General features: G+C 43.3%; 1 protein-coding gene and 2 long non-coding RNA genes across 7 annotated transcripts; 1 reads left to right on the top strand and 2 right to left on the bottom strand.

Moving 5' to 3' along the window:
• Window positions 1-26,525: 26,525 nt before the first annotated feature.
• On the bottom strand, window positions 26,526-33,623 carry LOC109276190 (uncharacterized). The gene is made up of 3 exons (XR_002084523.2): window positions 33,583-33,623; window positions 29,679-29,812; window positions 26,526-29,122 (listed from the first exon to the last, which is right to left on the bottom strand). It is a non-coding gene; the product is annotated as an uncharacterized LOC109276190 (long non-coding RNA).
• A 24,123-nt stretch (window positions 33,624-57,746) lies between these two features.
• Window positions 57,747-103,129, top strand: KCNA6 (potassium voltage-gated channel subfamily A member 6). Of its 5 annotated transcripts, none has more exons than XM_053894734.1 (3): window positions 57,747-62,598; window positions 98,183-98,229; window positions 102,749-103,129. In XM_053894734.1, exon 1 carries the CDS (start codon window positions 57,856-57,858, stop codon window positions 59,440-59,442), a length of 1,587 nt encoding a protein of 528 aa, XP_053750709.1. In that variant the 5' UTR covers window positions 57,747-57,855; the 3' UTR covers window positions 59,443-62,598; window positions 98,183-98,229; window positions 102,749-103,129. The 5 variants fall into 5 exon arrangements, with proteins under 5 accessions (XP_053750709.1, XP_019320319.2, XP_053750710.1 ...); XM_019464774.2 differs by lacking the exon at window positions 98,183-98,229 and adding an exon at window positions 76,971-77,157; XM_053894735.1 differs by lacking the exon at window positions 102,749-103,129 and adding an exon at window positions 100,759-101,348.
• On the bottom strand, window positions 73,499-79,113 carry LOC128774914 (uncharacterized). Its single transcript, XR_008419416.1, has 3 exons — window positions 78,734-79,113; window positions 76,512-76,605; window positions 73,499-74,596 (listed from the first exon to the last, which is right to left on the bottom strand). It is a non-coding gene; the product is annotated as an uncharacterized LOC128774914 (long non-coding RNA).
• Window positions 103,130-144,179: the final 41,050 nt, after the last annotated feature.

Below are 144,179 nucleotides of genomic sequence, written 5' to 3'. Positions count from 1 at the left end.
ACAGATAATAATAAGTGTTGTCCAGTTTGTAGAGAAATTAGGACCTCCTTCATTATTGGTGGTAATGTAAAATGATACAGTCACTTTGGAAAACACTACTGTGGTTCATCAAATTGTTAAACAGAGTTGTTCTATGACTTAGAAATTGCACTCTTAGATGTATATATAAGTGAAATGAAACCATATGCCAACACAAAACTTGTTCAAGCATGTTCACAGTGGCATTAATAACTGTCCCCAAAATGGAACACATTTTAAATGTCCAACAGCGGATAAATGGATAAACGTGGCATACCCATACAATGCAATATTATTTGAAAATAAAAAGGAATGAAGTTTTGATACATTAGAACATGGATTAACCTTGAAAACATTATGCTAACTGAAAGAAGCTAGTCATACAAAATACATATTGTATGTTTCAATTTATATGGAAAGGCCAGAATGGACAATTCTTTAGACATAGAAAGGAGATTAGTGGTTTCCTTTGGAGAAAGGAAGTGGGGGTGGAATGGGTTGGGGAGAAATGGAAAGTGACTGGTAATGTGTATGGAGTTTCTTTTTAGTGTGATGAGAATATTCTAAAATTTGGCAGTAGTAATGGTTGCTCAACTCTGTATTATAAAAAAACAATTTTACACTTTAAAATAGGTGAGTTTTATCATATACAAAGTAGATCTCAATAAAGATGTTAAAAATAAAGAGTAAGCTAGTATCTAGCATATGGCAAGCATTTAATAAATGTAAACTATTATATTAAAAATGTGTGAAGCATAATTCTTTGAAAAGTTTCCTACCACTTTATAGCAGTGGAGTAGAGGTTTGTGTCAATAAAGACTATTGGTCTGAGAACATGGGGAAAAGGTGGTGGCAATGACAGAAGGCCTCTGGCAAGGAAGGTAATTTGGAGATAGGGGAGGAATAGGGTTTCCTTTTGAGGAACGTTGGATGTTCAAGTGGATATACATCTTTTGAAGATTAATGGAAAAAACATGGATTTTATCCATATAACAGGAAAATTATGTATAAACAAATATAAAATGTTGCTACTGTGATAATCACCTGAGAGCTGCCCTTCCTAATAAGTTTGGGGATTGGTGAGCTGATTGATATATTAAAACATCATATGTAGCGAAGGGGTAAATTGGATATTAATGTTTAAGTAATTTTTAAAAAGTAATATGGTTATTTAAAATGGTTTCTTACAGGTGTCTTCAGAAGACATATTCTACACAACTCCCATCCCTTGGTGTCATTCTCATATTCGTGAATGAACCTCTGTCCATTATAGAATGGGCTATTACTAGTATCATTAACCACACCCCCTCTCAATTGTTAAAGGAGATCATCTTGGTGGACGATTTTAGCTCAAACAGTAAGCAACTTGATCAAGGAATAATAGTTTATTGACCATGATAGGTTGGAAAGTGTTCTAGGTGAGAGTTTGGGACACTTTGGGCTCCTCATATAGGGAAGAGAAAAGGATCATTTGTTGAGGGCCTATCCACATAGGAAACATTAATTAATTAATGTTAATTCCATTAATTAATGGAAACATTAATCTTCCAAAGTCAAGGCAGAGGATCATCTTCTTGATTACACAGATTAGGAAATTAAGACACAGAGAGAGAGACCACATAGTGTGCCCAAATTGCATAGTTAGTGGTGGAGCTGAGTCAGGCCCAGGAGTGAGTGACTCCAAAGACTTCCCATGCATGCACCATGATGGGGACCTGAGGGAGTGAGGTGGGATCCACAGTTAGACCTTAGATCCCAAGAAGGGATTCAGAACTGTTCCCTATGAGGAAAAACAATCTTCCCAGGTAAAAACCCAGAGAAAAGGGAGCTTTGGATGTTGAGACTCTTCACAGTGGCCATGTCTCTTGCTCACAGCATGCTCCCTCCCCATTCTTATCTAGTTCACCCAGCAAGGACACATGGAAAAGTGGGAGATAGTGGACCTGAGCCCTCACTTGCTGGGATTTCAGAATCCCACTTCCTCCCTTGTAAGCTCTATGTCCATAGATATCTCAACTTCTCCGTGCCCCAATTTACTTATCTGCAAAACATGAATGTCGGTAATAATAACTATCTCATAAACTGTAATGAGAGTTACATGAAAGTTAATGAGATAATCATGGCAGCTAACATTGTTCCAATCACCTCATGTATGTTAACTGTTTTAATCATTACAATAACCTATGAGGAAGAACCACTTTTTGCCCAATTTACAGATGCAAAAAACTAAGGCATAGTCTGGTTAAGGAACATGCTCAACATCATACAGCTGGTGGGTTACGGAATTGAGATTTGATCATAAATTTCAGAGTCCAGAGCCCTAGCTCTAGCCACTATGTTCACTGTTATAGTACATAGATTATGAATAGCATTTAGCACATAGTAACCTCTCAGCTCTTAGTTTTTAAAATTTTGGGTGCCAAATAAAAGAAACTAGAACAAAGTCACAAAACCAGAGAATTGGGCTAGCAATAAGGAAGAAATTTCTAGAGTTTGTTAAGTGGTTGCCCATTGGAGGCAGAATATATTCCTTCTCAGGGGGATCTTTAAGTACCAGAGAGGTATTTACTACAGTTCAAGTTAGGGGCAATTTGACCCAAGAAGAAGAGACAAATGACCTCCAAGCCTTCTTTGTTGGATTTTCAGACACTTAAAATACTCCTTTTTATGCTTTAAATAGCTTCCTTTCTTGTCATTTCAATATCTGCACACACAAAAAAAAGAAGGTACAATTCCTAAGCAAAATTCCACTGAAAACCAAAGAAACGAAGATGGCTGACTTCATTCCTTTCTGGGCATGGAGACTGATTCCAAGTTCCACACGTGGTCTTTAAGCAAGATACAAGAGCTTGATTAAAAAGACCTCTGTTCTAGACATCTGAAGACACCCTGGCTCCTCTCCCTGGCTCTGTGAGATGACCTGAGGCAAGTTGTCTTACCTCTCTGAGACTCAACTTTTCCATGAGGCAAATACAAGGGCTGAGATGGAAGACCACTGAAGATATCTTTTTCTGTGGGAAAAAAAATCAATGGTTCTTCAATCCCACATTCCATGAAGAGTAGATAAGAGTTAATTCAAGATTTCTTCCTGTGGAATAATTAATTCAAAAGATACAAGATTACAGATGTAGGGTAGACACATAAAGAGAAGTCAAGCAAAACTCTAGATTGTTCTGAACCGTGCCCCTATCATATAACACATTTATCTCACTTGAGTCAGTAACCCATTATGTTTTCCATAGCCATAATGTTTGGGCACAGAAGAGGGGACTGTTCATCATTCTTTGGCTGATGTCTCTGGGATAGGAATTAGCTTCTCTCTCATTAACTGTGAAAACATCAGCTAGATTGGTCTTACATCGAAGGGAACTCAAAAATCTATGTTGTGTTAAGTTTAGGAAAATAAATGGAAGACCATGATTCATGCCACAAGAGATACTTACTATTCATTTGACTTTGGGGGGCAAGTCACTCAACTACTTCGTGTCTCCATTTTTTCATCTGTAACATGGGGGAAATAAATAGTTTACCTGATAGGACCAGTCTGGGGATTAAATCATGAAAAGTCCTTAACAAAGGACCTACTCCCAATAAATGTTAGCTAGTGTTATTACTCCTTGTTTACCTCAGTATCATTTGTAGTACTGTTGAAATGCCATCACCTGGTGTTAGAGGTATTCCCCTTTCCTTTTTTCCCTAGATATGAAGCTTCATTTGCATTAGGTCAAGTGTTTCAAGTGTCAGCAGGGCTAATCCAACTTTTCAGAAATTATATTAATATAAGTGGGATTCTGTATTTTCTCTCAAATTTTAGGCAAATTTTATAACTCTCAGCTATTTGTTGAATTTGTACCCAAAACAAGACACTACGCAGGGAAGAGAATGTCAGTGATTTCAAGAAGTTCTCATATTAATTGATGAGGCAAGACATACCCATAAAAAGACATCCCAATATCTGAAGAATGGTGTGTTAAATTGAGTGAGCTGTTGGTGAGTGTAAGAAAGCCCAGAGAAAAGCCTGAGATTATCTAGGGAGGCTTCCTGGAGGAGAAGGACCTGGGTTGGGACTTGAAAGCTTGGTAGGATTTAGAAAAGCAAAGAAAACAATGATTGGGTGTATGTGTGGGGGTTGGGGGAGAGAGAGTGATGCAAAGAATAATGTGAACAAATCTGCAGTAGCCAGAAGCACCCTAAGCTGAGCATCCTGGAACAAAGGGTTTGGGGGCAAAGGGGACCAGTGGGAGAGCAAGGTTGAGAAGTGAGCATAAGTTTACTTCAGAAGATCCATCAAGGGTTCTTTAATTCTTGTGCTGGGCTATAGGCATTATTTCTGAGAGAATGACTTAAAATCTTCAACTCATAGAATTTTGGAAGTGGAAGGATCCTGACATTATCCATCATTTCTAAGTTGAAGAAACAGAGATCCCCAAATGTGAAGTGACACAGAATTATATAGTGAAAGAGGCTGAATTACAGACTAGATATCCAGGATCTATGGCAACCTCTCTTCTCGCCCCCACCACCATTTTGATTTACACGTTTTATTTAAGAACTCATACAAAATACTCCAGATAAATGATTTTTAATCCTTATCTTCCTCTTCTTATTTATCCTGATTAATCTGGAAGTAATGTAATCCCTAACTATGCTGTTAGCAACTATGTTTACAACTAACAACTATGTTAACAACTAACCAACCACACAGATTATTCTTCATAGTTTTTGGTGAGATATTTCAAATGCCTTTTAAGAAAAGGTGCCTCAGAAATTATGGTAATCCTGCTCTTGCTCCTTTAAGAGATTATAACACCACCACCAAGATTTCCAGATTTTCCATTCACTTTGAGTTTTCTTGAAGACATTGCTGAAAAATAGGCAGTATCCATGATTTCATTTTCCACAGAAGATTACATTTTCTTCACGCTGTCAAGTGACAGAAACTCCTGCTTCCCTCCCCACTTTGCCACAAGCTTTTCAGTGGCAGGAGAAGCAGAAAAAATACGGCAATCCCTTCTGACTGCTTCCTAAAAGTAGTGACTGGGTGAGTGTAGGGACTTTCCAGCTTGGTTTCTCTCAGTAGGAACAAACAGCCTTCAGATCCACTGGCTCTCTTTAACACCTTCAACTACTGAGTTAGTCATCCTGGACTGCAATTGGGAAATTTTGGGGGAAAATTTTTGTGCCACAGTCATTCCAGATCTTGGCCACTCCAGCACTCACAAATCTACTCTTCTTGTGAGGGAGAAACCAGCAAGAATCTTGTTTCTTGGCCCTGGGAAGAGAGGAATGGAGGGAAATCATGATAAACCCAACCAAGTTCATACATAGTTCTTGAGGTAGCATGGCATGATGGTTAGACACAAAAAGGGCTCACATCCAGGTGTGCCACTTATTAGATGTGTAACTTAGACAGGTTTCTTAGTCTCTCTGTGCCTCAGTTTTTTCATCTATAAAGTGAGGATACTGAAGTACCTACCTCGTAGGATAATTTGAAAATTAAATAAATTAATGTTATCAATGGATACTCAGAGTCATTTAGATATTTTAACACTGCTTGGTGATTTGCATGCAAGTTGTTCTCATACATATGAAGAAATCAGCTGGTAGACTGAGTCAAAGAACAAATTTATAGTCAGGCTTTATAAAAGAGAAAGGAGAGAGAGGAAAAAAAAGTAAACAATCTAGGAATAGTGAATCCTGTTTGCATAATTTGGGGGATAAATTCATTATCTGGAAGCTGAAAAAGCCATTAGTCTGGGCATTCTATCCAAAATTGGCCCTTGAGTAGGACAAGTTGAAATATGTAAAGCAAGACAAAATAATTTCAGTTGTTTATGGATTCTTCAGAATATCTTGAGAATTTAGCTGTGGGGAAGACATTCCAGGCTGTCTCCACAATGTCTGTTCATCAGCACTTCTGCCTTATTCAGGTTAGGTCTGTCTACTCATTCGTAAGACTTTCTCAAAATACATAAAGCATGAATAACAATCCTTATTACTTAGTAAGCAGTATGATTATTCTAATGTAGTTTAACTTCAAGGGGGATTAGGAATGGAGCATTAAGCCCGAGGATGGAAAAGAGAGGAGAGGTAGGTGCAGGGGAAAAACTACTTATTTTCTCAGTCAAGATGGTAGAATTGTTCATCCTAAATTGGAGGTAGTTCAACCACTACTATATAATAGAATGAAATTTCTACACCACATCGATTAAGGCACTCAGGATCTCTATAGGTATGCATTCGGTTGGCAGGAGAACTAAAGGCATACTTGGATAAGAAGATTAAATTTTATTTTTATTTTTTTAATTTTTTTAAACATTTATTTATTATTGAGAGACAGAGAGAGACAGACCGTGAGCAGGGGAGGGGCAGAGAGAGAGGGAGACACAGAATCAGAAGCAGGCTCCAGGCTCTGAGCTGTCTGCACAGAGCCCAACCCGGGGCTCGAACTCATGAACCGCGAGATCATGACCTGAGCCGAAGTTGGACACTTAACCGACTGAGCTACCCAGGTGCCCCAAGAAGATTAAAGTTTATAACCAGAGGTATCCAGGTCTACTGAAAATAATTTGGCATACGAACAAAAAGGGTCTTGCTCAAGCACATAACACTGGCAGGAAAGTGGCTATAGCTGATGTGATTGTCATTTTGGATGCTCATGTTGAAGTGAACGTTGATGGTGTAAGACTCCAGGAGTTTTCTTCTGGGAAAAGGCAGAAAGGAGATACAGTACCTGTACTACATACAAGACAGGATATTGTGGAAATAGGGAAAGACAGTACCAGACTTTGAACAAAGAAAATATCCAAAGATAGGGCACTTTTACTCAGGGATTTTTGTTGGCTAAGAAAAATAGTTTAGTGCTAGAGAAAAAAAAAATGGGCTTGGAGTATTGACAACTGGATTCTGACCTTGACTTTGCTAAATAACTTTGTGACTTTGAATCAGTCACATTACCCAACTAAACATTTATGTTCTTAATCGTAAAATGAAAAAATGATGTTTTGATAATTCCTAAGGTTTTTCCCAGCCCTGAAATTACATGATACAAAGAAAGTTATGTTCTTTGGAGAATCAGATAGAAAAGAGACATCATTTTGGAAAAAAAAGGAGACCCAAAGAGATAATGTAAATTTAGGCAGAATACCAATGGTTCTGTTCACAATGACTTGGGAGTGGTATTTAGGTACTAATTCCAAATCTGCTTTTTTTTTTTAAATTTTGAGAGAGAGAGAGAGAGACAGAGAGAGAGACAGAGAGAGAGAAAGAGGGCATGCACACACACACTCAAGTGTGGGAAGGGTAGAGGGAGAGAGAGAGAATCCCAAGCAGGCTCCATGCTGAGTGTGGAGCCCAATGAGGGGCTTGATCCCACGACTGTGGGATCATAACTTGAGCCAAAATCAAGAGTAGGATGCTCAACTGAGCCACCAGATGCCCCCCACCCCCAAATGTGCTCTCGGCCCGAGTCAGCTGCTAGCAGCCTCAGCTATCCTGAAAACTATAGAGACTCTGCACCCTGGAGAGTCCTACTCACTGCACAGCACAACCCAAATGAAAAAGATGCTCAATACCAGGGCAAGGTGCTTGGAGAAGTTTTGTTTGCTTCTCTCTGCTCCTTACTTTCATATCCAGCCTGGGTTTGTTGCACACTCTTCTTTCAGGGCAGAGCCCATTTTGGCTCGGATTCAGGAAGACCACACAATGATTGTGTCTCCTGTTTTTGACAACATTCATTTTGACACCTTCCAATTGGAGAAGTATGCACTGGCAGTTGATGGGTTCATTTGGGAACTATGGTGCTGCTACGATCCTCTGCCAAAGGACTGGATTGATCTGCATAATGTCACTGCTTCAGTGAGGTAAGTGTGGGGCTTAGGGAACCTGATTGACACCTGGGAAATCAGGAATAAATGGTGTTTGTTTTGTTTATCTTTGGTGGTACTGATGAGAGTGGGTGGGAGAAGTGGAGGAGATGGGGTGAGGGACAGAAGATAGGGAAAAAAATACTGATCCTGGATAAGAAATTATAGACCCTTTAGACTATTTAAGGGCTTTCAAACAAAGTTAAGCACAGCATGTAATATTTTAAAAACCATTTAAAGCATTTATCAGGCTATCAAGTAAGGATATGAAGATGAAAAAAATGGAATTTCTTTTTTTATAATTATTTATTTATTTTGAGAAAGAGAGAGAGAGGTAGCAGAAGGGAGGGAGGGAGGGAGGGAGGGAGGGAAGGAGAGAGAGAGAGAGAGAGAGAGAGAGAGAGAGAGAGAGAGAGAATTCCAAGTAGGGCTCCACACTGTAAGCACGGAGCCTGACATGGGGCTCAAACTCACAAACCATGAGATCATGACCTGAGCTGAAACCAAGAATCTGACACTTAACTGACTGAGCCACCAGGATCCCCCCAAAAGATGTAATGTCAATATAATTGACAAGGCTATGGTAGCATGGGGACAAGGGAAGGCTACATGCACAAAGTTCAGTCTGAGGGTTTAAGAAAAGCCTTCAAGATAGGTAGAGGCTTGAGTAGAGTTTTGAAAGCCAAATTGGCTTCCTACCCCCTCACCCACCTTCATCCTGACCATTCCTCCTCGAGAGGTTAATAACTCTCTTGTTGTGTGTTCTACAGGAGTCCCTCCATCATGGGCATCCTGGCTGCCAACAGGATCTTCTTGGCAGTGATTCGATCTCTGGATGGTGGAATGCTGGTCTATGGAGGAGAAAATGTGGAACTTAGCTTGAGGGTGGATATATTTCCTCTTATTATGAGACAAAAAAGAAGGGGAAATAATTGGAGGGTTGGTAGGATCTCTGGAATTCTGGAACAAGGCTGAATGTCATTGGCTCAAGAAATAGACATATTCTCATGTTTCTGGATCACTAGGGATAGGCAGTAAAACTTCTGGAGTTGAGCTTTCTGGTATAGGTCTATATAATCTGGGAAATATGGATGGAAAGGGGCAGAATTGAGGCTCAGCAGACTACAAGCAGTTTCTAAGCCTCTCTTAGGATGCTTTAAGCCAACTTTAAGTCAGGCAGCTATCTACAAGATTAGCTAAAGGGAATTTGAAATGGGCAGAAGGATTGGGTGCTACAGATGTGTGGGCAACCAACATGCTCCTGTATGGACAGATGGAGCAGCTGACATCATGACATAAGTTCATTCTGAGATGTAGTCTTGTCTAGGACAAATAGCCAGTGATGGGTTGTACAGCATGAAATTCTCAAACCAGTTCTACTTCTGATTAACTTCCTGTGTGTCTGGAACAGCACTGGCTTCACGGTTCAGTAATGATGCCTCTTCCGTTCCCCTGACAGCTTCCCATGATTTCTCAGGTCAAACGAACAACCTGAATTTTTGTTCTGTATAAATTTGGTGTGCAAACTAAGACTACTGGAGAAAATTCAAGTGCAGGTTCATATTACATCAGTGTATTAGTTAGCTCCTGCCACAAAAATGCTGTGTTACAAACTGTCCCAAACTCAGAAACTTAAAACAACAATAATTTATTCTCACAGATACCCAGGTCCAGCTGGGCTTGCGTGGGTGGCTCTGTTCCACACATGTTTATTCTGAGGCTCAGGCCAATGGGACAGCAGCTACCTTGGTAAAGTTCTTCTTATGCAACAGAGGGCAAGTGGAAACATGTGATGTCTCTTAAGGCCTGGGTTTGGAACTAGCACATTATTTTTGTGCTCTATTCCATTTGTTAAAGTAAGTCACATGGCCAGCTCCAACTTCCATGGTGTCTGTTTACAGTGAAGTCTGTCTACAATGAAGCCATGAAGAGAGGTATGAAGAATTGGGGCCAATAAATTCAACTTATCAGTTTGGAACAGATTTCACGCATAAAACATCCCCCCCCCAGAGTATTCCTTTTGCCTCTCCTGTATAATATACAGACCTTTATTAAAAGACCTTGCCCCTTGGGTTTCTGATGGTTCTTACATCTTTATTTAATCTTCCAGACTAAGGTTTAACTCTTACAAAAGGCAGTATAAGTTAGTGAAAATTTCATGGGTATTGGAGACATACAGACTTAAGTCCAAATCCTACTCTGCCACTTGAAAGTTTGTGTTATCTTGGGCAGTATACATGCTCTCTATGTCATACCTTCTACATTAAGCACCTAGCATGGTGGGTGACATGTGGCTTATGCTCATAAATGGTTAATGATAAAAATAATAATAATAAGACTGTCAGGATGGCATTGTAAAAAATGCTGTACTTGGTTCTAATCCTGACTCTGCTAACTCACTGTGGACCAAGCTTCTATAAAATGGTGATTTTTTTTTTTTTTTTGAAGCATATGGTATTTTCTAAAGCTTGCTCAGATCTAATATTTTCAGTTTCTTTTCCCTGGAACTGATGATCTTAGAACTACATGTTATACTCAATTAAGTACTAGCCAGGCCCCCATATTTATGTGTTAACAAATATACTTTGAGTCTCTATCTGGGTTATACCTTAAGCCAACAGTCATTGTTTGGAAGAGAAAACTACTTTTTGTATGATTATCTTGACAAATTTTTCCATTTATGCAAGGGGAGAAGCATCCTTCCTTCATCTACCTCGTAAGGATAATGGCACAGTTAAAATGTAATAAATAATTTTAAATGATTTGTAAAGATATTAATTAGAATTCTTGTTTGGCTTCTGTGCGAGAGGCTAAAATAACAGGTTTAAACAACATAGAAATTGATTCCTTTTTCCAGTAACAGTTTGAACAAAAGCAGTTCAGGATTGAGATGGCAGCTGCAGGGTGATGGAGACCAAGACTCTTCCATCTTGTGGTTCTGTCACACTCAGCACCACACCTGTATTCTAGTCAATAGGAATACAAAAGGGGAAAGGCAGAGCATGCTTTCTTTTTAAGGGCACTACCCAAAAGTTGTATATGCCATTTCCCCTCAAATCCCATGACTGTTGGTCATATGGTCACTAGTGAGCAAAAGAGTCTGTGAAATGTAGATTTCAGCTAGTTGCTTATGTGTGCAGTTATTCTTTCTATAACTATAGATGTAAAGGGAATAGATATTTGGAGTACAATTAGTCTCCAGCATAAAAATATAAATGCAGAAACAATTATTTTATGTATGGTACTTAGCAAGGTCCTAAGATGACCCTAGTTACATTATAGTTGAGGTTTTCCTACCTATTATAGCTTTCCATGAATTTATCTGGAACCCCAATTACCTAAGTTAGGACCCTAAGCCCTTCTTACCATTTCTGAGTTCCTCATTTTTCTCTACTCTCTCCTTTTGTTGCCTTTCTGTTTTCATTCCCCCACCTTGTGTTGAACTCTGCCATTTTAGTTTCCACAAGAAATCCTCTTTCTTTTAACATTTTGTGGTTTTTTGATAGACTTTCCGGGAAATGAACAGAGGGTCAGGGAAGAGCCATCCTTTTCCTTTTATTGGATAAAACAGTTCTACCCATATCCAGTTTTCTTAGTTTGTGAGTGTGGCTATTTGACTTTTAAAACCTGTCAGCACTTGTTAAGATCTTTTTCCAATGACAGATCTTAGGGTACATCAGAGCTGCATGGAATGTTTTATTCTGACATCTAGAAGCATGGCAGTGATGGTGCACATGGACACGTATAAATGGAGACAGGCTGTTTGGGCTGATGCACAAGAAAGAAAAACCAGCATTTATTAAGCACCTTATGTATTTCTGGCCTCTTGCCAAAGCTTAACATGCTTACTCCCTGGGTTCAGAATCCAGCTCTGTCATTTACTGGCTGATAAATGTGGGCAACTTACTTAAATTGGGATAATAATAATACCTACATGGTGAGGAAAATTCATGAAAAATATTAAGGTAATATGTGCCACAAAGCAAGTTATTGTCATTATAAGCAGAAGCTGCCTGTCCCTGTGTGTGGTAGACACACACACACACACACACACACACACAGATAGATTTAGGGAATGAAAATGGAGATGCATTTGGCAAGTGGAAACAAGTTGAAAGAGTGAGATTTGACAACTGTTGGTCAGAGATAATGGTTAACATTATTTCATAAATGGCAATCATGACTTTCATCTTTTCACTTGAATTTATGGTTTCTTGTGCCAAAAGTTTTTTCTCCCCTAAATTCCTGTGGATTGGAAACTACCATCAACTAAAAAAATTAAAGTAAATTTGTATTTGAAATTTTAGATGTTTGGCTTCAGAATATAAAATCTGAAAACAAATCAGATGTAACCTTCATATGATTCTGGAAACTAATGAAAAGAAATGGAAGAGGATATTGGAAGAAAAGAACTGTTTCAAGTTAAAAATCATAGCCATTTATGGATCTTTGTTATGCTGCTTAGTCCTACTGGCAGCTTTGTGCCATTTTGTAGATGAGCCACCTGAGGCTCAGCGAAGGGAAGTTTTTTTGCCCCTAGTTGCCAGCTGTGCAGTAATAGAGTCAGGATTTGAACACAGGTTAGTCTGACTTCAAAGCCTGATTTTTTGTCACTGTGCTATTCTCGGTTTTGGGGGGTGAGGGAGGAGAATCTGTGAGTTCAAAAGTAGAAGAAAAGATGAAAAAAAATTGAAAGTCAGGCAAGAGGATTGACCTTTCAGGTGGTCCTGAACCAGGGGGACCGAAGTTGCTCACTCTCATCTCAGAAGTCCCCTTGGGCATGAATGCAGTAAGTTTCTAACTACTGCCAGATAGGCTAATTAACCCCCTGAAACTGTACCTTTCTTGAGAAACCATGAAGAGAAGACAATGGAGCCATTATATCAATCTAATATCATTAGATAGTTATATCATCTATCTAGATGAAGACTATTTTTAAACCAAATATTAGATTGTGTGGCCTGGCAAGTATGTTTGTACCCATCTGGAATATGGATTTTTATAATTACATGGTAAGTCGTGGTATCTCTTCTTCAAGAATGACTTGTATTAGTTATCTATTGCTGGGTAATAATATTATCACAAACTTGGTGATATAAAGCAAGGTGTACTTACCATCTCACAGTTTCTGTGGACTAGGAGTCCATGCATGGCTTAGCAGATCCTCTGTAAAGCTATGGTCAAGGTGTTGGCTCAGTTCTCATCTCTCATCTAGGATCAACTGTGGAAAGATCTACCAAGCTTATGTGATTGTTGGCAGAACTCAGTTCCTTGAAGCCCTCCAGACTGAGAAATTATTACATTTTTTTGCTGACCAATAGTTGGAAGCCTCCCTTAGTTTTTTGCCCTGTGGCCTTCTCCATTATGGTGGCTCACAATATGGTGGCTTCTTTCTTCAAAGCCAGAAAGACATCATGTCTCCTATCAAGATGGACACTGCAATCTTATATAGCATAATCACACACAGCACTCATGTACATACTGTCACCTTTGTCATACTCTGTTGGATACAAGGACATCAGAAGCCCACACTCAAAGAGAGGGAATTAGGGAACACTAGGAGGCAGGGATCATGGGAGCTTCTGAGAGTCTGTCCAGCACAAAGTTAAGTCCAGTGAGATTGGTTCAGGGTGTGGTGCCTCTCAGGACTTTGATACTTTCTTGGGGATAAAGGAGCAGAGGCAGCCACTCCTTTTGTCTGTTCAGGAAGATTTCCTGAAGGAGGTAGGAGTTTTGGAGCTGTCTGAACAACAGGAGAAAAGCATTTTGGTAGACTTCTAACATAGGTTGTTTTATGTTGGTTGGTTGAGAGGTAACATAGAGATGGCAGTGGCAGGACTGAATTTACATTAAAAAAAAAATGGTTCCAAAACGTGTCTCTGTGAGTCTACAAACTATGCCACTTATTGGCCATGGGTTCAGCCTGCCCAGGTAACTTTTCTTTTCTTCTCTTACAGGTGTGGCAGTGTGGAGGGAGAATTGAGATCTTGTCCTGTTCCAGGATTTCTCGCCTAGAGACACTACAAGCCCTATGCCTTGGATCTGAGTCTTGCCTTGAAGCACAATGCTCTGTGAGTGGCTGAAATCTGGATGGATGAGTACAAATACGTGGTCTACGTGGCTTGGAACATACCTCTCCAGGTTTGTCATGGAATTGAACAGAAGCAAGGAAGAACAAAGAAGGAGAAGGTGGCGGTAGTGGTAGAAGATGGGTGGGATACACTGAAAGTGCCCTCCCATCCTAAAAAATTAAAGTCCCAATAGTGTGATGATAATGACACTTAACATTAATGTAGTAATACTGTGCTCCAGGAAGTCATTAATCATTGCAACATACCTATGGGATAGGTTTTGTTTTTATGACTCCCACATTTACAATGGAGAACCAAAGCACAGAGAGTTGAAAGGAACTTGTTTAAGGTAATAAAGTAGTAAGCAGCAGAGATGTGATTCAAACCAAGGAATCTTCTAGATTCCGTGTTCTTCGTGCATCATCTGTACTAGGAGATTCCTTGTGGGGCAGGGCTTGACATCAAGAATTCACTGGTCATTGCAGGTGGGATGTGGGATAGTGGGAGTAGGGACAGCAACCCTGCTGGGTGCACCCAAATCAGGATGGCCTTCTTGGCTAAGGTTAGCCACAAGAGGCTGGCATGGTATGCTGTCTTCTAACCTGGATCTGCGGCTCTGGGCTCAAGCATTCTTCCCTTTTGATTCCCCATAGATGTCACTTGTAGAAAATCTCCTTTAACTTTTACATCTCATTACCAGAATGTTCCTTTCAAAAGCCTTTTCTGGCTATCACGAGGAATATTTTGTGCCTTACTGGTGTAAGCATTATCTCAAATAGGAACAGTTTGCATTAGTTTGCTAATGATGAGAAATAAACCTGAGTGACCCCACTGCACAGACCTTGCAAGTGCCTTTTAAACCAGCAGAGATTACAAGGGTTCAAGCTCTTCCCACTTTCCCTGGAAAACTATAATTATCAAGGTTACCTTATACGCTATCAGGAAAATATTCCATTCCCTCATGCGTCATCCATACCCTTTGGTGGAGTCAAGGATGTTACAAGGCACAGAAACACTCCATATTTTATTTATAGAACACTGGAATCGATTTTGGAGACATTTCTTCCAGAATGGCACTCCGGAAGAAACTGAAATGTAAAACTTTTGACTGGTATCTGAAGAATGTTTATCCAAACCTGAAGCCAATTCACAACATTGTGGGCTATGGAAGAGTATGTATTATGAAATTGCATTTCAAATGTTAAATATTTGACTGTAAGAGACAATAAGACCTGAACTGCATGACTTCCCAGAAGAGGGTTTCCAAAATCCATCCTACCCAGGATGGATTTCTACCCCTAATTTCTTTCTTGGCATTTTGCCCTTGAGCTCTCTCAGTTTCTTTTCATCTCTTGCTCCCCAGATCCCATCTTTTTTCCATGTCTTTGTCTCTGGTTTCTTATTTTGCAAACTGCAGCCCTAGATCTGCCCCTTTCAGTTTCTCAGCCAACCAGAATGTCTGGCCTGGCTCCCCTTCTCTATATGTGCTCTGACAGTCTGAAGGGTGGGTGTTCTCAGGAAGGGGCATCACAGTAGTGCCTCATTCTAGCATTTGTCTAGTGCATAGAAAATGGCTCCCAAGATCACAACCTCCTGCTCCTTTTTGGCTGGTAATTTCTGTCACCCTTGGAGTAGTGGGGAAAATACAGGGCCAGGGGAGGCTTGAGGGCCCTCCTTGTCTGCCTCTTTCCAATGGTGTTTTTGTGTGTTTTGCCCTTTCAGATGAAAAACACATTGGATGAAAATATCTGCCTAGATCAGGGACTTGTTTCAGCCAACACCTCCATCATGTATTACTGTCATGAATACAGTACACAAGTATTTTCCACAATTTCCCCTGCCCCGGCAGGGTGAGTCTGTTGTAGCTCAGCCCCTGGCAACCTTTGCCAGAATTGGACTTGGTGTTAGATGATGGGAAGGCAGGATCTGAGTATCCTGGGTGATGGGTAAGAGTGAAATCCAAGCCTGTTCTTATAACTAAGCACTTCCAAGTCCATTCAAAAGGTCATAGCTAGACAGTTCCACTTCAGGTGTAGGGAGGATAGGTACAAAGCCTATGCTCTGTCACATTCATTCTCAATGGTAATATTTTCATTGACAGTAACCTCCAGTCCCTTCCTATTCCTGTCTCCTCACTGCCTCCACCATCCTCCCACTGCTCTCAGGATGCCCTGGGAGGTAGGCAGGTGATGTTACCTGTGACTTCTTCTGTAGAGAAGGAAATGGGCTAGAGAAGACAGAGGCTAAATGGAAGTTACTCCATAGAATAGAAGAGATCTGACACCAAATGGAAGTTGCATCCAGGGGAATTTTCCTCCTAAGAATATTCACATCTCTCTTGTTACTGACATGTTCCCCTCGCAAGAAACTTTTGGTGGTATGCAGGATAGATAGCATTTCCACTTGACAAATGAAAACACTGAAACACAAATACAACCCATTTGTCCAAGCTCACTGAGCAAGACAGTATTAGATTAAGAATTGGAAAGGGTTCTTGACAAGCCCAGTCCATAGCTGGGGTTTATGATGACAGCTTCTGAAGTTCAGGGGTTTGTGTGTGTGTGTGTGTGTGTGTGTGTGTGTGTGTGAAAGATAATCTCCCTTATCCATGCAAGTCGTGATTATTTTGGAGCACTTGTATGGAAGCAGGAAGGCTAGTGCCCTCTTCTCATGCCTGTTTTTCTTCCTAGAATCAATTGGGGGTTGGGGAGAAAGAGGCAGAAGTGACTCCTTTTTACCTAGGAAACTTCAGTTCTCCCCCATGGTGACTGAGTGTCTTCACTCAAGAGCAGTCTTCATGCCCTCTATAAAGTCAAGGCTCTCCCCACTGACTATATCCATGGCAGCTTTCTGTGCTCTCTTTTAGAATGTCTACTATCACCTAACTGGGGAGTTCTATGTGGGACCACTGATTGAAGAGGCAGATCCTGATGATCACTGCCTGACAGACCCTGTCAATGGGGAGAAGCCCACTTTAAAGCCATGTTCCAAAGCAGCCCAAAACAGACTGCACATATATTGGGATTTTAAGCTGGCGAGTCACATTTTTTAAAGGATATGCATCTTGAAATCTAGTCTGAGAAGTTCATATTTGATTTGATAGTGTTTTGGAAAGATTGACTTTGCGGAAGTCTATGGGGAAAAGACTGGAAATGGAGCTGGGCATGGAATGCTGAGTCTGTTGGCAAAGGTGGGTGGGTAAAGGAAGCAATATTGGAATCTGTCATAGCTTAAGAGTTAGGAGCTTGGGTTCAGTCCTAGTTCAGTCACCATTAGCAAGTTTCTTGCCCTCTCTGAGACTTGGTTTCCTCATTTATAACATGGAGATCACAATATCTACTTTAGGAACCTATTGGGAAGATTAATTGAGATTGTGTAAAGAATTTAGCATGGTGCCTGCACATAGAAAGTATTCAATAAATATTAGCCATTATGATTAGTTTTATTATTAATGATAATCAGACAATCCAGAGCACTGGGCTGAAATATGATAGGGACTAGTGTAAAAGCCCTGATTTAACTTCAATATCAATTGACCAAGAACAGGGTAGAGAGAATCTGGCAGAATTCACAAGACAATGACATAGGGATTTGACTGACTACAATCTACATAAGAATTTACTGTGTGATGGGGCTGCATTAAGCTACCTTGGCAGAGATGTGATGTCCTGATGAAGAGAGTCAATGTCCTGTGTGTGATGGTATCTTTGAGCATTTTGATACTATATTAGCTTCAGGGACTACATTTTAACAGATATGGGTCAATCTAACTAATTTATTCCTAACTTAAAGCTAATAACTCCTTTGAGAATTCTTGAGAATCTCCTTTCCAGAAAAACATATATATGCACATATGTGCACAATTTTGCTTACAATTTCAGAAAATTTTTGGATCCTATATTAAGTCTTTTTGAATTAGGCAATATCAGTGAGAAGGAGGAGGAGGGTAAGTCATCGTCTTGCTCTATACTTCCTGCCCTAAATGGAACTACATGTAATTCTAGGAAAGGCTATGCTCCCTCTCATCTCCTAGATGTTTGTTTACCTGTTGTTCCCTCTCCTCCTACCTCTGCACTGGGCCAACTACAGAGTGTTCCTTGGCCTTAGACATTGTTTTCTTTGAGAAGCCATCTGTGACTCCATAGGAAAAGGATGAGTGAATCTTCTATGGGCTCTCAGGGTCCCTCTTACATATTTTATCTCAATATCACTTCTAAGTGCCTCCTCACTTGCTTCTTTTCATCACTAGACTGTGAGCTGGAGGGGAGAGCCTGGGTATTGTTGTTGTTGTTTTCTTTCTGGCATCTAGCACACTGCCTGGAACATAGTAGGCACTCAATAAATAATTGTAGAGGAAATGAAAGATTGGCAAATCTGGAGGTACTAGCGTGAAGATGTGAGCCTAGAGAATTAGAGAAGAGTGATTAGACTTGTTCAGTGTCTATAGGATGGCAGAACTGAGACCAGTGATTATAGATCAATGAGTCAGAGTTCAGCTTAATGTAAGGGCAGCGGAAGGCTTTCTAACAGCCTGACAGCTTAAGCTATCCTACAGAATAATGGGCTACCTAGCAAGCTGGTGAGCTTTCTGTCAATGGAAGTCACCAAGCAGAGCATGTTTGACAGGGAGACTCTGTCAATAGAATGCTAAATGTGAGCTTTTGATGTCCTTAACAGTATCTTTTGTGTGCAGAAAATATTATTACAGGTTTGCTTTGGTTTAAAATTAAATTTATTTAAGTTATAAATTAAACTAGTTTTTCTTCAAGCTTTTATATTCAGCTTAGAAATCTTATTATTTTATTTAGAAACCTAGCAGGTTTTAGCAATCACATCCCCCTGCCCCCATTTCTAATCTGCATGACTTTTATTTGTTTTTCTTGACATATTACATTAGCTAGAATTTCTAGTACAGTAAAACCTTGGTTTGTGAGCGTAATTCATTCCAGAAACATGCTTGTAATCCAAAACACTTGTATATCAAAGTGAATTTCCCCATAAGAAATAATGGAAACTCAGCTGATTCATTCCAGAACCCTGAAATATTCATATAAAAATGATCATAATACTGTAATGTAATACAAAATAATAAAGACAATATAAAATATAAAGAAAAATAAACAAATTAACCTGAATTTACCTTTGAAAACCTTTGTGGCTGGTGAGGGAGACAAGAAAGGAGAGTCATTGTGTAGGATGATTTTCACTGTCACTAACAGAATCACTGTTATCTATTGGCTCAATGGAATCTTTTTCTGCATGGGGGCCATTGTAGACACTTGCACGGATGTTGACTACGGTATGGTATTAATAAATTCTTGTTGTAAACTGCATTTAATGTACCTGGCAATAAAGCAGCAGAGGAAAGGGTCTGTATCTGCAGGGAGCCTGACTTACAATGAAGCAAAGTATTCCTAAGCTTACTCTTGTATGGAAAAGCAAAAGACTGTCTACAGGTGCTTTGAAGTGACAAAAAATAACACTAGTGCCAGTTGTGGGCATCTTCCAACATTCTGAAAAATCACTGATTTCTGCCAAACACCACAGTCTGAGACTGAGCATCCGAGCATGGGAGACAATCACCCATGATCCTGCAGAGGGAGAGGGATTGAGAGAGAGAGAGAGAGAGAGAGAGAGAGAAGAACCATTGGCTCAGTCGTGATCATGTGACATTCAATCTCACGTACTACTCATATTGCAAGACATAGCTTGTTTATAAAGTTGAAATTTATTAGAAATGTTTGCTTGTCTTGCAGAACACTGGCAGAACAAGTTACTTGCAATCCAAGGTTTTACTGTACTATGTTGAATAAGAATGGTGAGAATGGATGTCCTCACCTTGTCCCAAATGCAGGAAGAAAGCATTGACCCTTTCAACATTATGTATACATTAGCTATAGATTTTTTGTAGATGCTCCTTATCAAATTGAAGTAATTTACCTGAATTTCTAACTTGCTAAGAAATATTTTTATTAGGAATGTGAGTTGGATTTTGTCAAATGCTTTTCCTGTGTCAGTTGATATGATTATTTTTTTTGTTCTTTAGCTTGTTGACATGATGGATTACACTGATTAATTTTCTAATGTTGGGGCAGCCTTGTGTGCCAGGAATAAATCACATTTACTCATGGTGTACACCTCTTCTCATAATTTATTGGATTTGGTTTGCTTGTATGTTGTTGATTTTTGTGTCTAAGTTCATTAGAGGTAAGGATCTGCAATTTTTTTTTCTCTCTTTTTGGTACTGTCCTTGTTTTTAGTATCTAGGTAATACTGCCCTCATAAAGTGAGCAAGGAGGTGTTTCCTGTTTCTAATTGATAAAATTTGTCCTGTTAAAAATTTCGGAATAGACCAGTTTCTGAAAGAGGCATTTCCGGAAGAGATTTTCTGTAAGAGATTATCTTAAATTGGTGTTAATTCTTCTTTAAATTCTTGGTATAATTCTCTAGTGGAACCATATGGGCCTGGAGGTTTCTTTTCCAGGGGCTTTCAAACCATGAAATTAAAAACATTTAAAACTCTTTTGGCCTCATGGGTACCCCACCAGTTCCCACCTGTGTTCAAAACTATCAGTACAATCCCTTAAGCCTGGAGGCTAGTGAGCCTGGTTTCCACTTTGGAGCACCCAAGCATGGACACCTTGCTCCATGCACACTGCCTCCACTCAGACCTGCCAGCCTTCTAGGCCTATGTGTACAGACGATGTGGCAGCTCAGCAGGCCATCTTTCTGGAGCTCGGAATGAAAATTTTTAATGGTACGGGGCTATTCAGATGATTTATGTGTGTGTGTGTGGATTGAGTTGTGACGGTTTATCGTTTTTGAGGAATTGGCCCATTTCTTCAAATTTATGAGTATAAAGGTACTTACAATAATTAATTAATACAAGTGACATTATATTAGTTTTAGATGTACAACATAATATATCCAATTTATGTATATATTGCAAAGTGATCACCACAATAAGTCTAGTCAACATCCATCACCTTTAGCAACTTTAAAGGGATTTTACAATTTAATAAATTCCCTTAAACATTACATACTATATTCATAAGTTTAATACATTAAATTTTCTTTCTTAAGAATGTCAATTATCTGTCTTTAATTAATTTAATTAATTTTAATTGATTTTTAATTTTTAAAATTAATTTAATGATTATTAAATTTTATTATGTGTTTTAAAAGTATTTGTAACTTGGTAAAATTTCACAAATTTAATTATTCAATTACACATTTTAAAATTGGTATCACAGCGTTAATCTGTAAGACAATTTTTTTAAACATAGCACGTACTTAAAAATAGTAAATATATATAGAATCTTTAACAAATACTATGTGTTTGATTCCTTCAACATCTCTACCTGATCCTAAATCTCTGGGGGAATTAAACATACTACTTATGCTAAAGAAACAATTATGACATCCCGAAAATTTTGAGGGTTGCCTTTCCAAGAGAATTTTGGAAGACTACTTTCTCAGCTGGCTGCAGTAGAATATAGATGAGAATCGAATATGCTAATAGAATATAGATTCTGGCTGGGTGTGAGTCTGGAGCTGCAGGACATGTAGGGGAATTGTGCCAACCCCTCCGATGTCCAAATTTGGTCCCGTTTTATGATCATTGTGTTAAGAAGTCTGGAAGTTGAGGAGGGAGGTGATCATGTAGCTCATGGTGTATTACCCAAGTCAATTCATTCTATCCAAGCCTTTCTTATCCACTTTATCTTTTAGGACCACAGTTCTTTCAGGTAAGAAAATGATATTTGATGGAATGTTGGGGCCCTTTTGTGTTCTATTTACTTTGTATGCACAACTTACACTTTCATTCTATTAAAAAGCTACCAAAGATATTTTCCAGAATTAAGAGGAAGATAAGACTAAATAATTCTTTTGTTTTCTTTCAATTTCATGATTCATGTTTTGAGTCAACCAGAGGTATTACCTCTGAAGACCATAAAAGGGATGGCATAACTGAGAAGGGACCCAATTTGAAGAAATAAGGTCTTTTTGAGACCTCTGGACTGTGAGATGAGGAGCAGAGGGTTGAGAGTAGAGATGAAGCTGAAATAAGGGAGAGTTTTGGTGAAAGTCCTCATTCAGATGTTTTCTAGATGGAATTACACAAGGAAGGCTCTGAGAGAGGCAATGAAAATAGGAAACCACTGGTAGGTAGTCAGGGTTGGAGAAATAAAAAGGAAGAGATATTTGTGGGAATGCAGTCATGCTGGTGGCCACGGTTGCAGAAGGCAGTTTAGTTCTCTACAGGAAGAGCCCTGACATTAATCAGAACCCCCAAACTGATGATACCCCATTTTAAGGTGCTCGTTTTCTTGTAAGACAATATTTTAAAGGCTAACATAGAATGTAGGTCAAAATTAATATGGAAAATACCTTAATACTTATCATAAAAAAATATTAGGAAAAATTAAATGTCCAACAGTAAGGGAGGTTTTTGTTCATCCCTTGAACTGAATATTATATAGCCACTCAAATTATATCCTCAAAAAGTATATTTTCAAAAATTAATGAAATTGTAAAATGCACATGGTATTAAATCATGATATTAAATTTAAAAAGTAGTATATACAAACTACATATACATTATCCTATTATGAGTGCTTCTAATTTTTAAAATACGTTTTCCAAATTAAAAGAAAGAGCACATATTCCTTCTGTGAAAGTGGAAAATAGAAACAAAAATTGTTTCAAAACTGGCAGGCAACACCTCCCCAATAAAAAACAAACCAAAAATATATAAGATCCAGATGAACACAATGTAAAGGAAACCAGAGAAGAGTCTGAAGAGGATGCAAAGAATACTTCCAAAGGTCATGTCACATGGAAGTGGAGAGAAAATGGAAAAAAAGATCAGTGACTTTATCTAAAAAATCACAATAAATTATAATACCCAAGATTTCTGGAGTACATATAATGTACCAGGCACTGTCTAACTGATATAAATCTTACAAGAGGACTATTATCATTAGCTGTACTTTACTTATGAAGTAACTAAACCACAAAGAAGTCAACTAATATTACCAAGGTCACACAGCAGATTAAATGTCCAGATTCAAACACAGAATCTCATCCACTGTTTGTTATTGCCTCATTTCTTGGGAAGTTTGATTCTGAAAGTGAGAAAAACACTGAATTTTGGTTAAAAAGGATGGCAGAGTTAAGGGTTCTTTTCCCCCCTCTAATACTGGAACATTTGGGTATATTTAAAGTCAGTAGGAAAGGAATCTGTCCAGAGGGAGAAATCAAAGAACAATGTTAAACAAGAAGAGTGTTTCTCTGGCATCCAGGATAGCTGGACTCACAGGATAGGAGCTGTTGGCTGTAGAGACAGAGGCATGACAGCTCCTTCAAGACCACCCAGGAGCAGTGTCCTGAGGGACACTCTTGACATTGGGGCGGGGGGGCTAGACTGACTGGAAGTGCGGTTCTCCACAAAGTGGGGGAAAAAAAGGCATTTAGTGAAAGTGAGCATCAAGGGTTGGGGACCAGGGATAGAGTGCTGAGGAGGTCTGGAAGAGTAACCCTAGGAATAAGCCAAGTTTTAAGCCAGACCACTGTAGGCTCATCTGTGGGCCAGGCCTGCTTGATTGGCAGACCTCTCCTCAGTTATCCTGTGGGCTGTAAGCGGGGCCGAATGGAAAGGAGCAGTGGAGGTGACAGGAGGAGTTCAAGAATCAGGGGAGCCTGAATGACTGCACACACTGGGGAGGTGCACCTGGGTATGTGTGACCAAGACAGGCAAGTTTAGGGGAGCAGGGTTATTGGGGCCAGTTTGTGATGGGAAAAGATGAGAAGGAGCAGGGTTTGGACACATTGCTGCAGCCCTGCTTGGTGGTAGGTTCCAAAGTGAGACAGTTAGACCAGGGTTGAACTCTCACTAGACATTCAGATGGAGGCTATTAACTGGGGATTACAGCAGAGGGCAGGGTGGATAAAGGAAAAACAACTTCACCAAGGCACTGAAATAGATTCTGTGAGTGATTCCTGCAAAGAGGTGGAGAGGGGTGTGGAGAGTGGGAGGGCTGGGAGAAGAGGACAAGATCAGGACAGATGGCACAATGTCAGTTGTTGAGCCATATACATAAGGGGGAAAGAGCTCAGGGGGCTGGGGGTGGCACACAGGGACAAAGAGAAGGATGACTCTTCCTCCACTTCCCTCATTGGAATGGGAAGAGTCAGAGATGTACCAACATTTATTGCACATCTTTCATGTCAGGTACAGGATGCTCAATAAATATTAACCAATTAATTTTATTCAATTAATATTAGTTTTAACTCTAATATTAAAATAAACCCATTTTATAGATGAAGAAATTGAGACTTAGGCTGGGTATTTGCCTGAGACCCTTTGCTGTATGTGGTGGAATAGAGATTTAATCCAGACTCGTTGGCTTTTAATCCTGTAACATTCCCAGTAGTAAACCTTGGTGAAACCCCAAGGTCAGATTGGGTAGGAACTGCCCCCACAGTGGTGGAGAAAACAAGCTAAGATTCCTGAATGTACTTTCTGCTTGTCTGGCCATGGAGCCTCACTGAGGAGGGAGGGAGAATCCTAATGGGTTTCATGGGCTCAGGGGTGAAGATGTGAAAAGAAAGGTCAAGTAGAGAAGGGCTCTGGCTCTCCAAGATGTGTCATATCTTGCCAGTCACACTGCCCTGATGCTTCAACCTTAAAAGAGGTGGATGATAACAGGGACCCAGGGTAGACTTGCTTCCTCCTATATCTGTGGTTAGTCTGCCTTGGTGCTAGTAGAGAGCACTGGGTGGTCTAACGCTACTCTTTGCTTCATTTCTCTTCTGGAGGACTTGCAGAGGACTGAGGGATGCTTCAAGCACGTCGCTGAGCACAGCAGGAAGAGTAGGAACAGACGAGATGAAGGCATTTCAACACCTTGACTCTGTCTCTTCTTCCATCCAGGGAAGAGCTGTCATTAACAGAGCCACCAAGTGATGTCTGGAGATGAAGAAAGACACTTCAGGCATCTATGTGCCTGTGCTCCAGACCTGCACCACACAAGTGTGGACAATACAGTATACTGTGTGAAACTGGGGGTCAAACTAACGTCCGGGGATCCTCAGCCTGGATTCAGAATACCAGTTCTTGCCACTGGAATGGCTTCTACTCCTAACGCTGCTCAAAGCGGCATTAGTGGGGAGAATGAGAAGTGGAAAATATGTGTGTGTTTATTATGACTTCAGCCTGCAACACACAGGATGTGGGGAGATGAGGTCCATGCATGTGTCGGGATGTCTAGGCTGAAGCTTCTCCCCCAGGTCATCTTGGAAATTCATGATATAGATCAAATGCCATTCTTGGAAACTCCTTGAAATAAGCATCATCATCTGGCTGCTATGTGGGGACAGAACTAGGCGGGTGGAAGTCTATCGTTGACTTCTGCCAACACTGTTTAGTCTTCATTCCTGACAACTACTATTGCCATCTGCCCCACACATCCTCCCCCGACCCATCTGCTCAGAGACTCCCCAGGCAGCCTGGGGGCTGCTCCACAGGAGAGGCTGGGTCATCATGAGGCTGGCAGCATGACAGTTCAGGTGGCACCAATTCTCTGAAGGTGCGTTGCCACTGCTGTTCCCCTTTCCTGAACTGTCCTGAAAGATGCAGCAAGTAGACAGGTAGTCTTAAAAAATTCCTCCATCATCCCCCCACAGCAGTTTTACTTGGATTGCCCAATCTCTCCCATACCAAACAGATTCCAGAGGCTGAGGGTAGGAGAGAATGCACCTCTACTAATCCCAGCTCTACAGAGTGCACAGAGAATGGTAGAAAAGTCCAAGTCCATTTGAGTCTTTAAGTAGCCTGTAACACTTCCTAGACTTGATGCCTATTTCCTTTTATTTTCCCTAAAAGTTATGGAGGAATTGAGGCTTGAAACAGAGGGGCATCGCCTACTGGGACACAAAGAAGGGATTGTAGGCAAAAACTTAAAACCAAGGGTCCTTACTGCTGTCTGGTGGACAAATCCTTTCCCCTAATTGGTGAATTGGGAAGATAAGTCTAGGAATGGAAATTTTGGCAAGGTCCTGGTAGTTGGAGGGAGTGGGCATCATGGTGGGAGAGGAGGTAGGATATGATGTGTGTATTATGGGCTCACTTTTGAAGGATGTGCAAACTGGTCCCTTCCTTGAGAGAGTCACCTTTTCCTTTTAGTCTTATATAGTTACTTGGGTATGATTCCGGGAATAATTAGTCTTCCTTTAGGCATTAGGCAGACAAGACACTGATAATTTAGTACAGAATTAAATCAGCTGAAATTTTGTTAAAGTAAGCTTTTAGAAGTGTATAAGTCATAAGCATACAGCTTGATAAAATTTTCACAGTGACCAAATCCATATCAAGAACCAAAACATTACCACAGATAGGATTTCATGATGAAAAAATTAAGGAACAGGATAAATGTTAAGCAAATGTATAACTCTTAGTTTCTTCATAGCAAATTGAAGGGAAAATGCAATTTATAGCAAAGTTTTTTTTTTTTAAGATTTATTTATTTTTAGAAGAGTGCAAGTGGGGGAGGGGCAGAGAGAGGGGGACAGAAGATCCAAAGTTGGCTCTTCACTGACAGGCTGACAGCAGCAAGCCTGATGTAGGGCTCAAACTCACAAACTGCAAGACTGTGACCTGAACCAAAGTTGGAGGCTCAACTGACTCAGCCACCTAGGTGCCCCACAAAGTTTTTTTAAAATCTTGTGTCCAATGGAAAGATTTTCTAGGGTTTGAATATCTGCTATAGCCTATAGTTTTGGTAACTATTACTAAGCTTAATATCTCTTATTTATTAAACAACTTTTAGATATCCATAATAGCAAGTAACAAATATAATTAGTTTTAGAAATACAGAATAACTTACACTTTGGAGAATTTATGAAAATTCCTGTGAGTTAGATTTTTTCCCTAAATCCCCAAAGTAATGTCTGTTGAGAAATTGTTGAGAATACTACCCTAACTTTGCTGAAACCTACTTGGTGGTCTCCCTCAATTTACTGCTCTGTGTTCTCCATTAAATGATCAACCAAAGGGGCTTCTTTCAGGTTTTTTAAATAACAATTTTGTACTTCTTCTATTTTTTTTTTGCCAATTTTTTTAACCACTTAATTGAGGTATAATTGAAATGTAAAACGTATACATATTTAATATGTGCAACTCAATGAGTTTGGGGATAAATATACCCCCATGAAACCATCATTGCTATCAAGGCATAGACATATTCATTACTTCCCAAAGTTTCCTCTTGCCCCTTTTATTATTGTTATTATTATTAATATAACTACTACTGATATTTGTGGTAAGTATACCATGTTGGAAGATTTTTAAGTATATAACATAGTATTGTTAGCTATAGGCACCATGCTGTATTGCCCCAGAACTTATTCATCTTGCATAACTAAAACTTTATATCCATTGACCACCATCTCCCCATTTCCCCCTCCCTGACCATTCTACTCTCTGCTTCCATGAGTCTATTTTTAGGTTCCACATATAAGATCACATTTGTCTTTTTGTGTCTGGCTTATTTCCCTTAGAATAATGTCTTCCAGGTCCATCCATGTTGTTGAAAATTTGCCAAGTGTTTTTAAGTGTCTTCCACGAAATCAAGTTTCCCAGGAGTCTTTTCTTCTCATGTCTGTGTGCACATGTGCTGTGTGGTTGGCTGCAAAATCTCAGCTTCAGCTGGAACTCTTGACTCCTGAATTGCCCAACAAGGCTTAGGAAACAGGGGACATAGATTAAGGGGGCAGAAAAGCATTGGTTCAATGGCAACAAGGGTGGTGACTGCAGAGCCAGTTTGGGTGATGAAGGATGCTGCGGGAATGTTGTGGCTGGAGGTGTGCTTGTGTGGGTACCAACAGTGGTACCTGCATGTCTTAGGACGGGGTCAGCAGGGCAGCAGATCCTGCAGGGTGGTGAAAGGAGCAGGGGTTGGCAGAGGACTATGTTTGTCCCCAGTAGCTGGGGCAGGAGGCTGCATGGTGCTGGGTAGCTCTCAGGGAACTCTGGCAATGGCAAGTAGTGGCTCAGTGTAAAAACACTGATAGCTAAGCCTGGGAATTGGTCAGGCAGGGAGGCTGTGAGAGCGCCCTGAGAAAAGGCCTCTATCTGCATTTGCCACTGTTCTTATTCCCCTCCCTGCTGGAAGACTTTGGCTTTCTCTCTCTGCCTGCAGTTTTCCTTGCCTCTACCCATGCTCAGATGTTAAGACGTTTGCACCTAGGATTAACTTAGTTCCAGTGGGTTAACTTGATCTTGTGTATCTTTTGTTCAGTCAGGAGGGGTGAGTAAGGGGTCTTTACTCATAAACACTTTGTTCACTGGACCTTTAATCATGGGTAGGCTGTTTTCTATGGCGGATTTTTCTTTAGGGTCCTGCCCTAGCCCTTAGGGTCTTGAGAAGAGCTCTGTAAAGGGAGTAAGTTTCCCACCTACTGGCTTCACTTTTCTTCCTTGCACCCTTTGGGAGCAGGGATATTTCTTAATACCCTCATAGGAAACACCCTTAGAAAGTGAAGGCAACTCTTCTACCTCATTTCTACCAGTGTGAACTCCCTGTAGCCAAGTTCTCTAAGGGAGAGAAAAAGAGAGGGAGTGAGAAGGTTGGGGGGAGGAGAGGATTTAGCTATTCTGGGCAACATCCAGGCAGAAGCAATTCCACTGATGTTGCCCAACACTGCCCTCCAAGTGAGAATCAAGGGCCAACTCAGCAGACCCCTGGCCATCTTGAGCTTTTCCAAACATCCTGTTTATGCACAGAGGAGTTTGGAAAAATAAAAGCAGTCAGGACCAGTTCCACCCAGCAGGCAAGGAAGGGAGGTTCTTAAGGGAGCAGCCAAAGTGCCTGGAGGAGGGTGGCTGTGGTTGGGTTGAATCTCTTTGGGCAAATAGACCAGTTGGCTGGTCACTCCCTGAACACAACATGGTAGAATAAACAGGCAACCGTTCTGAAATCCTGCTTGCCCTGGCCCTAGGCTGGAGTGGTCTGGCAAATCCAGTACTGGAGAGACTTCATCCCAGACATGCTTTGAATAAGCGCACCCAGTCGAGACTTTGCCAGACTCTTGTCTGTCTTCACTCCATCCTTAGATCCTTTGGGCTCCAGACAAGATCAAAGGTTCCTGCTCTTCTTGGATAAAAGCCTGAGAGAGAGAGAGAGAGAGAGAGAGAGAGAGAGAGAGAGAGATATTGAGATTTGTAGGAGTCTTTTCATTATAGGCCCCTGGTTACTGGAATTTGAAAATCTGGCTGTGAACACTTATTCCAGGCCAACTGTTGGCACCGATCTTGTAGCGAGGATCAACTTCTACCCCCACTCCCCGCCCCCTTTCAAGTCAAATATGGAAAAACTCCATTTGGCAGTTATTTTCCCTGAAATAGCAACAAGAAGAGAGACAAATATCCTAAGTTTTTAAAAAAGAAAACTTTACAGTGAATCAGGCGTTCTCTTACAATGTTTTTTAATAAGTAATATCTTTGATTTTGTCACCACACTCCTGATGTTTGTAATTATAAATGGGCCTCCAGACTGAGGGTACAGGTCAGTTCTAAAGCCACATTTGGGATATAAAAAAAGTGTATTAAAAGACACATAGCCAGAGAGAAGAGAGTTTAAGTACAACCATGAGTCAGAGAATAGAAAAGCCAAGGTAAATAAGCTCCCTGCAGGGACGGCTCTGGGGACAGTGTTCGGCTTACCTTGAGACTGGGTGTTTCCTCTTTCCAATCCAGAGGGCACCTTGTAATACAGTGTTTTTCTTTGGAGAGTGAGTGCCCTCACAGAAGGGACACCTTGTTTCTTCTCTTTCAGATACACACTCTCTTGTCTCCTACTGCAGAGATCAGAAAAGAGAGAAAAGAGAGAGAAAGATCCATTTAAATCCCTTTCTTTGTTGCCTTTAGAGATCTTGTAGCTGCTGGATGCATGACCTAGACATACCACAGGTATGCAAACTTAGTTAGCTGTGCCTCTTTTAAATTTTATGGTTTTCATCCATTTTTCCTGTCCTTCAGTCCCAATTTTCATTTCCACTGATCTGACACTTGGTCGAATCAACTTGAATGATGTAGAAAGGGAAGCAGGGACACAGGAATCAGGGATGGGCTAAGAGGTGTGGGCAGGGTGTGTGGAGAAGATTCTCAGTTAATGCCTCACACTTAGGAGTCTTCCTGACGAGTTTGGGATTTGCAGAGGTGAGTGAAGAAGGAGAGTCTTCATGGTGGAGAAGCCCGGGACTATCCCAAGGGCAAGACTACAGGTGAATAGAGACCTAGAAGCAAAGCCAACAATGAACGTGCCTCGATGAAATGAAAGGACAAGGAGGAGATGAGGGCAAGCCCTGGGAGAGAGCTTGGCCTACAAGGGACACAGTGGCCAACAAAAATGTCCTCCTGCCGTCTTCTACCTAAGGAATACCTAGAGAAACAGATGAATAATATTTATGTTTTATTTTTCATTGTAAATTTCCCAAAGCACATAAAGACCTAAATAATAAATAACTAGTATGCATAATCTTACCACTCTGAGGTAACAATCACAAATTTCTCTTTATTTCCTTCTCATCTGTTTTCTTTGAATCGATATATCTAATCATGTTTATACATCATTTTATAAAATTAGGACCATTCCCGATATACAGTGTAGCTTGATTTTTTAAATATAATTTATTGCCAAGTTGGCTAACATACAGTGTATATCATGTGCTCTTGGTTTTGGGGGGGTGTAGATTCCCGTGGTTCATTGCTTACATACAACACCCAGTGCTTATCCCAACAAGTGCCCTTTTCAATGTCCATCACCCATTTCCCCTCTCCCCCCACCTCCCCCATCAACCCTCAGTTTGTTCTCTGTATTTAAGAGTCTCTTTTGATTTGCCTCCCTCTCTGTTTGAAACTATTTTTTTCCCCTTCCCTTCCCTCATGGTCTTCTGTTAAGTTTCTCAAGTTCCACATATGAGTGAAAACATATGATATCTGTCCTTCTCTGACTGACTGATTTCACTTAGCATAATACCCTCCAGTTCTACCCACATTGCTGCAGATGGCAGGATTTTATTCTTTCTCATTGCCAAGTAGTATTCCATTGTATATATAAACCACATCTTCTTTATCCATTTATCAGTTGATGGGCATTTGGGCTCTTTCCATACTTTGGCTATTGTTGAAAGCACTGCTGTAAACATTGTGGTACATGTGCCCCTTCAAAACAGCACTCCTGTGTCCTTTGTATAAATTTCTTGTAGTGCTATTGCTGGATTATAGGGTAGTTCTACTTTGATTTTTTTGAGGAACACAGAAATCCAGCATTTTCATGGATTTAGAGAAGTCATCAGCTGAATGTCAGAAGTTTCTAGCACAGGTTTTATGAGAGAACTCTAGAACAATGGTGTTGCTGAGTCTCCTTCAGGTGCAGGTTTTGTGTGGAGCAGGTTTTGTGTGAGCATTCCCTCGGCTTACCAGCCCAATGCAGGGGGCTGCTGCTCTAAGAAGGAAGAGGGAAGATGGAACACTGTTCTCCCAGGTGTAGTGGGAGGGAGCCCATAGGGAACTGTTCCGTGGCATAGGGGTTGGTGCTTCTGGGAGGATGCTCATTACAGTCACCACTTATTGAACATCTACTATGCACTGGGCAACGGAGCTGTGCACATACTAGCTGTCATCCTCCAAACAATCTGACAAAATAGGTGTTATTATCCATACTTCCTATGTGAGGAAACTAAGGCTCCCAGAGGTTAATTTACCATCTGCAGTCACACCACTGCTAAGTGAGTGAGTGAGGGCTCTGACTTGGGTTTCCCAGGGAGTACAAGAAGAGAAAATTACAGGCTTTGAAACACACAGAAAACATGGATTTGAATCATTTTTGTTAAAACACAACTTCCTTTTGGACTATAAGAGTAAGACATATTTATCACAGAAAACTTGCCATTCATCTCTCTCTTCTCTCTGGCACCTTGGCTTGGAAAGTCTCTGTTATCTGACTCCCCCTGCCAGGATCTTACATTAATTCATTCAACAAACACTTATTTTTCAATGGCCATGTTTTAGTCACTGTTAAGGGGAGTGGAAAAAAATTGGGTAAGTTTTAGCCCCTGCCTTTAGGAAATAGTGCAACAGGACTAGGCAGCTACATGCACTCTAACCGTGACATCCATAATGATGATTACCACAGAGACCTGACGCAAGGGCTCAGGAAATACAGCTGTGAAGGGAGGAATAAACCTGCTTGGCAAGGGTCAGAGAAGGCCTCAGAATGGGCAGTATTTTCTCCCTGAGCTTTGATTATCTCGTCTTTCAAACTGGACAAGAGTGACTTCTGGTCATGGCATTCTGTAATTTTCATCTCCTTTTCTTACATGGATTTGTCACCAAGGACAGCTCTTCTCCATATGTAAGGAGCTCTGGGTTCCTAGAGCCTGATCTGGAGCTCACACTGCATGGCTGCCTTCCTGGAGCATGGCAAATGGCCTCCTTGAGTACAGTCTCTTATGCTTGTTTGGCAAGGGGAGATCTGCTCAGCTACAAGTTCAGATTCCTTCCTACTTATAGCTCCCTACCTCTTTCAATGCCCTCTGGTCTTTTAGTGGCAGACTGATGTGTTCTACCCCTCTCCACCATCAAATTTCCTGGAAGAATAGATCCCAAGGTCAGGATTTATTCTGGTTCAGCTCTATAGACTTCCAGGACTTCATACCTTGCACAGAGAAGATGTTCAATTAATGTGCATGAATACATAATGGTTTTTCCTTTTGGAGATTTTTTGTATGCCATTTAAAAAGTACCTGCATTCAGGGGCACCTGTGTGGCTCAGTCAGTTGGGTATCTGACTTTGGCTCCCATCATGATCCATGGTTCGTGAGTTCAAGCCCCACATCGGGCTCTGTATGGACAGAGAGGAGCCTGTTTTAGATCCTCTGTCTCCCTCTCTGCCCCTTCCCTGTGCATGCTCTCTCTTTCTCAAAAATAAAAATAAAACATTAAAAAAAGTATCTGTATTTGTTTTCTCCAATTCTCCAGTGGAACAAATTACCATAAATGGTGGCTTGAGATGACATAAATATATTATCTTACAGTTCTGGAGATCAAAAGTGTGACTCAGTGGGTGTCACTGGGTTAAAACCAAGGTGTCAGCAGGTCTGTGATTCTTTCTGGAAGTTCTAGAGCAAATTTGTTCTTGTTTATTTGTTCATGTGGTTTATTTTGTTTCTGTTTTTTATCTTTTCCTGCTTCTAGGGGCTGCTCTGCATTCCTTGACTTGTAGCCCTCTTCCCTCCAGCAGTGGCTGGTTAAACTTTGCTCACATTGCATCACTTTGACACTGATTGTTCTTCCCTTTTCTGTCTTTTAAGGACCCTTGTGATTATAGTGGGCCCCTCTGGCTAATCCAGGATCATCCATCTATCTTAAGGTTTGTTGATTAGCAACCCCAATGCCATTTTGCCATGTAATGTAGCATAGTCACAGGTTACAGGGATTAGGATGAGGATACCTTTGGGGGACCATTACTTGGTTTACTATGGTGCCAGGTGACTTATTATTAGTTATTATTATTATTATTATTTTAGGACTTCAGGACCAATCATCTACCCATGCACTTGCTTACCTAGCAATTTGTTGAGCTCTTACAATGTTCCATGTATTTTGCTAGATGCTGGGAAATCAAAGGTGTAAAATACATAATCAGAGGTCGGGGGCAAGAATGAATAACTGCAGTGCAATCTGACAAGCATTATAACGTAGGTGTGCGAAGGGGATTGTGGGGGTACAGAGGAGGGGCATTAATCCCAGACTGGAGAAAGAGATGATACCTGACCTGAGCTTTAAGGAAGCTGGAATTGGAGATGGTGGTCCATATGAAGGAAAGAGCATTTGCAAAGACCTGGGCAATATGGTATTCTCTGGGAGCTAAGATAGTTTGAGTTATTGAAACAGAAGGTGCTTTCCCCATATTCTTCCTGTGCTGCCCTTAAGGAAGAGAGTTGAGGCTGAATAGATAAGCATTGGCAGATCAGGGTAGGCCTCACATGCAGATAAGGAGCTGTATGTACTTCATGCTTTAGCCACTGGGAAGAGACTGAAGAATTTAAAACAGAGGAATGATGATGAGCTGATGTTCCGGCTATGCATAAAGACCCTCCCAAGTTTAAGGTTTCATTCCTTCCAGGAGCCACACATGGTCTTCCTTTTTCTAACACGAATTTAATGCAGCCATTTTTTATCCTTGTTGTCAGCCTAAGGAGGCCTCCTGTTGGCTAAGGCTGCTTTGAGGTTTTCAAAGGTGACTTTGCGGCATCTCTTCCCATATTAGTCCAGGACCCGGCCCTGAGTACCTCCAGGTGTTCAGGCTTTCCCCCAGAGCCATCTGCATGAAGGTCCTAATTAGGACAGCATCAATGAATGGTGAATGCATTTGTAGAAAATGCTCGTCTCAGCAGATTTGTTGTTTGTTTGAAGGTAGTAGCAGAAGCAATTATGCAGCAGCTGTGGTATAGTGGCAAAAGCACTGGTTTTAGTCAGAAAATCTCACTATCTCAGCTCTGCCAGTTAATAGGCATTTGGCTTTGGGGAAGTCACATAGATTCATTGCATCTCAATTCCATAATGTAGAGAATAGGGGAGGTATTAGTCTGGCTGGTTAGCTGCTGTAACCACAAGTTTAGTGATTTAACACAATACAAGCTTATGTCTTACTCATACCACAGTCCAACATGGCTGTTCCTGTTCATGAGCCTCTTCTGCACAGCTCTTCTCCAACTTGTGACTCAGGGGCTTAGGATCCCTCCATCTTATGGCTTCCTCACCCCCTCCACCCTGCAGTCCTCAGAGTTCTCCCCTTTTGGCCAAAAAGCGAAAGGAGAGAGCATGTTAAGGTTTGTGCAGTTTTATGGTCCAGGCCAGGAAGTGACCACATCCGTTTTGCCCACATTCCATTGGGCAGAACCCAGTCACATGGCTGCACCCAATTAACTTCAGGGGAAGCTGGGAAATTTAGTCCAGCTGTGTCCCAGTGGGGGAAATCCAATTGTTTGGTTTACCAAATACCTAGTCAGCCTTACTATATATACTATAACAATACAGTTGTTTCTAGAATTAAGTCAGATAAGTAAGTGCTGGTGCTGAGAGAAGTGCCATGTACATGGTAAATATGGAATGTGAGTTTTTGTGCCCTGCAAAGGGTGCCTGGGAGAACAGATGCTTCAGGAAGGAAATGTAAATTGTGGGTTGTGAGAGAAGTTCTCCTTTGTGGTTTCTTTTAGAGTGTATCAGGAAACAATATTCAGTAAGAAATAGTCCATTAGAATCAGTAAAAAAATACTTAAACAGAAAATAGTCCATTAGCCCTGGCACCCTTAGGAAAGAGCTCTTTGTCTGACAGACACAGAGCTGCTTCCTGGCTCTCATAGAAGCAGTGTCCCTAACCATCCTCATCTGCCTTTGCTGTTTCTTTTCCAATTAACTGTCCCCCGCCCACCATCCCCAAGTGACACACACTAATTCCCCTCATAGAGGATTATAATGGGGGCTGAATCAGGAATGATGGGTGGGGAGAGGGGATTAAATCAGGCAAGATAATTTAGAGGAATAAATAAGGCAATATAGGTCATCTAAAGGAGAATTAAATGGAATTTGGCCTGAGAGAAAGGTCCAGACTAATTCAAACCCTTGTGCAACTAAGTATGCAAATCAATTGAACAGAGAGTAGAGGGAATGCTGATGTAAATGTTTTGTAGTGAAGTAAGACTTTGTTGACTCCACATGTTAGGGCCTTTATGCTTTTCCAATCCATTCCCCCCACTATCCCCATCTGATGATGGGAACTTAATTAGGATTAGAAGAAATTCCACCTCCCTTCCTGTATATTTCAGGGCTAATGATTTTTATTAGAACAACTATTTTTTTAAGACATAATAAGAAGATTATTCCTTCTCCCTTTCACCAGTTCAAGCCCTACCTTGGAAAAAACAGAAGAAGAAACTATTTACTGATGTACACTGCTTTTAGAGCCATCCCGGGAGACAGATACATCTCCATTAAGCGTCCAGTTGTTGAGAGCTGCAGTAGGCTCAGTAATGAACTCTGTGATCTAAAAACTGGGGGACTGGCTGGGAGGGGGTTCTAATGGTGGCTTGGAAAGCAAGCCCCTGTCTGAAGATGTCCAAGAATGGGTCATTAGAATAAAGATGCTGAGCTATATGTGTCAAGGCCAGGGGGCAGGCTGCAGAGAGTGATGAATAGGGGTCATTTGAAAGAAAAGACATGACAAGTTAAAGGGAAATGATTGTGGCTCAGAACTCAGACCTTTTATCCAGCCATGAACTATTCTTGCTCTGCTTGGGGGAGGGAGGGCTACAGGCTTCTTCTGCTTCAGAGAATCATGAAAAGGAAGAGAGGTCTGGTCTTAGGGTATATGGGAGGACAAGATGAGGGCAGGGGAGGGCTCCGCTCAAGAGCTAGAAGGAAGCTGGAAGAGGAGGAGTTGGGGAAAGAGCACAGCAGGAAGTGTAGAGAACCAGGACTCAGGATTCTAATCCTATAGCCCTCAGGATCTCTGTTTCAGAAAAAAGAGGAATAAGTAACCAATGCATAGCTGTCTTACCATCAGGGTGGAGAAGTACTCTATGGCTTCCCTTCCCTTTAACTGGTTTTGCTTTCCCTTGTGGTGGATTTCTTATGAAAGGGGGTTGCAAGGTGTGGTTGTTGAAAACCTGGGTTTGAATTCCAGTTCTACATTTGTTAGCTAGTTGAACTTGGGGAAGTTCATCAGCTTCTTTAAGCTTCAGGGAAGGGTGAAGATTAAAAGAATAATGTATGTAAAATAGCATAGCACACATAATTCATTTATCAAAAGTTAACTGATACTGTAAAAAGTGCTTAGTTTGACCCAGGAACTGACTGGAAATTTGGGAAGGCATTCCAGACAGGGTGATAGAGTTGTCCTTCTGCAAACAAAATTCTGAGGACTGTTCTCGTGGGATTTGCACCTATTTGGAGACAGAAGATGTGAGTTCCAGTCACAATGCCACCATTAACAAGCTGTGAGCCCTGCAGGCAGCCCAAGTAAGCTGTTCAGGGCTCAGGTTCTCATTTAAAAATAGGGATACTACTAAGTGCTTGATCTGCCTCAAAGGGGTCTCTGGCAACCTCAAGAGCAGTTTGTGAAAGGCAAAAATCCAGGCAAACACTAGGGGTCACTAAGGGGAGTGACTGGTGCACTGAGCAGGATGGTGATCCCTGGAAGTGAGAATGGTTAGGGAGAGAGAAGAGAGGTGGGGAGGGGGCAGAGAGTGGAAGAGAAGTTGCTAAGAAGCTGACAGACAGTAGTAGATAGAGGGGTCAAGATCACTCTTGGATTGGCTGGAGGATCAGGGTTATAACCAGGAAGGACCAAATCCCAGGTACAAGAGTAACGGTAGGATTTCTGTGAGAGACTGTTTTGAGCCACATGGGCTGAAGGTCATAGGGGTGGAAAATGTAAAATAATGATAATAAATAACATTTATTCAGTTACTCATTATTCATTTATTTGACAAATCTTGAGTGCCCATGATGTGCCAGGCAAGGTTTTGGGTGCTGGGGATACATACACCAGTGAACAAAACAAAAAAGAATCCTTGTCCTCATGGAGCTGATGGCCTAAGCAGGAAAATAGACACATTAAAATTTGTTTAATGTTTATTTATTTATTCTGAGAAAGAGAGAGAGAGCACACTAGCAGGGGAGGGGCAGAGAGAAGGAGAGACAGAATCCCAAGCAGGCTCCTCACCATCAGCGCAGAGCTTGAAGTGGGGCTCGAATTTATAATCGGTGAGATATGACCTGAGCTGAGATTAAAAGCTGGACGCTTAACCGACTTAGCCACCCAGGCACCCCAATACATTTTCAGTACAAATATATAAAATGGGGCAACTGGAGAGCCACAGTTGGACCCTAACCTCACATCATATGCAAACATTAACTCAAAATGGATCAAAGACTAAAGTGCAAGAGCCAAAGCTATAAACTCTTAGGAGGAAACATAGTCATAATCTTTGGGACCTTGGACCTGGCAATGGGGTCTTAGTTATAACACCAAGAGTGCAAGCAGCAACAGCAAACCAGATTAATTTGAATTTCAAATTAGAAATTTTTGTGTTTCAAGTTATGCTCCCCCCCACCAAAGTGCAAAGACAACTTACAGTTTTTTTGTAACCCTGCTCTAAAAAAAAATAAAATCTATTCACTTTTTAAAAAAACTCACAAGATGGGAGAAAATATTGCAAATCATATATCTGATTAGAGACTTGTATCTAGAATATATAAAGAATTCTTTAAAAATGGGCAAAGGATCTGAATAGACATTTCTCAAAATATGCTGCACAAGTGGACAATAAGCACATGAGAAGATGCTCAGCATTCTTAGCCCACCAGGGAATGCAAATTAAAACCACAATGAGATACCACTTCACATTCACTGGGATGGCTATAATTAAAAACAAACAAGTAAGCAAGCAGACAAAAACCTTAGAAATTACCAATTGTTGGGGCATCTGGGTGGCTCAGTTGGTTAAGAATCTGACTGCTGGTTTTGGCTCCGGTCATGACCTCACCATTTGTGAGTTTGAGCCCTGCCTGGGGCTCTGCGCTGCCAGTGTGGAGCCTGCTTGGGATTCTCTCTCTCTCCCCCCCTCTCTCTGCCCCATCCCCTGTTCATGCACATGCACTCTCTCTCTCTCAAAATAAATAAGTAGAAAACTTAAAAAAAAAAAGAAATTGTTGATTGTTGGTGAGGGTATAAAGCGATCAAAACACTCGCACCCTGCTGGTGGGAATGTAAAACGGAGCAGCCATTTTGGAAAACAGTCTGGCAGTTCCTCACAAAGATAAACACAGAGTTACCCTATGACCCAGCGATTCCACGGCTGCATATACCTGAAAGAAATGAGAACATGTCCACAAAAAAATTTGCATATGAATGTTCATAGCACATTATTCCTAATAGCCCAAAGCTAGAAACAACCCAATTTTCCATCAGCTGGTGAATGGATAAACAGAGTACACTACAATCTTGTGATGGAAACTTATTTGGCCACAGAAAGTACTGGAGTCCTAACACATGCTACAACATAGATGAACCTTGAATATATTATGCTAAGGGAGGGAAACCAGTCATAAAAGACTATGTATTATACAATTCCATTCATGGGAAATGTTTACAATAGGCAAATATGGAAGAAACAAAGTGGGTTAGTGGATGCTGTGAGTTGGTGGGAAATGAGGGGGGCGGGGCTTTGGGGAAGGCTTTGGAGGTGATAGCTAAAGGGTTTTCTTTGGAGGTGAGGAAAATATTCTAAATTTGATTGTGGTGATGACTTGCACAGCTCTGCAGAGTCTATAACCCATTGAATTGTACACTTTAAATGGGTGAATTGTATGGCATGTGAGTTATCTGTGAATAAAAGCTATTACAAAGAAACAAATACATGTTGGGTCAGATGGTGATAAGTTCTATGAAGAAGAATAGCTGGGCTGTGGTCAGGGAGGGCCTCTCCAGGAAGGTAACATTTAAGTGCAGACTGGGAAGAAGTGAGAAAGTAAACTCTACAAGATTATCAGGGGAAGAATGTTCCAGGCTGAAGGAACAAGTGCAAACCCGGAAGGCACAGAGAGTTGTCCAGAAACTGTGAGGAGGCCCTTGTGGCAGAAGCTAAGTGAGGGGGAGGAGCGGAAGTCTCCCAGGTAGGCGCAGGCACCTTCCACATTACATAGGATCAGAAGGACTGAGGTTGCCACTCAGATTTTATAGTTGGTGTAATGGGAAGCTATCGTAGTTTTTGAAGCAAGCAAATGATACACGTGCCTTCACATTTTTAAATGACTCTTGCTGGGGTTGGAGAACAATGTGCAGAATGGTGGAAGCAAATGGAAAGTCTCTGTGGGAAGAAAAGGCCCTGGTTTGTAACGTATGCTAATTCCTGTGGTGTAAGTATTCCCGCTGTGGCCACTTTCAAAAGAGCACCAGTTTGACAACAGGCTGGAAACATTCCTGAAAACTGAGCAGTAGGCTCTTGGGAACCAGTATGGGCTCCAGCACACCCCTGGTGGGGGGATATCGATGGAGAGACTTCTAGAGCAATAAAATGGTGAGACAAAGTAATTGGATTTGGGGCATATTTTGAAAGCTTCCTCCTATTACGAACAAGGGCAAATGGCATTCTTTCTCTATCTCATTTAATCCTCATAGCAGCTCAAAGCCCCTGTTGGCCCATAGAGGACCTTTGAACAGATTAGAAAAAGACACCCCTTGCTCTGGATGTGAGCAGCCACAGCAGGGTGTGTTGTGTGTTGTGTGGAGTACGGGTTTGGCTTCAGCCCCACTCACCCCAGCTGCCCTGTGTAGGGTACAATCTGCCAATTCATAACAGGGCATCCCTTTGACAGAGTTCACAAAGATGCTATCGTGTGACTCCCTTTTTATTATGGATGAGAGATTGGTAGTCCAAATTAGTTAAGCAACTCGCCTGAAGTGGGGGAGATGGGATTTGTACCCAATGTATTATAGCCTGACACCCCAAACTGAATCTGAACACCCAGGCTGTCGTACTTGCCAGATTGCAAGGGCAAGGAGGTGAAAGGAAGAGAAAGAACAGAAAACCCAGGGTTGCAGATTTCTAGGGCAAAATTTTATCCCTGGAGTTGTGGCTATGCAAGGTAAAGAGAAGGGAATTACAGTTTTTAATTTTTACTTCTGCACAGCTTCACATTAATTTGGAGAGAAGAGAAATTTTGGTTTAATTTTATTGTTTTTATTTTTTAAATGTTTTCATTTATTTTTGAGAGAGAGATAGAAACAGAGCATGACTAGGGGAAGGGCATAGAGAGTTGGAGACACAGAATCTGAAGCAGGCTCCAGGCTCTGAGCTGTCAGCACAGAGCCCAAAGTGGGGCTTGAACTCATGAACTGTGAGATCATGACCTGAGCCGAAGTCGGACGCTTAACCGACTGAGCCACCCAGGTGCCCCTTGGTTTCATTTTAAAGAGGAGAACACTGAAGCTCAGAGAGGTTAAGAAATGTGCCTAGGATAAAACAGTTAGTGAGTGGCGTCTGGAGCAATGGCCCCATATCATTGGTCAGGAGCTTGAGCTACCAGCAAGCAGAGGTGTCCTATCCTTTCACTGTGTCTACCCTTCCTCTGAAGGTGATAGGCACATTTATGGCCAGGGAGCAAGTTGGCCACTTCCTTTTTTTTTTTTTTTATTTATTTTTTAATATATGAAATTTACTGTCAAATTGGTTTCCATACAACACCCAGTGCTCATCCCAAAAGGTGCCCCCCTCAATACCCATCACCCACCCCCCCTCCCTCCCATGCCCATCAATCCTCAGTTTGTTCTCAGTTTTTAACAGTCTCTTATGCTTTGGCTCTCTCCCACTCTAACCTCTTTTTTTTTTTTTTCCTTCCCCTCCCCCATGGGTTTCTGTTACGTTTCTCAGGATCCACATAAGAGTGAAACCATATGGTATCTGTCTTTCTCTGTATGGCTTATTTCACTTAGCATCACACTCTCCAGTTCCATCCATGTTGCTACAAAAGGCCATATTTCATTTTTTCTCATTGCCACGTAGTATTCCATTGTGTATATAAACCACAATTTCTTTATCCATTCATCAGTTGATGGACATTTAGGCCACTTCCTGACATATTTTAGGAACCCAATATCACGGCAGTACGGGGTTTGTTATTTACCAGCCACTCCAGTTGGGTACTGGGACTGCGGTGATGAACCAGCATTGTCTCTGACCTTGTAAATGACTCTGCCCTCCTCTTTGTGTTCTCATTTACAGTCTGGGGCACAAATCCCATTTGCTCACTCCCTATCTATCCACGGCTTTCAGGAAAAGCAGGATGCTCACATGGTTTGACATTTCTCTAAGCAGCTGTGGGAAATAGAATCTGGACACATGGAAGCTGTCAAAAATGGAAACTCTCTCTCCTGTACATAAAATGTCACTTTGCCCCTTCCCCTGCCAATTCTCGAGCTGACAGAATCAGGAACGCCCACTGCAGGATTTCTAGATAGCGCCAGGCCAGCCGTCCGCCTGCACCCACTTCTCTCTATTCTGGACAAGAGAACAAGGACCTGGTTTGTGAGGATGCGGGCACTTTCCTAGAGCAGGGCCCCTTCCTGGCTTTGGGAAGGACCGGAGGATTAGGATGGAAGTTTTTTTCATGGAAATGGAATTCAAATTGGAACCTTATGTCTGGTTTCTCTGTACTGCAGAGCATGGCCTGAGCATAGCCCCCATCAGCCAGATGTGGCATTCTGAATGTGGACTCTCTGATAAGCTAAGCATACGCCTGCTCCCTAAATGAAAGGCTGCATGCATATCTTATTACTGAAAGGGCTCACTTCTGGTCATGAGATAGTGAAATACAAAGCCCAATGTGTGTGTTTGGTGTGTGTGTGTAAAAGGGGAGCTGCGCAGGGTTAGCTCTGCTTTCAGGAAAGCAGGCAAATAGGTTGAGCACTGGGTCCCCTGAGCTTGCACATCTTACTTCCCAGGACAGAGTCCATTCTAGCAGCCAAGTGACTTTCTACAAGTCACTTGACTTTCAGCTAGCTATTGCTGCAAAACAAAGTACCCAGCTCCTAGTGACTTAACACAAGGATTTGTTATTGTTATATGCCACAGTTCTGTGACTCGGGAATTCAGATGAATCACGGTGGGAATGTCTTGTATCTGCTCTGATGTCTGGGGCCTCAGCTGGAATGTTTTGAATGACTGAGTCCTGAAGCAGCTAGAGGCTGGTGGGAGACTCTCTCTAAGTGTGTGTGTGTGTGTGTGTGTGTGTGTGTGTGTGTGTGTGTAGGTGTGTGCATGTATGTATATACTTTGCCCCCTACTAGATAGACTCTCCTTGGGGTCAGGATTCATGATTATTTTGTTCAAAATTATATCTCCAGGGCCTCTTGCAGTACTTGGTACACAGAAGATGCTCAAAATTATTTGTGGAATAACTGCACGAATTCCTCTGAAGTCTCCAGTATACATGGCAAATGACAGTGGTCAGTGACAAGAGGTAACAAAGAATACTCTCAAAGATCCTTCTTTTTGTTCTCTTCTCAGATATAGACACTGTTCAGCTCGCCCTGAAGTGAGTGGAGAATGTTATTTATTTTGTAGTTAAGACAGCTTGAGGAGTTCAGGGCTCACAGAGTCTTACCTACACTATTGCCTGGGATAACAGAACATGCCTGTGATAATTAATTTGAGCTTTTAGGATTAATAGGTTCTGGGAATAAATGGGAGACACAGAGTACTTTGAGATTTTTAGATGGCAAATCAGCTGGAAATGTCTTTTACTGTAATTTTCACCTCTCTATATTTTGGCTGTTAGTATAAAATCCTTCAGTTTCTGCCATTCATCTTTCTCTTAGATGAGCACTTCCCAATATAGAACGGTACAGGGATACTTGTGAATCTGAGGGAAAATGGCATCTGGGGGCATGTGTCTGTATCCCTTCTTTCTCTCTCTGTGCCTCTGTGGCTTTGGATACTGCAGCTAGTAACCCATGTCCTGCTCTGCATTGCCTCCAGGAATCAACTCCTGGGTCTTCCTGGAGGGGTGTATAAAGCCCACTCCTCACCCAGTGGGGAGGACCTGGTTGGCGATATCTAGTGTCACAGTGGTAGAGCAGAATTGGAAGAAGGCTCTTCTCAGGGACTTGCAGCCACTATTGCTCTTGAGGAGAATGTAGTTCTTACCAGTCAGTGGGTAGATGCCCAGAGAGCCTCTGAAATACTACAGACCTAGTATTACAAGCACATATCCAGAATCCAAGGGTTGTAGAATTAGGATTATAATTTACCTTAGAATCTAGAGTCCCCTTGTGCAAGAGGGGAAACCAAGGCCCAAGGAACTGCCATGACACAGGCTGGACAGTAATCATGTGGGCCCAGAAGTCAGGCTCCCTGACTTCAACACTTTATTTATTTATTTATTTATTTATTTATTTATTTAAAAATTTTAACACTTTTTTAAAATTTATTTTTATTTTTATTTTTATTTTTTAATATATGAAATTTATTGTCAAATTGGTTTCCATACAACACCCAGTGCTCATCCCAAAAGGTGCCCTCCTCAATACCCATCACCCACCCTCCCCTCCCTCCCACCCCCCATCAACCCTCAGTTTGTTCTCAGTTTTTAACAGTCTCTTATGCTTTGGCTCTCTCCCACTCTAACCTCTTTTTTTTTTTTTTACTTCCCCTCCCCCATGGGTTTCTGTTAAGTTTCTCAGGATCCACATAAGAGTGAAACCATATGGTATCTGTCTTTCTCTGTATGGCTTATTTCACTTAGCATCACACTCTCCAGTTCCATCCACGTTGCTACAAAAGGCCATATTTCATTCTTTCTCATTGCCACGTAGTATTCCATTGTGTATATAAACCACAATTTCTTTATCCATTCATCAGTTGATGGACATTTAGGCTCTTTCCATAATTTGGTTATTGTTGAGAGTGCTGCTATAAACATTGAGGTACAAGTGCCCCTATGCATCAGCACTCCTGTATCCCTTGGATAAATTCCTAGCAGTGGTATTGCTGGGTCATAGGGTAGGTCTATTTTTAATTTTCTGAGGAACCTCCACACTGCTTTCCAGAGCGGCTGCACCAATTTGCATTCCCACCAACAGTGCAAGAGGGTTCCCGTTTCTCCACATCCTCTCCAGCATCTATAATCTCCTGATTTGTTCATTTTGGCCACTCTGACTGGCATGAGGTGATATCTGAGTGTGGTTTTGATTTGTATTTCCCTGATAAGGAGCGACATTGAACATCTTTTCATGTGCCTGTTGGCCATCCGGATGTCTTCTTTAGAGAAGTGTCTATTCATGTTTTCTGCTAACACTTTTTTTGAGAGACAGAGCATGAGTGGGGGAGGGGAAGAGAGAGAAGAAACACAGAATCCAAAGCTGTCAGCACAGAGTCTAACACGGAGTTCGAACCCATGAACCGTGAGATCATGACCTGAGCCTGAGTCGGAAGCTTCACCGACTAAGCCACCCAGACGTCCCTCAACACTTTAGTGTTCAAGTGTTCAAGTGTTCAAGGCTCTGGATGTGACCATCCTTTGCAAAGGTTAAAGCGCCATGAAAAAGTAAGGTCATTGTTAATGGTCACATGTTCTGTGGTCACTTGAATGGGAAACATAAATGGGGAGGAAACAGTCTCTTCAGAACAGCGATGACCTCACCCTCCTTTCTTGCACGCCCTCCCACCCCATCATCCACACAATGGTTCTCCTCTTCTTTGGACTCTGGCCCCCTTGCTGTTGTCCTTGTCCCAGGCCTAGATGGAAACAACCCAATCATTTCAGAAAAGAGTGTTCAGAGAAGGAAGTATGTGAGGGGTAGGTAGTGACAGAGACTTCCACCTTGTCTTGAGACATGGACGAGGTGTAAGGGTTCCCCTGAGCCCCTGAGGGTTCTCACCCTTACATCCTCACTGGCCCCTAATCTCCAGGGTTCCTGGCAGTCCAGATCTCTGGAAGGAGAATTCTGGAATTCTCGCTCTCAGCCCCATCCAGTACCTTTGCCCACTGTGGTCAGAACCTGGCTGGCCTCTGTAAATTGTGTCTGGGAGGAAATGAGGTCCTCCTTACACTGGGCCGTTTCCAGGCTTCCTGAACCACCGAGCACTGGGAGGGAGAATGAATATTTTATAAAAGGCCATAAAACATAATCTGTTACGTTGAGTGAATTAGAGTCTGTAGTTAAAAAAAGAGAGAAGTTGCCATCAGTGGACCAGGAGTTTTGCATTATTTAGCCCCAGCTATTCCATCACATCAGTAAAGCAGGAGGACCCGAACATGAAAATCACACCCTTTGCTCCTCAGGAAGGGAAGCAGCATCTTGGAGGCCCACTCCATACAACTTGGACTCACTTGGCAGGGGACAGTGGTTCTCTGCCTGGACTGTGCTTGGGAGGAAGGGGGCATAGATCTCTGCACCCCAACCAACACAGTACCTTACAGGAAACATTTTTTGAGATCTTGTCTTCCCACCCTATTTGGGGCATGTCTTACTCAACAGATGGCCTTCTCTAATTTCTTCTCTTTTACAGCAGTAGGCTTCCCCAGATTCCTGAACCTGGGGGAAAGCCAAAAATCATTTTACTTTTGTTTGCATGCAAAATGATTTCACTTCCTTTGCTGTAAGCACTCCATCACAAACTATAGCCTGGGCCTTACCATTCCTAACCATAAAATCTTTTAACTTGTTTTCAGAACTAAAAGAACATTTCATCCCATGGACTCCACATTTAGGGGGAAAAACACACACATAAATATAAACTTTGGAACTATGATTTGTTTAAATGTCTCAAAGATTCCAGATCAATCTCTTCATGATCATCCAATTTAAAGAATTTATACTTTACTCCAGTAGTGGAAGAGTCAGGAAAATGTTTTCTCCATCTTTCCAGAACATATCCTGAAAGTCATGGCTATTTTTGTTCCTTCATTACTGGACTGGATTTTGGTCTCCCTTCCCCTCATGGTTGTTATTTGGGGCCATGTATGCAATGAGATGTGGCTTTCTGTGTCTTGCTCAGCTCCTTACCTCTGCCATCCACCCCCCCCCCCCACAACACACACACATGCACACACTCATGAGCACATATGCAGCTATACAGGATTTGCTTTACTCCATCAGAGCCTTGTGAGGGATGGTGTTATTGCAGATGAAGGAAGATCCTTTGGACCTTGTGGCATTCCTTATATTACCTGCTTAGTAACCAGCCCTCTCTCTGCATGGGATGTATGTACCTTTCATCTCTTCTTCCTGATTGCTTTGTCCTCCTTCTGTTCCTTTGTTACTCATCAACTAACATGAGGAGCACCTGTTATATGAAGGTTATTGTTCTAGGACAGGGAGAAACAATATGACAGGGACCTTGTCCTCACAAGGATTGGAATCTATGGGAACCTGTGCTTCTCTCTGACCTGTCACTTCATCCTAGAAGTTTGCCACTTAGAACCCATGGGGTAGGGAAATCTTAACGAATGGGGAGTTAAGAGATCTGGATTCCAATTATGGTAGCCATAAGGCCATGGAAAAGTCATTTAGTCCTAAAATCCTAGTCTGTTATTAGCAAAATAAGGTGGTTGAGTGAGGTGATGTTTACCATCACTCCTAAAGCTTGGTTCCCATGATTTAACTTTCTCAAATTATGCTCTACAGTACATAAATCTCTCAAAGTGTCAGGTTTGATGAAAAAGGAAGTTCTATGGTTAAATCCATCTGGAAAATGTTGGGTTAAATAATGCTAAGGAATGTGTTACAGGCTTTAATATTCTAACATCTATTGTGAGCCTCTCTGAGACAGTTAAAGTATCAGATTCCCAAACTCATTTAATTGGGGAGTGTGCATGTGTGTAAACATCCATTAACACGATGCAAAACTAGAATTGTGTAGAACACAGTTTGGGAGTGAAGATCAGAGTGCCTGCAATATGAACCCAGGACCCATGGCTGCTTCCATTTACAGCTTGCTTGGTACCCACCAGTTCTGCCACCTGGGGAATTACTTAACTTCTCCATGCTTCAGCTTTCTCGTTTGTCTGAGTAAATGAGGGAAAGCTCCTACCTCACAGCTCTTGGAAAAGTAATTGGGAGTAAGCCTTCAGTAAATGCTTATAATTAGCTATTGCTATCTTTAGTGACTATTTATTAAAGGGCTAGTCAACAAAAGGCACTTACGACATTTTATCTTGAAGACTGACTTAGCCACAGTCTATGGTCCTGTTTGAGATGTCAGCTAGCACACCAGAACTAGACAGCACACTGCTGCCTCAGTGATACAGATTTAGGACAGAAAATGGACAAGGAGAACCAAAAATTCGGAGGATCTCAATACAAACACATAAGAAGATCCCTACAGAATGATACGGTAGGGGGAGGAGTAAGCAACAATAAGAACCAAAAACGTTGGCTACAGTGAAGTTTTGGAAATGAATTTCATGATTCATGTTTGATGTTTTTCTTTCAGCCATAGAACATTTATTACTTCTGTCATTTGTATCTTCCAAGCAAGAAAGCAAGTAGGTACATAGGTGAGGAGAGGCTAGATTATGCTGGCGTAATTAACATGGCATAAATCTCAGTGGATTATATTAAAGCGTTCCTCATTGCTTAGACTACGTGTCCATAACTGGTATTCTTAACTGACTGAGCCACCCAGGCGCCCCCATAACTGGTATTCTTGAGGCTGTGCTCTACCTTTCAGTCTGGGTCACAGGCGGGTGGAGCAGCTGCCTTCTCACGTGCTCTGCATCATTGCGGCAGAGGAAAACCACTCCGTTAAGTAAGTGCTGCACGCCAGATACAACACATGTCCTAACTCATCAGCTGGAACTAGTTACACAGCCCTGCCACACATGGCATTACATGGGCCAGGAAGGACACCATCCTACCATGTGTCCAGGAGGTGGAGAACTGGAAGTACTTGGTAAACAGTAGCAATGAATCGCATCAACTGCCCTTCTGATCATGAAATGTCTGTCACAGGCAAAATGTGCATACTTACTCTCTAAGGGACACAACCCCAAAGTTACCTAAAAGTGCTATCCAGTCCTGGTAGGAAGCTGAAATTCTAGGATTTCTAGTGGCACGTAGTACTCTTTACGTTATGGAGTGACATGTTCTGGTCTCTACATCACTTAGGATTGGGGCTTCTCCTAATTCAGACACTTAGGGGACCCAAAAGACAAGTTGTGTTTCCCTCTCTCACAACACAATAAACAATGGTTGATCTGAAATGGGATAACTTTAATAAATAGTTCCATTCAGAAAGGCAGAGATGGAAAAGCTCAGCAATCACTCGTTTGTAGTGATTTTAAAACCCTGCTAAATACAACTTGTTCCTTGTTTGGATGCTGTTCTCTGCCTCTTAGCTTCTTTCTTTAGAATGTTCCTTTTTCTCTGTTATCTTCGTTGGTTGTACCTCAGATGGGCACTGCTGGTAGTACTCTCCTGGGGAAATGCGTGGCTTCCTCAGCCACATTCTTTTTTTTTTTTTTTTCAATATATGAAGTTTATTGCCAAACTGGTTTCCATACAACACCCAGTGCTCATCCCAAAAAGTGCCCTCCTCAATACCCATCACCCACCCTCCCCGCCCTCCCACCCCCCATCAACCCTCAGTTTGTTCTCAGTTTTTAAGAGTCTCTTATGCTTTGGCTCTCTTCCACTCTAACCTCTTTTTTTTCCCTTCCCCTCCCCCATGGGTTTCTGTTAAGTTTCTCAGGATCCACATAAGAGTGAAACCATATGGTATCTGTCTTTCTCTGTATGGCTTATTTCACTTAGCATAACACTCTCCAGTTCCATCCATGTTGCTACAAAGGGCCATATTTCATTCTTTCTCATTGCCATGTAGTACTCCATTGTGTATATAAACCACATTTTTTTTTATCCATTCATCAGTTGATGGACATCTAGGCTCTTTCCATAATTTGGCTATTGTTGAGAGTGCTGCTATAAACATTGGGGTACAAGTGCCCCTATGCATCAGTACTCCTGTATCCCTTGGGTAAATTCCTAGCAGTGCTATTGCTGGGTCATAGGGTAGGTCTATTTTTAATTTTTTGAGGAACCTCCACACTGTTTTCCAGAGTGCTCAGCCACATTCCTGACCATAAAAATCTAGGGGCCTAGAGGTTGTTTCAAGTCTTGAACAGTAAAGAATGGTTTAGTCCAGGTCATGGTTTCTTTGAGTAGTATGGCTGTCCTAAAATTATCATGGGCTTTTCCCTGTCGGTTCCAGGCAGCTCTATGTGCCAATAGGCAGTAACCACACCCATGGTTCTTCTTGAGGTGAACATAATTGTGGATAACTTGAATTTATCAGCTTTTTGTGGCAGGTTATACTTCTGGTCTCTCTCTCTCTCCCCTCACCCCCCTTTCTAAGCCACTTTGTCCAATTCAAATAAATATTTTTTGTGTGTGGTGTGGTAGCTGTTAGTTTTTGCTCTAAAACACCTTGTTCCATTCAGAGGTATTACTAATGGGCATGACTCCTTTCTGCTTGATTTGTTCCAGAAAGCAAACCTGAGTCCTAATCAGCCCTTCTTGCACAGAGGTCTTTTACATTTTGTTTAATACTTTTTGGGGGGAGATGAGAAGCAGTTGCCTCTGTCCACCCTGAAATTCCCCCCACGTTTCTGAACTGTCTTTTGTCCATTCCACTTCTGCTTGCTAAGTGGCCAGTTTTCTTCTGAGAACTCTTCTGAGCTCATCAATAGCTTGTACTAGGTTGTCAGATGCAGTCCACAGGAGTCACTGTACAATGCTAACAATTTGTTTTCAAACTCTTCCTAGATAGGCAAGTTTTTAGGCACATTATCTGCCTTCTAAGCTGTCACAGACAACAGTTTTCAAATATTTTGCCACTTGTAATATGGATTGCTTGTAACAATTCCTAATAAAGTTTCGTCAATGCCCATCATCTGTCCCCAAGTGGATGGCATAAATTTTAGGTTTTTGATTATAGCAGCTCCTAATTTTGGGGTAGTACTGCTGAATTCATTCAAATAGACTAGATTATGCCATGGTAACAGGTCAATATATCAGAGGATTAGAACAACAAAAGATTGTTTCTCATTCATGCTACATTTCTATTGCTTTGGCTGGGCTCCACATCATTTCACATTAGAATCTGCCTCACTCTGACAGAGTAGCCTCCATCTTCAGCAGTGCTGGCCATTGTGGCCAAGGTAAAGAAAGCTCTGGAGGGTTTCTTTACATTTAATGTAATGTTTTGGCCTACATTACATTACACATCATTTCTGCTTGCAACTCTTCGGTCAGAAATACTTGCCTGGCCCAATCACAAGGGATCTGGAGAGAACAATCCCTCATGTTCCTGAAAGGTAGAGAACTGGAGACATTTGGAAAACAGCACTGGTGACTTCTCTCACTAGTGGACTGGCACAAAGAAGCAGGCTGCAAATGTGTGATGCTAACGAGGTCTCTCAGGATCCTCCCTGAATGATAAGGAGTTCTTTATAGATTTATTTCTTGGCATGGTTAGTCATTTCCTAAGGCTGTTGATTTGCATGGCACAGATGTCTAATGCATTCCTTTTCCAATATAAAGCTTCGCTCAAGTGAAAGCTGTTGGATTTTTCTCTAGTGGAATTTGGAGTATCATCATTGCCATCACCATTTTGTAGTTGATATCGCTATCATCATCATCATCATCAATCATCATCATCATCAATCATCATCATCATCAATCATCATTGTCATCATTGAAACTTTGGCTAAGTAGCTAAATATAACTGATGCTTATCTATAGAATATGTATTTGCATTTGTCCTTCCCCTTGTCTATTCTGGTCCCAGAGAAAGCCCAGGAGGGGGAAAATGGTCATGGTGCTTCCAAAGACTAAATTAATAGAAGAGGAGTTTAGGTCTAAGAGTTATGCCGTCAGGTATGGGAAGGAGGCATGAAACTGTAAGACTAGTGGGTGCAATTGGGAAAATTAACCCTCAAATTTCAAGACATTTTAAGTTTATTTATTTTTAGAGACAGTGAGCATGTGAGTGGGGGAGGGGCAGAGGGAGAGGGAGAGAGAGAGAGATAGAGAGAGAGAGAATCTCAAGTAGGCTCTGTGCTGCACACAGGGCTCGATCTCACGAACTAGGTCATGACCTGAGCCGAAATCGAGAGTTGGATGCTGAACCAACTGAGCCACCCAGGAGCCCTGATTTTTTTAAATATAACTCTTAGATGACAAAATTTTGGTGTGTGTGTGTATGTGTGTGTGTGTGTGTTTGTGTGTGTGTAGAGGGAAGGGAAAAAAAAGAAAGTAGCAAAGATTGTCTGCAAAGTATGGAGTCACCCAATCATCCATTATTTTCCCCATTTCCCCTAGGATTCAAAACTTCCTTCTTTCACCTCCCCAGCAGAGAAAATGGGGGAAGGTTAAGAGGAGTAAAAATGACCCAGGAAAGAGGCAGGGTCATACGGGACACTGTTTTCTGATCAGAGGAACTTCTACATTGGCCATCCTGAAGAGCGGAAAGACTGGGGCAGTGAGCCTTGCCCAGAGGTGAGACCATAAGATGAGGGACACAGTATCTGACTCATTATAGCCCTGCCCCCAACCATCTCTGTGTGGTTTTCTTTCCACATTGGAAAGCCAAAAAGGGGGTGATTCTTCTTAGGGAGGATGTGTGTATACTTGTGCACTCAAGTAGGAACTGAGGGTGTTGACTACTTACCACTCTTTTCTCCCACAGGGGCCTATGGGCGATAGGGTAGGTAAAAAGAACCATCTCAAGATTATTCAGAGAAACAAGGTCGAATCTATGACCGCTGTCCTCTCTCTCCAGAGAAAAACTATAAGGATCCTACTGTTGGGGTGAGGACAAGCACACACGTACATGTGCATGCACACACACACACACACACACACACACACACACAGAGCAAAGTGGAAAACGTAATAAAAGAAGCCTGGAAAATAGAATAGGGTGATAATTTACATATCTGGGATAAATACATTTTAAATTCCAAGGCAGAGATAAGAATACAAATGGTTATCAACTTTTGTGGCACATTGTATGTGCTCATCTTGGTTAGTACATACCTCCATTTTAAGGTGACCTTTTTCTTCCCACCCTGTGCTCCTGATCTGATGGAGATATTGTGTGCATCTGGAGGTCAGCATGGCCTTGTGAGATTTGAGCCTGGAGGTCTGGTCACAGTTGTTGGTTTCCAGGACAAACCCTTCTCCTGGTTCTCCTTTGACCCCACTGACCCCCTCCTTGGTCTCCTTTGCTGACTCCTCTTCTACCTGAACTTGAACTGTGAATTGTAGAGTACTGTGCAGGACTTGGTTATGTTTCTCTTCATTGTCCATATTCTGTCTCTTGAAGACTTTAGTGCCATGGGCTTAAATATTTATTTTTTTTAACTTAAATTCAAGTTAGTTAACATGCAATGTAGTCTTGGCTTCAGGAGTAGATCCCAGTGATTCATCTCTTACATATGACAACCAGTGCTCATCCCAACAAGTGCCCTCCTTAATGCTCATCATCCATTTAACCCATCCCCCCCCCCACCTCCCCTCCAGCAGCCCTCAGTTTGTTCTCTGTATTTAAGAGTCTCTTATGGTTTGCCTCCCTCTCTGTTTTTATCTTATTTTTCTTCCCTTCCCCTATGTTCATCTGTTATTTTTCTCAAATTCCACACATGAGTGAAGTCATATGATATCTGTCTTTCTCTGACTGACTTATTTTGCTTAGCATAATACCCTCTAGTTCCATCCACGTTGTTGCAAATGGCAAGATTTCATTCTTTTTCATCTCTGAGTAGGCTTAAATATTTCTAAATATTTTACATTCACAAATCAGTCATTTCTCTTTCATATTCCAGACCTGAATAAACAATCACTTCTTGATGTCTTTATTTGCATGTCTAATTTTCCTCTCCAATTTAATATTTCTAAACATGAGGTCTAGATTGATCCTAACCTCTTTATCCCCGTATATTCTCTTTCTTAATAAATGGCACCCCCCTCCCAGTTTCTCAAATCCCAAACCTGGCATTGGTTGTTTGTTCCTCATATCCTATCCATCACCAATTCCTGCTGATTCTGTCTCTTAAATACTACTGCCAGCCCCACCTCATCCCCACTCTGGCCCTGCTCACTTTACCTTTATTCCAGCCCCCGTCACTATCAACTTTTTTCCAAACTACTGCATTTCCCTGGCCCATTTCTCCTTTTGCCACTTTGTAGCACATTCTCCTCACAGTCTCTACATAAATGATGTCTCCTCTCGGTTTGAGAACTATCACTGGCTTCACATCCATCACTCTTAAGATAGAGCCTAAACACCTCACTCACCTGCAAGAACTTATCCCTTGCTTCTTCTTCTTACCTTTTACATCTCTCCCTGTGCCCAGTCTCTTCTCAGCACATGGCCTTCTTTATTATCCTTGAACACCCATGACCTTTCTAGCGCAGAGCCTTACGCATTTGTCTGCCCAGATGCTTTCCCCCTGCTTTTGGATGGCTGGCTCATTCTTGATCTTTGAAATCTCAGTTGAAATATTATCTCTTCTGGGGGGAACTTCCCCAACCACTCTGTTCAAGGTTACATCCCCAGGTTGATTTCTGACATAGATCTCATCTATTTCCCTCAAAACATTTAGTACAATATATAAAAATCTTCTCTATTGTTTACTGTTAAAATACTCTGTCTAGAATGTAATGTATTTGTTGCATGAATACGTAAGCTTGTGGCTCAGTTGGTTAAGTGTCTGACTCTTGATTTCGGCTCAGGTCATGATCTCACAGTTCATGAGTTCCAGCCTTGTGTCAGGCTCTTTGCTTACAGCGTGGAGCCTGCTTGGGATTCTCTCTCTCTCTTTCTCTCTCTCTCTGTCCCTCCTCTGCTCATGCTTTCTCTCAAAATAAATAAATAAACTAAAAAAAAAAAAAAAGGAAAGCGTAAGCTCATACAAGCAGGTATTTTGTCTAGATCACTTCTAATCCCCTAGCACCTGGAACTATGATGAGCACCCAGCTGCTTCTCAATAAATGCTTGTTAATTACATGAATGACCTCTAACATCATTGCAAATATCTGAATTTAGATACCACAAGAAAAATCTATGCTGTCATGAAATAGGGGCTCAGTGAATGTTGGGGAAACATTCCCCTGCCACTGGAAGTGGTGTTGCAGTATATGGATGGGGTTGTGCCTTGTGTCTCTTCACCTGGGAACTGGCACTTCTAAAAGTGTGATTTTACTCACTCTACATATATGCTAGATAAGAATGATCAAGGCATACAGCTTTCCTAAAGCTAAGAAAGGAGTCTCTGTCACAAAAGAACTAAAAACAGAACTCTGATTCATGAATTTGCTAATGGCTTTTCAATCCAGGGGAACCTCCTCCTGCACGGTGAAACATCTCCTGGGGCACAACCTTATGCCTGATGTGAACGTAACCATGGAACATCAGCTCTGATGTAGGCTGGCGGGCAGCACCAGCCAGGTTTAACCCAGGGGTACTCAGTGGTTCCTTTCACCTATTAGACTGTGCACCCTCCTGGCAAAATGCAGGTTCTTTCCTATGCTTCCCCAACATTTGTTTTGAAGAATTACTGACCTAGTTGACAACCTCATGAATAAAATCAGCAATGATGAAAACAAACATGCAAATAAATAATTCATTATAAATTTTGAAAACAAAGGCAAAAAGAATCATGAGCAAATCAATTTAAAATCCAGAAAATGACTGCAGATAATTGGACAAGGGTGAAAGAGTATCTTCTATATTGTATTTGTTGCTGTTTCCTTTTCTTCCCTTTTACATTTTTTTTTTTTTTGAATGGAGCAACTTGTGTCAAGTCTAAATTGCTTAATTACATAGCCTGGAAATAGGGAAACAATGGACTGGATGACTGGTACACTCACTTTCTCACCTTTTAATGAGATATGCAAGGTGAGGGGAGGGAGTGGAAACCAACAGCAGGGGCACAGAAAGGAAGCAGAAGCTGTTGCCTGGTAGACCTGGTGAAGCAACAGCCTAGTGAATGAAGATGCGGTGGGTTGCTAGCCTCTCTCCTACACATTCCCTACCGGACCTCTGCCCTACACATCCAGAAGGTTTAGTTCTCTACTCCCCTAGTCCCTCTGGCAGTGAATGCTGCTGAGAACTCCTGTGATTTTAAAACACTCTGTGCCACACAAAGAACTCTTGCATGCATCTTGTGGTTTGAGAGTATCTTTACGTGCCATTCCTATCCTTATCAGCAATGAATCCTTACTAACGATGTAAAATGCAAAAGAAGCTACACAAAACAACTTGTAGTTGTCAGCCAATGAATTTCAGCCATAGACAACCAAAAAGGGAGGAACTGGGGCACAGAGAAGCAAATGTCAACCCTACCTGAAAGTGGACGTCTGAAAAGATCAGAGCAATTCTTTTCCACCAAACTCTAACCTGTCTGACCTAGTAAAGAAAGACTACATGGTCTCTAGTGGAAAAGGACAGAAAACCACTCTTACCGCCTCCCTCCAGGAGAGTTAGGGATAGTCTCTAACAACGAACTTTGGTCCCTACCCAAATACTGCCAGGGGAATCTTCACTGTAACATTACCTAGGAGCAGAGGACATCTTTTTCATTGGGGTGTGAGATAGTGTTGTGAGTTAGCACAGGTAGAGCTCCTGGAATGTGGCCAGCACATATCAGATGCTCAGTAAATATAGCTATTCTTTTTATCAACATTCTTACATACCACTTTCCACTCACCTCCTCCTCCTTCTTCTTGTCTGTGCAATAAGCAGACATTCCAGAAGAGTTCCCAGAAAGGCTGGGAGCAAATGAATTTCACGGTATGCTTCCTTGGACTATGATACCTCTGAGATACCATCATCTTCTGGCTCTTTCTTCACAGGGGCTGCTGCCTAAGTTCCCAGGACTCCGGGGGGGGGGGGGGGACTTCTGATGGGGAAGGCAATAGGGGACTTCCCAACACTTTCTCTGCTATGGCTTTGCGATTCTAGGACAGCTGCAGCCTCACCCTCCCAGGTTTGCAAAGGGAGATGTGGGATTCTCTGGGGACTTACATTGGAAGACCATCTAAATTGGAAGCTCTGAAGACTTCTAAAAATGCTTTCTCTATTTTTTTTTTTTTTAATAGAGATTAGGGAAGCTGGCAAATGGGTCTTGGTAAATACAGAGGGACGAATTATGATTTGATTGTTTCATGAAATTTCTGGATGAGTGGAGACACAGTGCTCCGCGTTGTGTGTTGTGCGGTGGGGCGGGGTGTGTTTTCTCATGGATGAAATGCACTGCGCAGATCAACTCCCGTAAAGCGAAATAAGGAAAGCTGATTGCGGAGGTGGAGGGGGGTGTGGTATTAGGATGCTGGTGCTTGGTTAGGGGGGCCGCGATTGTGAATGCAAGGGAGAGGCGTGCCAGGCGTGCGCGGGAAAGATTACTGGTGAGGCAAGTGTGTGTCTATTTCCACAGCGCCCTGGCTCGCCGCAGCCCCTGGCTGGGCGAGGGGTGTGATGTGAGAGTGGGGTGGGAGGGGGCAGCAGGCGGGGCCTGCCACGTCACTTGGAGAGTGAGTGTTGGGAAGGAAGGGCAGAGCGGAGAGCCGAGCCGCTGCAGCTGCCGCGGCTGCAGAGAAGGCTTGAGCGGTGGGGAGGTGGGTCCCCGCGCCCCGGCGCCGGGGCAGCCGCAGGGCCCTCTCGGAGGCCTGAGGCGCGACTCACAGGGAGGAGGTGGCGGCTGTGGCGGCGGGAACGGCGACCTTGGCCAGACGGGAGTCCGCGGTGCACGCAGGGCGGAGGCCGAGCCCCGCCAGGAGTCTTTGCCGAGCCGGAGGGAGGCGCATCTGGCGCTTCGCTCCCAGCGGCAGCCGGGGGGCTCGAACGGCTGGAGAGCGCAGTGGGAGCTGGGAAGAGCTAACCCGTCCGGAGGGCGGACCCCCGCGTCCCAGAGCCCGGGCTCAGGCACGGCGGGGGGCGAAGCCACGCGTCTTCTCGGGCAGCCGGTTTCACGCGCGCCAGTTTGCTGTTCCAGGTATCCCAGTAGGCTGTAGCTGTATCCCAGGCGCGGCTGTCTTGGAGGCGCGGAGCTAAACCCTCTGCGTCCGGGCCCCCTCCCCAGACCCAGCCTTGCAGGGACCGGGGTTTCGGAGCTCTCGGACCCAGCGGCCAGGCCAGATCTAGAGCTCGGAGGAGCGCGAGCCCCACCCTAAACAGAGAGCTCCGCTCTGAGAGCCGGGAAGAGGTGCCGCGCTCCAGAGGTGGTGTCGTGGGCGCCGTCCTAGTGGCGGGGAGCGCACCGCGGAGGGGACATGAGGTCGGAGAAATCCCTCACGCTGGCGGCGCCGGGGGAGGTCCGTGGGCCGGAGGGGGAGCAACAGGACACGGGAGACTTCCCGGAGGCCGGCGGGGGCGGGGGCTGCTGTAGTAGCGAGCGGCTGGTGATCAATATCTCCGGGCTGCGCTTCGAGACCCAACTGCGCACCCTGTCGCTGTTCCCCGACACGCTGCTGGGAGACCCTGGTCGCCGCGTCCGCTTCTTCGACCCCCTGAGGAACGAGTACTTCTTTGATCGCAACCGGCCAAGCTTCGACGCCATCCTCTACTACTACCAGTCCGGGGGCCGCCTGCGGAGGCCGGTCAACGTGCCCCTGGACATCTTCTTGGAGGAGATCCGCTTCTACCAACTGGGGGATGAAGCCCTGGCGGCCTTCCGGGAGGACGAGGGCTGCCTGCCAGAAGGTGGCGAGGACGAGAAGCCACTGCCCTCCCAGCCCTTCCAGCGCCAGGTGTGGCTGCTCTTCGAGTACCCTGAGAGCTCGGGCCCCGCCAGAGGCATCGCCATCGTCTCCGTGTTGGTCATCCTCATCTCCATCGTCATCTTTTGCCTGGAGACCTTGCCCCAGTTCCGTGCAGATGGTCGAGGTGGAAGCAATGGTGTGAGCAGAGACTCCCCAATTTCCGGGGGTAGTCAGGAGGAAGAGGAAGATGAAGATGATTCCTACACTTTTCATCCTGGCATCCCGCCGGGGGGAATGATGGCAGGGGGCTCATCCTCACTCAGTACTCTTGGGGGCTCTTTCTTTACTGACCCCTTCTTTCTGGTGGAGACCTTGTGCATAGTTTGGTTCACTTTTGAGCTCCTGGTTCGCTTTTCTGCCTGCCCTAGCAAGCCAGCCTTCTTCCGCAACATCATGAACATCATTGACTTGGTGGCCATCTTCCCCTACTTCATCACCCTGGGCACTGAGCTGGTGCAGCAGCAGGAGCAGCAGTCAACCAGTGGAGGGGGTGGCCAGAATGGGCAGCAGGCCATGTCCCTGGCCATCCTCAGGGTGATCCGCCTGGTCCGGGTGTTCCGCATCTTCAAGCTGTCCCGCCACTCCAAGGGGCTGCAGATCCTGGGCAAGACCTTGCAGGCCTCCATGCGGGAGCTGGGTCTGCTCATCTTCTTCCTCTTCATCGGGGTCATCCTCTTCTCCAGTGCCGTCTACTTCGCAGAGGCTGATGATGATGATTCACTCTTTCCCAGCATCCCGGATGCCTTCTGGTGGGCAGTGGTTACAATGACCACGGTAGGCTACGGAGACATGTACCCCATGACGGTGGGGGGCAAGATCGTGGGCTCGCTGTGTGCCATCGCTGGGGTCCTCACCATCGCCCTGCCTGTGCCGGTCATTGTCTCCAACTTCAACTACTTCTACCACCGGGAGACGGAGCAGGAGGAGCAAGGCCAGTATACCCATGTCACTTGTGGGCAGCCTGCACCAGACCTGAAGGCAGCTGACAGTGGACTTGGCAAGCCTGAGTTCTCTGAGACCACTCGGGAACGGAGACCCAGCTACCTTCCCCCTCCGCATCGGGCATATGCAGAGAAAAGGATGCTCACTGAGGTTTGACTGATGCAGGAAGGGCATCAATGAGAAGGACGACACTGAGCAAACAGTCTCAGGCTTCCTTCTCATTCTCCACTCCCTTCACCTGACCTCCAGCCGACTTCCTGATTCCCTCCCCTGCACTCAGTCCAGATACCTGGACTGTCAGCCTTGTTGCTTGATTTCCGCAGCATTCAAGGTTCATCCATCTAAGTGACATTTTTGAAATTCTAACGGTGCCACCCATTCATGCCCATCTTCTGTCATGTGGATGAGATTTCCGTCTGACCTTCCCTCATGACTGTAAATTTTCATGTCTGGGGCTTGGAATTCTCTAGGAACAAAGATGTCAACCGTATGGAGACCAAGCATACCTGGGTCCTATTTCTCTCCTTAGTGTCCTTTGCTTTGGGGCATGCACCTGTCAGCTTCTGGCTAGGTGGTAACTAGCAGAAGCTGGAGGACAGAAACAGTATTCATCTTTCTGTTTTATTCCCGTGCCTGTGACACCTGCTAGTCATCCTTCAGAGGACCCTTGGTAAAGCCTTTAGCTGCACAGCCTCCAGATATGTCATTCATCTTGAATCTTGGAAGGAATTAGAGAAACTACAGTTAAACTTGGCCATTTGGAGGCCATGAGAGTCAGTCCCAGACCAAAGGGGCCAATGGATTCTTCCAGGTGTCCTGGCACGGTGGACATCGGCCTTTGGTCTGCATTCAGTCTTTCCCTCCCCGACTGTCTAGCTTCCAGGAAGGTTCCTTCTCAGAGCCAAATACTCTTTTTGTGCAAGTGCCTTCCTGTGCAGAGGACCTGGAAAGAGGGAACCACAGAGCCAGGAGAAATGGCAACTAGCTTGACGGAGTATCTACAGAGTTAGTATCAGTTAAGCAGCCACTGTCATCTGGGAGGCGTGCAAAGAGGAGCCTTGTTGCAGATGGCAAGTTTGTCTTCTTTGCTTGCCCCCCAACCTTCTCCAGCACCCCACCCTCCTTCTTCCTGGGAATTTGACTTAGGATTGCAGTTGAAGGTTTTCCAAAGCAAACTCCAGCTTATACCTGCAGACAGGTAAAAGCACGCATTGGATGCTAGCGTGGGTTTCTTCCCATTTTATGTGCAATGAAATAGGTTTACAGTAAGGAAGAAACATCATTCCTTTGTTGACAGCCTCACCGTTAGAGGTTTATTGCTGAGTCAAGCAAACATTTACCTGGTCTGCCCCTTGAAGATGCAGCTGACCTGCTCTAACTGGTAAGGTAATGTTACCACCGGGACTAAGTCATCCTCTTCCAGCGTGAAACTGCTGCCTTCACCCCCCACCCCCCACTTCCCCTCATTTCTCTCCTGGTAACATTGTCATTTGTTTGTTGCCTTGAAAAACTGTGATGTACTGTTCTGAGCTCTTCTGGGTGCAGTTCAGAAACCGAAAGGACTGTTAACATGTTTTTAATTTTGTATCTATGCTTTAAGACTCTTTGATGAGGATTTAAAAAAAAATTTCTCAAAGAGCAACTTATGAGGAATGGCCTTTTGAGGGTTTTCTTGAGAGACACTGTGGCTCCTGTGAGTGCCAGATCTAAATCTGGATTTTGCCACAGCTTTACAGGGTAACACAGTTCCTCTTTGTGCCTCAGTTTCCCCACCCATTAAATGGGAACATTAATGTCTTCCCCTCCCTACCTCATGGGGAATGTCGATGTACTGGGAAGCTGGGGATGATGCTATGCAAATGTGTGAATTTTAATAAGGGTATTGATTTTTTAGTTCATTAGCCTGTTTCCTTCCGTGTCTCCCAGAGTCAAAAGCTCCCCACAGAGTTGCTGCCTTGGATTCAAAGCCCAAGAGTAGGCCACACTGGGCTATTAGCTCCTTAAATCCCTCTTTAACCTCTTGAACTGGGCTTCAGTCTCTCTTCTTACCCTTCAGCAAAGAGGATGCTCTTTAGACAGGTTCAGTGGGATCCTTCCAGGGCCAGAGGCCGCCTTGATTGGGAGTTTGGCTTCTCCAAGCCTGAAATACAGATGAGAGGAGTTCATGACTCAGTAATCTGCTCTGAGGCCATAAAGTTCCAGTTTTCCAAATTCCTTCAGTTGCTTCTGGCTATTTGGGGAAAGCAGAAGGGCCCACTACAGAGGCAATAGGGATGCTTCCAGTGAGGGTAAATGTTGGAACATGTATGCATGTATCTCTATATGTGTGTATGTGATCATCCTCATCACCATCCCTAATGAAACATTTCCTTTTCAAGTCAGAGCATGCCTGAAAGTAAAGGGTTTGTGGAGAGCTGGGCTCTCCAGGGACTCTGGTTGCCATAGCAACCTTCCAGACTGTTCTCTCTATCTTCTGATTTGAGCAGCAAGTGAGAATGGGAGGCTACAAATTCCCAGTTTCCGAAATGAGAACACCTCCTACATAGTGGTTTAGGGGCTGGTAATGACCAGCAGGATGTGTGACCTTTGGAAAATGAGGGGGATACATACAGCTCCCCCAAACTTCCTCCCTGGACCTTTCTTCCTGGCCTTCCCACCCAGTCATCGAAACTGCCTCATCTCACCCCTGATTCTTCAGAAATCTGAATGCTAAGCAACGGCCAGTTAAACTAATGTCAGTATTATCTCTTTCAAAATGACAAGGGGAGACTTGGAGGGGACACGCTCCTCAAGAGGCGGCCAGGCTGGGCCTTGCCAAGAGTGCTGACAGTTGTGGTCCGAAACAGTATCCTGGAGGTCCCGTCTCCTCAGAGAGAGGCTCCTCCCAAGTCCGAGAGAGACGGAGAGAAATGCCACTTCTTCCTCCCAGGGAATAATCTAGCTCCATTCCTAGCAGTCTCATAGGTGGCTCTCCTTAAGACATCGAAGAAACACAGAGAGGCTGTGACCTGACCTAGTTTCTGTGAAGGATTTTGCCAAGTGATCCCTCTCTGACTCTGAGCCTCTTTATGTGGATTCTGTGCCCTAATAATCAAGAGAATATGCACCCCGTGCTTCCCAGATGGCTGGGGTGGCGATGTCACAGCTGCTGGCAAAGGCAAGGGTCAGTCCTTCGTTACACCTGACTCAAGCCGGCAGGAGCTCCCAAATGCTTTCCTGGATCTGGCAGGCACAGCAGAGATGTGGAATAGTCCTCCTGCCCTGATCATCCCCAAGGAGAGAGTGGGACAGCTGGCCGCCTTTGCATCTGAGGTAGGTTGTACTGTTGGGGAACTTGGTTCCTGGCTCAGAGCTCTGGGTCAGATCGGAACTGGGGGAGGTGAGCACCTGCATTCTGGAGACTCAGGGCTTTGATTTCCCGTTCCTCAGTGGCCACCTCCCTCTCCTGTGTATTCTTTGTGACTGCATGGACTTCAGTGTCCTTCCTTGGTTTCTGCTCTCTCACTGCTGTCTCCCCAACTCTTTCTAGTCACCTCCTCTTCTCTGCACCTCCCCTTCCTTCTAGTTACTCTCATTTTCTCTGTTTTTTTTTTCCCTCTTCTTGTCACGTCTCTCTGACATTTGACCTTCTGCTGTTTTATTCTCTTCTTCCTTCTATATGTGTCTTTCTATCTCTCTCCTTGTCTCCACCTTTTTAGTGTCTGGGGGCAGCTGTGGCATTTCTGTTGAGATCACACCTTGAACTCTAGGACAGCAGTGATCTGGGGTGTTTGATAAGGAGTCTGTTCTCCAGCTGAAAGATGCTCCCCAGCCTTCCCTGCCACCTCAGTGTACCATCATTTCTTGCCAGGCTGGCCCCTGTGTGTTCAAGTCCTGAACTTACAGAGCAAGATGAGATTGTGCTGGGTTTAGAAAAATGTTTCTGCAGAACTTTCCTGTATCTTCCAAAATAAAAGGAGAAAGAAAAAAGGGGGGGGGGGAGGGAGAGAGAGAGAGAGAGAGAGAGAGAGAGAGAGAGAGAGAACCTCCAAGTCCCTCAACCTTAAGAAGCTTATAGAAAGTTCAAAACAAAGGACAGTACATATTTTAAAAAAGAAAAAAAAAAAAAAAGAAAAAGGAGTGCCTGCGTGGCTCAGTCATTTAAGCATCCGACTTTAGCTCAGGTCATGATTTCATGGTTCATGAGTTCGAGCCCCATGTCAGGCTCTGTGCTGATAGCTCAGAGACTGGAGCCTGCTTTGGATTCTGTGTCTCCTCCTGTCTCTGCCCCTCCTCCACTCATCCTCTGTCTCTCTCTGTCTCTCAAAAATAAATAAACATTAAAAAAAATAAAAAAAAACACAGTAGAAACAGTAGGCTAAATGCAAAAATGAGGATTTAGGATGAAGGCATAAGAGTGGAATTAGCCCAAAACACCTTAATGCAGGAGTGGCCATCATACTGACCTAATTCTTGAAGGTCCCCATAGCGTCCAGCTGTCTGTCTTGCATACTGAAGGCAGAACAAAGCAACGGCGTATATCCCAGGGGTGCGAGGTGCACAGGACGCTCCTTGCCAAGATGGATTAAAATTCTCTACCCAGTTTGTAAGGGGAGCTGTGTGTGCTGGAGGAGGTAGGCTATAGGCAGTCCCACTGCATCAGGACATCGGGGGCTTTTTGGAGGGTAATGGATGTTTTCTAAAACAGGATTATGGTGATAGCTGTATAACTCTATAAATTAACCAAAAAAAGTCATTGGATTGTGGGTCGGGGGAAAGTGGCATGAGGTTGATAACCTGGGAGTTTCACACCTTGGCTGGGAGAATGGTTTGGTTTCTTAAATCTAGAAAGTTAGCATCTCTAAAGATGGACCAGCTTAAATATCCAGGATGGAATGACAGATTTTTTCTTCTGCCACTTGGGGACACTTTAGAGCTTTCATGCAGTTTGCTCCTTTCTACTCAAGTGTGGTGCCAAGAACTGCCTTTTTTTTTTTTTTTTAATTTTGACAATCAAATCATTGTGGGATTTACATGCTTTTTCCTTTTTGCGCGAGCAAAAGAAAGGTCAAAGCCATTTTTGGTAAGCGCAGGGCATGATTAGCACATATTGGACTAGGGTAAGTATGTTGGACATTATTCATTACGTAGGACTAAGGCAGTGAACCTGCCCGAGGGGTTCATACTCTGCTGGCAAAACACAAAGAACAAAAACTTCAAAATCCCCACAAACAAACCAAAACCCCCCACCTAGTCTCTGCACCTGTAGACTCAGGATTCCTTAAGAAATTGTACAGGAATCAAGGTTTTATTCTGCCGGCAACCTTTCCACTCTCCTCCCTGACCCTTTACAGCCACTGTGGGGCCCCCGCAGTCGTTGGTGTTTGGACACAGCAGTGGGTGGTGACCACCTTCCATCAGCTCACCCTTCTCTGTGGCTGTCTGTCAGACATTGCTCTTCCCCGGCGGCCCTCACTGGGTGCTGTCCTTCCCTCCCCATGGCACTTCACATGGGACACCTCTCAGTCCTGTTGCTGATCATTCCTTCTCTGCACTGGCTGAGCCCTTGCTCTTGGCAGTATTCCTGTCACCCGGCATCTCTACACAAATGCCAAGAGAGATTCCCAGAGAATACTGTCCTCCTGGGACAATCTGGCTGGAACCTCCATGCCAGCCCTCATCGGGCTTGACTGTGTGCTATTGCCCTGGGAAGTCAAGGTCACTTAGGGAAGGAAAAGAAATCTGTTAATTCTTTAAACCGTAGGGTTTCCTCTCTGCATTCTGCTTTACCCCTGGCAGCCTTGGGTTGCACAGATAGCTTCTGGCAGAATATGGCCTCGGGCTTGGGGCTTTAGTGAGAGAGGGAACTTGCCAGATGCAGGCCACTGGGAGTAAAAGACAGATGGGCTCTGAGTTCTTATGTTACTGTATCTCCCAGTGAACCACCTTCCTGTTCTGGGCTTGAAGTCGCTGTGGGATTGGAGATGGTCATGTCGTGTCCCTTTGCTCTGAACCCCTAGAGAAAGGATTTCACCCTGCTTCTAATCCCCTGGGTACCCTAAGGAGGGAGTGGTCATCTGTTAGTGACCACTTTGGAAGGACAAACAGGGAACTGACTCCCTAGTTCCCAGAACAAAAGAGCAAAAGGGGCCACAAGTATCATTAATACTGGTCTCATCTTGGCTACCACTTAACCTACTTAGGGCCTAGCCCTGGTGAGGTTTATAACAAATTTTTTTTTTTAAACACAACTCTGACCTCATCATTGTTACTGTGAAGGGGATTTTCCCTTAGTCTGTCATGGGCCTCAGCAGACAATCTTTGCTTTCCCCTAGAAAACATCTTGGCACCATAAGCAGCTTCTGCTGCAGGCAGCAGGAAGCACAGACAGACCCCGGCTCTTTGGTGAGAGCAAAACCAACATTTCAAAAGGAAATCGCAGCCACGCAGTCTGCTGGTGCTGCTATTTTTGACATGCTTGCTGTTCTCTCAGGGCTTGACAACCTCTGTCTCCAGGAGACAGACAGACCAGCCCTTGGCAGGAGAGACACTTTGCTTTGAAAAAGAACCTAGGAAGATAGTCTTGTGGCTGGAGGGGGCCAGGAGAACAAGCCATTCCTCCCCTCTCCTCCAGGAAGCTGGGCTCCTGGCCATCAGGGTCTGTGGATCTGAGGCTGGGGCACCATTCTGGCCTGGTGAATCCTTCCTCAGCTTTGGTCCTCCCCAATGGGAGTGGTCCTAACACGAATGAGGATGACACCATCCATTTAAAAGCATTTAAAATGCCTTCAGTGCTCTCAAACATCACATCCTATAACAACAAGATTAGGAGCATGGATCCTGGAGCCAGGTATTCTGTGTTCAAATCCCACCTCTGCCATTTGCCTGCTGGGTGACATGGAGCAAGTTCTGAAACTTCTCTGTGCCTCAGTTTCCCATAAAGTGGAGGGAGAGTAATAGTACCGATTTCATGGAGCTGTTTTGAGGATTAAATGAGCTAATAATATACATAATGTCTACGTAATATGTAATAATAGGTACACAGTATAGTGTGTAACAATATATGAACACTCTACAAAGATTGGCTGTTACTATTATCCTACAACAAACAAATGAGGCAGGTAGGCCAGGCATTGTTTTGCTCTGGCAGATAAGACAGTTGAGGCTCAGAGGGCATGTTCAAGGGCACACAACTAATATGTGACCCATCACCCTCAGGGGAGATGTAATTTACAGAACTCAGTGAAGGCCTGATTAATACTAAACAAGAAGAAGAGAAAATGAATTTGTAGCTCCTAAATGTGTATACAGGCTTTTATTTACACGCTAATTTGTCTCTTAAGGGAAAACCAGAAGGTGTCCTAGGTATATGTGTGTGTATATATATATCTCATATAGCTATATATATATATACAGATTTATATATATGCAAATATATATATGTGGGTGTAAAGATGGACAGGTTTCCCCAGCTATCCAAAAATAGAGCATTCCTATGAAAGCTTTCATAAGCCAAATGAAGTAAAGCAAAGAAGCAATTACCATTTCTTAAAAGCAAAAATCCTCTTCAGATTTCTTTGGGATAGTGAGATCAGGCACCAGCATAGGTCTTTAGTAAAAGCAAACCTGTATATATGTTAAAAAGAAAAAAAAAAAAAAAAAGGAAAGTGGTTTAAAGAGAACTTTCGGATAGCAGGGAAAACCTGTTGTTCTTTCTATAGACCCCTCCTCATTGTCACCACTGCTTTCTGCCCTCCCCATTTTAATAAGTCCATTACAGCCTTCCTCACACACTTCCTCCGCATCTTCCTCCTTGGGACAAATGCAGGGTCCCACAGTTAGCCCTGAGGCCAGAACACATAAGTCAGACTGCAGCTCAGTTTTCTTGTACTGTTCTAGTGGCCCTCACAATCCCACCTCTCCCAGTCCTGTCTTCAGCAGCTCCCTTTTTCCCCAGCCATCTTCATGACTGACTGTACACCACCCCCACCACCACTTTGCAGGTGGTAACACCCTGTAACATTCCTAGGGTGTTCTCCAGCTTCCCTTTCCTCCTTTTAGGGGGAGGAGACAGGAGGTCTTAGAGTGGGGAGAAGCTAGCCCCTCCTACTCCTGTGAGTCCGAATTTGCTTCCACTGCAGTTCTCTCTGGGGGTCCTGGACTGAGGCCAGAATGCTCCACTCACCCTGTGCTCCCTCCCACAGCCACGCCAGCTTGCACAGGGAACCTGGCCCAGGGCAGAGCAATGGGACTGCCTCCTCACTCCCTATTCTGACTTCTTGGCTTGCTTGCCTTTGGAGGTAGAGAACTTGCCTCTGAATCACCATTATTAGCTGCACCTCATTTAACCTCTACAGTTTTGTCATCTGCAAAATAAGAGAGCTAATTCCACTTGCCTCACACAGTTGTTGGGAGGCTCAAACAAGAGGCACGTTAAAGAGGTTAGTGGGAAATAAACTCTCAGCGGAGCACGGCTGAAGGGGCCCCAGTGACACTGAACAGCCACCAGGGAGTGGGGCTAAAACCACCTGTACTCTCAAAGAAAGGCAGGATCCCTGCTGACTTCAGTTCTGTTCTCTGAAACAAACATTGAAATGAAATATGGTATAAAAAATAGACTCGTGGTAGCTAGCTATTTTATCCAGAAGGCTCTTTGCCTGAAGCAGTCACAGCAGAATCTGTTTAAATAATTGCACTTAAGATGTGATTTAATATATAGGAATGTAATCTGAATGTATCTTGTAAGAATAGAATGGATATACCAGTAATATTTTTTCCAGCCAAGGTAGATAATCCTTCCCGGGAGCACCAGAGCATTGGAAACGACAATACTGAGGGTCGCAGGGGGGGAACAGGAGTGCTAGGAGGGGCCCTAAATGCTCCTCTTTGTGAAGGAGAAGGCTGATGCGGACAAATGGAACAATTAACCTATGATCACAGGCAGTTCAGAGCATAACTGGGTCTAGGACTCACATTTTCGAACTCCACCACCGGTATATTTTTCTATGGAAAAATGGAAACCTAAGGATTAAACTTAACCAATTGTATTCATTTCCCACCCAACCAAACTCCTTAGCACAGCTGTCCATAGGAAGTGGAATTAAGTGCTTTTTAATTTCATCTCTCTCTTCCCTGACTTTCCGAGGTACAGAGGCAGCTGGCCTAACTAGAGAAATTCTTCATCAGATAACCAGCTCCTGGATTTGTAAGGAATGAATGACTAAAAATTGTTACTCTAGTAAGTACAAAAGGTATTTTCACACAGGGCAAAGACAGGCTCATGCATAGGCACTGGCCTGGGCAGCCAGGCCCTGAGCTTTTAATCTTACCAAGAGGCTCTATGTAACCTTTTAGGGCTATACTTTTAATGTTAAATTTAGTGACTGGGCTGCAGGAAACTGTCACAAATTGGAAGTCAGGAAAGCAGGAGGTTATTGGAGACTTCTGTATTTTAAAGAGAAAAGAAGAGGGGCGCCTGGGTGGCTCAGTCGGTTAAGCATCTGACTTCAGCTCAGGTCATGATCTCGTGGTTCCTGAGTTTGAGCCCTGCGTCGGGCTGTGTGCTGACAGCTCAGAGCCTGGAGCCTGCTTCTGAGTCTGTGTCTCCCACTCTCTCTGCCCCTCCCCCACTCATGCTCTGCCTCTCTTACTCTCAAAAATGAAAAAAAAAAGTTAAAAAAAAATAAAAAAATAAACAGAAAAGAAGGCACACAAAAATTGAGCATCTTACCCAGGAGTGCCGATTTTCTGATGACCTAGGAAACAGAGATCTGCTTCTAGATCCTTCCCTGTACTTTGTTGTCCTGGGAGAGAAAGAGAAGTCACTGTTGGTTACAGATGCCTTTTATAAATCACTAGTGTCAGGAAGAACAAAGTTTCCAGAAGCCATAGTGGCTGAGCCATAAATCAGACAGGCGCTCCCCAGCTGCTTTAAGGCAATTTGGCATTGCTGGAAGGAGAGAGAAGTCTGGCATAATGGGGAAAAGAGTTTGTGTCTCTTGTAAGACTGCTGCTCTCTGTGCTTCGGGGGAGGGGTCACATTCACCCAGGAGCAGCACACACGTGTGTGCGTAGCGGACCCAGGCTCTCACACACCACCCCCCCCCCCCAACCGACACACACACTCAGCCACACTCCAGGCCTGGTAGTTGCCCTCAGCTTCTCTGGAGCTTTGTTTGGTTTTCATTTTATACGCTTAATTTTTTTTTTTGCACCTGCAACCCTCTGGTAGATGGTTTTATAACCTTGCAGAATTCCAAATAACAATCCCAGAGTACCTAACCTAAAACTGTGCAGGTTGTTCCTCATAATAGGTCCTCAGTCAGTGACTTGTGGATCACATATGATTCAGTGTTAAGAAATAACTGGATATGCAATTTTATCTCAATAAAACTGGGAAAAGATACAATAAATATTGGGAGATTTCACATGCAGACTTTGACTTTTGTTTTCTTTTGAAAAGTCAAAGGTCTGGTCTTGATGATCTTGCATTTCAGCCTTCCACCAGCTGAGTGAGCTGCCCCCTTCAGAAGGGGAGTGGGTTCTCTTTTGTCCAGTGCCCTCTGAGTGCCACTCAGTGCCCAGTGGCCATCTGTCATTTTTGTTGTGCCCACGGCATTGTTTTCCTTCTAGGTGGGAAACATTTCCTATGTGTGCATTTCTACTAAGGGCACTACGCCCCCAGCCCACTTCATCTGGTGATCCCATGGATGCCGGTGCATGACCCCTCTTGAAGCCTTCCTGCATGATCTCATTGAACTGAGTCTCAGTGTACTGTTAGAAGGGAGTGGGGGTAGGTGTGGTTATTGGGAACAGAGTGAAAGCCGAAGCGAGGGCTGGCAGCCTATGGAGGAGGCAGTCACGACTCCAGACGAGAGACAGAATTGGGTGGCTGCTTGGAGAGAAGGGACCTTGCAGGAATCAAGAACGTGCTAAGTTATGTTCTCTGTCCAATTAAGTGGGCAAGGAGAAGTGTGATGCAATTAAGGATTTCCATCTACAATTATTAAAATACACACACACACATACACACAACCCCAAAAAGTCAAACATCGGTGTTTTGGTATTTCTGATTTGAAGCCAGCTGCCTACTTCTGTGATGTCAGATAATGAAACATCACTCTGTTCGTGCTGGCTGGCACTGAGCGTTACGAGTCAGGGCTCATCTGGCTTTCCTGGGTAATAGTTGGCCACCAGCCATGGGCTCTGCATTAGTGCCACACTGTGAAGCCCACGGTCACCCCCAGATCCTTTCTTTCCTCCCTTCCTAGACTCTTCTCTGTCAGTTTCAGCTCTTAGGTAGACTCCCCTGTCTGTGAGCTTATCGGCCCAAAGTGAGCTGACCATAGAGTTGGAACTATGTCCAACATTATTATATTGGGAGAGAGGTAAGAAATGTTCTCCTCTTTTCCTTGCTTTACCTCTTATTTCATCAAAATGTTTCAGGGCCAGAATTCAAGTGGGGAGTGTCAGTAGCAATTTCGGCTAGAGATAGCTCAAAATCCTTAGGGTCCCAGGAGTGAAGCAGATTTCATGTTGGCCATGCCTTACTGGGGACAGCTTTCACTTCTGAAGACCCAAATTTAAAAGGATTCTATGAACTTGCCACCACCCTCCTCCCATACTGCCCTTTCTAGGAGCACAGGAAAAATTCAATCGGGTGGGTTAAAGGAAATCCATCAAGGGCCTTCCATCATAATGCCTGTCTGCCTCATCATTTCCAATAGATGTTCTGAAAAGTTGTTTTTGTCATGACTGTGTATGTGTGCGTGTGTGTGTAAAAGTAATAGAATCACTTTCCTATCAGAGGTGATTTTAGGCAGGGGCCCTTTCACGTTTAAAAGAAATTGAGGCACCTTGGTGGCTCAGTCGGTTAAGCATCTGACTACAGCTCAGGTCATGATCTCACAGTTCATGAGTTCAAGCCCTGCATCAGGCTCTGTGATGACAGTTCAGATCGTGGAGCCTGCTTTGGATTATATGTCTCCCTTTCTCTCTGTCCCTCCCCCACTCATGCTTTTTGTCTCTCCCTCTGTCTCTCAAATATAAATAAAAATATTTAAAAAAAGAAAAAAACATCACAGAATATAGTTAAACTTAAAAGAAAATATATGGTCTATAGAAAAAAATGCACTTAAATTAGTTTATGGCATACTTCATACAACTGTAATTCTGTCTGCTAGTGGAAGGACAGGGGATGCTGTGGTATTAGAAATGGTGGGGATTTTGGACCAGATTTGAGAAAGAGCTTTTTTATTCACTGGAGGAACTAGGGGATATTTTTCAAAACACATGTTCAAAAGTGGGAACTCTATCAAACTCTGTTACAATTTTCTCATTTCCTTGCTGCATTTCTGACTGTCTAGATGATGAATTTCCAAGTATATAGCATTGTATCTCCCATACCTACAGCCGTTTCAGCTGAGAAAGGATGGGAGAAATGAGGCTGTGGCCCTAAGTCCCTTGTGTCTCTCTATAACCATGTGGGAAGGGGTGATGATGGCAGTCATCTCAGGAGTCAGCACCCAGGGCTGCCACCCTGTCTGTGTAACTGTGTGGCCTGGGAACCTATCTGAGCCATGGTTCTCTCCTCTGTAAAATCAGGCCATTGATAGAACATCCCTCGTGGTGGCCAGTGGGGTTAAAGGAGATGATGCTAATAATGAGCATTGCAGGTCCTGGTGTGTAGTATGCATTCAATAAAAGTAGGTTATTTTTTCCATGGTCTCTTTCTCTTTGGCCCACTTCAGCACTATGCTTACTGAAGCATGGTCAGGGCCTCTAAAAATTGCCCAACCTTTAGAAGTAATTAGAACCACTCAAAGCTCATGTAAATCTAGGTCTTCAGGAAATATATGTGCAATAGTTTCTGTCACTTTGTAGATTTGGATTTCCTGACCTAACACTGACCATGATTCAGGTAGGTAATTATCCAATACTTGGTTGTAACACAGGCAACTCATATAACAGAGGCTTAATACCCCCTTAGACAGAACACTGCTTCCCTGCTAAAACAAGGCAGCGAAGAGAATACTCAGTGGTTCTGATAATCCCTTTAGAAAGAATATAAGCAGGGGCGCCTGGGTGGCTCAGTTGGTTGAGCGTCCGACTCTTGATTTTGGCTCAGATCATGTTCTAGTGGCTTGGGAGATGGAGCCTGGTGTTGGGCTCTGTGCTGACAGCATGGAGCCTGCTTGAGATTCTCTCTCTCTCTCTCTCTCTCTCTCTCTCTCTCTCTCCTCTACCCTTTCTCTCTCTCTTTCTTTCTAAAAAAAAAAAAATAAGCAAAATCCTGGAAAGCAGTGAGAATTTCCAACACACTTAGAAATTAACTGGAACATCAAATAACTGAATGTAGAAAGATCATGTGGTTCAGCTACTCACTTGTCTGACTTTTGGGCTTGCCTTGAGTGAAAGAATGAGCTGAAAGGAGACTGCACAAGAACCCAGGAAGGTTTCCTCGAGTGCTGAACAGGCCCATAAATATGCCTTTCATGATGCATTTGGGGTTGATCTTCTTCAGAATTATAACACAAGCCAGCGGAAAATATGACTTGATTTATGGATAATGTCTTTCTTTACATACAACATTTCAGGAATGCATTTAATTTGCAAGGAAGTCAGCTGAACTCAATGATGTATAAGTAGAGACTAAGACAAGATGACATACAAAAACTGAGCAGGCAGTGGCTTCCAAAAGTCAAAGAATCCATTACTCTGTCCTGCATTAGGAAAAGTCCCTCATTATCCCAGGCCTATTCTGAACACCCCCCCCCCCACAATCAGGGGATGGGAGGGAGAGAGACTTCCAGGGATGTTGTAGGGTTGTTTTTCTCCTATCTCAGTTATACATGTGCTTTAAACTTCCTTCCCACTATTTTGTACCAACTGAGATGGATACTCAACTGACCATATTACCTAGAATAACTCCTTATGCCAGAGTTCCTCAAATGTGATATGCAGAGTATTAGTCCTCCACAGCATTCCCATGGAAAAATAGTCCCCAGCTACTACGTACCTGCCTCTTGGAGATACACAATACATGGGATTGTAAGGTTAAAGGCCCGGAGAAATCTTGCAGTGAATAAAACTATTTCATCTGTTAAACCAGTGTTGTTCAAATTATTTTTACTGTAGTATCTCCACCCCCTTTCTGGGGGGAACTTCTATTCACATCCTACAAAAATTGTAATCCAAGGAATAAATTTTGAGAAACTCAAAGACATCTGAAACTCCTTATGAGTTTCAGTCCATGGAACTTCAGCCCTTAAAGGATTTCTTGAATGGACCATTTTGTGGCCTCTTGTCAACCTTCTGAAAGTTCTCCACACTCCTTTTGAGTCATGCAGATACATACAGAATCAATGTTTTGATAGGGCTCTGAACCATGTGAGAGAAGATACCTCCCCTTTGCTGACCTTCCAACCTTCTTAAATAGGAGACTTTGAGAAGAATAACTATAAAATTTGGTCTTATTGGTTCAATTTAGAGTTTCTGTTCTATTTGCTGCAAATGTCCACACTTGAGATGCACTTCTCCAGATTGATAGCTTACTGATGGCATTGCCTTGTGGTGTAACAGCCCAAGTTCTATGCACATCGTTAATAAAACTGAAGATTATAATGTGTGTCTCTACAAGTGCTTTTCTAACTTAAACTAGAACTTTTCATAAAACATTCAAGCATGCCTCTGCTAATGATCATATTTAAAATATCTTATTCACAATCTGAACAAGACTCAAAAAAAAAAAATACTAGCAGTGAGCTCTAAGAACCCAGGCTCCTCAGTCTTTTTTCCTGTTTCCCTAAATATTTTTTTCAAGGTATTCTCCCAAGGTGCTTCAGGTGCTGGTGCCTCCAGTTGGACCCCGTTCCTCCAGTGCTGGGACTTCAGTCCTCTGGGCACCTGCTAGGTGCCACCAAGGGCTCTTACCTTTGACTCTATTCATTCCAGGAAAGGTCTGATGCTCACTGTCTACTCCTCCACCACCTGGCCCAGGACTACAGTCCTTCCTCCATGGGTTGATTCCTTTCTGTGTTTAGAGGTAAAAGGAGAGAGGATGTAGGTGCTCTTGACCTGTTGTTACCTTTGTACCCGTTGTTCCTTTTCTGGACATTTGTGGGCTGTGAGGAGTGCCTGCTAGCCAGTTATTTCTTGCATCTTTAAATCTTTAAATCTGCTGAAAGTTTGAACAAGTGGACTGTGGAGAAGGTGGGCATTGCATCCAGTTCTGGGTCTGTCACTGACCCGCTGTGTGACCATGAGCAAGTCGCCTGTCTGGCACTCAGCACATGGCAGCTATTAGTATTATTCTCTCGTCCAGTGTCTTTATCTGTAACATGAGATAGTTGGATTAGACAATTTTTGAGTCTTTGCTAGAAAATTCTGTGGGCGTCTATCTTATTCATTAAATGTACAGCAGGTCCCCTTGATAACTTGGCAAACTTTATTGTTTGACTTTTGCCACGGGAATGATCTTTTAAAAAGAGAGCCGGAGTTACTAAATTTCAACTGTATCTAGACTCAATGAATTTCAGGGTTCACCCACTCCATCCTCTTATTTTACAGACAGATTTCAGAACTTACCACTTACAAATATACTGAGCAGGTTACAGCAGACTTTTAGAAGAGATATGCTAATTTTTATGTAATGTCGAATGGCATAAATCTCTTCCCTCTGCTTTTCCTCCTTCCTTCCTTCTTTCCTTCCTGCCTTCCTATTTTTCTTCAATGAGCTTTTAGTTATTAAGTGCTTCCAGATCTTTTTTATTTCAAAGTTGCAAAATAAACATTCCTCGGTTTTGGCTGTGTCAAGTATCTTGGCATTATGATTGGAAAAATGTTGGGCATGCAAAGGCACTTCTATATTAAGGAGAAGCAGGGGGGAAATGAAGACCAGCAGGGGTGCTAACTAGTATTATCTGGGTCTCTGGCTCCCCATTTACCAAAGGAGCCTGTAGAGAAGACAAGGGAAAGAAAAGTTGGTACAATTCTTTGGTATCCTTAGACAAAGTAGAAGCTGACTTTGTCATTTCTGGGAAAGTGGTAGTGACCCTAAGGGCAGGTGCTGGATTATATGCTGGCCCCACTGTGCTGTTCAGTGGCTCTGGATAGAAAGGTCTTGGTTGGATAGAAAGTGCCCAGCTCTGCCCTACCAGCTCAGCCTTGGGAGCTAGAGCTACACAACCAGACCAGGGTTCCCCCTGTGCCGGGTCCCTGTCCTGCATGGCTGTGCTGGGTCCCAGTCTTGCATGGCTGCATTGGTCTTGGTGCTTTTTGGTGTTTGGTTATCATGTTCATTCCATTTAGCTTCCCTTGCTATTGTTAGTGCACCAGATGAAGCAGCAGAACCCTGGACAGGGATAGAAAGCCTGTGTGGGCTCCTAATGCACTGTTTGGCCTTGCACAAATTCCTTGAAACATTTTATTTTCTGACTTTTTTGTTCACTATGGAAAAGCATACAAGTCAGAAACATGTAAAGAAGAAAATAAAAGATCCCATAAATGCCACAGCCAGAGACATTCAGTATCGGCCTGTTTGCAGTTTCTCTTCTAGATTAGCTCTGTCTCTGTATCTATATCTCTATAGAGGTCATATTATATTTCATTAAAAAAAAACCTCCTATATGGGGCGCCTGGGTGGCTCAGTCACTTGAGCATCTGACTCTTGATTTCTGCTCAGGTCACGATCCCAGGGTTGTAGGATCGAGCCCCACATTGGACTCCACCCTGAGCATTGACCCTGCTTAAGATTCTCTCTCCCTCCCTCCCTGTCTCTGTGTCTCTCTCTGTCTCCCCCATTCTTTCCCTCTCTCCCACTGCCCTTATCCCCAACTCATACACTCTCTCTTTCTCTCTCTAAAAAAAAAAACCTCATATATCTCTAATATTCTCATGCAATACATCATATAGATACACCATATTTGTTAACCAGCCCCCTACTGTTGGACATTCAGGTTTCTGTTCTAAATGATGCTACAGTGACTATTTTTAGTGTGGATATCCATCCACATTCATGATTATTTCCTTAGGTTTTATTCCTACAAGAGTCATGAACAAATGGAGCAAATCATGTTCTAGACCCCAGCTTCCTTACCTATAATAAAGCAGCAGCATAAACAACAATTATAGCAGCACTTGCCCAGCATATCATTTGCCAAGCCTGTGTCTAAGAGCTTTACATGTCCTAACTCATTTAATCTCCACGGCAGTCCTGTGCATATCTCTCCTTCAGAGAGGTGGCTTACCCAAAGTGGCACAGCCGGTCAGCAGCAGGGTAGGATTTCAACCCAGGCAGTCTGGCTCGCAGTTCTTGGTCTGAATGGCTGTGCTCATATGTCCCTGTGAAAGAAAAGTACTAGACCCAGCAATCCTTAAGCCACCTTTCCTCCTAACATTAGCTGCATTATTCTGTTCTACACTAGCAATGTGCCCAGATGACAAGGTTGCCTGGTAAGAGTTGGCTGGCTCCTTAAGTCCTCTTCATCTGCCCATTTGAGTACCTGATGAGGTTGGGGTCTCTATGTGTGAGTGGGTGTGAGTTTGTGTGTATGTGTGTGTGTGCTTATATAATCTTTGGAATGGAACAGAGTCAGAAGAGACAGCATAAAACAAGAAAGCCTGAACAATATATTGGCAAAACAATAAAACACGGGTAATCCCTGCTATAGTTACAGATAACATCATGGTTTCCTCTTTATCTTAAGGTTCTCAGGCTCTTTGGTTGGGAAATTTGTCATTTCATCATTGGACTGTCACCTCAGTGCAGCAGGGACAAGATTGGATGTGACTGTCTAGCACAACTCCATCCCAGAAGCACATGTTCACACATACTATCTGAGGGGCACTTCCCCTCTCCGAGCTGCTATGCCTGCACTGTAAAAGCATCGCTGGGTATGATTTTTCATTCTGTAGGGAAGGAGATAGTTGACAGACTCATCACTGGAATGACGTATCCATGCTGCTTTTATTGCTTGCCCAATGTAGAGATTGCCAGGCCTCCTTGGGATTCTGACTGAGTAGATCTGGGAGAAGCTGGGAGTCTGCCTTTATAAAACATGTGCTCCAAGAAATTACCTTCAGGAAGTTTGGGAAATCTTAGGCAGTGGGGCTCAAACTTCACAAGACATCAGAACCCCAGAGAAGATATTATAAAAAAAAGTACCACTTCTTGGGGGTGCCTGGGTGGCTCAGTCAGTTAAGCATCAGACTCTTGGTTTCCACTCAAATCATGGATCTCACAGTTCGTGAGTTTGAGTCAGGCTCTGTGCTGACAGTGTGGAGCCTGCTCAGGACTCTCTCTCTCTCTCTCTCTCTCTCTCTCTCTCTCCCTTTACCCCACCCCTGCTCATTCTCTCTCTCTCTCTCTTTCAAAATAAATAAACTTAAAAAAATACCACTTCCAGTCCCCTCTGCTGTCTTGCCCCTCTCCACCCCCAGTTTGAATAATTGATCTAGGACGGGGTCCAGGTGCAACATTTTAAAAAAATGATTATTTATTATTTTTGAGAAAACGAGAGAGCGCACACACATACAAGCAGGGGAGGGACAGAGAGACAGAGGGAGACAGAATCTGAAGCAGGCTCCAGGCTCCCAGCTGACAGCAGTGAGCCCTTGCAGGGCTCACACTCACAAACCATGAGATCATGACTCAAGCCAAAGTTGGACACTCAACCAACTGAGCCACCCAGGTGCCCCTAAGTGCAGCATTTTTAAAAAGCTTCTCAAGAGACTGTAGTGTGTATCTGGAGTTGGGAACTGCTAGTTTAAGAAATTCTGGCAAGAATAATTTTACACCTTTCCATTGAAGTGCACTTCATACTTTACAGATGGCTTTCACAAGTGAGCAGCATAACAATGCACTACAGTCAGTAGGGCAGGCATTTGTATGCCTGTCCTTGGCCCGGAGACGGTGACTGAGTTGCCCAAGTGTGCACAGCTTCTCCCTCAGTCAGCAGCAGCTGTTCTCTGCCCAGCCCAGGCCAGTCCTGCCAGGCCCTCCAGGAGGGGGCAGCTTCCCCTCTCCTGAAGATCTTCCAGGACCAAGTTTTCTTAGCTTCCATCAGCCTTCTCACCTAGTGTGGACGCTGGGGAGGCTCTTTCTGTTCATTCTCACCCACATCCCTTCTACTGCAGCTGCTCTTCCTTCTCACAAAGCCTCCATGTGAAATGTACAGCTATGTTTTCTTCCCCTCCCAAGCTTCGTCCCACTAAAGCGTTGGATAATGGCTCCGAGAAACAGAAGCCTGGGGACCTGGACAGTGCATGTCACCCACAGCAGTCTGACCTCAGCCTCCCATGTAGCTGGCAGGTTCTGGGAAGCCACATCCACAATCAGCTGCCTCGGGGATGCATTCCCTTCTCCCCAGATGGCACCTGCCATCCTGAGTTCTCACATTCACCCCCAAAGCTTCTCTACCCTGCACCTACCCACCCTTCCATCCCCCACCCCAACAGCCTTAAAGCCCACCTGAGTCCTTCCTGTGAGGCTGCTCTGAGGGCCAGAGGCCCTTGCAGTGGTGAGTCCCCACTCTGGACATCTGGCTGATCGGAGCTCAAGGTAGAGCAGGGAGAGAAAACATAGCCAGGTAACTGCCCCTCCACTGTTCTCCACCCAGCAACCAACTATTTGCTCATACTCTCCGGACTCAAACCAAAGACTCTGGCTGCCCTTTACTCTTCCTCCTCTTGTTCAAACCTTTTCCCTTGCACAGGCTGTGTCCTGGAGCGGCTCCCAGCGACTGCAGGCTCTCTGTGTCAGGATCCTGCAGCCTCAGTACCAGGGATGCTGGCTGCGGGGGCAGGAAGAAGGCGGGGTTTTGTCTTAACAGCAATGCGGGTGTAAATGCCCTGCCTAGTTCCCTTTGCCTAACCTATTCAGCAGCCTTGTGACTGAGGTGAAGCCTCCGCCCCTCAGATTCCTGCAGCAATCTTGTGTTTCCCTCTGTCAGGGCCTGCCCACTGCTGGTTGTTAGCTGATTTAAGGGGTTGGTGTGGAAGGTCAATCGATGTCCTCAATGACATTTGATCCCCTAGGACTGATTTTCAGGAAAGGCACATTCTCTGCTAACAGGGCTGGCCCCCTCCTCTTAGACAACAGCCCTATATGGATTTTCTGCCCCATCAGAGGATTTGGAAGAAAGGGAGAGGACATGGGATGAACAAGCTTTCCTTGTTCAAACCAAGGGAAGCAGTGGTGAAGTTTCCCATGGTTGGGAACGACCGGCTTGGTGAATCATTACCGTTCTGGTTGGACATCATCAGATCGAATGGTTATGAGAAGGTTGAAGAGTCCTTTACAGTTGCCCCTTTATCTGCCCCATTGTCACCCACAAGGCCGAGGCTCCAACAGCTAAGTCAATATTCTTGGACCCTTGACACGGCGGATTGGGGGAGGTTTGGATCTGAACCAACCTTATCCTCATTCCTAGAAACTGTCAGTAAAGGGAGATCAGTCTAGGCTAGCTTCTCTATGGAAGAGATGGAAAACCTCCAACCATGGGAACTGGAAGGGGTCTGATCTATTATATAAATTGACTTTCTTATTTTATAAATAAAAAAAAAGAGAGAAATCATGTGATTGAGCCAAGACTACAGGGCTGTTATGACTGTTATGGCTACTTCATTCCAGAGCTGTCTTTTTTTTAAATGTTTATATATTTTTGAGAGAGAGAGTGTGAACAGGGAAGGGACAGAGAGAGAGGGAGACACAGAATCCAAAGCATGCTCCAGGCTCTGAGCTGTGAGCATGGAGATAGACATGGGGGCTTGAACCCATGAACCGCAAGATTGTTACCTGAGCTGAAGTCAGAAGCTTAACCGATTGAGCCACCCGGGCGCCCCCACAGAGCTGGTTTGAAGTCTAAAGTGTTAACTCACTGACTCTCTTGACTAGGGGATACCTCTACAACTAATCCCCTATGAAAGCTTATGTTCCACTGACACTTTGAAGAAATCCTAGTAGTTAAGCCCTGCATGGGGGCTTTGTGGGGAGCCCCCAGACTTTGGCATCGAACTGACCTAGGTTCGAATCCTGAGTTTTCCACTCACTAACATCAGGACTATGGTACGTTTCCTACTCTCTTGAGGCCGGTATTCTTCAATTGCAAAATAGGAATCATTATATTTATTTCAGAGAAATATTGTGAGGGTTTTCTAAAGTGGATAACATGTGCTTAGCACATAATCATTGTTCAGTAAGAGAAAGATGGCTTCTTGGCCAAAATACAGACTTCTTCCCTCCTTCTCTGTGCTCTAATTCTGAAGCTGATTTTCAGAATTATTTAGTGCTTGCATGCTTGTAGCTGGGAGAACAGAGGGCTTCCTTTTGCCTTTTCTCCAGACTCCAAGGGGGGTGGCCCTGCACAGAGCCTGGGTATCCATCTGCTAGGCTCTGCTCATGCCTCTCAGGCCCGAGGCAACTCAGATGTAGAGAGAGATGTGGTGGACTCTGGTGATTTGAAAGAAACAGGTACCTCTCTGTTACCTTTTTTCTAGGCTTATGAAATCCATTCATCCTGTGATCTAATCTTTATTAAAGTTCCACTCAGGTGGCCCACTGAGTTAGAGAACGTGAAGAGTACATGGGTTACACTGGTAGAAAGAGACTCTTCAGGCCTGGTCATTTCTGAGGTCATGGGCATTGGCCTGTTGACCCTTGAGACCATGTGCTTTTTGAAACTTTTTTGAGAGTGGCTAGGGAGAACACTGGTTTGTACCTCCTGACAGGTCTGTCTTGTGACCTCACAGAATTAACCTTTGCTGGACCTATAATGAGAAAGCTGTTTTTTCCTCGGTCTGTCCTTTATACCTTAAATTATCACATCCAAGCTTGCCTCTTGGTCATTCACCTTTTCCCAAAACAGATTCCCATGGAATGTCCATTCTCTAGGGCCAGAGAGGGGCCCGCCTCTCTCCACCTCCTCTTGGATTCTTATCTCTCAACCCTAAACCTCCTTCAGAGACCATCCAGCTCAGATCCAGCTTCCTTCATGAAGCCTTCAGATGGACTAGCCTGCTCATTTTGCGCTGTGTGAAGGTTACCTTGTATTGATATGTATGTTTTCAGACTCTAATCCTTTCTTTTTAAGTTTGTTTGTTTATTTTGAGAGGGAGAGAGAGAATGAATCCCAAGCAGGCTCCGTGCACTATCAGCACAGGGCCCAATGTGGGCTTGAACTCACGAACCATGAGATCATGACCTATGCCAAAATCAAGAGTTGGACGCTTAAGTGACTGAGCCACCCAGGTTCCCCCAGACTCTAATCTTTTCTACAGATACAGCACCAGTTCTTTACCTCAAAGTGTTGACAGCCTAGTTAAAAGATACACATCTTAAGTCCAGTTAGACCAAAGGCAGAAGCCTTCTCTTATCTTTTCACTCCTGAGAAGGAGGAAGCTATCAGGAAGCTATTGGCTGCATCTAACCATAAGATTTTTTTTAAGTTTATTTATTTATTTTGAGAGAGAGAGAAAGCATGAAAACAAGGGAGGGGCAAAAAGAGAGGGAGAGAGATAATCTCAAGTAGGCACTGCACTGTCAGCACAGAGCCCAGCACAGGGCTTGAACTCACAAACCATGAGATTGTGACCCGAGCCGACATGAACATTTGGATGTTTAACCGGTCTAGCCACCCAGGAACCCCAAACCATAGGATTAAAAAAAAAAAAAGAAAAAAAGAAAAAAAAAAACACGATACCAAAAGATCATTTACTATTTTTTATAACTCGGAGTCTTGAGGAGGGACAGCTCCAGGATTGGTAAGTCAGTTCATTATTTCTATGTAACTAACCACTTCAAAACTTAGGGGTTTGAAACAACAACAATTATTTCTTAGCTCCCAGTTCAGCAGGTCAGCAGTTTAGGCTGGGCTCAGCCTGGCAGCTCTTCTGGTCTTGCCTGACAGATGCTTCCTTATGCCTCAGTGGCCAGCTCTGGGTTGATCAGGTGGTACTGCCTCTGGGGGTTGGCTAGCTATTGGCCAGGGACCTTTAGCTTCTGCCAGTGGCTTCCTCATCCCTCTGGAAGGTGGCCTGGGCTCTTTATTATACTGGATTCAGGGGCCCAAAAGCAAGCAGATGTTGTTGCAGATTTTGAGTCTAGAGTTCTGTCTTGTCCAGCAGGAGAGCAGCTGCAGAATTGAATATGAGAGAAGCTAATGTCTGGAGGAGAAAAGAGCCCTGAGGAAGGGTCCTTGCTCTGTAGTTTTTAGGATCAGAAGGCTTACATTCATGATGGATATGCAGAAAGAGACAATAAAACAGTGATCATTAACTCATGTGTGTGAGAGAAAGGGGGTTTTGAAGGTGTGTGGTGTTAGGGGTTAGGGTCAATACAAATCAAAGCCCCAGTGCCAAGCAGATGGCTGTTTACTGCAGGCATTAGGCATCGTGTCTGTTTATCTTAACTTTTCTAGGGGCTAAGATAGATAGAGCACGCTACTTCAGGGTTAATAAGCCATTTTTCTTGCTAATTAGCTCTGGACATTTTCTCCCTGCTGTGGGGGCTTTCCACTTCTACCTGTTCTCAGACGCTTTTGTCCTGTGGAAGTGGCTTTCTGCTCTACCCTTTGTTCTATGCTGAGGGTGTTTTTGCCCTGTGGCTGCTTCCCACCCTAAGCCTTGTTAACCCATTGATGCAAGCTCAGGGAATTCTTAGACTTATTCCCCACAAGAAATGTCAATGCCACTTGAGGCAGAGTGAAAATGAGTACAGTCACTTCTGCTGCCTGATACTGGCTAAACTGATTCACTAGGCCAGTACAACTCAAGTAATGGGCAATTACCAAAAAATTCTGCCTTTTGGTGGAAGAACTTTGAAGTCATATTGTAAAGGGCAACATGGAGAGTTTGAACCGTTTTTGAAGTCAGCCTGCCATAGCTGTGTTGGGGCTCAGGGGATTCTTTTCTCTGAGACTTGCTTGGCTTCCCTCTCATTTTCACAAATGACGGCACTGTGCCCTCACACCGCAACATCCAAGGGAAGGAAAAGACAAACCTTTCTAAGAATGAGGAAACCTTCCCCAGGTGTCTCCCACCAACCTCTCTTAAGCCACACTTAGGACACAAGCCCATCATATCCAATTTCATCAGAAGCAGGTAGAATTACTGTTCAACATAGTGCTGGGGAGGGCCTCAACTTCTTTGAGGTGGTTGGTTTCTAGAAACCTGAACAAAACTGGAGTTGAGAGAAAAGAAGTAGGGGTGGGGGGTGGCAGCTGGGCCAAGAATCAGTAGGGGGTGGAGGAATCACCTTACACAATATCGTGTACCCATTCATTCTTTTCTTTTTTTTTTTAATTTTTTTTCCAGTGTTTATTTATTTTTGAGAGACAGAGACAGAGTGTGAGTGGGGGAGGGGCAGAGAGAGACAGAGAGAGAGAGAGAGGGAGACACAGAATCCTAAGCAGGCCCCAGGCTCTGAGCTGTCAGCACAGAGCCCAATGCAGGGCTCAGACCCACAAACTATGAGATCATGACCTGAGCCGAAGTCAGACGCTTAACCGACTGAGCCACCCAGGCGCCCCCCGCCCCTCCCCGCCCTGTTCGTTATTTTCTAATAGACCTTTATATTAAGCTTGCTTGTGTTAGGCCCTAGAGAATCAAAGGTGAGCAGAACATTAATGTTCTTAGGGAGCTGATTATAAGAGATAGCAGACACAAGTAAGCAACCTACTATAATACAGTGTTGGTGAGTGGCAGACACTAGGGGGTAGGCCTTCAGGCTTACGTGAGGGCCCAGATCTTGCCCTGCTGTCCTTCACTGATCACTACTGTGTTCCGACTGGGGGACTGAAGTGCAAAGACAAATGCAGGAATAAAGGTACAATTTTATTATTATCCAAGGTAGCACCCAGTTACCTGCAACTAAACTGCCAAATTGAAACTCAGCTGAGATTGCAGACAAATGATGTTGGGGGGGGGGGTCTTTATTCCTACTTACCTTGGAACCAGAATCCGTGGCCAGCTGTCTTGGGAGTGGCTTGCAGGACGGTGGGAGAGAGCAAGACTCCAAGGTGGCTGTAGCCCACTTACCCAGCTGGTTTCAGGAAGGTCACATGAGCTCTGACCCAAGGAGTCAGGAACTGTAAGGTGGGCTGGTTATGAGGACTAATTTAAGGCACAGCAACTGTGTTGGGCTCTACAGCAACAAATGGTTGGGCTCTACCATTGGGATTAGGAATTTAGCCTTCATTGAAGGCCATGTGGGGAAAACTACAAAATTGCTACAGTAGATTCATGTAGCAGGTGCTCTGGATAAGGGAGGAAGGGTAACGAATTCTTCCTGGGAAAGGTGTCCAGGAAGTGGACATGTCAGCCAGCCTTGTAAGAGGAGTCGGAGTTTTCAGGATCAAAGAGAACATTCTCAATAGAAGGAATAATGTGAACAGAGTCACAGACCCTGAGAAAGGGATGATGTGTTCAAGGAATTGCGAGCTTGGGACACATGGCATAAGAGTGCACAGGCAAAGCTTGAAAATAGGTCAGACTCAGACTGACTGTGAAGAGCCATGACGCTGCTAGAAATTGGATTCATTCTAAAGGCAATGAAGGGGAGAACGTAAGAGTTTTAAAACAGAGGTACGACAGGCTCAGGTCCCATTTTGGAGGGATCTCTTTGGCTGAAGCGGGGCAGTAGTGGGAAAGAGACTAGGGGTGGTGACCCAGGTCCACTCTAGGCGGGACAGCTTGACAGATACAAAATAAAAAGCAGTAGGACTTTTTGGCCAGTTTCATTGCTGTTTTTAAATCCTCTGTCTGTGGGTGGGGTGAGTGTGAGGGGGCAAACCTCTTTCAAGGCACAGCCTTCAATGTGCTACAGTGGAAGGCTCCTATAGGAATCCGGGTAGAAGCGATTATAGTCACGTACTGAGCATGTGCCAGGAGCTCGTGGATGGACGGGCTGAGTCTGGGCTCTGCAATTCAGAGGTGGATTTGAAAAGAGCCTTTGTATTTGGCGTTTTGCTGCACCAGGCTCCAGAAAATTGTCCTCTGAGGGTTTCTCACTAGTGGAAAATGCACACACACATTGGGAAAGCAAGGAGCAGAAGTGGAATGGGCATGGTTGTCATCATCTCTCCGACCTCAGGGGACAATGTCACAAATTCCATCTCTTCAGGCCATGCTGTTCTCCCCTTGACCCTCTCCAGGAGCCTGAGAAGCTCCCCCTCAGCCTGCTGGGAGGCGGTGGTAAGGAACAGCATCTCTTTTGTTCCTGGAGCTTCCATCGTAAAATATTTAGGGCTGCCAGGAAATAGTCAAGGGGAGATATTTGACAAACAGGCATTCCTCACTTTTCAGAGTCACTTGGACCATCATTATCACATTCATTTGGGCTGCACTTGAAAAGCCATCAGAGGTCCAGGATGCTGCCCTCACTGTCTGCCCTCCAAGGATGGCACCTACATTATTCATTGGCAGCCTCCCTGCATGAATGGCACAATGCTACTGCTTTCCTGGGCAGCAAAAGTGGGAGCAGGGGCTCCTATGGAAGCCTGGAGGGGCAGAAACCACCAGGAAAAGAGTTTTGGTTTGTTTCTAGATCAACCTATTTGTCAAAAACATTGATAATTCTATAATCTTAAAGTCTGAAGCAAGGACTCCGTGTGTGGCTTCAGGAATTCCTTACTTGAAGCCATGGACATGTTCCTCATCATATTTTAGTGTCAATATATCTAAGCTCTGACATCTTTCTTTTGCAAAAAGAGCCACAGAAACACCTGGATATACTTGCTATTTTTGTTCATGTGTTTGTTTGGGGTCTTATCTGTTTGCTGTTGACCAGCTGCCTGACTTTGCACAGAGGACATCACCTCTCTGCTGTACCTCAGTTTCTTGAGAGGTATATTTCACAGAGTTACTATGAAAGTAACAAAAACAGGATGAATTGCACATAAAATGTCATGTCACAGGTAAATATGCAGGAGCCATTTTATTTATTTTTATGTATTTGTAGAAAACTGAAGTGATTTGTTAGATATCTAGTGATTCCTCTGTCTCAGGTCTGCCTTTATACGTAGAGCATGTCCAGCCTACATGGTTTTAGGCAGTGTCCATAAACAGTGGAAAATTTGCAGTTGTTTGGTTAATTTCAACAATGGAACTGACCTTGATTAACTTGACAGTACTCAAGTGAGCCAAAAACTTGCTTTCAGATCATAAGCCTTGCTTGGAAATTAGAGAAGACTGTAGTGAGGGCTTTCTGCATGTGCTATAAACTGAGGCTCTGTTCCGACACTTTTTATATGCTTGGCTTCAAATCAGAGTGGGAAGTTAAACTTTCCAGTGGTTATTTACTTCAACCAGTAGTGAACCTAAGCCCACTGGAAGAATTCTCTCTGTGGTGTGAAATCAGAATTGAGAATTCTAAATCTAGATTGGAAGGTAGTATGGTGCAGTGGAAGAACATGGGCTTGGTGTCTTGGTATACTGGTTCCATGAGCCTAACTGTGCAATTTGGGGTGAATTATTTAACCTCATGGAGGCTGAGTTTCTTCATCTCTGAAATAGAGAAAATAATGTCTATCTCAAAGGATGGGTGGGTTTATTCATGAGATACCATATTTATTTTATTTTATTTTTTAAATTTTTTAAATATTTACTTTTGAGAGAGACAGAGACAGAGCTTGAGCGGGGGAGGGGCAGAGATAGGGAGAGACACAATCTGAAGCAGGCTCCAGGCTCCGAGCTGTCAGCACAGAGCCTGATGCAGGGCTTGAACTCATGAGCTGTGAGATCATGACCTGAGCCAAAGTCGGATGCCCAACCGACTGAGCCACTCAGGCACCCCAAGATACCATATTGAAAATGTCCTGGGGTGCTGGGGTGGCTCAGTGGGTTAAGCATACAACTTCGGCTCAGGTCATGATCTCACTGTTTGTGAATTTGAACCCCGCATCGGGCTCTGTGTTAACAGCTCAGAGCCTGGAACCTGCTCTGGATTCTGTGTCTCCCTCTTTCTCTGCCTCTCTCTCTCTCTCTCTCTCTCTCTCTCTCTCAAAATAAATAAATAAATAAATAAATAAATAAATAAATAAACAAACATAAAAAAATTAAAATGTCCTGAACACACTTAGTGATGAATGTAAAATGTAGCTATTACTATAATTAGGCCATAGAGCTTAGGTGTTGGTGGTTCTACAATTAATTGGGTTCAGTTAGCATTCTTTTGGTTATAAGAGACTGGAAATCTGGCTCAAATCTTCTTAATCGAAAAATAAAATTTTATTAACTCCTATAACGTCAGCTAGAATTGGGCTTCAGTTGGCAAAACTACTGTAAAGCAGGGTGAAACATGGAAGGGTGGAGGAGTTAAATGACTCCTCAGTAAGGCCACCAAATTTAGCAAATAAAAATGCCCATGCCTAGATAAATTTGATAAAACTCCCAACAGCTTAATTTATTGAAAAATGCTGAACATAGGGCATTTAGGGGGAGAAAAGCCAATAGAGGAAGCAGGACAAAAATCATTAAATATGGGACATATCCTGTATATACAGGATGCCTGGCAACTCTTCTCCTTAGGGTATTTATACCAATGAAATTCTACTCAGACCTGTAAGCAGTGTTTATAACTAGTGCCAGTACATTCAATTAATTTCATTCTCATATCAGTTGAATTAGCCAGCACCTTTGCTGGGAAAATTCACAATAATTCTAGGGTCCATACTATGTTACTTGAAAATGATAAAATTCTTCTGAAGAATTTTGTTTTAAAAAATAATAATATTGAGTTTTAGTTTCCGTATGATCCAGGACGTAAATTTTTGTTCATCTTTCTCACTGTAATTTTGCTGTCCATGTTTGGTTTCGGATGGCAGTAAGATGGCTAGTAACTCCAGGCACATATCCTCCTGGGTTTCAGTCTAGTAGAAAGAGTATTTCTTTCAGCCTGACAAAATCCATGATCTGATTTTCACTGGTCGAAATTCTACCTCCTTATCTTATTGGGGTGAATTATTAGGTCAGGGGACTGGCATGCTCTGATTGGACTTATTTGGGTCACATGCACACCCTTGGAGCCAAGGTTGGAGTTACCCAAAGCATGTGGACTGAGCATGAGGTCTGGAGATTGTCTGAAGGAAAAGTGGTACTCTGTAACAAGAAGAAGGGATAAAATGGATGCTGGGTAGTGAAAAAAAATCACTCCCCCAACCCCAAACAAAAGGAACCAAAATAGCAAATGTCTACCACATCCAAGTGTTTCTGTGGCTCTATTACACGATAAAGATGTCATAATTGAGGTAAATTGACACTGAAATATGATAAGGAATGTATCCATGACTTTAGGTAAGGAATTCCTGAATCCACACATAAATTCCTTGCTTCAAATTGTCAGATTATGGAGTTATCAATGCTTTTGCATACTTCTCTTTTACTTATTTGTTCCTTTTAAAAATTTTTAAATGTTTATTTAGTTTTGAGAGAGAGAGAAAGAGAGAGAGAGAGCATGAGGGGGGAGGGGCATAGAGAGAGGGAGACACAGAATCTGAAGCAGCTCCAGGCTCTGAGCTGTCAGCACAGAGCCTGACATGAGGCTCAAACTCAGGAACTGTGAGATCCTGACATTGTTCCGAAGTCAGATGCTTAACCAACTGAGCCATCCAGGCACCCCTGCATACTTCTCTTTAAAAAATTACGAGTACATGGGGTACCTGAGTAATTCAGTCGGTTAAGCATCTGACTCTCCATCTCGGCTCAGGGTCTTGATCTTAGGGTCATGAGTTCAGGCCCTGTGTTGGGCTGTGCTGGGTGTGAAAGGTTACAAATACTTTTTTCAAAATTGTAATAGAATTGTTTTATTCTGATTATTAAGATAATACATGCATAAAAGGATGTAGAGCAAAGTAAAAATCACCAGTAACCCCACAATCCAGAGATAACTCCTGTCAATATTTTGGTATAATTATTCCAGATGTTTTTACGTATGTGTGTGAGGGATGGTGTCTTGTTAAAATTAGTAAAAAATAAAATCAAACTTAAAATTACTTTATTCACTTTTAATTTTTTTAATGTTTATTTATTTTTGAGAGAGAGAGAGAGAGAAAGAGAGAGAACCAGCAGGGGGGGCAGAGAAAGAGAGGGAGACACAGAATCCGAAGCAGCCTCCAGGCTGTCAACACAGAGCCCAAGGCGGGGCTCAGACTCATGGACCACGAGATCATGACCTGAGCCGAAGTCGGATGCTTAACAGACTGAGCCACCCAGGAGCCCCTATTACCCTTTTAAATTTAACAATACATTGTGGACATCTTTTCATACTAATAAATATAGATTTTAAAAATGACAACTTTAAAGCTGCATATATTTGAACAAAAGTACCAGGACTATTCAACCGCTCTTACATTAATTCCATTTTTTATGATTATAAGCAATACGCTGGTGAAATATCCTTACTTGTACATGTATATTTATTATCTAATGATTTGAGAAAGACAGAGACAGGATGAGTAGGGGAGGGGCAGAGAGAGAGAGAAAATCCTAAGCAGGCTCCGCACTGTCAGTGCAGAGCCCAACGTGGGGCCTGAACTCATGAACTGTGAGATCATGAAATGAGCTGAAACTAAGTGTCGGACGCTTAACCAAGTAGGTCATCCAGTTGCCCCTGAATTTTTTTAATGTTTATTTATTTTTGTAATAATTTTGATACAGAGCACAAGCAGGGGAGAGGCAGAGAGAGAGGGAGACAAAGAATCCCAAGCAGGCTCTGAGATGTCAATGTAGAGCCCAATGTGGGGCTCGAACCCACAAACTGTGAGATCATGAACTGAGCCGAAGTCGGAAGCTTGACCAACTAAGTCACCCAGGCGTCTCCATATGAATTATTAAAATGCCAGCCAGAAGATCATGCCTGTGCTGGGTAGGGTTGCCAGATAAAACACAGGGTATTCAATTAATTTGAATTCTAGAGAAACAGTGGATAATTTTTTATATAAGAATGTCCCAAATGGGTAAGCTGGTCGTTTTTTGTTTGTTTTTGGTTTTGGTTTTGGTTTGCTTATTTCTTTTTTAGCTTAAAAAGAAAAAAATCAAAGAGGAAAAAGAAAAGAAGAATGTCCCAAATGTTGAAAAATCATCTGAAATTCAAATTTAACTTTTGATCCTATATTTTTACTTGCTCAATCTGACAACTCTAAAACTGGGTATAAATCTCTGTTCACAAATCCAGCAGGGGCTCTGGAGCTCCATGAGCAGGCAGAGAACCCTGTGCCACAGGTCTGGACACCTTGATGTGCTTAGCAGTCATTCCCTTCAAGGTCTGGCCACCTCCCAGGATACAACCATCTAGTAGGATGTGAATCCTTGCTCTTTTTCTTATTGTTGACCTCTGACCTCCTCCCCCCCCCCCCCCCCCCGCCCCTTGTAACGCAGGAATCTCTGCTTCCCATATTGAATTAGCTGCTAGGGCTGCTGTAATGACATATCACATGCTATGTGGCTTAAACAACAGAAATTCATTTTCTTACACTTCTGGAGAGTAGAAGTCCATGATCAAGTGCCAGCAAGTTTGTTTTATGGTGAGATCTCTCTCCTGGTTTGCAAACTACTGCTTTCACACTGTGCTCTCATATGACCGACCCTCTGTTCACAGAGAAAGAGAGAGGGGGGCGGGGGAGTCAGAGTCTATTCCTCTTTCTAGGACACCAATCCTACAGGACCTGGGTCCCACCCCTAAGACCTCATTTAAATTTACATTAATTACTTCCTTGGGAGGCTCCGTCTCCACATACAGCTAGCTACACCAGGCATTAGGGCTTTAGCATATGGGTGCTGGGAGGACACAGATATTCAGTCCATAACACATATCCTTCAAGGTGTCCTCCTCTTATTACTGCTTTCAAAGACTCTCGAGCAATTCAGACTTTTGACAAACAAAATAAGCAACCTCTGCTTATGAACCAAAGAGCAAAATTTGTCATATGAGCTCAAAGGATTAAGGAAGAACTCTATTGAAATATTTGTAGCCTTAATAAATTGAATATTTATTTATCAAAGCAGTGTATCTTCTACATAATGTTTTTGGGGGCACTCAAAAGCCATTTTGTGGAAACATAAAATATGCACCATATCACCATATCTCTATCTATCTATCTATCTATCTATCAGCTATCAGCTAACTATCTATCATCTATCTATCTCTTTATATACTGGAAGTATATTAATAAAGCAACGGTCATAGCTACCAGCTACGAGTGACTGTGCCTTATACGAATATTATCTTAAATCCTCACAGTGTGAGGCACCTTGAGTTATTGTTTTCATTTATTAGATGAGGCCACCGAATAAGTAACTGGGCTAAGACTGTCGCACTCCAAGAACAATGTTTTTTGTTGTTTTTTTTTTCTATGTAGAAGGGCTATGTGTGATTTTAAGCATCTCTTTTATAGTTTTCTGTGGGGCCTTCTTGCTGGAGCAAGGTGAAAGAGAGCATATTTTTTTAGAATAAGAAAAAGTTATTTCCATCTTGAAAAATGATAAGGGGTGGTTATAGAAATTAAGAGAGAAACAGATAGAAGAAATCATTAGATCTGTATGAGAGTGTTTACGGCACTCAACCAACTGTGAATGTTCTAGCTGGGCTGTCGATTTGATGGGTATTAAATGGTATCTTGTTGAATCAGTATTTTGTTGGCAATTATAAGGTACACATGTTCTCTTAAAGGTAATGGTGAACACTAAAACCACGAGTGTCTTGATAGTTTCACTGTGGTTTTCTGAAGCATAAAATACAGCCCTAAACTTGTTGCATGCCTCTTCTCTACCTTTCTGGGAATATACAGGGCTTTGGTGATACACCCCAGAGGAGCAAAAAAATTTTAGCAAGCTCAAGGTTTCAAGAAATGCCAAATTCCACATCACTCAGAGAAATGACAGAGTGCTTGGGGAAGAGCTGTTGAGTCTAACTCTGTAAACAACAAATATAGAGAAGAGGTTGAGATAGTCAGCGGTTCACACTGGGCCCAGCAAGCAGTAAGATTGTCCAGATTCTGGTCCCAGCTTTCCCCTGCTGATGTGACATGGCCAAGCTTTGGGGAAGTCAGTCCATTTGGAGAGTGACCCTTAGTAGCTACCATTTCCAGAGACTGATTTTGGGGGCAAAGGAGGGGATTTTTTAAAAAAACACCTGCATGGGGGATTCTTTTTTTTTTTTTTTTAATGTTTATTTATTTTTGAGAGAGAGAAGGAGAGAGAATGTGCGTGCGCAACTGTGTGCACACAAGTTGGGGAGGGGCAAAGAGAGAGAAAGAGGGAGACACAGAATTTGAAGCAGACTGCTCACTATCAGCACAGAGCCCAACACGGGGCTCGAACCCACAAACTGTGAGATCATGACCTGAAGTCGGATGCTTAAACAACTGAGCCACCCAGGCACCTCTGCATGGGGAATTCTTGAGTTTAGTATTGTTCAATTATATCAAATTTCAGACATAAGAAATTTAGGACTCTCCATGACTATATTAGCTTGTGTCTGAAGGGAAGTTATTTTAAAGGAAGGCAGTCTGATAGTCCTATTCTCTACAAGGAACTTTAAAGAATATTTGGTTTCTCATACAATTCTAAATGAGACAAAAGAAAAAAGATTATTTTTTTATTAATTTTTTTAACGTTTATTTATTTTTGAGAGACAGAACATGAATGGGGAAGGAGCAGAGAAACAGAGAGAGACACAGAATCTGAAGTAGGCTCCAGATTCTGAGCTGTCAGCACAGAGCCCGACATGGGGCTTGAACCCACAAAGTACGAGATCATGACATGAGCTGAAGTCAGACCCTTAACTGACTGAGCCACCCAGATGCCCTGAGAGAGGATTAATTTAAAATTGTTTTACTCAGCAAAGTGTTAAATTAGTATTGGATTATCATATTGGGTTATCAGATAGTCTCTATTTGCACAGGAACTATAAACAAGTGGTGTTCAACATTGTTTAAGTTTAGACACTCCCCCCCCATGCCCTGTCTTATGCTAGATTTAGAAGTTTGTGTACTAGCTGACAAATGGTCATTCTCATGATGGCTCCGTCAGCTAGCCAATGTCCCCATGTTTCTTGCACAGTAAAGAATGTGTAATGATTTGGCTACAGCACAAAGCATAGGTGTTAAACTTCATTGAGCTGAGACAAGATAAAAATCATCAGGGTTACCTAAAGTGCTGAATCTTTAGCTTTAATCAGATGTTTACTAGAATTCAGCCCTTTGAATCTGTATTGAATTGTGAGGGAAGATAACACATTTAAAGATCATATGTGAAGTGCTAGAAATGTATCCTGGATGATAATCTCTAAAAGGCAAGGTGTAAAGGCTTTTCTGATATGTAAGCTCTCCAGGATAGAAACCCCATAAAACATAATCTTTGCATATGTTATGTACATACACATTTTGAAAAATTATGTGTGAAGATGGAAATTGGAAAAATAGAGAGGAGTGAGTAGCAGGCCTTCCAAAAACTAACAAATAAATAAATAAATAGCATGCAGTCTCCAAGTTCTAGAATTTTAGGACAGAGATGAGACTGATGAATAAATGTTATTCAAACCCAAGTGATACATACTGATTGTTGCAGTAGTAAAAGGTGGTGTTTCAACAGATTCAATACATTGGTATTAAGTTTCTACTATGTAGTAAGCAATGTATAATGATAAGTGAAACAGAGGATTTCCACCTTTAGTGGAGAGCCTGTGAGTGTGCGTGTGCCTGTGTGTGTGTGTGTGTGTGTGTGTGTGTGTGTGTGTGTTGATGGTGCAGTGGATGAAGATACTAATCCAGTATGCCTAAATATAAAACTCCAACTGTAACAAATGTTACCAAGTACAGCTATCCAGGTAGCTGTGCAATAAGAGCTTACAATAGGGGGATTTTGACTTAATGACATTGTCGCTGATATTTGAATGATGAGCAGAAGATTAAATAGGCAAAAGTTCTAGAAACAGCATACCGGGCAGTGTTAACAGCATGTGCAAAGGTCCTGTGGAAAAAAGATGATCAGCATGAGAGACTGAGGTGTCAAGGGAAAGGGTTAGCAAGTAAGGTGGGGGGTTAAGAGCTTTATCTTTAGCCAAGGAACAATGGGACACTGTGGAATGTTTAAAGCAGGTGGTGATGGAGTGATGTGATCAGATTTGTACTTGAAAATATCAGCCTGGCCACAGTGTAATAGGCAGGATGGACTGGATGGATGTAGGGGCCCATTGCTAAACTTCTGCAATGTCCAGGTGGAAGATGGCACTAGGGTAATAGAGATGGAGGTGGAAGGTGAATGCATTGGAGATCCATGAGGGAGGTAAGAGCTTTGGGACATGTGGATGGATTAGAGGCATTGGTTAGAGAGAAAGAAGTGGATGAGAGGAAGAGGATGGCTTCTAAGATTAATAATACAAAAGGGTAGGGAATCCCATAGTCGCTTCCTTTTGGTATCAATATGAAATATGATTTGGGAATGTGTGTAGGACGTAAAAGCAGTGAACATACTTAAAAACCCTTTTAATTTTTATTAAAGTAATACATGTACATGCTTTAAAAAGCCAAATGATGCTATAAGGCTTCTGAGGAAAACCAGCAAGCCCTGCCTCTCTCTTTACCATGAATCCGAGTCCTGAGAGGCAACCACATTCAAGAATTTTAACAGTTTGTTTCACATATTTACATTTGTTTTTCTCAATAAATACTTACACGGCTATATCTTGAATTCTTTTTTTCATTTAACAAATATTTGTAAAGCTCCTGCTATGTGCCCATCACTGTTCTAGACATGGATACATTAGTGAACAAGTCAGGGGTATGTGAAAATTTGCATGCCTGAAAATGCCTTCATTCAGTTCTTAGACTTGGTTAATGATTGTATGGATATAAAATTCCAGGATGGACATTGTTTTTCTTTGGAATTTTGAAGGCGTTGCTCCACTGTTTACAAATTTCCAATCTTGCTGTGAGAAGTCAATGCTTTTCTGATTTATTTGCATGTGACATTTTTTCCCTCTGGAAGTTGTTAACATGTTCTCTTTATCCCCAGTGTTTTTTAGTGATACGCTGTGTACCTTGGTATGCATGTATCAGGCCTCAGGCTACTTAATAAAATAGAAGACCCCATTACGTTTGAATTTCAGATAAAGTAAGTACTTTTTGAAATATTTGGGCACATACTTTTTGTAAAAGATTACTCGCTGTTTATCTGAAATTCAAATTTAACCGAGTGTCCTTTTTTGTTGTTTTTGTTTGTTTGTTGCTACATATAACAACCTTAGAACTTGGTCTTTTCAATCTGAAGACTCATGTCTTTCAGGTTAAGGAAATTTTCGTGTATTATTTATTTTTCTTTAAGTTAAAATATGAGTCTAGGTTTAAAAAGATAAGTTATTTCAAAAGGCTTATAACCAAAATTAGCAGTCTTTGCCCCCACTCCTCCGCATCCCTATCCTGTATTTCACAGAAGCAAATCTCTTTCAACTCTTTAGCTCTTTATTTTAGATTTGCATTTCTAGACTGTATTTCTCAATAATGCACTTACATTCCACTTCACACACCATTTTTTTTTTTTAATTTGAGAGAGAGAGAGAGAGAGAGCGCACAGGGAGAGGGGCAGAGAGAGAGAGAGAAAATCTTGGGCAGGCTTCACACCCAGTGCAGAGCCTGACATGGGGCTTGATCCCATGACCCTGGGATCATGACCTGAGCCAAAATCAAGAGTAGGAGGCTCAGCTGGCTGAGCCATCCAGGCCACTCTCCCCTTATTTTTTGAGTCTTGGAAAATTTGACTTGCTTTTACGGATGATAAGGATTTTTCTTTCTTACACGATCTCCATTACTCTGCACAAGGTAGACACACAACTTCTCAGCCCTCTGTGGGATAAGTGGCATAATGTTTATTTGCTCAATATACTCCTTTACTTTATTATGACTGTAATATTATTTCTCCTTGAGCCAAGTAGTGTGCTGCAATGTAACTACATCTCCATTCTTGTGCTTTTTGTTTTCCTACAGAGCTACTAAATATCTTTTTTATTGCTTAATTTTCTGTACACCTGTCACAATCTGATGTCTAAAAGGAGAGTGGGTAGGGGCACCTGAGTGGCTCAGTCGGCTCAGGTCATGATCTCACGGTCCATGAGTTCGAGCCCCACGTTGGGCTCTGTGCTGACACCTCGGAGCCTGGAGCCTGCTTCAGATTCTGTCTCCTCCTCTCTCTGCCCCTCCCCCATTTGTGCTCTGTCTCTCTCTGTCTCAAAAATAAATAAACATTTATTTTTAAAGGAGAGTGGGGCTCAGCAAACTTCCCACCAGCTATGTAGATATCCTCCTATTTATCTGCAGAGACACCAGGCTTTCACCTTTGTCTGGACTGCCTGGGGCCTTTCCACCCTCCTGCTCCTGTCTGGTGTAGGTCTGTTGCATGCCTTCTGTCCCATGACACCCCCTCATTTTCACCCAGGGATTCACTTCATGCCTCTGCTATGGTAGTCTCCTGATTGCATAGGTATAGTATTTTAGGCTGCAAATCATCTCCATTGTCTTCTAGCTTCTAGATTTGGTACAATCTGATGCTGTCCCAGTTCCTAAATTTCATGTGCCGTGCCTTGATGTAGGTATATTTTTATCCATTTTCATGGATTTTCAGTGGACTTTCTTGGCCTGGAAATGCCTGTTTTTCAATTTTTGAACATTTTCAAACTCTGTCTTTGATGATTTTCTTCCATTCTGGTTTTGTCTGTTCTCTTTTTCCAGAACTCCTATTAACTGACTTTGGATCTCCTGACTGGTTCTTAAATTTCTTTACTCTAAGGACAACCACTCCTATGTGTTTCCTTTAATTTTATACTACACTCACAACACTACTGGCCACAAAATGTGTGTGTAAGGTTTCCCAATCCAAGCAGTTCTCAGATTCTATGGTCACCATCTAGATGTCCTGTAATGCAACTCAATTATGACACTCTCTACTTGGAGACAGTATCAGATTCCACAGGTTAAAGTTCAGTCCCACAGGACTGCCCTCTTCCCCATTTTAGACATCAGTAGAAAGTCCAGGGTGATACTTGTGCTTCTAAAGACTGGCTATAAATTAGAGAGTATCCCCCTTTCTGGTTCAATTAATTTGTTAGAGCAGCTCACAGAACTCAGGAAAACCATTTACTTACTAGATTATCAACTTATTGTAAAAGGATATAACTCAGGACAGTCAGATGGAAGAGATACATAGGGCAAGATTGGGGAAAGAACCTCCATGTCCTCTCTGCAGGCGCCTTTCTTCTAACACCTCTATGTGTTCACCAAGCTGGAGGTTCTCTGAACTATGTCCTTTTGGGGTTTTCTGGGGCTTCAGTACATAAGCAGTGATGGGGTATAACATTGGCCATTGGTGATCCATTTAACCTCCAGCCCTCCCTTCTCCCAGGAGGTCTGTGGGTGGTATAGAGGGAGGGGGAGGTGGGATGGAAAGTTCTAACCCTCTAATTCTGGTTGGTTCCCCTGGCAACCAGCCCCCATCCTTAGGGACTCTTCAAAAGTTGCTGCAGTCATGTAAACTCAAGTGTGCTTCAAAGGCGCTTCTAAAGGATACCCATTTGACCTTTGTGGTTCTGAAGCTATTTCAGAAACTGAGGGCAAAACCAAATATAACAATAGATGCCCCTATTATTCTAATCATTTAGGAAATTACATGGGATTTACCAGCTGTGGTCCAGGAACCATCAACAAAGACCAAAATTTGTATTTCTTATGAATGACAGTATCACATTTACTTTACTCTTTTTCTTTATACTTTTTGGGAGATTTCCTTTAATTTATCTTCTAGACCTATTTCAGTTTTATTTTGGCTCTATTAAAAAGAAAATCAGACTAGAGATGGAGTCACTTGCCCTTGGGACAACCTCTCCAAGAGTGGAATTTTAAGCCAATTAATCTGGAATTTTCTGGTCCTCACCAACCAGGCAATCAATCTGTCAGCTGGGCTCTCCTATCTTCAAAGGAAGATAAGGTAATCTTCATGATAAGGGCCCCTAGGGGAAAGGGACATTGCCTGAAACAATCCTTTTCTTTTCTTTTGAAAACAATCTTTTTCTTTCCTTTCCTTTCCTTTCTTCTTTTCTTTTCTTTTCTTTTCTTTTCTTTTCTTTTCTTTTCTTCTTTTCTTTCTTTCTTTCTTTCTTTCTTTCTTTCTTTCTTTCTTTCTTCCTTAATAACTTTCTTGCCCACCCTTTCCTATAAAAATCTGCCATTTTGGGGGCACCTGGGTGGCTCAGTCCTTAAGCCTGCAACTCTTGAGTTCAGGTCCTGATGTCATGGTTTGTGAGTTTGAGCCCTGCGTGGGGCTCCGTGCCCACAGTGCAGAGCCTCTCCCTCTGTCTTTGCCCCTCCCCATTCTCTCTCTCTCTCTCTGTGTCCCTGTCTCTCAAAATAAATAAATAAACTTTAAAAAAGCCTTCCATTTTATACTACTCAGAGCTTCCCTTTACTTGCTAGATGGGATGATGCCTGATTCATGAATCAGTTAACAAAGCCAGTTAGGTCTTTAAATTAAGTTGATTTTTTTAAACAGCTATTATACTTCACATTTCCTGGAATTATTTTCTTCTTGGATGCTTCCTTCTTTATAGCCGACTATTCTTGCTTCATGGATAAAGTATTTATCTGAGGATTTCCAATATTTTTGAAGTTTTTTTTTTTTTTTTTCTGGCATGTTCTGTTCCTCTGAATTTGTCTGTTTTGGCCTGTTCAAGACTTTCCTCTGATGTTTGTGATTTAATGATATCTGTGTATTTTAAAAAATGAGGTGTGAAGGGGCTTCAGAGGCTCAGTGTCTGTGGGGCTTGTTAAGTGGTGAGTTCATGGCAGGGAAATGATGCAGCTGGGACCACGCCATCTTTTTGAGGATTTCTTGGTATCCATGTCTATACACAGAAATAGGAAGAAATTCTCCAGTTGTTGGCCTGAATATCTGGCAGCAAAGCAGAGGAGGTGGCAAACTGTTCACACTTCACATGTAGACACTCATGTCACATGTAACCCCCCTACTTTCAGTATGTGCTTTCTGCCTTACTTGGTAAAATGACCTTGAACCCAGGCCTTTCAGGTTTAGTTTCTCCTCAAACTTCTCTTTGATGGGGTAGCAGGTGGGTAAATGGCTCTGTGGGACTGGGGAAGAGACCTGGAAGGGTATGTTTAACTGTAGCCAATGTTTAGCTCTCCCCCTTGACCCTGTTTCTGAGGTGTAGGGTGCCACCAGGTCCCGAGCCTCCATGGGTTCCCTGGGAGCAAACCTGCACATCTCACTGACCCTCATCTGTAGGCACTCAGGTTTCAAATTTGCCCCTCTCCTAAGCCCAGTGCTATTCCTCCACTGGCTTCCTGTCATCTACAGATTAGCTCTTACATATATTTGATCCCCTATCCTGACTTATTTGTCTTTGTAACTTTACTGCCCTGTTTAAAAATTCCCCTCACAGTGTTGCAGGATTTTTTTTTTTACCTCAATACCCAGGATTCGTTATTTTACTTCCAAGAATGAAGAGGTGGACACAAAATGAGCAGCAGGAAAATTTTATTAGAGTCTAAGGTCAGAAAGCAAGAATAGTATGAAAGCATTCTTCGCAGGAGGGGATATTTGAAAGTGAATGCCCACAGCTATAAACAAGAGTCCTCGTAAAGGTTCTGGTCAGCCCTCCCATCCCTCCCCCCTTGTTCCTTCTCAGGTCCTACCCTTATTGGCTGGATAGCTCTAGGTGTTGGGTTGTCCATTTCCTGATTGGCTCAAGTCCATCGTATGAGGGGTGGTCTATGGCCATATCATTCCTTATGGGTCATATGTTTTGTGGTCTACTACTTATTGTTAGTTAGGTCTTTTGTCAAATTCCTGAGGGAAACCTGAGGGGGAGCGGGTGATGTCTGTTACATTTTTAAGAGGAACCTGAGGGGGTTTGCTGTGGGTCAGACACTATGTGTTTTTTCCCAGCCAGGGACCTCAGGTCCTAATCTTTCCCTCTCCGCCTACTGAATTCTATCTTTTCCTATCATAACATGAGCACCTGGGTGGCTCAGCTGGTTAAGCATCTGACTTGATTTCAGCTCAGGTCATTATCCTATGGTTCTTTTGAGCTCAAGCCCTGTGTCAGGCTCTACACTGACACCATGGAGCTTGCTTGGGGTATTCTCCTTCTCTCTCTGACCCTCCCCTGCTCTCTGTCTCTCTCAAAATAAGTAGAAATAAACATTAAAAAAATAAAAATTTAAAAAAAGTAAAAATTTCCTTCACAATTATTTTATTTTATTTTATTTTATTTTTTATTTTTTAATATATGAAATTTACTGTCAAATTGGTTTCCATACAACACCCAGTGCTCATCCCAAAAGGTGCCCTCCTCAATACCCATCACCCACCCTGCCCTCCCTCCCACCCTGCCCTCCCTCCCACCCCCCATCAAGCCTCAGTTTCCTTCACAATTATTTTAGTAGGTTTCGAACAACAACAAAAAATCCCATGTTTTTGATCTGCCATTTTTAACTCTAGGTCAGATGATTTCTCAATATGCATTCTTTGGGCTAATGTGAAAATTGTGAATTCCCCGAGAACAAGTGAAGAGCTGTAGGTGAAGGGCAGCCTTGGGATAAAGACCACAGTGTATAATTTACAGTCATATCAAGAGAGGTGAGCCTAACACATATCCTTGGCATTTGGAAGTTGATACAACACCAAATTTGAATGCAGAAGTGCTTGTATAGGCTTCTTCCCAATCATGAGTGTGTGAGAAGAGCAAAAATTTTCTGTTCTTGGAGCACTTGGCTGGCTCAGCTGGTGGAACATGTGACTCTTGATCTCGGAGTCATGAGTTTAAGCCCCACATTGAATGTGGGAGATTACTTAAAAATAAATAAACTTTAAAAAAAGAAGTTTTCTGGGGTGCCTGGGTGGGCTCAGTGGGTTAAGTGTTCAACTTCAGCTTAGGTCATGATATCACGGTTTGTGGGTTCGAGCCCCGTGTCGGCCTCTGTGCTGACAGCTCAGATCCTGGATCTTACTTCACATTCTGTGCCTCTCTCCCTCTCTGCCCCTCCCCTGTTAGTCCTTTGTCTCTCTCTCTCTCTCTGTCTCTCTGTCTCTCTCTCTCTCTCTCTCTCTCTCTCTCAAAAACCCATATTTTTACCATTTGCTAAAGTGTTATCTTTCACTTGATGACCACTGGAACATCACAAAGAACAAAGGTTTTCAACCCCTTGTCAGAGGTTATCATATAGACGCCCTCACTGGAAAGCATGTGGGTGCAGGTCTTGTGAGGCCAACGCCAGTGGTTGGTGACAGCCATGAGGTGAGTTGCTGTGCCCAGAACACCAGGCTTGCAGTATGCTTTTGGGTCACATTTGTGCTTTACTAAAATTACAGTAACTCCATGTTATGAACCTCTGAGTTTGTTCCCAAATAATTAAAATTACAAATATCAAGTAGGAGGAGGCTACTACACAGGCCCAATAATATTTACTGGCATTTTAGTTAAGGCTTACCTTTTCCAAAGTGGTTTCGCTAACATCTGGTCCCTGTGGTAGCCCTAAGAGGCTTGGAATACACCTCTTCATGGCCATCCTCGCAGAGACAGAAGTTGCAATAAATTGTTGGTTTATTTGTGTTTAGCCAAATCTGGCCTGCTCTTGAAGTGTCTTGTGGTCATAGACACATACACACGGCATCAGGAGGGTAAGCACGGGGTCTAGTGTTCTTTGCCCAGGGCATGGTAGAGGCTGACCTTGAACATAGGACTATGTGCCCCAGCTATCACATACTTTCCAATAGAAAACATTACATGTGATACAGTGTAGGACAGCCCATAAAGGCAGCAGGAAATCAGGGAAGAGAGAGATCAATTGTCTTGGGATGGCCAGAGAGGCTCATGAAGGTAGTGAGTGGGTCTGGGCTGGGCCTACAGGGAAGGTAAGGCTGAGGAATGTCAGGGGGGCGGGTGGGGAACAAGAGAACCCCCTGAGTGGCGCAAGGGAGTAGCCAGACCAGGGACAGACCTCTTTCACAGAGGGAATGATGTGTCTGGTTATGTATGCTTAGGGTCCGAGATGAGCCCCTGGGACCAAGATGGATGGTGCAGGGCATTAGAGAGAAGGGAGCCCAGCTGAGTAGATTGTATGAGGCTTCACTTTACAGGGCCTTAGGGGGTGAGCACATTGCTTGGACTTGATTTCCTGGAGGACGTTTGAGCCATTAAAGGTAGAGAATTAGTGACTGAGCATCTAAAGACAACTTTTGCAGGAGTAGATTCAGGTCGAGTGTGCTCAGCAGTGGCTGATGGGTTGCAGGAACCCTCGTGGGGTGGGAGGTATGGTTCGAGTGAACCAGAGAGCCCAGAAAGAGAGGCTAGCTGAGGGACCACGATGCACATGTCAGAGGAGCCAAGGAAATGCTGGAGCTTGTTCCCAGGTTTCCTGGTGCCATTCCTCATGCAGATCACCCTCATATCCCTAACTGCACTTCCTTTTGTTCTGGTTTTCCCTGGCAGGGAAAAGGCTGGCACAGTTGTCCAAACAAGGAGACCTACACATACATTTCTGGTAGCGGCTGGACAGAGAGGGCCTGGACACCCAACTTCTCAGGAAGACGAGACCCCTCCTTGGATCATGCAGCCTGACATCTCTCCAGTGGCCTCCCACAAGCAGTGACCAGATTAGAAAAAGCTGAGACCAGACCTTCCAGCATTAAAGATGGGGCCCAGGATGTTGGGGTGAGGCTGTGGGGGGAAGGTGAAAGGTGGTGGGAGGGTCAAAAAAGACCACGTATGGGGAGGTCAGGATCAAGGGATCCCAGAAAGTGCATGACTGTGCTACAGACCCACCCAGGGAAAGGGTGACCATGAAGACTAACAAATAAATATATGACAAAGCCTCAGGGGCTATGTGTTTTGCTGTGTGAAAAAATCAATAGCTAAGTTAGGGAGACAAGTCAGGTAGTCATGACAAAAGCAAACAGGTAACCAGGATTCCAGAATAGCTGGGCAGCTTTCCAGGTGCCACACACAGGTGATCAGAAAAGGTGCTTGAATACCCTCTGCATCAACCCCACCATGGACTGGGGACGTTCTCCAAGAAGGCAACCCATGGGCTAGGAGTTGTTTGCCTCATATATACATGCCGATGGGCAAATGTCAAGGTCAGCATTATATATCATCTGGGGTGACCCAGATGATGCTGTGCATGGGATCCCCTAGGAGCAGGAAAGACTTCTTTCTGGTGTGTGAGACCCTCATTGCTCTTCTTGTCATGGCCTGTCCTCAGGGGAAGGAGAGAAAGATTACTTCTGGAAGGTCCCTCCTTCCTGCCCACATACCTCTCTCTCCAGCTTCCTTCTAGGTGCTCTAGAGGGGGAGATACCACCTGGCTGTCACTCTTCCAAGTATGTTTTTCTCTTGGGGAACAAAACACATGACACTGATTTTTCCCTCTGAATTTACTTTCCTAATTAAGTGTGGCTGGAGTTACAGTTTGCTATAATGCCTGGGCCCTCCAAGATATGTTCTGCATGTGGGGCTTTGTTACCATAACTGTGGAAATCTCTACAACAGGGACCATATTTTTAGTCATGTGCCCATGTAATGTCTAACAGAGCACCTGACACAGAATTATCACTCATAAAATGTCTGGTGAATGAGTGAATGAGGTGTTGACTCTAGTTAATACATAAAGTTAAAACACATACACAAATCATCAAGAACCACATATTGTTTATTACAAATGAAAATATTGTCAAACCTCCCTGCAACACACACATGCGCGCGCACACACACACACACACACACACACGCGTATACATCCTTTCCCCTCCTAGGCTTCTCTTCTTACTAGAGAAGCTCTATAACTCTAACATTTCTTGTGAAGGTCTTTCTCCCAAGCTGTGTCCACCATTTGTTTGATTTTCATTCAACAAGTGTTCCTTGAGTATCTCTGTGCCAGGTCAATGAATAAAAACAAGAATCTATATCCTCATGAAGTTTAGGTTCTGGTGTGGGGACACAGGCAATGGATACAATAAATTACTCAAATATATTGTTTACTAGGTGAGTGTGAAGGTAATAGAAGATAATCAAGAAAGGAGCTATGGAATACAGGGGGGGGGGGTGGAAATTAGCTTAAAATAGGGGAGACAGGGAAAGCTTGACCTAGAAGGTAATGTTTAAGTCAAGAGCAAAAGAAGTCAAGGGGTGAACCATGAAGGCAGCTGGAAGAAACATTCTAGGTAGAGGGGTGAGCCAGTACAAAGACCCTAAGATGTGAGCATCCCTGGCATGCTCTAGGAACAGCAAGGAGGCCAGTGTGCCCTCAACTGTGGCTGAAGGGCAGTGGGCAAGCAGGAGAGGAGCAGGACATAAACCCTGAAAGAGCTGGGTGGCCAACCAGGCAAGGTATCACAGGTTCCTGAAAAAACTTTGCTTGTACTCTGAGTTGGAGGGAAGTCCTTTCCCCAGGGTTCTGAGCAGAGAAGCAATAGGATTTTAACAGAGTTTACCAGTTAGGAGGTTGTTCTAATAGTCTGGGGGAGAGCTGATGGCAGGTTGGGCCACTGTCAGCAGTGGGGGTGATGATGGAAGGAATTGGATGAAAGGGTGTGAGAGAAAGAAGCAAGGATGACTCTAGGGTTGGGGGTTTCAGGGTGTGTGTGGAAAAAAAGGAAGACGTGGAGGCTGGACAACACTTTCTGGCTGCTGCTGGAGGCCCGGGGGCCCCCTCCCAGAAGCTGGCTAATGGGATGACACTCATCCAGGCAAGCAGGCTGTGTACTCAGATCCACCCCAACCTCAGCTCCTCTCTAGGAAGCCAGTGGGAGAGCCACAGCTGTTGTCATTCCTGCCCTGTTCTCTTCCTGACCCCATATCTGGGATGGGCTACATCTGAGCTTCTGTGATGCATTCTCAGTGTCTCAGTCTCCCTGATCCACATACCCACTCCCTGATTTTATTCACTACCCTCTGCCCATTTCTCATTCTCTCCACTCAAACAAGAGCAGCCAAGTGACAGAACACCCATAAGTAGAGTGCCATGGGACCAGGAGACTGCTACCCAAGTCTATGGCCACAAAGACAGATTGTCTGGAAGGTTCTTTTTCAACTCAGACCATTCCTGGAAAGTTGGGGACGTGACTGGCACTGGCCTCAGCTGGGAAATGACAGGCAAGGTGTTGTCACATCCCGGTGGGAACCATACCTAAATAAGAAGCAGGAGGCAAAAATACCTTGGAGCAGACACAATGGGGAAGGAAAATGTGGGGTGCATAGAAAGGACCAGTAGAACCCCAAATCAGTCTGAGAAAAGAAGAAAAATCAGTGGGAGCTGAGAAGACCTTGATCATGGCTCCTAAAGAGGGACCATTGAGGCCTTGTCCAGAGTAGATGGATAAAGGAGGATGGCCACCCCTCATGTTATAAGCAGGAGGCCTAGTCTCACAGACTGCCCTCACACTGTCCCTGCTCCCTACCACAGGTAGTCCCTGTGGAATGCACCATTCTAAGGTGACTATTATCTTTGTTTTAGGTAAGGTATCAGGCACTTTTGGGTGCCTGAGGCTACTGTCAAACGAATTTTTTCTTCTTGAGCTCAGATGGGTTGGCTGAAGACAAGGGAGCTCAGTGGGCCACAGAAGGAATGGTGTTGGGGGTCTCTGTTCATCTGCTTAAGTGTGTGATGGCCACAACATGGTAGAGTGGGAAGAGTTTTGGGCTGAGACTCTGGGAACCTGGAGCCAGCCCTAAACTCACTATGTGATGCACATCAAGACCTTTCACCTTTTTATCCCTGAGCCCTCCATTTCACCTGAAAAATGGAGAACTGGACCAAATGATCTCTAGTATCTCTTGCCATGTAGTAATTCCAAGATCTTTAACTCCATCGTGTTCATGATTCTGATTCCAATTACAGTGTGTGGGGATTTTCCAACATCACCAAACAATGGTTTGACACCAGCAGGGTCCCTTCAATTCAACTCATTCTGACACTGTCTACCTGGAGGAAGCCTCAGATCCCTCAGGCTGAGGGCTAAGTCCCACATGACTGCACCTGCGCTTCTGACTGACCAGTTCTTACAACACCCTCCTTGCATTCCCGTAGTTTGCTAGAGCATCTCACAGAAGTCAGAAAAATGTTTTATTTACTAGATTATTGGTTTATTATAAAAGCCTGTAATTCAAGAAGAGCCAGAGGAAGAGATGCATAGGGCAAAGTATAGGGTAAGGGGCACAGGGCTTCTATGCTTGCCCCGAGTTCACCAAATTCCCAATCTCCATGTGTTCACTTCTCCAGAAGTTCACTGTTCTCTTTATGGAGGCCTTATTCCATAAGCATGGTTGATCAAATCATTGGCTGTTGACACTTGATTCAACCTCCAGCCGCTCTCTCCTCCCCAGAGGTCAGAGAGGAAGGGCTGAAGGTTCCAACCTTCTGATCACACGGTGATTTCTTCTGGCCACTAGCCCCCATCCTTAGGTACAGTCCAGAAGTTGCCTCATTAACATAACAAAGGACACCTTGATAGCTCCTGTCACTTAGGAAATTCCAAGTGTTTTTGGAGTTCTGCACCAGAAACAGGATGAAGACCAAATATATATTTCTTTTTGTAAATCACATATTACAATGTGGATAACCGAGGGCAAACTAATTTTCAGGTACATAATGGAAAATGAAAGCCCTCTCCCCTTGCTTAGGGAGCAATTGAAAGAACACAATTCTTACAAGGCATCTATACTCAGTGGCAGTCAGTTATAAAAGCCAGGTAACTTTGGCTCTCAGCAAAATTATTCTAGTATCTGTGCAAGAATGGCAGGTTTATGGATTACCTGTGGCAGAGAGTTGTTGTGAGGATAAAATGAGTTAGTATATAAGCAGAGTGTTTAGAACTGTGCCAGGCATGCAGGAAGCATGTCTAAGTGCTAACCATCATTATTATTCCCATACCTACCATGGGATGGGCCACACGGACATTTCTCTCCTGCTAAGGAACAGTGGAATTTCTCAGTCTCATTTTCACTGAGCTCCAAACTCAAGCCAGCAGCCCTGATTAACTCTTGGCCAGGAATCTGGCTCTGTGGGCCACATGGGAGGATCCTTCATCTCTGAGCCCAGTCTCCGAACACAAAGCCAGCCTGTTGGCTGTGGACGATTCAGAGAGGTCAGGATAAGGTGCATAAGGTGATGGTTGAGAGAGCAAAGTGCAGTGATGTTCATCAAAGTTCTTGGCGACCTTCAGGCTCCCTCCAAACATAGGAGGTTTGAGGAATGCTGTGTCTTCCTCCTGGATGAGCAGTAGACAGTGAGCTCATTTCAGCCAGAGTGTTTTAGAGTATTTTGGAGACAGGAGATCAGCAGGTTGACCTGCACTCCACCTCCAACAAGCCCCAGAGAAGTGAAAGAGGTTTGTCCATGGTGTGGCAGTGGCTGGAAGGGGCTTTCCGCATAAGATGTCAGAGCTCCTGGCTTTCTAGCTTCTGACATGTTGCTGACCCTGAACCTTATAAGCCAGAGATCAAGAGTGCTGGTCCCTGAAGTCACAGCCTCCCATGCTGGAGGTGACAAAAACAAACAAAACAAAATAACTTCCTTCCAAAACAGTATGTACTACTTGAGATGATGTACGTGAGAATCTGGGCCACACTAATCAGCTCTGAATCTCCAGCAGGTGCCTTCCCCAGTTCAGTTCGAGCCACTTTCCATTTCTGACAACTCCACTAGAGGGAGCCACGACCACTTGTATTTCTCCCACAGGCCAAATGGAAAACAAAGACCCAGAGCTGCCCTTGGGTGCCCATGGCACCTCCTAATTTGGAAGAGTTTATGAGACAGGTCATTCCACAGGGTCCTTTCATGACCAGCCAAACCTGCTGTGTGAATCCACGCAGGGCTGAGAGTCTGCATTGTCCTTCCTCAGGGTCTGTCCGGGTCCACTTCCCGCAGTCCTAGGTGGCTGGGTGTCCAGAGAAATGGGTTATGACTTGCCTTCCCCTACCCGCCATGCACGAGCAGGATGAGGTGCAGTGTGGAGTGGAAAACACGGCTTCTCAGAGATCCTGGGCCCATGTGGTGGGCTCCCTGATCCTATCAAGCTCCCACTAATGCCAACGCTGCAGGTCAGCACATCATACTTTGAGCAAAAGTGGCCTGGAGTGCAGTGAGGATGCCCGTTGTCGTCTACATCCAGTGCAGCAAGTGCTGAGCTGACAATAAGACAGGGATTGTCCAGCTTATAGAGAGCAGTCCACGCAATAGATGCGTGAGCAGCTAGATCTCCAAGGAAACAAGGACAGTCCCTTTTCCCACCCGTTAGTCAATGAGCTGAACTACTGACTAATTACCACGTTTGAGGGGAGATCCCAGTTGGTGTGGAGAGCTTCTGGCCAGCAGGGGGAGCCAAGACTGCTTCTTCGCAGGCCTGAGGGTCTGAGAAGAGGAAAAGTACTGAAGAGAGTGAGCAAAACGGAGCCCAGCCGCAGCAGCATAGCACTGCAATCCTGATGTGCACGGACACCTTGGCGAACTGGGGTTTGGCGGGGAGTGGGGATTGTTTGTTTTTTTTCCAGGTGTTTGGTTTCCCTCCCATTGTCTCAAAGCACATACACGGTGACCCTGTGAAGCTAGAGATGCATTAAAGAGATCAAAGAGATCACCTCGGTGGCATGAGATGATCACTATACCTGTTTTTGTAGATGGAGAAGAAACAGAAGGGGGCTTGTGCAAGGTGACAGTAGGGGAGGGCCAGGGCTGGCTGCACCAAAATGTTTCCTGCCCAGGTGTGTTGTGGAACGGGTGTAAGCCTGGGGTGGGGGGGCAGCTCTGAGGTCTCTGTTGACCCCAGTGACCATGGTGCTGATCAGACTGTGCTCCTTAGGGTGGGGAAGGTGAAGGAATTCTTTTGGGAGAAAGAGACCAAGTGAGGCAGTCCTCAAGGCTAACATACAAAATGACCAGGACAGTATTTACCTGCCCTGCCCTTGCAAAAAGAAGCGTGTCCAGGAGCTGTCGTGTGTTCCCTCCTTATTCCCCATTAGCCAATGTCATCTGGGGACTCCTGCATCCTGAGCAGCACCACAGGCAGGCAGGCAGCAAAGGAGATGCACTGCCCACCTTCCAGGAACTTGCCACCGGATATTTGCACGACATCCCCGCCTCTTCTTCACTCAGTAAGCCCTCTTCTCTCCACTGGGTGGGTGGACATTGGAGAGAGCTGAATCCCCCACAGATTATTTGGAAGGGATTTGCATTTCAGCCACCAAAAACCCCTTTCTTTCCTTTCTTGGCATGAAAGTGGCTGCCTAGCAATTTTGGGGAAAAGATACGAGTCCAGGCAACACTAAAATAGGTAAGATCATTGGTGCGCTGGATGTGTATTTTGAGCCCTAATTCATTTGAGGGACAAATTTCTATGTGTGTGTAAGTGTGTGCCATTCTGTGCATGTGGGAGTACCACCTCTATGGCAAATTATGGTAACAAAACATAGGCAGTAAATATTTAGTTTGGGGAGTTGGTGCATATTTCCCAGATCCACCCATACTTCTCCTAAGGGATCCTTCTCTTGCCCCAACAATCCTCTAATTAGCTTATGAACATTTTCTTGTCTCTGTGACCAACACGCACAAATCCAATGTTCAGATAGAGCCCCGATTGCAACTAAATGGTGGGACCAAACCTTTTCTTTACAGGCTGTTGCCTGATTTTTCTCTAGCTTACTGTGATAGCTTTTGGTATGAGCAAATGAGCAGAGTCCTTCTTTTATAGATCTGAATGAAAAGGTGTGTGTGTGTGTGTGTGTGTGTGTGTGTGTCCTTGCCACCTCAAACACACTTTGTAAAGCATTTTTAGTAAGGAAAACCATGTCTCCATGCCATTCTGTCCCACACAGCTTTCCTTCCTGCCAGCCACTGAAAGGCTGAAAGGGATCTTAAATAAGAGCCCATGGGGTTCCCCCCACCCCCTGCACTGATGTTCTGGATAAAAATTCTGACTTCCTTGTGACAATGTCCAAAAAAGCTTCTTTGTCTCTTGTTGAGTGCAAAAGCAGCAGCTTTTCAAGACAGAGCATCTGCCCTCAACCCTTAGCCATTCTGCAGCTTTTTGGATAGTAGGAACTGTCAACATCAGATGCCAGCCTGATGCACTGCTCTCCCTGAACTCGTGTCTTTGGGACACTGCAGGGCCTGCCCCCAGGTCCCCTCTGCCAGTCTGCACAGCTCCTGTGGCCAGCTGAGGCTCTGCAGCTCCCTTCTGCTGTCTTGAGTGCTGTCAGGTTGCCGGGACCAGGAAGGGGTCCAAGGACCAGAAGTCAGGGACTGGAGAGCAGCGTGTGCTATAGATTGCTATGCTGATCCTTTTCCTGTCCTTGTGGGACCCCCATTCTCCCTTCCTCCCTCCTTTCGTCCCCGCCCCCATCCTAGCCTTCCCCACTGCTGTAACTGACCCGGAACATCAGAGGCAGGAAAGTCACTGTTCCAATTGAATTTTGCTGCAGTTTCTTTTTTTCCTCCCCTAGCTGCTGAGAGTTATTTTTAGCCACAGATTTTTTTCTTTTTTCTTTTCTTTTTTCTTCTTTCTTTCTTTCTTTCTTTCTTTCTTTCTTTCTCTCTTTTATTATTATTATTATTATTATTATTATTATTATTATTATTTTTTGCAGGGGATCCACAGTCTATTTTTAAAGCCCTTACGGTGGCCAGATCATTGTGTTTCTCCCAGGGACTTTGGTGTTAGGTGGGACAGGCCATGCAGTGGGGACCAGGGGTCTTCTTGAAGAGAGGAAGGTTGGCAGAAGCTGGACCCTAGGCAAGAAGAAAGGAGGCTCCTTTCTTATGCTGGGGAGCCCATGAAGACCCACCATGCTCTTCTCTCCAATGTCCCAGGGCTTCAGGCCAAAGCAACCTGACTCTCATCTCAGCAGCTGCAATGACATTGCCTTCAAAGGCAGTAGCAGTTGGTTTAATTTACCATGTTTTTCTCTCCTTTTCCCAGATGTCTATGCTCAGATCTCTCCCTACCTGCCCTCCAGTGGTACCACCTTATAGAGAGGAGCTGCGTCACAGGAGGTTTTGGACAACGGATTGGACACAGAGTCAGCCTTGGGAGAGGAAGGCACAGACAGTGGCTGGGGGTGGGTGTGCTATGCATGGGGCAAGAAGGCAGCCAGGCAGGGCTCTGGGGGCCATGGCTCCACGGGAGGAAGAGAGCAAGGAAGAAGTCCAGGACTCAGAGGGCAGGGTTGCATTTGGGAAAGCTTGGGAGTCAGTTGGGAGTGACTTGGACAGAGATGCTAATGGATGGCATGCTATGTGTCCTTCAGAGGCTACTTGAGACCCTGTCACTCCCCCTCTTATTCCTGGCACTTAGCCATTTACCCCAAGGCCTCTGGCAGGTGGGGGAGGGGGCCAGAGCTCTGAGTGCCCTGAAAAGACCCCCACACTCCCTATCCTCACATATTCCCACAACTACCTGGCTGAGACTCGGCAGATCCCACGGTGGCCTCTTTGCTTATTATATCAGGCTCCGCACAAGTCCGGGGTTCTGGGATGCCCCTTTTCCTGGACTCTTACTTCCTCAATACTCAGTGAGTCCTTCCCTGATCCTCCACCTCCCTTTCCAGCACTCTCTCATGCCTCTTCTTGCTTAATTTTTAGTTTATCACCACCTGATGTACCATACATCCTACCATCTTTAGTTTATTGTTTGTCACCCAAGTTCCATAAGGATAGAGATGTTGCTTCTTTTGTTCGCAACAAATCCCTCAGTGCCCTGACCAGTGCTGGCACATTTTAGGCACTGAATATATATTTATTGAATGAATTAATAAAAAGAGCAAAATGTGCCATGGGAAAATCATCCATGGGAGGCTTTCTCTCTGACCCTTCCAATACACTCTCCAAACCAGTTCAGGAATGGGTTGAGGGGAAAATAGTGACCACCACCCCCCCCCCCCCCCACACACATACACACATACATACATAAGGTTAGGCCCCAGAATGAGAAGCAATTCAGAACCTTAGCAGGAAGAGGCTGAAGACACCCTTAGATCTAAGCCTCTCATTTGTGCAGAAGAGTTTACACACGCCCAGAAAGGTGCAGTCACTTGCCCAGAGTCACACAGCCCACTAGTAGCAGAAAGTAGAACCTTGGTTCCCTGCTTCCAGGCTAGAATTCCAGCAGTTCCAATGGCCACTGACCACTCTTTGCCTAACAATGTGGGATAAACATTGCATTCCCTCCCAGGGTAAAGAGGCAAGTGCCTTACTGACCTGCGGGGAAGAATTTCCCTCAAACTGGGGGCAAAGAAATCAGCAAGCCAGAGCCTGCAGGCTCTCATCCAGCTGGAGGGCTCAGGCAGGCTGTGGAAAATCTGCCTATGAAGTCGCCTGCTCTCAGAAGGCCCCAAACTATGAGCTGTAAAGAAACCGCGTCAGCAAAGAGACAGATAGGCTGCCTCTAGGAGGTGATGGAGGGCTGTGTCAGCCTCATCCCCTGTGGAGTCAAAGTTCTCACCAAGGGGAGTTCTTGGGGTATTAGGTAGGGGGCTGCAAACTCCATGCTTTCCACATCTGGAGTGGCCCGTGTGGAAGCCACTGAGCCTGATGGCTGCAGGGGCAGCTGAGTGGGGACAAGACAGTGAAGTGCCTCTCATTCTGGGACAACAGTCCACCAGCCAGCCAACTCATCAGTGACACTAATTCCCACCTGGCATGGAATCCCATGACCCTGGAGAAACAGAGGCATCCCTGAGCTCAGGACCCTGTGTCATTGTGGGGAGGCAGGAATACAAAACCAGGAACTGCAAAAAAAAAAATCATTTATGAATCTGCAAGTACAAATTGAAATGATGACAGCCATGTAACTTGAAAATGAGGACAGCAGGTCATAGAGCAATGGTATGAACCAATAATAAAAGTGAGTTTGTGTGTGTGTATTGTGTGCACTAGATATTCACATGTATAACTTGCATCAAAACAGTTTTAGGACGACTTAATTCATTTTGCTATCATGTTTACAATGTTCCAAGTGCTTTTCACACCCCTTTATGCTGCGTGTCTTCACAATATGCTCCTGAGACTAGCCGGCCAATGACTTATTGTCTGTGTCTATGGTTAAGGAAACAGAGGGTCAGAGAAGTTAAGTCCCAGGTCCAAAGTCTGTCCCACAGGGAAGTGGCAGAGCTGGAACTTGAAACCAGCACTACTGGATGACAAATGCTGGGGGAGGGGGGAGGGGGAGGGCGAGGCTAATCAGGGCTGGCTTCAGGGAGGTGGCTCTGAGCCCAGTTTAGAGGGAGGGAACTGCCTTTCTGGCCATGGAACATGCCAGCCTGGCCAGGGCCCACCTCAGAGGCTGGAAGAACCTTGTCATTCCAAGGAGTGCCCAGTCTAGCAGGGCTGGTGCATCTGAGCCTGCTCTCCAGGACCACGTGTCCACTCATCTCCACCGGTGTGTGTGCGTGTGTGTGTGTGTGTGTGTGTGTGTGTGTGTGTTAGGGGGAAATGTGGAGACAGCAGGGCTGCTGGCAGCATGAGGTGTGTGGTGAATTGAAAGACACGGAGGTGTGGGAAGACCCCCTTGTCAACGCTAGTGTCTTAGGCTCAGAGTCCCAGAGTCCCAGAGGGCCTGTGGGAGACAGGAAAACACCCCATCCTCCTGGCCACCATCCCCTCACTCATACTACTCCACTGTCTGTGCAGGGAGTTTAATGGTGGCCTCCAAACAGATATGTCCATATCCTAGCCCTTGGAACTTGCTAGTGTGACTTATTCGGGTACAGGGTCTTGTAGATGTAATTAAATGAAAGACCTCATGATGCAATCATCCTGGATTATCTGCCTGGGCCCTAAATCCAATGGTAAGTATTCCTACCAGAGACACACAAAGGACAGATGACAAAGCCAGGTGAAGATAGAGGAAGAGTTGGGAGGCACCAGAAGCTGGAAGAAGCGAGGAAGGACTTGCCCCTAGAGCCTTTGTAGGGGTTATGGCCTTGCCAAGACCTTGACTTCAGACTTCGGGCATCCAGAAATGGGAGAGGGTAAGTTTCTATAATTTAGCGCCTTCCCCTTCAGGACTCAGCACAGGGGCTTGATTTTCCAGACACATCTCCTGGTCAGGGTCTCCTCTCCATGCCAACCTGAGCTTATCCCTGTGGTGACATTTTTCATTAGGGTGTTTGACCCTAATTTGTTTGTTTCCCCCTCAATCTCAGGGTGAAGGTAGGGGCCTTTCCAGTTTATGACCTCATCCCGCATATCTTCATGGGGTCCATTCCTGAGCAGGTGCCTGGGGCAGAGGACACCTGTGTGTGCCAGTGTGCTAGAGCATGTTAGGTCAGAGGCCAGAGAGGGAGGGTTCACTGTGGGAGGGAGATTTGTTGGAAGAGGTGGGATTGGGTTCAGCCCTAAAATACAAACGGGGAAGTGGGTAGGGGGGACATGGGCTAATGCACTGAAGCAAGGCTGAGTATTGTCCCACAGGGGTGCTGGGCTGCCAGGGTCTAGGAGACCCCTGCAAGACCACTAGACAGTGAACACCAGCTCTTAATTCTCACACTGGGCTCTTGAATCCCTGGGACAGTCCTGAGGGATGGGCATGAGTATTGTCCTCACTCAGAGAAGAGAGAGAACAGAGACACAGATGGATTGAAGGTATTCCCCAGGGGCTCACAGTGATTATTCACTGTGGGGAGGGGCTGGAAGACCAACCCTGACAAGCTGAGTCCGGGACTATTATGCCATCCTTCCTTCCCTCTGGATGAAGAAGATGATGGTGTGGTGTGCCAGATGCCACCCAAAATACTCTGCATGCATTAATCAGTTCAGTCCTCATATCTGCCCTAGAGGTAGGTTCTACTGTGGAGGAGGAAACAGGCACAGAGAACTTAGGATTGTTGCTCAGGCAAACCACCTCTGTTAGTAAGCGGTGGGGGTGCTTTGGGGAGAAGCACAGTCCCATTTCCCTAGGGCTGGGGACCAACCAGTATTCATAGGATATCACGACTGGAGTCAGAAGCTTTTATTTGCCGGGCTCTGCCTCTATGGTTCTAAGAGGAAACTCAGGTCCACCAAGATTCCTTCCACATGGTGTTGAGTGTCCCCAAAGTGCCTCATGTGCTCTAGGATTTGTCCTGGAAGCGAATACTCGGTTCCCACTGGTTTCCTTTCATGCCCATTCCTGATTATTCCCTTGTTCTTCTCCGGCTTCTGGTGCAGTTTCCATCGTTTGCCTTAAAATGTTCCTAAAGTGACCTGCATGGGAAAGCCGACTTCACCAGCCCAAGCTGCTCTGTGCTGCCCGGCCTCAGAGATTTTAGTGAAACAGCTTCCATTCTTTTCCTGTGTTTCCATCTTATCCCCACTCCCCACCCCATCCCCCACAAGCCAGGGTCCAGTGTGGGTCCCAGGCCCGGGCCATCTGAGGGACACACAAAGGACCGTACTGTTCTCTCCCTTCCCCCCACCCCAGATGCTGTGCCTTGCCTCCAGATGGAAAGTGTCCAGTCTCTGGACCCCCGTCCTTGTCCCCAGAGGGCACGGGTTTCTCAGGACAATCACCCTCTCTGTTAGATTCTCCTCAGTAGTTCTTCAGATAAGTGCACATGGGTTTGAATATATGATGAAGAAGCTTCTGTTCTCTAGCTGATGTTTTGAGATGAGTCAGATGGGGAGGGACCAACAAACTAGGGAGTTTGAACACTACGTGCCTGGCCACAGGGGTCATTAAAGGCTACAGTATTGTCGCATTAAAACACGGATAGCATTTTCTAACTGTTACGAGACATTTGCTCTTACTGGGTCCTCTTCCCCTTCAAGTCTCCAGTGACAAACCACCAGATCTCCAAGGCACTTCTGCTGCTTTGGTAAGCTCTGGAGCAGGACTACCCCACACTAAGCTTCCAGTTGGAAGACACATAGCTTCCAGGGGGATATGCTCTCAGCAAAGTGCTCTGGCTGGGCTACTATGAGCTGTGCAGGGAGGAGAGTTCCAGGCCAAAACTCCTTTATAGCAAACTCCCCCTCTCTGTGTATTTTATATATGGTTCTCCTATTTGTCTGTGAGGTTGTTTATCTGACCGTAGTGTGGGGTTTTGTGAGCGACTGGAAAAGTCAGGACTGTTAATTGGATCCTAGGAATCTGCAAAGCCTGTCCTTGTTAATATGGTAGGAATGCTTGTTTCCACTTGTTTTCTGAGATTTTCCAGGTCCAAAGAGAACCCAACTAAGGACAGAAGAGCACAGAAGAATGAATGGGCAGAGACTTACTTATGGTCCAAGACGCTGTGAGTGGGATTAGTAATGGTGATGATGATGATCTGAGGCTAATAAATAGTGACGGGTGGTGATGGCGATGGTGATGATAAAGATGATGATATCTGCTAGGGTTTCTTGAATGTTAAGTCTGTACCTGGTATTGTGCTAAGTGCTTGGCATGCAGCAGTCCATTTAATCCTCACAGCAATCCCATGAGATAGGTACTGCTACTGTTCTTGTTTTGCAGATAAGGCTCAGAGAGGTTAAGTAAGTTGTTTAAGGTCACACAGCAGGCAAGTGGTGAACTGAGGCTCCTGTGTAGGAAGTCTGCCTCCAGAGCCTCGTCTCGGAGGCAATCCCTTCTGCCATGCTTTATTAGTCCCTTGTTGCCCCTCATGCATTCCAGATATTTAACCCATAAAACAGGTTCTACTCTCCCTCCAAAAGTGCAGGTGCTTTTACTCAATAAAGGGGCATACTGAGCAGACAATTACATGGAAAACAGCCATTGTTTGTGGCTGGGGGAAGGGGTGTAGGCTGGAGTGGATGGAGAGGAAACCAGAGGAGTAGATTGGATAAGATGATAAAGGTTACATTTTGACTGTTTCTTGGAGGCAATAGGGAGTCATCAAAGGTTTGGGGGCAGAAAAATGACAAGATCGAGTTTATATTTCAGAAGCCACCTGCTTTGATTAGGGTCCAGATGGGGCCATCTCATCCATATTCCTACAAGCCACACCACCAGGAAGACCCTTGCTTCCCCCCATGTTGAGGCTGTGCCTGCCTTGAAGGTAGGAAGCAAGGGCCTTTCCCTCCATTTTACAGAGAGGGAAACTGAGGCTTTAAGTTCTGTGCCATTTTGGCTTCCCTTAGTGCTCAGAGGAGAGGGAACATGGCATGCAATTGGTGGGTATTGGCAAATGTTTAACAACTGACCCTTTAAGGGGAAAACACCCTTATTTGGAGGATTTGCAAGTTCCCTTGGTATAAATACCCCACGGTAGCCAGCTTCAAGCTACTAGTGGTTTATTACCTGTGTTGCAGAATTCCTGAAAATGTAACAATTGGGTTCTAGCAAGCTAACAGGAGCTGGCTCCAACATACCTCTGATGTAGCCTAGTGTCCTCCCCTGGCTTGTATTTATGCAGACACTGAGGGAGCTCCAAGCCAGTGCTGATGAGAAAGGCAAGGTCACTTGCCCAGGCCAACTTGGAGACTTAGGAATGCAGTGAGGAATAGAAGTTGGCTTCTTAGCTCCCAGGCCATGTGTTTGTGTAGGCTCTGTTTAGGAGGACAAAATGTGATCTCTGCCTAGATCCCTTTCAGAAGAGATTTTACATTCACTGGTAGCAAAATTTTCCTGTCTTCTAGGAAATGTATCACAACTTCCTACCAGAACTAGAAAAATAATGTCATGGAGTACTTTTAATAGGGAGTACAAATCCCCTAAAGTGATGAATGAAGTTTGAGGATTTAAGTCCATATATCATTTTCTAGTTTCCTTAGTGCTTATATGGCCCTGGAATTCATTTGATCATTTATTCATGTGAAACAAACTGAGGACCCAGGCATGGAGATGATGGGAAACAGAAGAGAAGAGCCACCAGTTAGGCACTGATAAGACAGAGGTCAGATGTCAGAGGCAGGAACAGACAGTAGATCATGAATCCTGGCATGTGAGATGAAAGTTAAGAAGTAATCAGTCATTGGGGTTTTGGGAAGCAATAGGGGAGGCTCTCAGGGCCAATAGGTAGGAGGGAGGTTCTCAGCATCAGTGAGCAGACAACATGGCTCACAATAAACCTGACCTTGAAGCATGAGACTGGCCCAACCGTTAGGTTCTTACTCACTTCTTGTTGGTACAAGAAATAATGCCAGATAGGAGATTTCCCTAAGCTGCACCAAAGAAGAGGAAAGAGGTTAACACTTGTAGAGAAACCCTGGGATATATCAGGGCTTGTATATCTGAAGTCCTCTGGCTGAGCATGTATCTTCTCAAGTCCTAGTGGCAAGGAGAGACTTTTATATGATGAGTGGTATTATTCTATTACTTGTTTGAGAAAACAAATGCTCAGAGAGGTTAAGTGACTTGCCCATGGTCACATAGCTGGTAAGTAGCAGAGCCGGGGGGTGGGGGGTAGGAGGGCAGCAGCTGAATACAGATTCGGAAAAATTGGCAGGTCGTTGGGATATGATAGAAATGGACTCAGTTGGGTGTGTGCCTATGTTTGGGGGGGCAGTATGGCAGCTGATGGGCTGGGGTGGCTGCGTAGATGGCCTGGAGAAGGAGAGTGATATTTCTGTTTTCCTTATGCCAGCGGGAGCAAGGTGTTCACAGCTCTGTCCGTGTGTCCTCCCTGGAGGAAGTGCTCGGAGTGTTTACACAAGGGCACATTTCTGGCACGCCAAGGGAGCCAAACTCTAAACGGAGACAGTACTCCCAGCTTGGCAGATGCCTGAGAGTAAGGCGCTCGCTGACATGTTGATGGAGAACAGGGACTTCTTGTTTACCCAGCTCACCATCTGGACGAGCAAGGCAATGTCCAAGGAAATAGCTGTAACTAAAAGCTTAGACGCTGCCTCTCTGGCTTCCTTTGCGCCTGTTCTAGAGTGCTTTGGCTGCTTCTTGGCCACACAGTGTGGTTGGTGGGCCAGAGCAGGGCAGGGGCTCAGAACCATGGGCAGACACAAGGGCGGCACGGGGACGGGGTCATGGGAGCTGGGGAAGAGGGTGACTGCAAATGTTTGGAGCAGAATGGGAGAGGTTGAGAACCATTCTCCCCAAGGGAATAAAGAGTGCAAGGGACTTTTCTGTTGGAAGAGGGATTGAGATCAGATAAATGGGAAGACTTCTTAACTGGAAAAGTTGAGAAATGGTACATGTGTTAAGCAGGTCATCTGGCGAAATTCTTTTGGTATGAGTGGCAGGAAAGGTTGGGGTAGAACTGGAGCTGGGTCAGGGGATGACTAGCTCCCATCCTACACCCTACACTTTGCGAGGCACAAGTCCATCCCACTGCACAGAACTAAGAAGTCTGGGAATATCTGAGTCCCTGAATCCTTCGAGGGGATGTGGGTATGAAAACAGTTCAGTAATTCCCTTGACTGATTCTTGTTCATAAAGGACAACACTCATCCAGAAAATCCAGAACTGTGACCCCACACTGTTTCCATTTGACATGGGGATTCCCTCCTTACTGCTTTGGCATAGGCTAGTTTGAAAATTCCTTGCATTGGTCAGGATACCAAACAACAACAAAGGGGCACCTGGGTGGCCCAGTTGGTTAAACATCTGACTCTTGATGTTGGCTCAGATCATGATCTTACAGTTTGTGAGATCGAGCCCCACACTGGGCTCTGAGCTGACAGTGCTGGAGTCTGCTTAGGATTCTCTCTTTCTCCCTCTCTGCCTTTCTGCCACTCACACATGTTCATGTATGCTCATGCTTTCTCTCTCAAAATAAATAAACATTTAAAAACAACAATGACAACAACAACAATGCCTCAGTGGCTTAGCACAATAAAATGCCTATCTCGTTCATGTCATAGTTCAAAGTGAGTTGGTGAAAGAGGAGGGCATGTGGGAGGCTCTGTTCCATGCCTCCAGGGACCCAGGCCCTGCTATTCCCCAGGCCTCATGGTTTTCCACTGCTTGTGGATTGAAGGTGAAGGATGGAAGGAAGAGAGAGGGAGTAGGATTATCCAGAGGAGTGTTAGAGGCCAGTCCTAGAAGTGGCATAAATTACTCTTGTCAATATTCCATTGCCCAGAATCAGATACATGGCCCCATCTGCCTGTAAGCAAGACTGGGAAAGGAAACTAGATTTGTATTTGGTGAACTCACAGCAGTGTCTCATACATTTCCTGAGGTTTCTGGGAATATCCATGTTAGGGGAGTTGGTTGCAATGAGAGGTCACTATGATTTATAGACACTGGATGAAAGGAACACCTTATGAATAGCTCAGAACCTCTCTAAAAAGATGGCAATATACTCAGGGGAGGGTGGTTCTCAAGTCCTGAAGCTGGGCTCTCAGCCCTGTGTTGCAGAGCCACCTGGTGCTGGTGACAGCTCCATCTTCAGCACCCAGAAAAGGTTGTAAATCTGGGACTGCAAGGAACTGAGCTTTTGCAGGGTGGCTCCACCATGGTTCACTTCTATTTTGTTTGTCCCAGTGATGAAGGCTTTCAGGACATAAACTGCAAGAATATGAATTTAGTTGGTTTCCTAGAACATTTGAGTTGGTTAGTATTTTGCAAGGTGTCAAGTCTAGGAATTTAAGGTAGAAGATTTCAATAAACTCTGGTTCCCAATACTGCAATTTATCCAGGACATTCTGGTCTGTCTAACATGGATTTTCAGACACTTCTACCAAACTCTACATAGAGAAGTTTATAGAAAGGAAAATGCCTCTAGGTACTTCTTCAATTTATGGATGGAATGACCACCCATCTTATTTTGCCTAGGACAGTTCTGGTTTACACCTACTGTCCAGGCATAATTATTAACAGTGCCTGCTTTTGCTCTCAGAAGTGTTCCAATAAGTTATATGGTCACCCTGGTTAGAGGAGGCTCAGTCCTGATGCATTGCTGCCAGCTAGACTGCGCACGTGGCCTGATGTCTCCATGATGATGCAAGAGTTAGGCTTAGTTACTAATGCCCTCGTCATTGTCTTTGTTGAGTTTATTAACCCTGCGACTTCCAGGTTCTTTAGGATCCTGATCTCCTTTCTGTTGGGCTTCAGAATCATGGGCCTGTGTTAAGCATTACTCAATAAGTAGTCAATAAAAAAAAATCAACATGCCTAGGAGGTTAATAAAGCATGGATTATAAGTTCCAGTTTGCAGATGTACAGTTTAGGACCATGAAGGTCAGTGACATTTCCAACGTCATATGGAAATCAAACTCTAGTTCTGCACCAAGCATCCTGATTTTAGGCCATTCTTCTTTCCTCTATGATAGATATGAGGTCTCAGATGCCCCTTACCTAATAGGTGGTCTAAGCAAAATTCTGTAGGAGGGTCCAAAATCAAACTAACAACCCAAACAGAATCTATGCCATGATTAGTTTCTAGATATCACTATGGCTTTCTGAATGCTCGGTCTGTATGATTCATTGTTGTCACCGAAAATCCTTATTTGCATGGAGTAATATACCTACACCCTCTAAGCCACATATACTCCCAGCTCTGAAGGTGATCAGTCAGCCACAGGCTCACAGAGCACCTCTCTGCAGGTAAGAAATGGCATTTGTGCTGCAAGAAGGAAGTATAAGATGTGAATCCTTCATTAGTTGGACATCAAGATCAAATAGAGTCTGGGATTAGTGTCATTTGGGGGGAGGGTGACAAGCAATAGTGTGTAATCTGGTAGTGATTAAGCTTGACTCCAAACCTACATGCCAATCACACTGAACTCTCCCAAGCAGGCACCTGGCATCTGTCTTACTTATGGTATTCTGTTTAATCTGGATGAGCCATCTGTAAACTTGATTTGGAAGTACAGATGTGAACTTGGATCTTAGGCTGTGCTTTTAGCAGTGAGAACCTTCTCACAAAGTTCCCAGGGAACAAACACGAAGGAGGAACCAGAGCAGCAAAGGGCAGTGTAGATCCTGGGGCCTGGCACTCAATATTCCTCTGGTTCTCCTGACTGATTTCTTTGGGGTCTTGGGGATGTGGGTCAAAGCTGATTTCATGGACACTTAGACTCTTTACAATGGTAGGGGAACTTAAAGATCATTCAATAGCTTCCAAGCATGATATTTATTGGTATATTTTATAACTGATGGCATACAAGGAGGTTGCAGGGGCTACATGGACCTCAAAAAGTGTTTGTTTAGTACTTGTATATTTAATTCAATGTGTCTTAGAAAGAAATATAACTGTCACATTAAACCCATCAGTCCACAAATAGTAGTGATTAAGATAAGGTGAGAAGTAAGTAAAACAAAGTCAATGTAAAGAGAAATGTCAGTACTAAAGCTGGCAAACGAATGTGTCAGAAAATGTGAAAGTGATATCAAATGAAGTTTGGAAATACCAGATCTGGTGTAGTCTTGTTTTACAGAGAATGACACTGAGGCCCAAACGAGGAAATGGTTGATAAGGAACCAGAACTGTGGTGTCCACAACTGCCTCCATGGACACCACCTGCCTAGGAACGCTTTCCAGGGCCACTTCTCCTGAGTCCCACATTGGAGTCTGGTGCCTGGTCAGCATCCTTGCTTCCTAACTGGCAGAGCTCTGCCTGGAGAGCTGGGCCACAGTTTCCTCCTCCCACTGAAGGGCGAGTACTTCTTGTCCTCATTCCTCCAGACACACATTTCCCATCCTGTGGAGTATGGTTTGTTTTTCCCTTCTGTGGATCTGAGACAGAAAGGTAGTTTCCTTGGAGCCTCAGGACCCTCAGTGTTGCCTGGATGTTTTGGAAAAAACAAGACAAATTAATTCTGCCTGCTCACTTAATGAAGAGCAGTATATAGAAGCAGAAGTAACTCATAGCTTGTGTTTTGTTTTTTTTTGAGAGTAGATCTCCAGTGTCAGCAGGGCTTGGGGACAGGCCCCTTGTTTCCTGAGGTCCTCTGCCTTAATCCCAATCACCAGGAATTAAGGCCTTGGGTGACAATCTGTCAAACAACTGCTAGAGGAAGACACTTGATCAGTCATACAGTGGTTTACATTGTCTCCCTGGGGCTTAGAACTTCTCTCTCTGTTCTGAGGAGCAGCATCCCCACCTACATGGAGCTATAAATATCAGGAGGCAGAACTGTATGCACCCCAGCTTTACAACCAGGCCACTACACGCGGCTGTACACGCACTCCCTAGGCTGGCAGGAGACTGCAGAGCTCATGCTGTCCCTTGTCCGTCTCCAGATGCAAACCAGGGGCTCTAACTTGCTTTTGTGAGAATCCAGACTTCTCTTAAAGATTTCTTGTTTCCATCTGGATATTTGGATATATGTGTCATGTGGACAGACTAGCATTCCAAAACTCAAGACTGTGAAAGACCTTGGTGAAGGAGAACGAACAGGAAAAGAACTGGCTGATGTGATGGAAAGAATACTAAAACTTAATGACACACTAAGGTTGCAAATAAAGGGATGGAAAAATACATACCCAGCAAATAATACTAAGAGAAAACCAGGGTTGCCATATCAATGGCAGCCAAAAAAGACCCAAGAGAATGGTATTTTTGGAGATAGAGTCATTCTTTAATTACTAAGGGAATAATTTACGAGGAATATATAATAATTCTGAGCTCAATTACACCTCTAACAATTCAAATTCAAACTATATAATGCAACCATTGTCAGAAAAGTAAGGAAGGTCTGGCAAATACATTTATAGTGAGATCTTAACATGCTTTTCTAAAAACTGATCGATCAAGCAGATTAAAAAAAATAGCACACAGGAGATTTGAACAACACAATTAACAACCTTTGCCCAATGTACATAACTAAAATTCTTACACTCTATATTAGAAAATTAGATTTCAGTGTATATTAGAAAAATACACTCTTTTCAAACTTGGGCAACTTGACTACTATTTCCATTTTTACTTGAATGAACTTTGTCTTTTAACTTACTACTTCCTTATAGTAAGCAACATCCACACTCAAACCAAGCTACTGTCAAGTTTGAGATGGTGATTATTACATTGTTAAAGACACATTTTATTAAGTACACAAGTATTACACATTTTTAAAGGGCCTATGTACCACCAGACTCTCTTTGTGCACCACTAGTGATATATGCAGATATAAAGAATGCTAAAACTCATGAAGTAAGAGTCTAAATCAAGTTATGAAAGAGCAGTGGGGGTAATCTCATGGAAATTTAAATTTTCTAAATTTCTTTTTTCTAAAAGAAAATAATGAAGAGAAGAGTAAAATGAACGAAATAAAAAATAATACAAAGAAGCAACTAAGAGCTGATTCTTTAGGAAAAGTAACAAAACCAGCAATCCTTAGGCAATATTGATTAATAAAAGAACATGCAAAAACAAAATAGTAGAAGTTGAAATGGAGAATGAATCCCATTTACAGTATAGATTTGAAAGTTAGGAACTAACTGTGATGAACTTTATACCAATATATTTGAAAACCCGGATAAAATACAGCTTAATCAAAGCTGAGTGAATAGGAAGGCAGATAACAAGAATAGGTATAAAGCCATTAAGGAGATTGCATCAGTACTTTGAAAGCTACCTACAATACAGATAAACAGAATGATGCAAAAAGATGGTTTTATAATGAGTTCCACAAAATCTTCAAGGAATAAACAATCATTATTTCATATAAATTGCATTAGGGAATAAAGTTGGAGTTTGATATGAAATTCAGGTAACTAATAAGACAAGTAAATTATGGGTCAATCTCACTTACAATAGACAGAAGAAGCCTAAATCATGTATTCACAATCCAAACCCATCAATGCATTAAAAAATACATAGTGACTTAGTTGAATTTGTTGACTTAATTTCAGAAATTAAGAATAGTTAAAAAGTTGTTAATGTAATTGAACACATTAACAAAAGTGAGGAATAACCTGCTATCATCTCATAGACATAGAAATAGTATTTCAAAAATTCAACACTCTTTCTTGATTAAAAAAAAAAAACACCTTAGCAAAATAAGAATTGAGTGGAATTTCTTTAACCAAATAGAGAATGCCCACCAAAAACCCACAGCAAAATCTTATTTAATGGTCCAATCTAAGAAACATTACCTTAAAAGTCACAAACAAGATGGGATGCCTGTATTAACACTTATCTTCAAAATCATACTCATAAGGAAAAGAAATAAAAAGAACAAGTATATGAAAAGAAGAAAAAGTATGTTATTATCACAGATGAAATAATTTTCAACATAGAAAATAAAATAATCTATAGAACAACTATTAAAGATAATGAGTTCGTTGAAGTTATTTGATATACGATTAGTATGCATAAGCCACCAACATCATTTATATACAACCAACAACAAATAATGAATATTAATCATGAAATGGAATAGTATAAAGCAGTTGAAAAATACGAATGAGATCAGCCTGTATCAACATTGATGAATCTCAGTAAACAAAAGATGCTGAATTCAGAAAAGCAGGCTGCAAATTGATGTGTACAGTGTGATACCATAAATGTAGCAAAAGCATAAAACACACGTAGGAACGATAGATACCTTTCTAATTAGTGCTACCTCTGGGGGCGTAGGGACATGGAGATGAAGGGGAAAGTTTAGCAGAACTCTATAATGTTCTTTTAAGAGGAGATCCATCTCAATATGGCAAAATGTTAATATCTGCTTAATTTCAGTGTCTATTATATTATTTATTTACCTTTTTGCACATTTTAACCTTTTTGTATAAACTTTTAAAAAGATTGAGACCCCTAGGAACAAGACTTAAGGCCTTGTGGCAAGTGGGTATTTGGGATAGGCTGGATGACAAGTCCTCCTAGGTGGGTAGCTACCACTGATATGCCTTAGGCAGATCATTTCTTGGGTGTTTCCAGAAGGCTCAGAGCCTTATTGAAGACATCACTTGGACTTCCTGGCAATATTCTGCCACATGGTCTGAGCAGTGTGAAATTGTCCAAATTAGAGCAGGACTATTTCCTAATACTACCCACTAACCCCCAAACTGCCACTGCATGGTGCCCATGTTTAAGAGGTGAGGCTGCTACATCCTTTATACTGTAGCTGAGGGATGTGGTGAATCTATTTAAGACTTACAGTAGGTGCTATAAAACATAGTCCAAGGGGACATATTATGGATTGATGCCACTGAAGACAGAGAGCACAGAACTCTTAGCAAAGGAAAATTCAGGTAAAAAGCAAAGAATTTGCCCACAGTTCCGTTTTCATATTACCAGTTTTGGATTGAAAAGGATCATACACAATACCTAGACTGGTAGGTGGAGAGGAAAGAACGATTTGGAGGTATGTCTTTTGGATTCCCTCCCTTGTGTATCTCCCACAATAAAGTACAACCACAAGAAGATAAATGAGCTGGTGTCTTGTGGGTGGTGCAGTGAGCCTCTTAGAAGAAAAGAACAATATAGAGAAAATGCACAGTGTTGCAGTCTGGGCAGTCTGACGAGGTAGCACACTCTCCGTACTGTAGATTCTTGATGAGGTTTGTTCATTTGGGAGAATTTTTTTCTTTTTTCTTACAAAGTGATTAATTGTCCTCTTTTTCTGCTTTGTTGAACTATCATGCTCTAACTGATGATTGCTTGCTACAACCTTAGAGTCTTAAAAATGGAGGGAATGTCCACAGGTCATTTGATCTAGCTGCGTGTCCTCTGGCCTGACTATTCACAGCACTGTGGACTGAACTAGACCTGTTTGCTTTGTAAAAACCATAGGAAAAAGGAACATGACTAACTGGACTCTCATTCTAGTTCTGAGAAACCTTCCTCTCTGAATCACATGTCCTTCTGTCTAACTTCAATCCTTCACATTGCAGTCCTGTTCATTCCAAAATGGAATTGAATCCAGTGCAATTTCCATGAAGAGTCAGTCTTCCTATAACACACATGGCTGACATCATGTAGAATCACTTTGAAGCTTTGACTGTCTTGAAATCACTTGCTTGTGGAAATGAAGACGAGTGCCAATACTAAATAGATCATATCTGGAGCATAGTGTGTGTCTCTGGATCTGTAGACAATCTTTGAAATGGACATTCAAAATGAGAGTGTGCAGAAGAGATCAACCACACTTAACATGGGTACTGATGGAAACCACAAAACAAAATGTGTTGTGGTGAACTGGAATGATTTGGCCCAGAAAAGAAGAGACTCAGATGGGCAGGAGATTATTAACAGGATGGATGGTTGGGCTTCACTGACACTGAGTAGGACTGACACATGTGTACAAGAAGAAAGGCTGGAGAGGAAGGGGAAAGATCAATAGGGCATTCACACTTTCCCATCATTAGCTCCCTGGAGTCTGGTCTCGGAGGTGAGTCCGGGCTGTGTTGAAGCAAACTGTTTTGTGCATTAGTGGAACTTCCCACGTGCTCAGTGGGAAGCTCTTTCCCCGCCATCCTGCTTCCACTGGTGATCTTTCTGAATGCCCCCCAATACTTTCAGGGAACTGGGCTCCAGTCTGGAGACATTTGGGCATCTCAGCCCTGCCTCTGACTAGCTGAGCAATCTGTGTTCTCCTAGGTATCAGAATAGGAGTAAAATGTAAATATAGGATCTGATGACCTTTCCTTTCATCTCTAGATTTCACTGGTTCTTTTTGTTTTTATTTTTTTCTTTTGTATTCTGGGGTTTTCCTTTTTAATTTTTTTCTTTTTTTGTATTCTGAGCTTCTGCAATTCAGGTACATTCTTCATTTAAAATACCTTGACTCTCAACAGACAATATGAACAATATGAATACTTTTGTATTTTATATCAGAACACAAGATTTTTCATCTGAGCATTTTTACAAAACTTATCAGCACCAGTATGTACTGCTAGAGGATTAGAATACAAGTTAGCAGGACCCTGAGCTTCTTTAGAACACAACATATATCCTGGCCATCTTTGTGTCCCTGAGGCCAAGAACTTGGCCTAGCACATGATAAGTGTTCAGTAAATGTATTTTTATTTTTAACTTTTTAGTAAATTTTTTAAATGGCAAATGGAGATCTAGACATTACTGATTTAAAGTGCTTTATGTTGTGTGTCCCTTCGAAACAGCATACCTATATCCCTTGGATAAATGCCTAGTAGTGCAATTGCTGGGTTGTTGGGTAGTTCTATTTTTAGTTTTTTTTGGAAACCTCCATACTGTTTTGAAGAGTGGCTGCACCAGCTTGCGTTGCCACCAACAATGCAAAAGACATCCTCTTTCTCCGCATCCTCATCAACATCTGTTGTTGGCCTGAGTTATTAATGTTAGCCATTCTGACAGGTGTTAAGGTGGTATCTCATTGTGGTTTTGATTTGTATTTCCCTGATGATGAGTGATGCTGAGCATTTTTTCATGTGTCAGTTGGCCATCTGGATGTCTCTTTGGAGAAGTGTCTATTCATGTCTTTTGCCCATTTCTTCACTGGATTATTTGGTTTTGGGTGTTGAGTTTGATACGTTCTTTGTAGATTTTGGATACTAACCCTTTATCTGATGTGTCATTTGCAAATATATTCTCCCATTCCGTCAGTTGCCTTTTAGTTTTGCTGATTGTTTCCTGTGCTGTGCAGAAGCTTTTTATGGTGTGCTGTTTCGAAGGGACACATGCACCTGTATGTTTATAGCAGCACTATCAACAATAGCCAAAGTATAGAAAGAGCCCAAATGTCCATCGATGGATGAATGGATAAAGATGATGTGGTATATATATACAATGGAGTATTACTTGGCAATCAAAAAGAATGAAATCTTGCCATTTGCAACTATGTGGATGGAACCAGAGGGTAATATGCTAAGTGAAATTAGTCAGAGAAAGACAAAAATCATATGACTTCACTCATATGTGGACTTTAAGAGACAAAACAGATGAACATAAGGGAAGGGAAACAAAACTAATATAAAAATAGGGAGGGGGACAAAACAGAAGAGACTCATAAATATGGAGAACAAACTGAGGGTTACGGGAGGAGCTGTGGAAGGGGGGATGGGATAAATGGGTAAGGGCACTAAGGAATCTACTCCTGAAATCATTGTTGCACTATATGCTAACTAATTTGGATGTAAATTAAAAAAAAATAAAAAAAAATTAGAAAAAATAAAAGTAAAAAAAAAGTGCTTTATGTTGTGCTCAGAAGACATTTTTCTGATGGTATTGTCAGGACACTACCCTTCTTATGGACAAGAGAACTATCTTAGTGCTGAGAGCTTTTTATACGTGTTCATGCATTTATTCTTGGTCTTTGTGTATTTGAACTCTAATCTTTTCTATTCTGGGATAAGGGAAGTTCCTAAGGAAGCAGGTAAATATTCTTTAAGCACCATGGTATGCTAGGGGCTTTCATGAATGGACTCAGGATGTATTAGCCATGTCTTTTATTGTTTGTATTCTGATGCTTTGACATCTGAATATACTGTTCAGACTCTGGAGGGACTACCCCTCCAAGATTAGTTGATTTCTAGAGAGAACACCCGGCTAACCCACAAGTGTATCTTTCAAATGCAGGCCAGCCAATCCAGAGCCCACACCCTGTCCTGGATCTCCTGGCCACTAGTCCCTTGCTCTAATCATCCAGGGCCAGGTACCAGCAAACTAAGGACATTACCTATGTCCCACAGCCCACTGAAATTACTTAACCCTGAACCCTCCTACCTGTTTTCTTCCCACAGAAAACACAGTAAAGGCTCTTGCCATAATTTCTCTGCCTCCCCATCTTAGCTGATCCCAGTGTTTCCCTGTGTGGCCCTGGGTAGTGTGGTGTGTACTCTCCTTTAGGGAACTCTGAGTAGTGAGTGATATTTTCAATGGCAATCACCTCTTTTTTTCTTTCTTTTTTTTAAAATTTAAATTCTATTTAGTTAACATACAGTTGATATTGGTTTCAGGAGTAGAATTCAGTGATTCTTCACTTACATACAACACCCACTGCTCATCACAACAAGTGCCCTCCTTAATACCCATCTCCTGTCTAGTCCATCCCTCTCCTCAACCCTCAGTTTGTTCTCTATCTTTAAGAGTCTCTTGTGGTTTGTTTCCCTCTCTTCTCTCCTGCCCCCTTCCCATATGTTCATGTGTTTTGTTCCTTAAATTCCACATATGAGTGAAATCATATGGTATTTGTCTTTCTCTGATTGACCTATTTCATTTAGCATAATACATTTTAGCTCTATCCATGTCGTTGCAAATGGCAAGATCTCATTCTTTTTGATGGCTGAGTAATATTCCATGGTGTGTGTGTGTGTGTGTGTGTGTGTGTGTGTGTGTGTGTGTATACACCACATCTTCTTTCTCCATTCATCATGGACATTTATCCATTCAGTGGACATTTGGACTCTCTCCTTAGTTTGGCTATTGTCAATAGTGCTGCTACAAATATCAGGATGCATGTGCCCCTTTGAAGAACTACCCTATGTTCCAGCAAACGCAATATTAGGTATTTACCCAAAGGATACAAAAATGGCAATCGCCTCTTGATCTGTTGGCTTTTCATACCTAAATAATAATAAAACCTGTATTTTAACACACATGGACTCCTCACAACATCCTAGGAAGAGGTATTTTACAAATAAGGGAAGGGTTCAGGATGGTTAAGTGCCAAAAATCAAACAGTCAATAAGTGGTGGAGCTTATTGACTCCACCTCAAGCCTGGAGCCCCTGAACTCAAAGTTCCTTCTGTCACTACATGTGATAATTGTCATTTTATGGAAAGTGTTCCACATTGACACAGAAAGTGTTTCACACAAGTAAATATGAAAATATATTTACATTCCTACTTTTATACAGAGGTAGCATTCTCTATGAGGTGTTTTTCATCATGCTTATTTTTCCTCAATCTATCTTAGGTTTCTTTGTTCTTACCAAACTTGTCTTTCCCCCTAACACAGGGAAGAACACATTGGTAGTGTATATTGTTTCCAGTTCTACTCTTAACCAAATAAATTGTGTTTGATGCCAGGATAAGTAATTTGGAGAATAATGTTCCTGTAGCTAAGATTCTGATATAATAATAGGAAGAAGAATGTCACTTTTAGAGACTATGTTGTGCCAGACACCATGCTAAGTACCATACATACATTTTCTTGTTTACTTCCTCAACAATACTGTGAAGGGCATGCAATTATCATTCCCATTCTGAAGATGAGAAAACTCAGGAACCTATCCAAGGTCACATGTGAGTGAGTGATGGGGTCCAGGACCCCAGTTGCAGGCATCTGATGCTAGAACGCATGCACTGGGCAGGTGCTTCTCAAACTGGCATGTTGATGACTGCCCCCGGGGTGTTTCTAAAATGCAGATTCTGATTTGGGAGGTCTGAAGTGAGGCCTGAGATTCTGCATTCCCCAGAAGCTCCCAGGAGATGTACATGCTGATGGTCTGCAGACCACACATCATGTAGCAAGGCTTGCATCCCATGTGGCCCTGCCTGAGATGAAGGGATATGAGCAGCAGCCATTACTCTGCTTTCCAAAGAACCAGCCATTAGGGCTCCTTCGCTGCTCATTTCCAAACTTCAGTAACTCTCCAGCTGCTGTGCTAAAGCACAACAGCCACTGGGGATGACGTGAGGTTTGGGAGAAGCAATACATCTCATCTTCACTCATATAATTGGCAGCGATGGGGGAAAAATGAGAAGTGAAGGAGAAAAACATCCAACTACTGAAGGCAGACATTTCTTTATTCCAACAGGAACCAGACTCTCCATTTTGAACAAATGAAGTTTTCATAAAGCAAGTTTTCACCGGTGCATATTTGAGCTGCACTTAGTTTGGTGAGAAATCTGACCAAGAATATAGAAGGAAAACTTAGGAAAGCAAAAGCTACCCTCAAAACAAATTCTGTGATGATCTGTATGGGAGACAGGATGCTGCTCTCTCTCTCTCGCAATGTACAAGATGCTGTATCAACTGGCAGAAGAATTCTTAATGTAGATCAATGATTTGCAAAATACCTTTTCCCTTGTGTATCATCCCATGCTACTTCACAAGTAATTAGGGGAACTATGTGATATTTTATTTCCTCTCCTAAAAGAAAATAAAAAATGTGTGTATAACAGATGCAAACATCCATGGTTTTCATCTCAAGGCAAAGGCTTTGTGTTTCAACAATGTGGGTCTTTCTTTTTAATTTGTAGTTAAACTTCAAGTTCCTTAAGGAAAGTTCTGTGGAAAGATAAGGGCTGGGATTATGACAAGACTTTTCTTGATCAAATACTCATCTTCATAACTCTGGGGCTGCAATTTCCACTAGGCACCCCTTGGCCCTTGTTCAAAGAGTAAATGGCCACAGCTCCTTCTTCCTGGTTCAGCTGGAAAACACTCTCCAGCACAAATCCAGAGAACTTTCTCTTCCTCTCTTTTCCCAGTGTCTGGGGAAATTTATTCATTCATTCTATAAAAACTGATGAGTGCCACATTTCATGGACGAAGCACTTGGGTAAAGAATTAAAAATATAATCATAAGGAATGGTCTTTGTCAAGGGAAGCACAATTTTGTGTGTGTGTGTGTGTGTGTGTGTGTGTGCATATGTGTGCACATGTGTGGGGGTAGGTGAATGGGACAGAGAAGTAAGTGGATAATTATAACACAGTGTAAGAACTGTTAATATAGAAGAGTGAACAAAGACCTCAAAGAACATATATAAGGGACACTGAACCCAGATTGAGAATACTGGTCAGGAAGTTTTCTTAGAAGAGGTGAACAGTCAGCTAGGTGAGATAGAGGGAGAGGTAATCCACGCAGCTCGTGGGAATGCAGACTGCATGTACACTTGTAGAAGTGAAAGACAGGAAAGGAGAGGCAATACTGAAGGAATAAGTGAGGTACTGTAGTTAAAGTGTGTGTGTGTGTGTGTGTGTGTGTGTGTGTGTGTGTGTGTGCAGGTAAAGTGTTGGTAGTGCATGTGTATGTGTCATATATCCTGATTTACTCACTTAAAATTATCTATCATTTAAAAAAGTTTATTTATTTTGAAAGAGAGAGTGACAGTGAATGGGAACGGGGTAGGAGCAGAGAGAGAGGAAGAGAGAATCCCAAGCAGGCTCTGTGTTGTCAGTGCAGTGCCCAGTGTGGCTCAAACCCAGGAACCGTGATATCACGACCTGTAGCCGAAATCAAGAGTCGGATGCTTAACTGACTGAGCCACCCAGGGGCCCCTAAAATTATCTATTGTACATTTAATCATGTCACCAAATGTTCTCCTTAAACATGACTTTTAATGGCTGTATGGACTATAAGCAGAGAGTACAAACTAATTATCTAACCATTCCCTGATTGTTAGATATTTCAGTTGTTTGTAATTTTTTACTATTATGAATAATGCTTCAATGAATATCTTTGCACTACATTGAAGTGTGCAAACATTGTAAAGATTTCTGGTGCATATTGAATTAAGTACCTCTGAGGAAGTTTACTTCTCTAATGGCACATGAGAATGCCTCTTCTATCATTCCCTCAAGGTTTGCTATTATTATTTTGAAAAATGTTTTCAAATTACAAAATTAAAAAGTTTATCTCAATATTTTAGTGCTGCTTCAACATCTTAAATTTTCAGAAATTATACATGCTATACTTGAATATATTCTCTAACAAAGAAGTAAGCATTTACAAGTTCTGTACCAGCACCATTTATACACCTCCAGCATCTAACTAACTCCTGTGTCCCTGGGCTCTGGCCACTGGCCCTGCTTCCCAGCCACAGTGATGGCTCTCAGGACCCCCCCCCCAGTGATTCAGTCCTGGTTGCCATTGCAGTCACTTTATCTTTTGACACCACTGGCTGTGCTCATCCCTTCTTCTGCAAAGCCTCCATTGCACTTACTAAAGTGACAGCTGCTGCAGTTCCAGGCCTGAGGTCTAACCGACTGAAAGCACAGAGGTTCTGCTTCCCTAGAACTTGCCTGGAAAGGCAAGATAACATAACCTGAAGGTTTGGGGAGTCAACGCCTCCCTCGACAAGCTTTGACTAGTGAACAATAAAAAAGATATGGCCTGTACACATGTCACTTGCCCTTCCTTCCTTCAACAGACACAGTGGTTTCAAATGACTTCTCTGCAGATATTCTTCTTTATAGTGAATTTTGTGTGTGTGTGTGTGTGTGTGTGTGTGTGTGTGTGTGTGTGGCTCTGGTCTGCTTGGTAATACACCACCTTGTGTATTACACCCCTCTGCAACCTTCTCCCTTCCCCTTTCCTGGGCTTGCAACCTACCATTAAATATTAGCATGTAGATTCTGCCTCAGGCTCCATTTTTAGGGAACCCCGGCTACCCAAGTACATAAAGTAAAAAGTGAAAGTTTCTCCTTCACCACTTCCCTTCTATACCACCATTTTCCCCAGAGACAATCCCTGTGAACATTGTGGTGTGCAATCCCTTGTATTTCTACTATGTGTACATTTATTATTTATATTTACATAAAAAGACATCCTTAAAAAGCATACACGGGGTCACATGCCATCTTACTTTTTAAACTTAATTTGCTGAGGCATCTGGGTGGCTCAATTGGTTGAGCGGCCAACTCTTGATTTCAGCTCAGGTCATGATCCCAGGGTCATGGGATTGAATCCCGCATTGGGCTCCATGCTGAGCATGGAACCTGCTTGACATTTTGCTCTTTCTCTCAAATAAATCAATAAATTAATAAATCTTAAACTTAATTTGTCTTCAAGATCTTTCCATATTGGCACATGGGGACTTCTCACTCTTTTCCACAGCTACATACTATTCAATAGCATGGATGCACCATAGGGGTTAGACCTTCTCCTGTTAGTCTGTTTCACGTTTTATTATTTTTTTTATTAAAAAAATTTTTTTAACGTTTATTTATTTTTGAGCATGAACGGGGGAGGGTCAGAGAGACAGGGAGACACAGAATGTGAAACAGGCTCCAGGCTCTGAGCAGTCAGCACAGAGCCCGGCGCGGGGCTCGAACCCACCTACCGCGAGATCCTGACCTGAGCCGAAGTCGGACGCCTAACCGACTGAGCCTCCCAGGCGCCCCTGTTTCACGTTTTAAATCATTACCTATATTGTCATATGTCTTTATGCATAGATATGGTGACTTCTCTAGAAGTGCTTCTTAGCAGTATATGCGTATTCTAGATTTTACTGCCAGGTTACTCTCCAAAAAAAGCTTCTCAAATTTAATAGCCTCCAAATGTATATCCTCCTACTTTCCTATACCCTCACCAACACTAAATATTTCCAATATTTGAAAATTTTTGTTACTCAGATGGGGATAAAATATTTCTATTCTAATATTTGAATTTGCATATCCCTGATTACTGGTCAGTTTCAGCCTCTGTTCATAAGCTTATTAGTCCTTTGATTTCCTTCTTTGTGAATTATCTCTTCATTTCTTTTTGTATAATGAAATTGGCTTGTCTGTATCTTTGCTGAATTTTGAGTTCTTCAGTGTCAGTACTTTGTCTACTACATGTACTATCAACATTTTTTACCAGACTGTTGCTTGCTTCTTTGCCTTTATTTACATTGGATTCTTTACATGCAGACATTTGATATACTTAATCTTTTCTCTTATGATTCCTTGGTTTTGTGTCTTGCTTAAAAAGGCCCTTCTACAACAAGATCATGAAAGCAGTTGATCATAGTTTCTCTAAGACTTTTAGGGACTTAAAAATACTCAACTCTAATAATTTTGTGTATGATATAAGGTGACATCCCTTTTTGTGTAATTTATCCTCTGCCAATTGACTTGAAATCCTGCCAGCATCACACAAAGAGTGTTTCCCTTAGCAGGACAAGACCACTTAAAGTAAACCCACTGCAAGAGAGGCTCAAACTCTCAGAGAAATTGATAGAGGAAATAGTGGGGCTAGGACTTTACCTTGAAAGTTGAAACTAATAACTAGGAAGATATATTTATTTAATTTACTATTTAGTAATACTCAGGGAATAATTAATACTATACACCTACTCTGAGAATAAATTAAGGGTAGATCAAGTGTTCAGATTTTTTGTTTTTGATATTTATTGATATTTTCTCACTAAAATTGAATGATAGCACAATATGCCATCCTTCACTTTATGTTTAACTTTCTGGTAGTATCTTAAAAGATATAGTTTTTACAAAAATGATAGAAGTTTTTATTAATTTCACCAATAGCTCCTCTTAAACTCTTGATAATTATATCTTTCTGCTTTTGATGACCATCCTTTAGCATCCTTGTAGTGTTTAAATTTTTCCATTGTTAGCTGGTCTTACACTGTAGTTACCAATGATTGGCACAGATTACTACAGGTCAGGTCTTCCTACTTGTATTTAATCATAAGTTTTACTTTTTTATTTTCGTAAGTGATCAAAATCTCAGGTTCTTGCCATTCTTCCCCTTTCCTGTCTGTATTGACTTCCGACCTTGGGGCATTTTCAAGGGTTTCAGACTTCCACTTGGAAGAACTCTTGTTCATCACTACTTTCATCAAACGCCCAGGTTCTACATGAATATTTCCCTCTAGCAAGTTGGAAGTATGTATGTTGGATTCAGCAATTCTTTTGATTCAGAACTTAGCAGCAGGTTCTGAATAGATACTTAATTGATTTTTAAAATCACAATACTCAGAAATTCACTGGGATGCAGAATGTGTCTCTCTCCCATCTCTGGCACATTTTATCTCACCTTTAATCATTTCAGTCCCAACTCTATCACTTATGAATTATAAGCATTGCACAGGTTGCTTAACTCCTTTTTTTTTTTTTTTTTTTTTTTTAGTAGAATCCATACCTAGTGTGGGGCTGGAATTCATGATCCCAAGATTAAGAGTCACATGCTATACAGACTGAGCGAGCCAGACACCCCATTACTTAACTCTTTGAACTTGAGTTTACTCCTCTACAAAGTAGAGATAATACCTAATAATTAAACTAGATAGCACACATGCCTGGCACATCTTAGTTCTCCTCTGATATCATTTCCTGATTCTTTCCTTTTATTCTTTTTGGGAAATAGTTTATTGCATGTGAAGGAATTTTGTAAATAAATATTGCAGAAATGTTACTGTTCCTATTATGTAATATTTATGGCACAATTTCTTCCTTCACCACATCATTTTTAATATAATATTACACAGAATGATGGTCAAGCTTCCTGAGCCTTAGTTTGCCTATCTTTAAGATAGGAATATAAATACCTATTAAATATTATAAACATTCAATAAAGTCACATTTATTTATTACATATCCAATAAGTACTTGACACATAGTAGTGTCTCAGTAAATGGTTGCTATTTTTATTATTTTATTACCATTCATATACCCACGTGCACTTCATTAGTTGCTCTCTCTGCTTTTCAGTTACCTGGACTCCTTACCCTCCCCACTCCAGTCAAAAATGTGATCAAGGAATGAGGAAACCCAGGATATTGTGATGCATTGAAGATAGTTTGAAGTCCTCATACTGAGTTATAACATAGAGGATGAGAAATCTTTACAGCTTTCTGAGTCCAGCACACAAAGTATACTGTTTGTGTAACCATCCACTGATGAGTGGGATTCTAACATTCATAGTCACTATACCCTTTGCCCGGTACAACAAACATGCAAACAAGGAGCCGCTGCTCTATGTCTGCTCCTATTCTCTGAGGCTTGTTGCTAAGTCCTTCCTTCCTGCCAGTGGAATGCTCTAACATTCATGATCTCATGGGATCTTATATACAAACTGGGCAGTTTTTATCATTCCCATCTTACAATGAGTCAGTAGATCTTGTTATCAAAGAGCAGGGAAGGCTCATTCCAATGCTCAGATGCCAGTGAGGGTCCCAGACTCCATATGCCAGTCATTGGAACATCTGCTCAGAGCCTTGCCAGATGTTCTCTCCAGCAGCTGTCTCTGCCATCTCTGTTGCAAGTGACTGTGAAGCTACAAGTTTCTGTGAGTCAAACCTCAACATAAACGGTGGAAGGAGGGGAGGTGCACACCAACCCGCAGCTTAGAGATGCCTGGTTTCCTCTCCCCAGTCCTTGCACGGCAACTGCACTGGGCTTTAGTGGGTAAACACAGAACTGGAACTCAGGCATCAGCAAATTGGGATTGACATCTCCCCGTCACATGCTGAGGTGAACACATGGGACTTGTCAGATGAAGGGAGACCCACTAATGAGATATTAATACAGCTTAATTGGAACAAATGACTATTACTACACTTCATAACTTTCACCTGTTTAGCATCCTTTCCAGTTCATCTTCTGCTTTGCCACCATAAATCTTCTGAAGGCACCTCCTTACTCAAATAGCTTCAATAGTTCTACATGGCTTCTCAAGTAGAGTCTAAACTCCAAAACTCAGCATTTAACAATCTGTTGCAAATCCACACATCTGGACTTATCTTGGCTGACCCTTCTTTATGCACCCTTGCACTTCAGCCATACTAAACCACATGCTACTCAGGGTCTTGCACCGTATTCCCTCCCCCAGCCCAGCCATTTGCTTTTGATGTTCCTTCTGCAAACATTGTCTTTCCATCTCCACCACTGCCCCACATGTCTCAGTTATACTCATCCCTCACTGTCCAGTTCAGATGCCACCTGTTTTATGATACTGTCCCTGAGCTTCCCAATCTGAGTTTATTCCTCCCTCCACTAAGCTTTCATAGCATCCTTCATTGCCTTGTGTTAGTATTGTCTCCCAAAATGTATTGTCAGCCCTTGACAACACAGTCTATTATATCCTACCTAGTGCCTAGATTAATGGTTTACATAGAATGGAAACACTATAAATATTAAACGAATTAGTATATACTGTCCTCCCTACTTTTCCATTGCCTTTAATATCCATGACTTCATAGGTAAAGCAGGCAGTTTTTATCACTCCCACTTTACAGTGGGTGAAACTGAGACTCAGAAAGTTAAAGTGACTTTCCCAAGGCCACACAGATGAATAGTAATGAAGTTAAGAAGACAACCTGAAAAGAACTCCATGGCTGGGTTCTTTCAGTCTGCATCAAAATGAAAATTGTACCACCTGTAATCAAAAGTGACAGAGGTCTGTTGGGAATGGAGTGGCCTGAATTGGTAGGAGAAGTAAGCAGGAAAGAGCTTCACAGAGAAGGCTGTTTTTGAGCAATGTTATAATAGAATGGAGGGAATGGATTGACACAAAGGAGGGAAGTGAGCATTTCAGGCAGGAAATAGTGACAAAAGTGGAAATGAGCATATTGCGGTATACAGATGGGAAGTAGTGTTCACCGTTGTATCCTCATGGCCTAGCCCAGTGCTGGCACAGAGTAGGTACTCAATGTATGTTAACTGAAGAAGGGAAGGGAGGAAAGAAAGTTTGGAGCAGGAAAATTGCATGTAACTTAATGAGAAAGCACAGTGATTGCCAGCTCAGTGGTAAAACATTACCAGGTTATCATTGCATCTTTGTTGCATTGAAGAGTTGTCACGTCCTTGCAGAATGGGATGCATGTGCTTCACTCAGCACTGCAACAGGGGACGGAATCATCTAGGGCCATTGTAATTACTGTTCTCATCTTTGTCCTGTAGTATGATTATCAGTGGTAAGCATTGCCTGGATTTTGTCAGCTAAGAGTCCCAGTGGGTGAGCCTAATAGAAGTCTACTTTGCCTACTTCTGAGCCACTCTGCCTTGAAGGTCCTGATGGCTTTGAGCTAACATTGTTAATTTTGGTGTGAGAGGAACAACATGGCAAAGAGGGCAAGAATTTTGGGCTTTTGTTCCAGCCACACCACTGAGACTATGTGGCCTTGGATGAGTCATGTTGTTACCATGTCACTTAGCCTAATTTTCCAGGTTGTCAGATAGGAATGATAGTACCTCCTCGCTTGATGGAATGTGAGGCTCAAATGAGAGAAGAGATTGAAGTATTTTATAGTATGAAATGATGCATGATGTTGGAAGCAAGGGTGGATCCTTGTCTCAGAAAAAGTAATCAAAAAGCCTACTCTCCAATGAAGAAAACTGGGATTTTTATCTTGGGACCAGAAGTGTAAACCACAGCCAATGAGAAGATTAGGTCTTCAACACCCCCAGTAAATTTATGATGGCACAGAAAAGACCCACAGTCTCCTAGAAGTCCATTGGTGAAGCGTTGCCTGAGAGCCACCCACTGAGATCTCTGTTCCAGCTCTCCATGCAGACATGGCCTGACTTGCTTCTCTTTCTTGTTTGTTTGTTTCTTAGGAAATCACCAAGACTGAGATAACTCAGCCCTTTATCTTTCTACTTCAATCAAACTGCAGTCTGATATACATTTAACCCAAAGAGTCCATATGGTGACTGGGACCAGAGTAAATGAACTCCATGTGTGCTTGTGCTTCGCTTTTTCTCCCCACTCATGCCAGCTTCCTAACAAAATGCAACTTATAAAATTGCTTATTTGTACCATACACCAGTTTTCCCATTAATAATCAGTAATATTAGTATACCATCTACCCTAGTGGCTCTCTCTCCATCCCTCAGGAACAGTCTGGCCAGAAATCTAAAAGCATGCACTGCAGTCTGTGAAATTCTTACTCGGCTGTTATTTTGGAGCTCTTGGAAGCAGCGTGCTCAGATGGCTGACAGCGTCAGAATGGGAAATACCTGCTCCAGAGGGGGCCAGCCAAACAATCTCGGTTGGTTTTATTGCTGCCATATCCAGGAATCAGGTGCTTGGAAAAAATATGCTGACAGGACCAGACTGAGGAAACTGTGATGCCATCTGGGGTCAGGAAGAGATTTTTGTCCAAATGCCAACTGCGGGGGCTGAAGCAGTGTGGTGCTCTGCTGGCATGAGTCTGGAATAACCCAGGAGGTACTGAGGAAAGCAAGGGGAAAAGCATCCCAGAATGTCATCAGGGAGAATTGGGGACTTTGGTAAAGATGAGGAAGACCCTGAGGTTTGAACCTTCTGCATGAGACATTCTGGAAAATGTTTTATTTTGGGAAATTTCAAACATATGCAAAAGTAGTGACTGATGGTATAATGAATCCCCATGTACTCATTACTCATACTCAACAACTATCAAGTCAAACCAATCTGGTTTCATCCATACCTCCATGCACTCTGTCCTCCAACCCCCAGCTTCACAGGTTTTACTGAAGCAAATCCCAGACATCGTATTGCTGCATGCATAAATACTTCAAAAACTATGTCCAAAAGGGGGGACTCTTTTAAACAATGTAACCATTGTATAATTATTACACCTAAAAATCACAATCATTTAATTACACTAATAAATATTCAGTATTCAAATTTTCTCAGTTACCCCCTAAAAGCACTTGATATTTTGAATTTTTTAAACGTTTATTTATTTTTGAGACAAAGAGAGACAGAGCATGAACAGGGGAGGGGCAGAGAGAGAGGGAGACACAGAATCTGAAACAGGCTCCAGGCTCTGAGCGGTCAGCACAGAGCCTGACGCGGGGCTCAAACTCACGGACCGTGAGATCATGACCTGAGCTGAAGTCGGACGCTTAGCCGACCGAGCCACCCAGGTGCCCCAAGCACTTGATATTTTGATCAGTTTGAGATAGAGTCAAAGAAAACAATGAAAAAGAGAGAGTGAGAGAAAGAAGAGAAAGAAAGAAGGGAAAAATGAATCAACATGTATTTTCTGAATGCCTACGATATGCCAGCTCCTGTCTTGGGTTCTAGGGAATCCAACCTCATTTTAAAAGATGAAAAATCAAGGGACAGAAAGGTTAAGTCATTTTCCCAAAGCCCATGTACCAGAGTAAAGTTTTAAAGATACAATTCCAACTCAGTTCTGCATGGTCCAAAGTCTGTCTCTTTGTTTTATATTGCATTGCATTTTATTATTTTTTTTTCAACGTTTTTTATTTATTTTTGGGACAGAGAGAGACAGAGCATGAACGGGGGAGGGGCAGAGAGAGAGGGAGACACAGAATCGGAAACAGGCTCCAGGCTCCGAGCCATCAGCCCAGAGCCTGACGCGGGGCTCGAACTCACGGACCGCGAGATCGTGACCTGGCTGAAGTCGGACGCTTAACCGACTGCGCCACCCAGGCGCCCCTATATTGCATTGCATTTTAAATAACTAACTTAAATACTAGGGACTCTTGGAAAGAAAGAAAGAAAAGAAAAGAGGTAGAGGGGAGTAAAATTCCCCTGTCATCAAAAAGTCATAAAGTGTAATTGCTCCAGAGCCAGACATTTCTGGATTTGAATCTCGACTCTGCAGCTGAGTGACTGAGGAGAAATTAACTTCCCTGAATCTTGCTTTCTTCATCAGTAAAATGAGATGTGGCAAGGATTAAAAGAAATAATTTAAATACTTAACAGTGCTGTTATTATTATCATATCTGAGGAATGGGGATGGGATAGAGAGAAGGCAGGAGGGCATAAATATTCACCCCATTCTTTTGCAAGCCAGTGTTTTTAAGGCACTTCTTGGAGGATAACTAAGAATCAGAGACAGCAAGTCTGGTTCTGATGAGGGGAGCAATAGGGGTCAGCCCAGGAGGTAGGGCGGAGAGGTGGTCATGGAGAGAAGGGAGGGGTCAGGGAAGTCCTGGATCAGTGCCCATCCCTTTCTAAGGGAACAAAAGGTAGAAATGAAGATGAACGTGGTGTGGAAGTGGAAGAGTGGGAAGACTGACCTGACTGAAGTAGTGGATTGGGGCCAAGCAGCAGAAGTGGGGAGTAAAATTTTCTCTCTCACAGGGCACCTGGGTGGCTCAGTCGGTTAAGCGTCTGACTTCGGCTCAGGTCATGATCTCATGGTCCGTGAGTTCGAGCCCCGCGTTGGGCTCTGTGCTGACAGCTTGGAGCCTGGACCCGGTTTTGGATTCTGTGTCTCCCTCTCTCTCTGCCCCTCCCCTGTTCATGCTCTGCCTCTCTCTGTCTCAAAAATAAATAAACGTTAAAAAATTTCTCTCTTTCTCTCTCTCTCTTTGAGTATAAGATCAGAAAGGAAGAATAGTGTGAACCTTCTCTTTACAGAGAGGGGGCATTTGAAAGTGAATGCCCTCCTACTATAGGCAAGGGTCCTTGTTTAATAAGATTCTGGTCAGCCCTCCCTTCCCTTCCCCCTCATTCCTTCTCATGTCCCACCCACCCTTATTGGCTTGATACCTCTGTGTGCTGGGTTGTCCATTTCTGATTGGCTTGATTCCATTGTATGAAGGGTGGTCTATGGCCAAGATTCTCTCTTAGAAATAACTAAAAGATATTCTTAATTCAGAAAAAGACTTGCTCAGGACTTTTTCAGAAATATGAGTCTGGCAGTGGTATGCCGGATTGGATAAGAGAGAGATGGGAGGTAGGGACAGCTACATTTTTGGGATGTTAGCAATCCCAAAGAAGGTCTCACGGTCTCAAGGAGTGTATGTAGATTTTACAGGTTTGTGCAAAATCTCTCAGGCCCAGAGATTTTTGAAGTCTATTTATAACATTGAAACTGTAACTTGTTGGTAGTAAAGCCTTCTGGTCTCCAGAGAGAAGATGTTCCAGGTGTCCAAAAATACTAACCAACCATGGCCCTTTTGCAGAGAGAACCCATTGATCAAAGCCAAAACCCTTCCCACCAACAATAGCAGACCTAAGCAGTGATGGATGAAGAAGATGTTGCCAAAAGTAAATGCCAGCAAAAAATGCAAAAGAGACACTACATTATTATAATAAAGTAAACTCAAAGACCCAAGGTGCTCAGATAATCTCAGAATGTAGGCTGATTTTGGCTACTTGTTCAAAGAGGCACTTATTTTAAGACTCTTTAAAATGCCATTTTGGTGCAGCAGCCTTAGTGTCAATGAAATTTGAGCTGAAGACAATGTCAGGGGTTTCCTCCATTACCCATAGCTATTAAAAACAATCTCATGGCCTCTTAGGAAGACTTCATTTTGACCCAAATTGAGGTTCAGTCATTGATTTCCAAAGAATTAGATTACTAGAATTGTTAGGTCATAATGAAATTCCAGGGGCATCTTGCCCATTCCCATTCTTCCTGCAGGAGAGCACTGATTCTATGATATATATATATATATATATATATATATATATATATATATATATGAGAGATTTATAGAATCATGGAAAAGCTTAGCTACCATCTGTGAAGGAGATTCCACCAAATGTTTTGTGTT

Source organism: Panthera pardus, unplaced genomic scaffold (assembly GCF_024362965.1).
Source record: "Panthera pardus isolate Hobbes unplaced genomic scaffold, ASM2436296v1 HiC_scaffold_6, whole genome shotgun sequence".
NCBI classification, from domain to species: domain Eukaryota; kingdom Metazoa; phylum Chordata; class Mammalia; order Carnivora; family Felidae; genus Panthera; species Panthera pardus.
Note: the sequence above shows the minus strand (reverse complement) of the source record. Positions and strands in the feature narration are given on the sequence as shown.

Excerpts from the sequence above, each read along its gene's own strand:
- KCNA6 (XM_053894736.1), top strand. The coding sequence starts at position 57,856 with ATGAGGTCGGAGAAATCCCTCACGCTGGCGGCGCCGGGGGAGGTCCGT.